At 43.8% G+C, this 144179-nt stretch overlaps 1 protein-coding gene across 1 annotated transcript; it reads right to left on the minus strand.

Moving 5' to 3' along the window:
- Positions 1 to 16025: 16025 nt before the first annotated feature.
- Positions 16026 to 105346, minus strand: PDIA4 (protein disulfide isomerase family A member 4). Its single transcript, XM_085607368.1, has 10 exons — positions 104986 to 105346; positions 93388 to 93574; positions 70127 to 70332; positions 61317 to 61455; positions 51839 to 52044; positions 48594 to 48752; positions 44815 to 44966; positions 27162 to 27318; positions 24281 to 24514; positions 16026 to 16784 (listed from the first exon to the last, which is right to left on the minus strand). The coding sequence occupies exons 1-10, from the start codon at positions 105074 to 105076 to the stop codon at positions 16369 to 16371; spliced, it is 1947 nt and encodes a 648-aa protein (XP_085463494.1). The 5' UTR covers positions 105077 to 105346; the 3' UTR covers positions 16026 to 16368.
- Positions 105347 to 144179: the final 38833 nt, after the last annotated feature.

Genomic DNA, 144179 nt, shown 5'->3' on the forward strand with positions numbered 1-144179 from the left:
GAAGCCTTAAGATTTCGTTCAAGAGGAAAAATCCATACAAAACAGGACAGACAAGAAAAGGCATGGACGAAACGGTTACATGCCATCTTGTCGCGAAATGAAAGGGCCTTTTGGATTCTGGTCTGTGAAGGCTCTGGGTCCTATCAGCTGCCCGATGACTTGTTTATATCACATGACAAGTGGAAAACACATATAAAGTCCCTATATAAATCTGCTATTAATGGCTCATTCAAACTTTGACTTTGCATCCTATCCTGCCATCACTAAGAAGGAAATAGTAAAATAATTAGGACATTCCTCCCTTTCCAAAGATGCTGGTCCAAACGGTTTACCAATAGACCTGGTCAAATTAGATGTTCCTTTCTGAATTTACTGCTGGAACAGCTATTTTCCTATGAAACTAGGTACGGGCAAGTTCCGTACTCATGGAAAGATGCAGTAGCTTATCTGTGAGAAAGTGCCATCTTTCTTGCATGTTATGCCCCCACTTTTTGCTGAATTGCTGAAAGTACTTTGAGTGTGCCCTGGGCTCCTGCCAATCAGGTGCCCAGGGCCTATGTTCCTTCACTAAAATCTGTGCTGAAACCTAAAACCCAAATTGGCAAACCCTGGCCACATGTCAGCCCCTGGTAAATGGTACGCTAGGTACCCAGGGCCTTGTGAACAGGGAAGGCCACTAAGAGCTGCAGCACTTATTGTGCCACCCTTAGAGGCCCTGTACCCTGACACAAACACACTGCCCTTGCAGGCTGAGTGTCTGGGTGTAGAACAAAACAGAGTCGACATGGCACACATCCCTGTGTGCCATGCCCACAACAATACACTGGCCTGGCATACATCAGCTACCCCTCTAGTTGGGTGCCCTTTGCCAGTGGTGTGGGTACAGGAGCATGAGTCCTGTGCCCCTACAGTACCCAGGTCCATTCCAGTGCAGTGCTACCATTTAAAAGTATATGGTGCTGGGAGATCGTCAACACGAACTCCACAGAGCCATGATGGCTCCACTGAAGACTGAAGTTTGGTATCAAACTTCTCAGCACATTAAACCCGCACTGATGCCAGTGCAGGATTTAATGTACAATGCACGACAGGGCATCTTAGAGATGACCCCTGGACCTAACCTACAACCCACGTCTGGTCGGAGGGGCTGTCTAGGCTGCCACACAGCAGACATGTTGCTGGACCCCTGGGTTGAGAGCCATCCGCTCTCCTGGGCCTGCAACAATGCACATCCTGGGCGAGGTGCTAGGTCTCCTCCCCAGGATGGGCTGGGGAAGCTTCAAAGGCATGCCGCCTTTGTGAGCTTCTCCAGCCCGCTTGCTGTACTCAGCAACTGGCCCCTACCGGTTCTAAACCCCCACTCTGGCGGGACGACTGACCCTAAATGCCAAGGAAGGACGGGGGTGTGCCAGCCTCTGCCAACCCCACCCCTCAGGTGGGGAGGCGAGGTGAAACAGATCTCCAGGCTCTCGCCATCTTGAATATGGGGAGCCCTGCCCAATCAGGACTAGGCCACTGCCCCCCTCCCACAGGAGTGTGGCAGGATAGGGGGTGTACCCACTCCAGGGCAGGGACCCAGTGGTTCCTGCCCTTTACCCACCTGTAACGCCCCTAAATTTAGTATTTAGGGGCACCCTGAACCTTCATTCCGTAGATCCAGATTCCAAAACAGCAAAGAAGATCAAGAAGAAAGAAGACTTGCCGTGCAGCTGCTAACAAGAGGAAGACACCAACTGCTTTGGCCCCAGCCCTACCGGCCTGTCGACCCTCGAACCTGCTCCTGCTGAATCCTGGCATCTCCCATGGCCAGCAACCTCACAAACCCCGGAGGACCTGGCTACCTTGTGACTGAGCATCTGGGACTCCCACGAGCAGTGGCACTGCTCAAATCAAGTACCTGACTTCTGGCATCAGCCAGGAACCGCAAACTCTGCACATTCTGCACCCGCCAAGCCGGGCCTGGAGTGGACAAAGACCACGAGGATGTCCCCCCGGTGACTGTGACCCCAAATCCAGCACCCAAGGACCCACCTAGACACTCCTGACGACGCCTGCAGCCTCAGAACCAGGGACCCCCCCCCAACCGCGATCAACAGAGGGTAAGATTTCCCCGACACCAAAAGGCACCCCTGCACCTGGCACCCTGCGCCCAACTCCTGGGTGCCTACCTATCCTCCAACTACCCAACTTACCTCTCGAATTGGTGGTCGCACCTGAAGAATCTTCGTCCCTGAGCTTGCAGCCTTTGTTCGTCCTTGAGCTTCTCCATTGCAATCCATTGAGCGCCCGACGGCTCAAAAGCACCCTGCACCCAGCCGCCCAAGTGGCCCTGGCAGTGCAACTTCTACTCTAACCTACTTCCCCATTTGCCCTCAGCAAGTGACCAGGAGCCCAGCCCCCATCCAGCAGCCACGGACCCCCTGCCTCCCATAGGATAACATTGGGCCTACCTCACTCTGCACCCGGCTGCCCCTGTGCCGCTGAGGGTGTAACAACTGTACTTACCTGACCCTGGGAGACCCCCGAGTCTATGCCCAGCACCTTAACTCTGCCAGTCGAGTACTTACCCAAAAGCCAATAACTCACTTTTCTTCCATAGGGTAACATTGGCTGGTTTCCCTTGAAAATTCTTCTAAGTGTGGAGTTTCTAAACTTTAAAATATTCACCTACAATCAACCGAGTAACGAAATCTAAAATACTCACCTGCTATTAGGAGAGATCCGAGTGCTGGATCTTGGTGCCCAGCACTGACACTGAAAAGTAATTACAACCATACTTACCGCTAACTCAATTTTCTCCCATAGGAAACCATTGACTGTTTTTCTGTCAAATTTCTTCTAAGTGTCGATTTGTGCAAACTACAAATATTCTTTAAAAATCGTACCAACTGTGAAAACGTAATTACTTACCTGTTTTAGATAGATGTCCAAGTACTGAGCCTAGGAGCCCAGCACTGTATCACAAAAGTAACAAGAACATACTTTACCTGCAACTTGAATTTCCTTCCATAGGATAACATAGCCTGGTTATTGCTGAAAAAGTTTCTAAGTGTCGATTTTGCAAACTTACAACAAATATTCGTTAAAAATCGCCTGAATAACCTAAACGCATTCTCTCAACTGCTTACAGGTGGTACACTAGTGCTGGATCCAGGATCCAACACGGAGCTAGAAAACGTAACAATAACCCCACTTACCTGCTAAGTGAATTTCCTTTCATAGGATAACATTGGTGATTTCATTAGAAAACGTTTCTAAGTGTCAACTTTTAAAATACCAAAATATTGCTTAAAAATCACAACAGTAACTAAATCGTATTTACTCACCTGTTTCGAGGAACTGTCCCAGGACTGAATCTAAGATCCAGTCCTGGAGTTATAAAAGTAATCAATTGCATTTAACTTGAAATTCCCATTGAGCTCAATGTATTATTGTGTTTGAAATTGTGTTGCCTATTGCAACAAACTGTAACTATTGCATTTAAAAGTCAATTGCCTATTGCAAAGTATTTAACTAAAGCATCTCATTCTGAGAAAGTATATTTTGATACCTATTGTTGGTTCTAAAATAAAACAACCATATATTTTTATATACAAACCATTGGCCTAGAGTTCAGTTCTTGAGTGTGTGAGACCATTTGCTGACTGAGTGTGTACAACAAATGCTTTACACTGTCCTCGGATACTGCCTTACTAATCGGTCAAGCTACCAATTTAGAGAGTAAGGTTATATCTAACTTTAGCCTCTGCCAAACCTCTGTGGACTGTGGACTCTGTACACACTGTACCTATTTGGGAACAGTGTATACAGAGCCACTTTCCTACAATTAAAAAGGGCCCTAAACAAGAACAAACTAGTTATAGATGAATAGCCCTCCTAAACTTTGAATGTAAGCTATTCGCCAAGTATTTAAAAAAAGGACTAACTGGGCTGTGGAACAACTTTTTATACCACCAACACAAACCGGATTCTTCTCTGGCTGTTCAACTGTTACCATTATGGACTGACCCTTCTTGCAAAAAAAAAAAAAACCTTAAAAAAACAAAACATTGTATGCCTGCTTTGTGAATTATTCTACAGCGTTTGGCAAAGTGAACCCGCAAAGACTATGGTAAAAGCTCAAGAAGTGAAGAAATCTGCACCCGTTATGGCATTTCCTTGTCGAATTACAAACTGACACATGGGTGCAGGTAAGGTTATCCACAAACAAGGTCTTGACATCTACATTTCGCACTGAGGATGGCCTCAAACAATGGTGTATTCTGGCCCCTTTATTATTTTCCTTGTATACTGCTGATTCAACGAGTTGATGGATTGAGATCTTGCCATTCCATCTAAGCGGAGAGGTACAAGAATATCACATTTGGCCAACTATTTGGTGATTTTGTCGCAAACTCCAAAAGGTCTACAACACTTATTAAATCACTTAAATAAATTCAACTAGGAGAATGGACTAATCGCTAATCTGTCAAAAAGGAAAATTATGATCTTTGGAAAGAAACCTAAGCTTTTGTTGGTGCGTTAGGTGATGCTTTGGTCAACACAGTCAAACTAAACTATTCTCTGGGGTCTACATTTGAAAGCAAGATTATCACTAATCAACGATCTAGCCACCAGAAAGCTCAAGTTAGCCACAATCATAAAATCTGTTATAAGATTTGCCCCCATGTTCGGCTGCAGAGCAATCAAACCATAATTGAAAGTACTAAACATGAAATGTATTCCCTACCTGCTTTATGCATCTCCTGTGCTAAACCACAAGTCTATAGCCAGTCTGGATAAAACATTTATGCAACGTGTACTTAAACTCCTCCATCTCCGCACAGTTACTCCACACTGTGTTATCAGGCTTGAACTAATGTCAATTCATCACAGAAGCACTCGGAATTATTCTTGTGATTGTGCACGGGCAGATCCATCAACTTTAAAATTATTAATCCATCAGGAACTAAGAAAAACATCATATAATGATTTGGAGCTGTATGTTTTATTCTCAAACAAGGCTCCAGAAACACACAAATTACCCGATCTAGAGTCGTTGGCAAAATTGAAACGCCTGGCCCGGAAAAGTTAACTCCATGGGCCACCAACTTGACAACGTCAAAACAATATAATCAACTGGATTTAGTTTTTTTACACTTTTTCCTGACAGAGCCAAGAATATCTAGAGTCAAACTGGCCAGGGTATGTTAAAATGACTTTTCAAATATTCAGGTTGTGTTATATCCCGATTCATATATTCAAGGGGAAATGGAACCCAGCACTCAAAGGAAAAACTGGTTGTCGACTCTCTGGGCTCACAATAGAAACCCGTTTAGCACATTTTATGTATTTGTCCCAAACTTCAGTATTTAACAAAACAAGCATTTAAGATCAATTATTAACATGTCAAAATTAAGATCTAGTGTGGAGGTTGTTAGATACTGTTTTAGTGTCAGAGACAATATGCAATAATGAGGCTAATGAAAATTCTTGGACCAAGCTTATAAAAGTTCATTTTGTGACTTAAGCAAACTGTTTTTAAACCTAATTTCAACTTGTATGTGTCTAGAACTTTTTAACAATCACCTGATAATTGCGCCGTGAGGTTATATTTTTTATTGTAATCTTTTGATTAATACAATAAACCAAATTTGCTACTACTAGTATCCTCCTACATAGAACATTAAAATCTAATTTGAAGCATGCACTGTCCTCACAACAAACCCATAAACAAGTCTAGTATGACAAAAGCAGGTTCCTTCAGCAACTAGACAGAGAATGCACATGAATGGTCTCAGCATCCTGTTTTCTATCTTTCAAGTACACTAAAGTGTTACATGTGGCTCAACAGATCTGCAAAGCAGGATTTGACAGTGAGGTGTCAACACAATGACCACAACCCCCACTCTAAATAGTTTGTGTAGTTCAGGGGAGTCCTTCCTGCCCATTCAGGTCAGACTATTGCTTGCTCCTGGGAAGCATTTCACACCAATTTCTGAGCTTGAGCACAGCTGAGCATTGGCAAAGCCTTATGCCAAATAGTTCTGGTAGATAACTTTTTAAAAGTTACTTTCCCTTCATATTTATTTAAAATCTGACTTTGTCTAGCTGGTCCAATTCCAGATATACAGTATTAGTATTTTATCTATCCTCGTGTTTTCTACATATGACAGGTAGGCCTGCCACAGCTAAAATAGATTTTAGGGCTTTGTCACTATAGGTACATGGCAATATTTTCCACATGTCCCACTATAAATGCCATGCACCCCACCTTGTGGGCTACAGGGGTTACATAGGGGTGACTAAAATTTAAAAGGGATGTTTTTACTTGTTAAAATGGTTATTTCAACAGGTGGCACTGCAGGGTGTTCACTGCAGCAATCAGCCTATAATTCTAGGCCCGATACCATGTTTTCCTTGCCACACCAGTGGATGGCACAATAAGTGCTGCAGTCCACAGGTGACATTGAAATTCTCATGCCATTGGTATATTTCTGCTCCATTCACTATAACTTTATAGAAAAGTTAAGTCAATCATGAATTAGCTGATTTCATGTTTTAGAGGTCCGAGCACATACACTAAGCACTGAACAGCAGTGTGCCGTCCAACAACTATCAGTAAAATGCTGCAAAAAAGGGGGGCTGATCACACAAAAGGGGAATTTTTCCTCACACCTATAATAAGAGAAATGATTAGATTTGGAGTGCATTCTGGGTTACAAATCAACTGACTAAGTTAGAAATGTTCTTGGTGTCTATTGCTGTAGAATATACCAGTAATGAATTTCCTCTAAAACAGACTATCAAATACCTGGTAGTTCATGTAAGCAGAGACTTGCCCAAAATGATTTGCATGAACTATGCTATTAATAGATTAGCAATTTAAGTAAATAGATCCATCACTCTTTCGGTGTCTATGGTGGGGTGAATAACCACAATTAAAATTAAATTATGGCTCTGCCTCAGTTCCTCTACCTGTTCATAAATATACCAATCACATTGGATCAGGAATTCTTCCATAACCTACTTAATCTGGTATGGATAGTGAGACAGGCCAGAATTCAGTGATAGACCCGGTCAATGCCAGCAAAGAGGGGAGGTCTTGCTTTTACTAGATTTCTGTATGCATTACCCTGTGGCAACGGTCAATCTGCATTGTTCTACTTTCATTCTCATCACATTGTCAAAACTTGCTAATAGATCATAAATTGTTTGAGCCGGGCCTCCTGGTGTGTTCTGAGAATAAACCTCAGACCTACATGAACTGAGATAGGCAGTCAACGTCACATGCCTGGCTTGTATTGGTTTTGTTCGCCCTAAGTTGGCTGGGAATGCTCAGAAGTGGGTCTGTTGCTCACTTTCCCTCTGGATTCAAACTAGCCTGGTTGATGAGGGGTGTTACCCCAAAACTCGTCCCAGGATGCTGGTTTCCAGTCCAGGGAGGATCTGGCTTTGCAGTTCGGGCTGGACTGTTCCCATGAGAAATAGGGTCAAGACGGATTTGTATATGGCTGGGTCTGAACTGGGGTGGCGAAGAGAGCAGAAGAACGATGGATTTAACCCAAATCCAACAGTGACTGAGGCGAGTGTCTGAAGTTTCAGATCTCCGTCCATCATCTCATTGTGTTTGCTTTGGCTTGGTTGCCCTTGGCACAATTAACCGGGCATCAAAATCTATATCCGTCTCTTCTCCCGGGATCAGATAATCCTACCTTACTGCCCTTTCTTGAGAAGAGTCCTAAGCAGATCCTTAAGGCTCTGGATATTAAGACTTATTCCAGGGTAAATAGTTTGACTTTACTGATGCTTAACCCCTTCCATGCTGCGCAGATTCCGCCGCTGTGCTGACGGAATCTTGCGCGGGCGTGGTCATGACGGAACGGTTCCGTCATGAGCACAGCTCAACCGTGGCTCATGACGGAACCGTTCCGTCATGAGCACCGAAGGGGTTAAAGAGATGTTTGCCAACAAACCTTCGGCAATATTTTTATATAGGCTGAGGCACACTGCCTTACCAAGACACTGAATCGGAAGCTGCTAGAAGGACTGTATCCAATACGCAAGCTGAAGCCAATAAACTGTGAAAAGTAAAGACCCTGATGTTTGAAAGAGAAGGGGGTGGACCTGGCAACAGAACTAACTGTCGAGCGCTAGGACTACTGCTGTGCACAGGTGAGGGGAGCTCTATTCAACTATAGACATACATTAATACATCTCAAAATCCTACACTGCCTTTACTATACCCCCCTAAATATATGACCAAGACCAGGGGACATAAGGGATGTCAAGTGCAAAAGATATCTAGTAGAGGACAGACATTCTACACCTTGCATGGCAGTATCCACAAGTAAGGACATACTTCTCTGCACTGCAGAGACTGTGGAGTACAGGATCTAAGGATATTAGCCAGACAGTTACTAGGACACATGGCAGAAATACCAGTGAGTGGCATATAGGAAGTTTGCAACTATCCCTGCATCTGTCCATTCTTGCACGTGACCCATCTCAACCTTTTTATGGGGCTGTGAAGAATATACGAAATTCTGGGAAAGGACAGAACACACTGGAGCTAGGCAGCAGAGGTGGAAAGAGAAGACTACTGAATGTAAAGTTACCCCTCATGTAGTATACTGCAACCACACAAGTGGAGCTGGAAGTATACCTCCAAACCACCAATAGCATTAGATGAGACATTAGATGAGAGATGAATACTTAATTGATTGTGATCATAAAAATGTGTAGAGGCTGGTCGAAGTAAGCCAATGGTTCAAAGGGGCGGACCCAAGGCCCACTATATGTATATTGTTAGTAAAAGGTCTGTTTGACAGAGACCCAAAAAGGGTTCTGAAATAGCCATTCTCATACAAAGAACCAAGATTACTGGAACACCTCAGCCCAAATCTATAGCCATTTAAAAAAGACCAACAAATCCAATCTTTTAAGAATATCCCTGAATATGTAGAACTGTTACGTTTCTCTTCATAGTTGTCATGGTACGGACTCTGGTCAGTCTTCTTCAACCTTCTTAATTTCAGCATATAAAGGGAGACAGACCTCCCCTACATACCAACTTGCAATATTGTCTTAAAGCCCGCCATAGCGGGTTCTACCAGCCATTAAAGGCCTGCTCCAGTGTCTTCGGCTCGAGCCTTTAACATGGCCGGTAGAGCCCGCTACAGAGGGCTCTAAGGCTATTAGAACATTCCGCCCCTAGAGGGCCGAATTTTCTAATTTGTAAAACAAAGACCTTACGGAGCCTGTGAGGGTTGAAATTCCCCTCAGGTTCTGTGAGGCCTTTGTTCACAGATGTTGCTTTGAACAAACATTGGAATGTTGATGCTCCAGGCGTCTAACGGCCATTAAAAGCCCAGAGCACTCCATTGTTTTCAATGGAGCGCTTAACAGACCGATGTTCTAATTTTCTTTCTAGAAAGTCTTGAGTACGATGAGACAAACAGGGTGCTCTGGAGCAAGAATTGCAAATAGTGATAAAGTTGAAGGCACCATAATGGGGCATGCATGAAAGTGAGTAAATTAGGCAAAAATCAGATGTTGGGTTGGTACTGTTGGATTGTTTTTCAGGGTTTTTAGTTTGTGCATTAATAGGGAATGCTAATATTTTCTTTTTACGCATGAATATATACATACATATAGTGTGTTGACATAATTGAAACAGTTCATACGACATGTACAAACCGGTTTAATATGGTTTAGTTTTGCCACATTTTCATGTAAAACAGCATTTTAGACCAGATAGAGGCCATCTATGTCACTCACCCCTGCTTCCAGTAGCTAGGCTGGAGACGGAAGGCCCGGAGGGTTAAATGCAGGCTCTATTAGTTTTCACTATCTTTATGAATGACTAAATGCCACCTGTGGAAGTAGTGTAAAGTTTGCACAGCTCTGGAGGAGGATTTCCCCCAACAAAACAGCTGTCCCAGTGGCAAAACAAAATTCTGATCAGTTCGTTGAAGCACAGGAAAGTGGGGGCACTCTGGAAGGGGATGAGTCTTTAAAGAAAGAGTCAAAAGGTGAAATAGGATGGGATGACTTTGATTCAGTTAATAAGGAGGGTCTCCGCTCCCTGAATATAAATCATAAAAATGGGCACCATTTGCAGTTCCTTCAGGGAACCGACCTTGAATAAGTTAACTAATTCCAAATAAGAAATAGAGCTAATATGCAAAGAGTAAGAATAGTTAGCAAGCCCAACCTACAGGAAACACTCTAAGGGAAGAAGGGACCTGGGCAAATGTATATGCTGGAAACTCCTGACATACAGGAGGCAGAGATGACACCGAGCAAAGTCTACACCTCTAACTCAGTCCAGGATCAACTCATAATCACCTTCTTATAGACTTAACAGAAGAGGAGCGAGAACCCCAACACTGGGTGTCAAACTCAACCTTGTGTAGGATCAGGCTATTGACCAATTCAGCACTACAAAGCCTACAATAACAATTGCTTGCACAAAAAACAAGTAGAGAAGTTTGATTAACAAACTTAGGTTAGTAGAGGCTTGGAGATAACTCAGTCCTGAAGGGAGAGGTCTTTTCTCATGTGCACAGGGTTCACAAAAGAATAGACCAGCTCTTCATAGTGCTGTACATGCTGGGGGAACTATTGGGGGCAAGGTATCTACCATAACGATATCGGATCATGTACAAGGGGAAAGAAAAGAGAAGGGGGATGATGGAAAAGTTTAAAATTATTGAAATTGCTACTTGTAAGGAGCACTTCCCTGTGCTCAAACATACAGAATAGGAATACCTATAGCAAGAATGAGAGCGAAAGCTAGTGTAGCACTGCCTCATAAAAGACACAGCTAAGCCCAGTGCTTCGCAAACTTTTTAGAACCATTTTTAAAATCTCTTTATTTGGTTTTAATTTTGAACTCAATGCAGGTCAGCAAAGGTGGGTCACTACCCGACCTACTACAGTACATGCCGGCGCTTAGGTTGAAGCTAAAACAAGTGCTTGTCAGTGGGTTGGCCTCTCTGTATAGCACACAGAACAAAGTTTATGTACTCCATTTCCAACTGAAACTCTGGATTGTGTGAAGGGAGTACACAGATGTCAAAATATTTGCAAGGCAAAAGTAAGAGAAATTAAAGTGCTTACATTTGAGGGAGTGCAGTGTATGTTTGGAGGTGGTGAAGTGACAGATGTGAGGCAGTGCATTCGGGGAAGAGTGAAAGGCAGATGCTGAAGAGGAAAGAGGTGGTTGAAGATGTGCAAATAGACAACATATGCAGAATAAAAGAAGATACATATCTAACAAAGCACACTTAACTGAAGGCAAAAACTCCTTCCTCAGGCCTCAATGCTGTTTAATTCAGTTTCAGAAATGAAACATTTCCAATGTTAATTATTTATAACAAAATGTTACTCCTTTATCTTTAACAGCCAACAGCCATTAACAAAGCCAATCGTACAGACAGGCTTTAGGTGTATGTCAGTTGTGGTGTCATTTATCTGGATACAATTACTTCTCAGAGAGAAACCAAAATACCAGTCAGGTGGCACACTATGGAAATCACAGAAATTTATGACATGTTCCTTTATAGAGAGCCCCCACTTTTTTCATCCCACTTAAAGACCTGTCTGCACATATTTCTATATGACTGTTTGCAGCCAGCAGCTGTGGGTGCTTCTCGAAGTCTGGTTAGAGCATATTTTTCCAAAGTTAATGCTGCATGCAGTGCAAGACACTGGGCAAGTATACATTTAAAAGGGCTAAAGTTCTCATGCTGTACAATTTACACATTACGGTAACTGTTGAAAGTATTAATTCAGGTAGATATGGGGTATTTTTTTAATGTGTTTAATATTGCAAGACTATACATTCCCACTGCTTTATAAGCATTGCTTTATCGCTATTCATTTGCTTTAAAATGCACCATTTGCTAATTTTTTTAATTTCTTTCTTGGGAAAGGGACTCACTTTGGACCCCAGGTTTGTCCATTGAACTCGTTCACATTGCTAACTATTTAAAAGTCTTGCACAGCGTTTAAGTCTTACCACTTTCAAATGTCACCAGCCGCCACTGCCTGACCGCATGTGCTATGGCATCATACATGAGAAAGTAGTTCCCTCGTTTCACTGTATGTATCCAGACGGCACTGGAATGCATGCAGCATCCCATCCGCATACTGGTTCCCGACATGTGTCACCCAGGGCCATTGTTAGCTCTCCACCTCACGCAGTCATCCGAAGGCACGCAACTTGGGGTATGCCCACATGTCGTGTTGGGGCATAAAGGGGTGGTAGTCCACACGGGGGATGGCACTTACTCCAGCAGTGTCCCACCACAGTCATGAGTGCAGCCTCCCACCATGACTGATCACTTGGGGCTAGCAGCCACACCGGGAATGAGTCGCCTCTTAGTACTTCCTTCCCTTCTGTTAGCTCTGGGCTCAGTCGCAAGTCTGCGCATCAGCTACTGGAGCTGTGCAGAAGCATAGTACAGTTCATAGTGTGCAGTAACCAGGACACGTTCCTGCAGGGAGCACTGGATTTTGTAGAGCACAGCCCTCTTCCTGCACCAGCCCATATCATGTCCGACAGTGTGCTGTTACGATCTAAGATGCCCACCTATGCATGGTATATTTGCACACCTAGGTATTTGAACGAGTTATAATGCCAGGCCAGTCTAGTGCTTAGTCCCGCCCCGTTGCAGTTCAGGAACCGGCCACATGGGGAACAGGCCCTATTTGCGACAATTGACCGCCAGGCCGGACACTTACCCAAACTTCTACAGGGCCACGATCAGGGCGGGGAGAGTCTACATCACCTGCAATACGTAGAACAAACTTTTCAGAACCGAGACCCTCTTTTTAGCATGACAAACTTGTTGCTACCCACCTAGCTTTAATGAACATGAAGCAGGCGATGTTTTAAAGTAACTAAAGCATTGTGTGGTAGCGCACTATCATTTACAGACAGCACATGTTCCATTGAAATGTCCACTTAATTTGCAAAGACGTAGTTTTATCTGTAAAACTGTATAAAATGATATTGCACACAAATGTGTGGAAATTGAGTTTCAGTGACTATCATTTGCACATCACCAAGAAAGAGTCTAGATTTGTTTTGATCCTATTAACTTTTTTGCTTCCATCACACTTAATTACAAAAAAAATGTACTTCATTTTTGCTTTCCGATCTTCTTAATGTGTAAAGTGCATTTCGTTTTTTGTATGTTACAAAAAAGGACATCCTTTCCTGCAAGTCTATGTACCCAAGAAAGACTCACATAATTCACTTTACTTTCTCTGACTGCAAAGTGAGAAGTGTTGTTAAAACCAGTCCCCATATTAAAAAACATAAGCAGCAATTTGCCAGAAGACATGCCCGGACATTTGACCCCCGTCATTGAAACTTAACAAATATGACGAGATAAATACAGAATTTAAAGGCATCTTTATTTATTGCTTGGACTTTAATGACCCACCAAAAATCGGCTGTCGACCAATCCATAGTTTGGGAAACACCGGGCTAAACATTACTTTTTATGAGAAAAAACCCCCCAGTAATTTGCTGGCACTTACAATATGGACACACCAAATGGGGCACAGAAAATTAGGACGATAAATCTTTCTGAATGAACCATCCACTCATTCTACCAAGAGCCATACAGCATAGGACAGATAAACCGCTCTAGCAAGATTTACCCAACAAAAAATGCCAGAATTATCGGACTCACTAGCAATGGAACTTATATAGTAGAGTAGCCAAGGTGTCATAGGCCGTAGTGCAAGGGAAGAAATGGTCTGGCTGCTGTTTGAATAATCAAATACAGCCAAAATAAGGGTTCAGTGGGCCTCACAAGGTCTGATGCCACAGCACCTGCTGCACCAATGGAACCTTCACACCCTGATTTTATAGCAGCGATAGAGAAGTACGTGAGCTCACTAAACCTCAAAACAACGGGCCTGGTGGTGATATGGCTGTCTTACAAAAGGTAGTTAAAGTGCCAGAATGTTCAATTTATCGTCTACTGTAACAGTATCACAGGCACAATGAAGGAAGTGGATACTTCCCCCTTTTTACCGCCCTATAAGTGTAGCATACAGATACGCAATTGTTCAACAAGGTACAGTCGAACAGTCTGGACAGGGTTATGCATGCTTACAGATGTGGATGAGCAGGATGGACAATGAATGGAAATGTGCGGGACAATGTCAGAAAAGTGACTCAGACAGCACATTTGAAAAAAGTCCCAACCCTTGTAGTAATGCTCAATACTGAAAAGGTGTTTGGTAGAGTGAGCTAGGGCTTCTTTAGGACCACCTTGACTAGAACAGCCACGGATTTGCACATGAAAAGCTGAACCATGTTGATTAGTCACCAGCACATAGAATAAGGGTAAATGGACAGAGACCTTAGAGGGTTGCATTGGAGAGGGGCAGTAGATCGGGTTCTCCTGCATCACCCTTCTATCTATTATCTACAAAAACATTGTCAGTTGGAATTAGTTCTATGCAATCCATCAAGGGATCCCTTTGATGAGTTGCTTCATTAGGTAGGAGGAAAATATTTAGCAGACACAGCAGCATCAATAGCCCCCTCCCCTACATGGAACACAGAGATTTAAAACAGTATCAGGATTCAAAATAAACATGTGACACCATTCATAAGATCAGATCTCAGGCTTCCCCAATGTATTCAAACCCAGAGAAAGCTTGGAGTGCTGCAACATCCGAAGTGGCAGAGTTACAAATACTTAAGGAACAGTGCCTTATGAAATAAGGTGAGGGTCCACTTAGACCAGGAAATGGTGGGATGGCTTTGAGGGACCTTGTGTGGCTTCCCAAGGGGGTGAGAACTAAACATCTGTACATTAACTAAGTCACAAAATGGTGATGAGAGCTGCATTAGGATCAATGGTAAAACTAGACTCGCTACCTTTTTGCCCTACCCCACAACCTTCAACTCGCATACCTCTCCTGCAAAGGGCAGGGAGACATTGAAGTATTTGAGAGCCTGGAGAAGACTTTTGAATATTGGCAGACATGTTTCAAGGAAGACACATTGAACATGCGACCAGTACAAATTGGAGCTACAAGTATAGTAGCTGGAGAGATCGCAATACCTCCAGATCCAGCACTGGGTGTTCCACCATTCCAGTAGGGATGCAGGCTCTAAACCATTAACAGCTTTCGGGAAGTTCAAGTGGGAGGCCATGGGCACCAAGGGACTCGTGTGCCGGCTGAAGGATTTTTTTGGACATGGTCATTAGGGAGGAGATGATCATGTTCAGACAAACGGGCTAGTACGATAGGCAGGGAGAATGGAAATGTTTTTGGGGTTGATATCCAAACAGGTCTGTGAAGTATTCAGCAGACAACTGGACTACATAATTGTGCTGTTCTTGCATCTCATCATACTGCTTCAAAATATTTTACATGAAACCAGAAGAATTGGGTTTGAGAGACTGTAGAACTGGAATATGCCAAAGGCCTTTGGCATTTTACCACTTAAAATGCAGATGCGGCCAAAATGCCAACAGGCCGTTTAGTGAGTTCAAAGCAACAGCAGATCCCAGCACTGGAAAAATCAACAATCAACCTGTGATTTGAATCATGAGGCTGGCTCGTTCTGAAGAGTCTGAGAGTCTTGCAGTTTATTTTCCAGTGCACAGAAATCTATTTTATATCCAACGAACCTCAAAACTGCTTTTTTTACACTTTATAGGTAGAGGGACCCAAATGGGGCAGACGAGATGGAATCAAAAGGAGTGTTTGAGAAGTATTCCTTCACAGTAGGTATGCCATAGAACCACTGAGTGACATTTTATTTTCGTGGTAAGGCTTAACTCTTTGCGACTTTCTTCCAGTTCATTTTTTCCCTTCTGGTTGGTCAATAAAAAAGGGATATAAAAAAAATATTAATCTTACTTGCATAATGTATTGCGTTTTATGAATTATGAAGGTAAAATAAATTATGAATTGAAAGAAAACAAAACCGATTTATACAAGGAGGCAACATCACCACAAACAAATTAAGATAAGCTGAACGACAGAAGCAAACGAGACAAATGTACTTTCCTTTTTTTCCTTTTACTTAAAAAACGATTGTTACCAAAATATACCTCTGTGGTAAGCAGTGTAACCTTTGGAAAATCAACAACATGAAACTTTCAAAACAAGGACAAAAAAACTAGAGAAAAATCATCGTTTTTTGCCTTAATAGATCAAACATTGGTAACAGTGAGAGACATTCATCAAGGTCCATGAAGATATCAGGTCAGAAGCATTGGATACTGCAACTTCATAACAAAGTACTGCAAAGCCCTCACATTTGGCCAGAATTGCACAAATCAGTCCCAATAATCTCCTTAGCAATGTGCATCAACTACAAATAAACGCAATGCCTGTATTCCCTCAAAGCTCCTCTTTGCGTCTGCTGAGTTTGGTGGCATGCTCCTCCACAAATTTACTCAAAGTCTCAAGATCTCGCTGGCCGCCTTCAAACTTAATAGGATTTTCCTTCTTGTTTCTTGGGGAAAAATAAATTGTGGGAAACCCTTCCGCTTTGTATCGGTCATTGGGAATATCGTTGGCAGTAGCATCCATTTTGGCAATGATCAGGCTTTCTTCATTTTTGTATTTTTTAGCCAGTTCTGTGTAGATGGGTTCCAAGGACTTGCAATGGCCACACCATGGGGCGTAAAATTCTAGAAGCACATCTTTCTTTGGATCCATGACAATTTGATCAAAAGTCTTCCCAACTACGACTTTGACCGCTGCTTTGTTGTTCTTTGGCACTGGCTGGGACTTCACGATAGGGGTCAACTTTCCTGTTAAATTAATTAATAAGACATATTATTGTGAAGGCCAAGCTTGTAAGAGACATTTGCATTACAGGATTTTAATGAAATAGCTATAGACAATATAATGTAATGTTTAGAGGTTTACTGCAAAACGCATTGCGAACTGGGAGCTATAGTTTTTACTGGTGACATTACATAGAGAGGGTTAAGGGACCATCTCAGGCCAAACAGATACCAATCAATGATCATGTTAACATCACACAAACAAAACATATCAAAATGCACGCAGGCTATATGAGCATTCGTGCATAAACAATACTTATGCTGGTCCACCGCAAATGTACCTTGAAGTCAAAGTAAATGGCTCAACAATCAGAACGCTGATAAGACTGTTCGAGAAGGTTATTGCCACTATCCATGTATAGCAGGCATGCAATGGTAACACATTGGGGTAAAGTCTTCAAAATATCATGTTCTACTGCTACTTGCCTGCACGAAATCATTACTTCCTCGTCAATCTTCTTCGCCACAAGAATCGCGCAATGAGCTTTATCTCACCCCATAGAACCCTCCAAGCAAATTTAGGGCTCTAGTCTTCCCCATCCGTCCCTAATATGGCCAACTTACTTTACCACTGACCTTTACCATAAAAGGCTCAACACACCCCACTTCCTGCTTTTTAAATTTTTGTTCTGCTTTGCAGAATCTTCAAGCAAGATTCAGGTCACTTGGGTAAGGTCACGCTTTAGTGGGCCCTAGTAACCCAGTTGGAAGTCCAGCATTGGGTTCTAACTTTTATTGATGTGGAAAGCATTGATATGAAAAAGGCCAGACGATAGACCGCACTTACTGGTGGCATGAAGCCCTGCACTCTAGTGGGCTCTAGTGGCTGTCAGGCGCAACTAGTGTTGAGTGCTTCCAGTGGAAAGCAGTGAGCGCAGGATCAAAGGTAAGCAGCACTGCAGATGACTGAGTGGCAGTGTCACAGGCCCGCATTGAAATCAGATCACCGCGATGTAGGGACTGTGGAAGAGAGCTGCAGAAGGCTAAGTGTTGGCGCCGCAGGCAGAGACTGAAGAGATTCCCGCTGCACTCATTGTTGAGCAACTATATAAACTTGCATCTAGAAATCTGTTTTGTAGAGGAAATTATTGGTATAGTGATACAGGCAAGTGGATCTGCTTGTAGCGGGAAGGATGAACTCGGTCCTAGCAGAGAGGTGTAGAATCAGCCTGAGACACCTACATTGCTGGCCATTTAGCGGATGATTCTAGCTGCAGTGGGTGCAACATTTCATGAGCGAGAGGGGCCATCCTCTAAGAGGCAGCCCAGACGGTAAGAAGGAAGTTTTAAGAGGCAGATATGTGCAAGGGCAAGAGTTCAAGGAGGTCTTGCATCATATCTAACACAATATGGGTTTTACAGTGCCTCAAATGTCAAAGCAATCTGAGGATTTCTTCATGCAATTTCAGCGAAGGGAGCCAGAGTCCCTACCTATGCACACTTCGATTAAGAAGGTGATGGAGAATGAGTGGCAGGACAGTGATAAGGCTGCATTTCCGTGTCATTTGTCAAAGATATGCCATACACGAGTTTGCAAAAGAACTTTCTCTTTCAATAAAAGTGTACTCATTAATGGCAGGGCTATTGTCCCAAGAGGCTATTTGTTCAGAGGATGCCTCCCCGTCAAATCCTGTGGACAAAAGGGTTGAGGCGGTAGCTAAGTGATCTTGCCGCCAAATTCTCCATTAGATCTTCTCCATATTGGTCTTACACAATTCAGTCATTTTTAAAGGACTATCCGAATCTGGCAGAACTGATGGAGCAAGGGGAGGATATTAAGACAACTTTTGCAATCATGAAGCAACAGACCAGGATGTTGTCGGACATATCTTTTTACCTTGGGACAGCTGCGGCATTTGCAGGCGCTGCTTTTCAGGCCAGGAGACTGGAACTGGAAAGCGGACACTGCACAGAAAGTGTTGCTGATGAAGATCCATTTTTCAGGGGTTAAATTATTTGGAGAACATTGGAGGAAATGGTGAAGTCGGTTGAGGACAAGAAAGTGTTAGCCCCGGGATAGGCCATTGAAGGGTAGGTTCTTTGGAGGAGAGAGAGCTTTTGGTCAGTCAACTGCTTTTAGGGACAGTCAACTATCGTAGAAGAGGAAACGGCCGGGGAGTTTTTCGCACATAAATCCCAGTCTCAGTAGTCAGATGGTGGGGCATAAGGGGGTCACCTGGACATGGTCATGGGACAGGTCTTTCTTACAGTGGAGAGAAGAGAAAATATGAAGGAAATGGGGAGTCTGCTCAGTCAGGAATCGGTTGCAGTATGAGGTTACAGGGGTGGACGGCAGCAGCGAGCAAGGTTTTAACATAGGCACGTTTGCACATGTAGCACCCCCCCCCCCGATCAACCATCTGCTGGCGCACTAGTCCACATGCTCCTCAGATCAGGGGTTCCTTCGAGTGGTGGTTGGACAACAACCACCCATCCAGAGGACCTCCATTTCATGTGACTCCCTCTTGAGTGGTTACTACGGATGCCAGCAAGTTGGGGTGGGGAGCAACCTTGGATTCTTGTTCAGTACAGAGGAAATTAGACTGTCTGCAGACTGGTTGCTCATTGAACTACAGGGAGGTGAAGGCAGTCCAGTTGGCCTGTCTGGAGTTTGTATTGTACCTCAGCGGTCATCATGTTCAGGTCTGGATGGCCAATCAGGTCGTGATGGGTATTTGAATCACCAGGGGGGTGTTGCAGGTGGCAGCCCCTGTGGATTCTGACTCAAGAGATAGTGTCATGGGCGAAGAGCGTGATTTCATTGACAAAGGAGGTGTTCCAACTGTTACGGAGGAAGTTTGGGTATCCAACTGGGGATCGGTTTGCAGGTAGGGAAAATGCACTCCTTCCACGCTTCTGCACAATTGTTCCTTGTCCAGCGGCATGTAAGATGGATGCAATAACAGATGGGGGAACTTCTATATGTATTCCCACTGATTCCATGGATTGCTAGCATATTCCACAAAATCAGACAGGACAAGGTCTGGGTGCTTTTAGAGGCATCGTGGTGGATCAAGAGACCATGGTATCCTCTTCGGACGACTAGCAGCGCAGGCACATTGGGTAATTGCAGACCATCCCTATCCACTGAAGGGGCCTCCTCTTCAGGTAGAAAAGTAGCAGAGGTTACACCTTCAGGACAGGCTGTTGAGAGGGTGAATCTGTTGGCTAGAGGTTGTTCTGCGGGAGTGGTGGAATTAATTCAGAACTCCCGGCGACCCTGCAGTCTTATTCTATGTATTGAGGTACCTTTTCCAGATGGTGTATGGAGATAGGTCTGAACTCTGGGTCAGTTGAACCAGTGAAGGTATTAGATTTTTTTATCAGATGGATTCACATTGAGGTTGGCTTTGTCCACGATATGGGCACAATGGGTGGCTTTAAAGTCTTTCAGAAGCCCACATTTGGATCAGTTAGTTTCCAGATTGATGCATAGTTTCTTTCTGCAAAGACCTAGCTTGGGATCTCCCCTTGATGTTGCAGGAACTTCAAGCTCTGCCGTTTGAGCCACTGGCATAAGTGGACCTTAAGCTTTTGACCCTGAAAGTGGTATTTCTTGCGCCAATTGTGTCGGCAAGGAGAATGGGAGAGTAGGGTTTATTTCTCAGGCCCCCCACCTTTTTTGGAGGTTTGACTGGATAAGATTGTTTTAAGGTCTGATCTTGCAGTTTTACCCAAGGTTTTGTCTTTGACAAACAGGCCCAGGGAGGTGGTGCTTCCAGCATTATGTCCAGAACCGTGGACTGAGGAGGAAGCGGGCTTAAATGTTTGGATGTGAAGCAGTGTTATATTTAGAGAGGACGAAGAGCTTTCAGAAGGCTAACGGCTTATTTGTGATCTTTGATTCTGTTAAGAATGGTCTTAAGCCTTCCAACTCTAAGGTGAGTTGCTGGATTATGCAGGCTATGCTGCTTACGGGACAGAGGTAGGAAACCAAGTGCAATGTAGTAATATTTTGGTGTCTTTGGCATCTTTTCAAGGGATTGCTATAGAAGTCATATGCAATGCAGCCACATAAGCTTCCGCACACATTTATGTATCATTATCGGGTGGTGTTGGGGGGGGGGGGGGGGGTAGGAGTTGATTTTTATCGTCAGGTTTACGGCAGGCACTAGCTGTTAACCTGTATTATGATGAACTGTGTATACTGGTGATCATTGGTCATTCAGGTTTTGGATTAAATAATTGTGTGTTACAGGCAGATCGATTTCTGATGTACTTTGTTTTGGTCATGAAGCCGAGTACAGCTTTGACATTAGCTCACTAAGCAATCTTCCGGCGAGGAAGACTGACAAGGAGGGAATGCCCCAGTTACTTATCGGCAATCTTCATTACTCAGAGTCCAGCACTTCCTTGCCACATCTGTTTTTTCATCCCTCTCTTCCCTTTTTTGGCTTCATGTATTGTGTGGCTTGGGAAAGGAACAGGAAGTGGGGTGGCTCTAGCATCCTTTTATGGTAACGTTCAGATGTAAAGGAAGTCGCCCTTAGGGAGGAATGGGGAAGGCCAGAGTGCAAGTAGGATCCCTCATCCGCTGAGGAGGTTTGAGCTTGTACCGTGTGGTGTTATTCGGATCCAAAAATGTCTAGAGTGTCATCAGCTGTTTGTCTGGACATTGAGTCGTCTTGCATGGCGATCTTGCAGTATGTTGTTTGATTAGAAGCACTTACACGCTTCACAGATGGGATTCCCGAGGATCTGGTGACAAGCACAAGTTACAAACCAGGTGTTGGTCGGTGTGTTGAAACTTGGTGTAGCAGCATGGGCAAAAACGAAAAGGTGTCCACTCCATCAACAGCTAGGCATAACGTGAATGGTACCCGGAAGAGAAGAATCAGAAAGATCTCCGGACCTTGGTTGGCTGGAGCGCGTCAGCATCGATAGGCAATCAATGTATACTATAAGTAGCCTCAATCAATAAGAATACCAACGTTAGAGGCCCAAATGCTAGTTTTTCGATGATGTTGAGACAGAGCACGAGTACACAATGGCACCTGATAATGGAAAAAACAATCTACCAATGGAGTCTAGGACAAAGCGTATTGCAAGCAAGAGGAGGAGTCACTACACCTTGTGAATCTAAAGACTTCTTTGAAGAAAAACAACTTGCACACTTATGAGTAGCTCAACACTAAATGGCAGACTTATGCTAAGCATGTGTATTTACAGCCACACATGCCAAACATATTTTCTGTAACATGGGGGAGGGGGGGGGGGGGGGCAAGAAGGTAGCAAATGAAGCAAGATTCAAGAGTGTAGTGTCATGATTTTATTACGCAAGACTACGATTCTCTGACTCACTGCTATTCTCAGACTCTTGGGTTATAATAGCATGTGAGAAAAAAGAACACTTCCAGGAAAGTTTTTTGCTCCTCAACTTTTGAAATATCATTAGATGTTTGACTGTACAATTAGAAGTATCCACAATTTCATGCCAAGGGGGAACAAAACAGCTTTAACTGTGGAACAATAAGATCTTCACCACGAGAAGAGACCCACAAAGAGGTCACCTAGCAGCTATGATGCTAGCTCCGCCCAATTTTCTGCTTTATAGAGGTTAGACAAATTTAGAGCCCACATTTAGAGGCCACATTAGCTGTAACAGAAGAATAGCTTTTAGGCTTTTCATCTCATCCCTGGAAAAGCAGGGACCTCTGGCTGTCTACATAACCTTCATTTCTACCAATTCCCTTTGGGGATAGGCTTGTGTTGTGACACCACCTCAAGCATCATATGGAGCACTGATGGAGATCAGACAGACTGATCAATGCTAGCATGTTGTGCTGGATTTAAAATCCTGCTGTAGGTGGTTATGTTTTTAAAATGAGGGAAAAATAGAAGATTAGATGAAAATAATAAAAAAAAAATCTTTGAGAAGTCAGGCGGCAACATAATACGAGTCTGTGGCACGCAGAAAACGTGACTAAGGTGATGCCTCTGAAGCATTACCTTTACGGGGCCACAGTATTATTGCCAGTGGGCACACTTCCACATCTCTGCAAGCGTGGAGCATTCTTAGGTTAATGTGCTTATATTTATGGAAATTTACAGATATAGTCAGAAGCTTGGTGATATTTCAAAAGATAAGGAATTTGTTGGAAGGAGCAGCATGAAGAACCAAACACTATGAAACAGTTATAAACCTCCGACGAAATTACCACATAATTAATGAAGGTGCAAGTACAAACATTAACATGAAGTTATAACCATCATGGACAATTCAGAAGGAGCTATGCAAGACATATTTGAAAACACTCCTCATCCCACAATCTAGAAGTAAACGGACTAGTTTTAAAGTGCTGTAAAGTCAAGGTGCCACAAAAAGGTCCAAATAAACAAAAACATGTTTCTGGTGGTGGACATAGGTAATACAAACTAGAAACTTAGTCAAATAGTATTTGACTAAGAATGATGTCGACAAATCTTATTCCTCCTGAGAGTTCTGCACCTATTGTTTCAATACTTCAAATGAAGCAGTTGTACTTGCAGTATTAATTTCCAGAACCCAACCAATTCTGGCATTATGGATAGTTTGTTAATTTGTTTTGGCCCTTGACCTTTCAGGATTGTGTTAGCCGTGGATGGCTGTCATGAGTGACTGACCCCATTCATTTTCAATTTGTTACCGCTCACATTTGTCTATCTTTGTAACTGGGTACAGATTTTTTAAGTAATGCTACAAGATTAATGTAAATGAATACTGGATTATTGAATACAGATTACATTTTTTCTTATGCTTACATAGCCCATTTTGTATAAGAGTATGCAGTAACGTTTATGTATGTACAAAGAATCTACACAGCATAAACATGTCATTTAAGTATTATTACTGTAATCAGTGCTTAATTTATGAAAAACCATAAGTGCCAGGGCCCTTCTGAAGAGGCCAGTGCAGCACGCGCCACCCATTGCCCCGGCAGGGCTAACGGTGACATCGCACTCTTACAAGTGTGACAATTCAGGCCATTCCAGGCCACACAAAGTTATAAGGATGGCGTGAGTGGCAGGCATTATTCATTTTTAAAGTGGCTTAAATTATTAAATGCTGTTTTTGTGTTCATCTCAAAATTAGACAGACAGCGCCACCATGTGATCATTAGTGCTGGGGTTGAGAATTAAGCACCGGCTCAAATTAAGCATGGACTAATGTACTGATTACTTAGTAATTACCATCAATGTGCATGTTACATACACGTTTTTACATTATAAGTGCAAAAAAGAAAACAAATAAAAAGGTATGCTAGATTACATTTCAACTAAATAACCCTTACACTGAGGAAACCTGGCACACACTTCCTTGAATACAAAGAACACAATTTGGACAGAAAACCAACTGTTCTACGACAACAGAAAGGTAAAGTATGCCATATTCACTAGTTGGTTTTCACGTGCATGCAGACACAAAATGAAACTCCATGCATAACCGAAATAGCATCCATAGAAGATTGAAATAGGCTTACCTTTTTTGAATGACAAAATGAACTCTCTTAGAACCTCAGAATCGAATTCCTCCGGCTCCATGGCATATTTCTTGCCGCTTGCATCCAAAAGACCAACATTAACCTCTTCGCCGCTATCACTCAGACCCAGGTCATTCAGCTCACTGGAATAGTCCTCCTCATTGGCAATGGCAAAGGTGTATTCTGGAAAGTCCTTGGCTACCTCCAAAACCTTGCTTCGCCAATACTGAGTGGCTGAAAATATAAAACACCATATCACAAATCCTGTCCTGCAACAATCAGTCAACAAATCAAATAACGAGTAAGAATTAAACACCTCCACTGGAAAACACATCACAAGGGTGTAGGTGTGTCCACACTTCTATATTAAAATAGAGCAGCGCCCCACCATCTGGGTTTAGATGTCACCCCTCACCAAACAAATTCGCAAATTGGTAGTTGGATCGAGGGGCTCAAAATCTTTCTCTCCTGAGACAAGCAGCACTGCAGACAGTGTGCTCTTTTTGAAAACATGTATGCCTCTTTCTCCTCCTATGCAGCACGGGGCAATGATTAAAGAGTCAAAGGCAAACACTGTAAAATTATACACTCTGTTGGAGTACTGGGAAGCAATTTAATTACTGATGGTTCTCTTCATAGCAGCTAGTCTGTTTTTAGAGTTTGAGCTTCATGGTTCTCCCCTGCTTTAGCTCAGTTGAAAATTAACAGTAAAAATTGAGAATGCCAATGTCGTCAAGCTTACAGACTACACGATCTTGTCCAGTTCAGGATGGCCCAAAAGACATACCACAAATGTATTTTAGAAGCAAACAAAATGCCACTACACCTCTAAAATCGAAACTTGCTCTGAATTTCAATGAGACTAAATCCTTTCTCCAACCTAGAGCTCTCACTCAGGAAATGACCCCCTCCCAGCCTCTCTGTAACCAAATCGAAGACATTTTTGAAGATAAAATCTCCGCTATTCAGCAGAGTTTAGCCCAACTCCAAGTACCATCTCATCAACCGATCTGCCTGCACCTAACAGTACATGTACCCTAAAGTCGGGATTACCCCAAGTTTCAGATGGTCTCATTAGCACTCTCGGTAATTTGTCCTGACATGCAAATCAGGTTCGCCACTTGACCCATGCCCCCCTTCCATACTACATGCAGCCAGTCAAGTGGTAAATCCGGTCATCAACCACATAATCAGCATCTGAATAGAAGAAGCAACAATCCCTGCTGAGTGGAAACTGGCAATGGTCAAGCCATTACAGAGGAAACCCTTGGCAGATCAGACCATCCTCTCTAACCTAAGGCCCATTTCTCTCCTCCCAATGCTTAGTAAGGTCTTGGAACAAGTTAACGAACTACTGTCGACCTGTCTAGAAAATTCCAATCTACTTCATACACAGCAATCAGGTTCCAGGCCCAAACATCCCACAGAATAAGCACTCCTTGCAGTCTCAGATACAATTAAAATGGACTTTAGACTCCAGAAATAATGCAGTGTGGACTCTGTTGGACCTATTCGCGGCATTTGACACCATCTCCAATGCCATTTTAATGAAGTGGATCCATAACATTGGAATTTAGCACATAGCTTTAGCCTGGCTAAAATCCTTTCTGACTAATAGAAGGCAAAAGGGTCGCCATCGGACAATGTGTAACCAAAAGGAAAATCCACTATAGCAGTACCACAGGGCTCTTCTTTGAGCCTGGCTCTTTATAATCTCTAGAAGGCTCCAATGATCTTCCTAATTTCCTCATACGGGATCGCCACTACATCCTATGCGGACGATACCCAACTGAACCTGTCCAGGGACAAAAATTCATTTAAGACCTGCTTGACTGACCTTATTCAATGGATGCACGATAACCATCTCGAATGTAATCCCGGCAAGACCGAAATATTCTTTTTTGGAAAATCCAACTGTTTTCCCTATGAAATAGTGACAGGACTCGGTTGCCAGCATGTGTTTCAATCTTACAAAGTAATTGACATTTATTTTTCATCTCTGGCCTTTGGCTACTAGGAAAACAGTTGCCTTTGCATTAATCAAGATTCGAGTACTGCAACAGTCTGTATGCAGGTTGTTCAAAACAAATCATCCACAAACTTCAGAGGGTACAGAATTCAGCTGCAGGACTGGTCCCACAACTGCCCAGGAGAAGCTCCGCATCAGCTGCACTGGCTCCCAATACATAACAAGGATCCTTTTCAAACTACTTCGGTCTGCCCACAGAGCTTTCAATCATTGTGGTCCAAAATTCCTCAATGACCGGTTTTGCCATTATTTGCCCCAACAAATGTTAAGATTCTCTTTTGAGAATCCTTAGAAACCACGTCAGTTTCGACTAAAATCCCGTGGTGGAAAGTCTTTTGCAGTCTTAGGCTCTAAAGCTTGGAATTTACTTCCCAGCAATATGCGCACCATGGATTCTGAAGTATCACTTAAAAAAAAAAAGAACTAGAAACCTGGTTATTTCAGGCCCTCTAGTTCCTTCTTTATTTCACTAATCTAACTGTTACTTGTAGGAATCAATAGTTCTTTAAGCATAGCACCAGGATGCTCAGAGCGAAAGTTTGCGCGCTCTACAAATAACACATTCATTCAGCAATGGCCAGCAGGCAAGAGGCAGAATTTAAGTGGTGTGTATGTCATGGACCATGTAACTTTGCAAATGCCCCTTCCCAGAGAATTTTTTTTATTACTGAAATAGCTCAGAATGCTAGTTTCAAATTGCATAGCCCCAAGCTAAAAAGAAATACCCTTTAGAGAACTGCCAATTTAAATATTGCTAATTTTAAGGAAGCGTACTGTTTATTCCATTCATGTAGTCCAACTTTGGCAATACGCTTAAATGAAACTTTTAGTAATCAAAAGGAATGAACATACCAACACGGAAGTCAAAGCTGAAGTCAACAGTGTAATAAACAGTCACCAAAGGCCGCTTTGTGTATCTTTTAGCATCGCTGGAAGGTTTTCGGTGTCCAACCAAGGGCAATGCATGTTTCGTCACATGCTCTTTTATATCAGACTCGGAGGTTGTGTCCTAAAAAACAATGAACAAGTAATTATATGCTAAACTTCCACACCAATAAAATACCTTGAACTGAACGGTTCTCATGACATTTCACAAATAGAGCTGAATAGCTAAATCACACTAAGAAAGGATAGAGTTAGAACAAGCTATGGAAATCCAAAATCGGAAACACAAGTTTTGGGAACAAATATGTAATGATGGGAAACCAATCCAAAAGATGTAATAGGTTTATTAGGTGAGGGGACAGACACACACACACACACACAAAATCTTTAGCTTCAGATTGAAACTGACAACCGCCCCATCACAAAGTATAATATTTGCATAGTCGCAGGATGACATACAAGATGTATGTCACACGCATGGCATTTAAGAGTCAATACAAATGCTAGCTTGACACATCACAAGCTTTTATTACAGGCAGCAATAAATGTACCTGCATGCCTTTATATTTCATAGTGCCTTTCAGTTTCATCGATTCAACCAAGTTAGTGATAAAAAACTATTCTTATGCACAAGTAACTAAATCAAGATTAGACAGCCACTACTGTTGGATTCCATCTGATTAAGGGACTACGGTAGGTGTCAGGTGATAGATTTTTAACCCTTATTGGCCTTCATCATGAGACTTCAGGACACCATCACATCCACTGCTGTGACTAACACGTCACTATCGTGGGCTAAAGTTTGTATATCCTGATGTGTTGGAAAGGGGAAACCGCGTTTACAAAGCTGTTCTTACCCCGCAGGTAAGAAACAGCGCGGCTGTTACAACGACCGCGTTACCACGCGTACCTTTACAACGCAAGTCGTTTCTACGACTTGCACTAGGTGGCGTGCAACAGGGAATGTGTTTTATTTTAAAATCCAACACATTCCCTGATGTTGCGCTAACTGGAGTAGGAATAGTAATTTATACTATTCCCAAGTCCAGCGCGCCATCTAGTGCAAGTTGTAGAAACTACTTGCGTTGAAAAAGGCACGCGTGGTAACAAGGCGGTCGTTGTAACGACCTCGTTTCCTACCGCGATCTAATATGTGAATTTCATTCTTGCGCAGCAACCTTTTTTGCACTGAAGGCATTAGGAAGCAAGAGAACAGCTCAACAATCAAAGACAAGTCAAGAACGCAAAAGCAGCAAAATTATGTTCAAATAACCAATGTGTATAGAAACCAAGTATAGGAATTTCCATGAATTTCCTAAAGCGCTAAATAGAATGGAAGAGTGGCAAAGGCACATGAGAAATAACAGAGATGAACCCTTTCCTAAGAGATGTGTTCCAGGCAGTCACAGACTCCAGAACCATACTTGAACTCAAAATGAACACTATTAACACCAAGATAAATCTGCTATGGACAGATTAAAATAAAATAAAAAAATTAAAAAAAGAAGAAGGAGTTGGAGCTACGAAGCCAGGTCTACATGAAACAATGGTGTATATTAAACATCAAGAGTTGTGTGAACAATTTACAAGTGAAGCTCAAGTTATGCAACAAACTAGAGGATGCAGCAGGCAGATCATGGCCCAATAATGTGCACTTTCATGGAATTCCAGAAAACTCAGAAGGGCAGTGTATGGAACTATTTCTTGGAGAATGGATACAACCAGTATTGAAAGCAAAAGGCTTGTTGTCCTTTATTTTCAGTGAAAAGATCATAGGGTGTCATTCCTTCCTACCCTATGTGGAGAACCACTGAGGGGCATAAAGGTCCCCTTTCTGAATTATGGGGACCTGGACTCCCTCTTGCAGGAGGCCAGGAAACGAGGGCTGATCTCATGAGAACTCAAAGGTACGGTGGTTCCTGGACTGTACACAGGCTGTCGAAAAGCAGAAATGCAGCTTCAATACGTTAAAGAAAGTTTTGCAGAGTTCTTATGTGGAAATTTAGCTTGCAAACTGAACATTATCTGCGCCATCTTGCCTCTCCCCAGCGCCACGCACAGCGAATGCACGGCCGCCATTTTAGGCACCCCACTCTCTCCCCGCTCATTGTCAATCGCCAGCGCGTTCCCCTTGGCGCTGCGAGCATCCCCCGCGCGCTGGCCACCCCCGCTCTCTCATACAGGCCATAAACCCCCTTCCTCTGCGCCCCATTGTCTGAATTGGTCCCAGGCCATCACCTAGCCCTGCGGATGCAGTTTATTGCCCCTACTGTAAGGGAAACACCCCACATCAAAGGGATTACAGTAGATCAAAGCCCCTACTCCCTGAGACCCGACCGGTCACACACACCCCCCAGGAATTGGCGGAATTCCCTGCTGCGCAATAGCCATCTCCTACTGTGGGTGGGGTGGGAACTTCTACTGTATCTATGTGTGGGATCGGATCTGAACCGGGGCTTTAGGGGATATTCCCCCATACATCAAGGGAATCTCAAGAATGTACTATGTGTAATAAAGCAATAAACCAGTGTATAAGAGACCAGGTCTCAGAGATGCAGTTAGAGCACCTCGTGACGATACCTTGCTGTCTGATCTGATGTGTTCTGCTCCGACGGAATAAAACTTTGTTTCCTGCCTTCCAGTCTCCGGCGCCTGCCTCTTTTATTGGTAAATTATCGAGTGGTATGAGAGGCGATTACCGCCGGGCAAATACTTGAAAGGTTATCGACTGAAACTGCCGCTACCATTTAACACTTATATTTCTGACAAAAAGAAAAGTGGTGTGGATGGAAAGGTATGGCATTTTTGAGCCAAAGAACACATGGGATTGGTTAGAATAGAGGCTAATACCAGTGCTAAATCCTCATTTAACACTGAAATCGGAAGAACAGAAAATCGAGAGGACCTCTAAAGATTGGAGGACAAAATATTATCAGGTCAACAGAATGCCCAACATGTTGACACTGACTTAAGGTGAACAGAAATTTACCAACATTGTAATTAAATAACCAAATGGAATGCACAAGAGAATATGGCTCGGACTCTGAAGGGATTACTAAAACTGAAACGGAAAAATTAGTTAATATATGGCTGAAGCCCTGAAGTTGAGACACAAAGAAGGAACGGTTAGCAAGTGTTAGCAGAGTTATTAAAAGACAGAAATTGGTTTCACCATAGAATTTTGGTTCCTACCAATTCCTATTGTTTGTAATCATGATGGACTCAAAGGTAAAATGATTGTACAAAGTACATGAAGTTATTTGGAGTTTAATCTTTACAGTTAATGATCCATTTAGGTCTCAAGTAATGTGTTTGGAGTAGGGGCTCTGGATGACAGGTGTGTCGGGCATTTGGACTGTGGGCAGTTAGAAGCCTGCTGTGCAATAATGCCCAGAGCTTCACTACAGAAGCATTTGCTATTAGTATAGTAGTTCCTTATCTAGTTATGAAAGTAGGAAATCTATGCAAACAGATAGTTAAAACATTTTAAAAAGTAGTGGAATGAAGAACGAACTCCAATCCCTGACATGGAATGTTAAGTGGCTAGGTAATAAAGTAAAAAGAGGAGTGGTGGTTAAGATGATGTTGAGATACGAGCTAGTGTTCATGGAAAATTTTGGCTGCACCATTACTAAATTAGAAGATATTACGAGATGGATTAGTCTCCCCCTCTCAGGTAGAATTTCTATCATGAAAATGGTGGTCCTTCCCAGATTACTTTTCCTGTTTCTCAACATCCCAATGGTCCTACCGGCACACTTCTTCAAACATCTTAGAACGCTACAAATTAAATTGGCCTTTGCCAACAAACAGCCATGTGCGAGTTGGGAGCTCCTCGTCCTCCCATACTCCATACTCCATGGGGGAGGGGGGGGGGGGGGGCTGGAAGCCCCAGACCTTGACCTCTACTACCGGGCTGCCCAAGCCTCACACGCATACTACTGGCTGCATCAACAGACCCCCCTGCTCATCTACACAGAGCGCCTTATGTTGGCTCCTGCTAGCTCACTGCAGGATTTACTTTAAGATGAGTTACTGGAACCCCCGGAGGTACTTGCTTTCTCCACCTTGATTCGCACAGATTCCCTGAGGAGACTGATTTCACAAATATACTCAAGAACACAGGAGCTACGCCGGAACCACTATGTCAAAGCCAGACTTGAGTGGCAGTCTGACCTACAGCTCAATATAGATGACGGCATGTGGAAATATTGCTGTGAGGCTAGCAAGCACATTTCACTTAACGGTCGACATCACCTTATACAGTTTAAATATCTTAACCGAATTTATCACACGCCTGTCCGGTTGCACAGATTTGGGCTACGTGACACGGCGAATTGAGAGAGATGTGGGGGAAGCGAGCCCAACTTCTTTCAAATAGCATGGCTTTGTTCCACTATTTGCAAATTTTTGGCTACAAGTCTTTGCTGAATCAAGTGCAGTTACACAAGAAGCGATCAGCCCCGACCCGCTGCTGGCCCTGCTTGGCTACTCAAAAAAATTGCAGAAGCCCATCAGATGCTTAGTGACTATTGCCCTTCTAGTCGCTAAACTCATCATAGCAATGCACTGGTCCCTGTGGTCCCCCTCCCCCCCCCCCCCTCCATCTCAATGGACTAGGGACATGATATATTGCAATACACAAACAGAAGCATATAGCGAACAACTCCCCCCGCGGAACCGCCCAAAGAACTTCTGGAGCTTACACAATATTTACATTGAAACTCTGGCTCGGGAGCTTTCCGCGCCACCTGCCTCCGCAGATGGGTCACAACAGCCGTATTGGATTACACACTGCAGCCCTATGTATAAGTTACTGTGTGGTATTGCCTCTAAATTACTGTGATCATTATTATTTTAGTTGTTGAATGTAATTTGATATTAGTATATGTATTTGCCTTTTGATTTCTGTTCTTTGGTCAAAATCAAGAAGACAATTCCATGCGTGTATTTTTCTTTATGCTTCATCATTTCTAATTTTGTCGTTGGTTTTTGGTCTGTTTTGTATTGATACAATGAAAGAAGGAAAAAGAAAAAAAAAAAGAGATGTTGAGATACAAGTCCAACGTGATCTTACTAGAAACATCTGGTAGGGAATAAATGTGCATTTACAGGGAGGTTGAAATATTCCATGGTAGCAAGTGCTGCATTACAGGGTTACGAGCCCTGGCAATTTTAGTGATTAGAACAATACCATTAGTGAGTGAAAATACATTGATGGGTACACAGGTATGTTATGAAGCCATGGTATGCAGATGGGGAAAAAAGAATACTGGTAAAGCTCTATATATGCTGCTGGTGATACAGAAACAAAGTGTTGGAGAAAATGGGAGCATTAATGCTAGAGGCACTGAGTGACACGATTGTGTTGGAAGGACACTGTAATTTGATGGATAAGATAAGTTATGGGTGGGTGTTTCTAAATGCAATGGTAGACTTATGGCAGACCAAACATGAGCAAGAAGAGTCCTGCTTCTATGATTCTGGTGTCAATCAGTCTGGTTATTTTTTTCCCTATGCTGCACATTAACAGGACAGGGGGAAATGCAGTCTTGCACTGAAAATTCTGGCCCAGCACTCCTAGCAACTCGTCCAGGGTCACGTTTTTCAAGCTCCATCTCAACCTCCAAAACAGCCTTCTTTCCCCTGACCTACTGACAATCCAGATAAAACTAGCACTTCCAAGACCAAATCTTAGACCTCATCACCTCTTCCTCCATTAAAAACATCCACCTCATATTCCTTGGGAGAATTCAACCTCCACTGCAACTTCAACACAAAATGCATGAAGAAAGCATTCTACACACTTGAACACCGTGGAAATAAAACGACTCCTCAACGCTCAGCATTCCCTAATATCGAGCGGCATCTAAAGCCCTGAAGCCACCTTGTCGCCCCCTTCACCATCACATGTACTAAACCTCAGCCTCAAGAACAAAAACCAAAAATAACCAACCGCTCAGTCCAGCTGGAAACATCTAAAATAATCAAAACCTGCCAGAACACTTACAACCTGCCATAGATTACAATACTCTCCACAACATTTAGAACACCACAATAAGAGCTCATGTTAAACACAAGTCCAATGAAAACATGATCCAACACACCCTGCACCACCCAGCTTGTTCAGCTCTTGAGTACTGAATTAGTACCACACGAAAACAGGAGAAAATGGAGAAGAACTCCAGATGGCCCCACCTTCCTCTATATAGACTAATTGCTGATCACCCAACACACCTAAAGCCTTTTACTACAAGCTCATCAGTGAGGCAACTAACAGAAGCAAAGCAGTCTTCAAATATTTCAAACAATTCACTAACTATCTCCCAGAGCCCACTGTCCTTGGTTCAGTCAACAAATGCAAAACCATCTGCTTCTTCCTGGCTCAGTTTTACCTTTTTGCCTTCGACACAGTAGACCTGAAAACACGCATTGGATTTTTAGGACCTGTTTTGAAATGGTTCACATCATATTTCATCCACCGGCACCAGCTCATAGAAATGGGTTTCACAAGATCACACACTCCTTATTATAGCATAGTAGCCCAGAGCTCCATCCTCTCTCCCATCCTATTTACTCTCTACAGAGAATCACTCAGATCCATTTTTGCAGACAGCAGCATCAGGATCCATCACACAAATGACACCCAACTCTACCTACAAATATCCTCAACCAATGACAGACTTAAATCCTGCCTCAACCCACCCTATTTTGGATGTCAACTAACTACCTAAAGTAAACCCCACAAAGAATGTATTCCTGTTTGCCAGCAGCACCCAACTGTCCCAGATTCAAGCCAGGCTGTTTACATCTACCAGGATTAAAACTCACCCCAGCTGGGACAATGCAAAATCTCAGAGTCTGACCCTAGACACAGACCTCTCGTTATTTATTTAAGAGGTTTTATATAGCGCTGGCTAGACACAAGGGTATCAGAGCGCTTTACAGAATCAAGAGCAAGGCAATAATCAATGGAACAAGGTTACATACTAAATAAAGGGAAGTGAAAGATCAACACAGATTCTGGAGAAAGGCAATAATCTTAGGATCAATGGTTACATACGCCCAAAAATAAGGAAAGTGTAACAGAGGAACACACATAAATAAGTACGAAGAACCATTTGTAGGGACAAGAGGGATGGAGTTACTGAAAATGAGGTCCAAACAATCAATTTAGGGGACAAAGTATTGGCTCGGCAGGTGCCAGCGGTAACAGAAAATTACAGAAATGAGGTCAGAACAAAAATAAATGGGGGACCATGTTGAGCAAGGCAAGCGGAATAAAAAGGTGAACACAAGGAACAAGGCCAACAAATCAGCAGACGGATGACCTGCTCACAGGAGCCTAATGGAAATCCGGTTCGGTTAGATTCAAGGTCTCCATTATTTATTGAGGAGATGGCGTTTCAGGTCTCTTTTGAAGCCTGGGTAGGAAGGGTTCCAGCAAAGGTCCCTCGGGAGGGCGTTCCAGTTGCTGGGAGCATCACCTGAGAAAGTGCGAGTGTGGGTAGAGTTCATTTTCAGTAACGGGGGTACAAGAAGAGCATTGGAGCTTCTCACTGGTCTGGCACTTCCTGCTCTCGTGAGTTTGTTGTTTAAGTAGTCAGGGGATTGACAGTGAAGTGCTTTGTGGGTGATGCAGGCGGTCTTGTAGATGCATCTACCTTCTATTGAGAGCCAGTTGAGGGACTTGAGGGCAGGCGTGTTGTGGTCATACCGTTTGCAGTCTGTTATGAGACAGGCAGCCATGTTGAGTACTGATCTGAGGGGAGCAAGGTGAATTTGAGGTTCCAGTAAGTACAGCGTTCCCGTAGTAGAGTTTAGATAGGACTAGCGATTGAATGACCCATTTGAAGTTGTCAGAGGGGATGAGAGTGTTTTAGTTTTTATTTTTTTAGGTGTTTAGGTGTGTAAAGCGCTCCTTTGGCTGAGTTTTTGATAGGGTCCTTCAGTGACAGATCTTTGTCCAGGGTGAAACCTAGGGATTTAGCCATGTTGGATAGAGTGAGCGGACAGTTAAGGGCTTGGAGGTCAGTGATCCAGCCTTGGATAGGGAGGTGGTTACTTTTGGGGGAGAATAGAATGATTTCCGTTTTGTTGGGGTTCAATTTTAGATGGTTGGAGTAAAACCAAGATGGAATCTTGCTCAAGTGATGTTAAGATGAAGGACGTCGCGGTGAGATTTGATTTTGTAGTAGAGTTGTGTCTCAACAGCATAAAGGTGATAATTGATCCCAGCTTGTTTCAAAAGGATAGTAAGGGGTTCCATGAAGAGGTTGAAGAGAGAGGGGGAGATATTGTGCCCTGGGGGACACCAAGAGACAGGAGTAGGATTTGAGAGGCAGGAATTGATTTTAATTTGTTGTGTTTGGTGTTTGAGGTAACAAGTGAACCATTTAAGGACTGTGCCATTGAGGCCAGAGCGAGTCTTCAGAGGTACTAGTAAGGATGAGTGGTTCACTGTATCAAAAGCTGCTGAGAGGTCCAGTAGGATAAGAAAGCAGGTATCTCCATTCTTTAAGGCACAATGTAGGTCTTTGGCAATGTTAAGCATAGCTGTTTCTGTGCTGCAGCCTTGCCTGAAACCAGATTGGAAGGAGTCCAGTATGTTGTATTTGCCTATGTGTCTGTCATGTTGTAAGGCTCATTTCTTCAAGGTTTTAGCTAGGCGCGGAGGTTAGAGATGGGAAGGAGGTTGTTGGGATCATTAGGGTCTGCCTTGTGGTTTTTAAGTATGGAGTGATTTGCCCAAGTTGAAGGTAATCAGGTAAACACCCAGAGGCAAGGGAGGTGTTAATGATTTTTGTCCAACATGGGGGTGATGATGTGGTTTAGGTTGTGTACTAGTTTTGTAAGGAGAGGGTCTTTGGTGTGTGAGGTCGGCTTTAATTTCGCAAAGATATTGAAGAAGTATAGCTCGGTCATGGGATTGAAGTTTGTCCAATTGGCGTCATTTTTCAATTGGGTGTTAAAAAGGTGGTCTTCGGTTCCAATTGGAGTTGAACGATTGAAGAAAGGATCAAGAGGTCGGATTGTCAGGAGGTCGGGTTGTCAGAGAGGGGAGATGTTAAGAGATATTTGCCGAGTAGGAAAGGCTGTGACTTGAGGGAAGGATTGATCAAATTTAGAAATTTTGTCTGAAGAAGCTAGCAATTTCCTCCCAGCTTTCTTTGGAGGCGAATAAGTCAGGTGGGACAGATGAGGTTTGTCTTCTGACAAGTTAACGAGGTCTCTGGGCCTATTTTTCGCACGGTCAAGTTGGGTAGGGAAGAAAGATGCTTTTTAACTGAAAATGTGCTTTTGTAAGCTAACCTTGCAGTTCTAAGGAGAGCTAAATGTAATGACGAGGGATTTTGTCTCCAAGTCCTTTCAGCTAGTCTAAGTTGTCTTCTTTCGTTGTTGAGGTCAGGGTTGAACCAAGATTTAGATTGCTTTTTGTTCTTTTAGTTTGAGCGGTGCAACTTGGTCCAGAACTTGTTGAAGTGGTCAGTGAGCTCGTTTGTGTTTTAGAAAGTGCAGGAGACTTGTAGTCGAGCATGATTTTTTTTATTTTTATTTAAGTTCAATTGGAGTGACTGGTTTGAGGTTTCTGGTCCACATCTTTGGTTTGCTAATTAAGGCTGGGGGAGGATGGACGATGGTCAAGATGTTGAACCGAATGAGATGGTGGTCAGACCAGTCAATGGGAACAATGTCATTGAGAGAAACCAGTTCATTGTTTGTGAAAGAGAGAAACGAGTAAGAAGGTCAGATAGCTCTTCAGCAAAGAAAGGGAGCTCACCAGGAGGGTGGTAGATATTGTGGAGTTTGATAGGTGTTGCGCCTCTGACATCGAGTTCAACACAGAGGTATTCAAAGGTTGAGTATTTGAGCATTCTTTAGAAGGGAAGAGTTGGATTTCAGTTTTGTGGATCATGGCTAGACCTCCACCAGTTCTGTCAGGACTGTCATGTCAAATGATAGAGAACCTGGGTGGAGTAAGTAGGTCAAGAATGGCCATCGAGTGGTCGTTGACCCAGGTTTCTGTGAGGAAAGCAATGTCAATTTCCTCAATGAGGATGGTTTCAGCGATCTCAGTAGCATGTAGTGCTGCAGATCTGCAGTTTAGGAGCATGCAAAAAGAGGGCTGGGGTTGTCCTTAGCCAATTTGAGGGTGTGGATGATGGTGTGTTGCGCCAGAGGTCTGGGCAAGTTGCAGGGGTTCGATTTGCGCCCTCTATATGTGGGATGTTGGAGGAGGGGAAATGGTCAGACACCTGGATCTTACGAAGATAGGAGCTGCTGAGGGCATTGAGTGCAATGAGCAAGGTAAGGCCCATGTGTCTGCCTGCAAAGGGGAGTGGTAGGCCATGGGGAGTGCGGAGAGGAGTTAGGAGAACTTGTAGGTGGAGTAATGCAAGCGTAGGGGCGGGCCCAGGTGTTCTGGTTAGAAAGATACTGTCTAAGGTGTGTTAATTCTGTAGCCAGAGGGTTGAGTTTCAGTTCCATTCGGTTCGGAATCTGTGCAAGAGAGTTAGAGGATCAACCCCCTGTGAGGGAAGGGGGAGACGCAGGAAGGTCAGTGTAGAAGGGGGAGGGGATCAACCCATTAGGAGGATGGTCCATGTCAATTGGACAAGGATTTAATATACTCTGGGTAAGATGCTTTGTGTCAGCCTTTAGATGGAGGTTATTGTTGGAAGAGTGATTGTTCAAAGATGTTCCAAGGGAAAGTGCCTCATCGCACAGATTGCCAAACTACTTCATTAGTTGCAGTGTGATTGGGCATAGGGGAGAAAGCATAAGGGTAGAATCTAGAAGGCAACTGTATAAGGTCAGTGTTAGAAGGTGAATCTAGGATATTGGTTGTGGCCCATGGAGTTTATTCAAGCAACACATTGCAGGGGTTACCAAGGGAGCTTAGCTCCAATTCTTGCTTAAAGAAAGTGAAATGTTTCTCCTGGAAAAGGCCTTCAGAACAACCACCCAAGTATTAATTCTCTCCTATCTGGATGGAGGCAACACCCTGCTCAGCAGTCTCTCTCGGATACCATCCTAGCACTCTTGACAGAGGCTTGACCTCGATGTCTCTCTAGGATTACCCAGAAATTCTACTATACTCCTGCGATAATCCTTGGACTTTCATCTATATCACTTGCAGTCTCTTTGTAATAATGGCACGCTCATCCTTCCACAATAGGACGTCATGAATATATCAGTTTTGGAGAGGATGCACTTAATGGAAGCACACAGGTTTTATGCTGTGCATATTTGCTCATGCATTGAGGGATTCCTCCCTTTGTAAGCACATGGTCTGAATGCTACTTACGCTACCAGCTCAGATTCTGTTAACCCAGTTGGATACTCAGTTATTAATCCCAGAATAATGACAAATTCCTTTTGTAGGAAGCACGCAGTATTCACCCCGGAACATAAATAAAAATCTCCTCCGCACACTTTACGAACACTCCAATCTTCTCAGCTTTTACCTCACTTTGTGGTGGCGGGGCCACTACACATTTTCCACTAGCAGTGGCCAGTCCTCAAATCTATACAGATATAATAAGTAATTGTACATATATAGGTTTGTTTTGTAGGAATTATAACACTACCTTTTTTGTCCTGAGGAGGCCATGAGTAAACTGGCTGAAATGCTCTCTTTAGATGAGTTTGTCAAAAAGAAAAACATTCTGAAGAAGCAAGCCGGGAGAAACTAAAGAATGGGGATTTTTTTTCCGCCACCTTTTTGCTTAATGTGAGGCACTTATGCGGTTTACCACACATATTCAACTTTAGTTGACACTTTCTCTTAAAGACTATTTGACAAACACAAGCACACAAAGATAATTCTGCTGTAAGTAATTGTCCTTTATGGTGAGACTTTGGGCCTAAACTGTTCAAAATGACCTTCAGTTGCGGATAGGGTGACAGCTGAGTGAATTTGCTCTGGTGCCTAATTTAGCACAATTTTGAAATTGCTGGAAGGTTACCAAAGTTAATGAGTGACACTGTAGAGTGAGGAGGAGGGCAAGTGGGTGTAGTGCTTTGTTAAATGGCACAGGATGAGACAGTTTTACCTTGTAGTTGTTGCCATCTATAAACTGCATAGATTTATGTACTGCTGTAAAATGAATTACTTTCCTTTACTAAAAAGGCAAGGATCAAGCTGCACAGCGATTAGGTCTCTTGTTTGCCTGTTTGAGTTTAGATTCTCTGCTTCACACTACATTACTGAGAAGCCTTTGATGCTTAGCACTGGTAGTTCAGTGTAAAAGGGTATCCTCTGCACAGTTTGGGAAGCCATAGTATGACGGTCCCCAGGACACCAATGGCAAACTACCTCAATCACTGTGGTTGAGGCACAGAAGCCTTGCCTTGGGCCACCGTAACGGGGCCTGACAGGATATAGACGGCACATCAAAAATAAGAGACATACGGGGCCCAAATGCAATGTTGTCTTTTTTTCCCCAAATATGTGAAAAGTACAAAATGTCTTCAGTGATTTAATATTTACAGAGATCTTGTATGTCATGCAGTGGGAATATGAAAACTAAGACAGATTTGTTGACATACAAAATGCTTATACATGCGATGCATACTCTTTAAAAAGAGAGCGCCAAATGGTCAATGGAGGTCAGGAAAATGGAGGAGGAAGACTGGAAAGGGCATGCAGTGTGTCCAATGGATGTGGCAATGAAGATTACTTTCAGAATCCTACAAGCAGAACTACTGCATTAGGTTTATTACTTCAAGGGGCAAATGAAATAATTTGGATACATTATATGGCTCTCATTAAGGATATAAACTTCCTGGAATGCGGAAATGTAACTGTTATACAATTTAGTGGCTATCCTAAGATAGATGCTAACACTTTTGAGAAAATAAAAAGAACTGGCAATTCCCAAATTTGAAAGAAATATTTGTAAACCTAAACCTCTTGGTAGTATGGCGAGATACAGCTAAAAGATAAATGGAAAAGTCCACTGGCTTTGTTGCCAGTGCTTGACTGAGGAGACTGGACTGGTGTTTGGAGGTGGAAATGGTTATACATCAGAGTAGAGGATGCCTAAAAACTATTTGTAAATGTATAGTGGCAAGGATTTGGATTCCTGTGGGTGTTTGCACAAAAGGGAAGAAAAGGACTGCTGTTATACAGCCCTTCTCTCGCATGAGGAAAAAGTATCATCATGTTAAGTAGAAAGTTAATACAATTTGGAAATTCGCAGACTTTCACACGGAAGCACAGAAGTTGTCTGCTCGTCAAGTGTCGTGTCCTTCACCGCATCACACTCTTTCAGCTGACTCAGCAAGTTCAACCACACTATCACGTGGTTTGTGTGCGCTGAAAGTTTCACTCATCACAGTTTGGTCAAGTTAAAAAACATGGCGACTTGTCCATTTACTAAAAGAACTGAAAGCAGACATTTTAATAATGTGATAATGAAACGTTCACTGTTAACCAACCTCCTTCACCCAGATCCAAGTTAGTAGTTATTCTAGCAAAGCATATGTAAAAGCAACGTCAATTAGCATTTCTTAAGCATCACACAGCATGCCTTCTAGTATACTATGCGCACAATTTGCAGTGTAAGCCATTCACAACACATTCTACTGACCATATTATATCTTCGGTTATTACTAATTACATGCAATTTGCGAGGCGGTTAACCCTCATGTAATGTATAGGTGCACATTAGTATTCTATCTACTTAACATTAGTATATGTTACGGGGGTACTCAACAAGAGTGGTTTTTCTTTTTTTTAATCCCCGCTCCATCAGTGGCAAGGATCTTGATTCCTGTGGGTGTTTGCACAGAAGGGAAGAAAAAGACTGCTGTTCTTTATTGCATTGACCGTACTGATAGAGGTATATATTAACATACTGGCGGTTGCCAGTAGGTAGTTATAGTTAGGACCAGGTTTCCATCAGAAAAACATTTTTGTTTTGACTTGCCTATATCCTTGGCACTGGTTGACGAATCTTCACAAATTTTTGACACATAAAATGCCCCAGTGATTCTTGTTGTGCATGGAAGGTTTTGGGGTGATCCATGGAGAGGGGGCAGAGAAAAAGGGGGGAGAAGGGTGTCGAAAAAGTGTGTTTCCCCATGTGAATTCCTATTGACTCTTTAGACATACTTGCATCCCGAACCACTGGACAATTACACCAAATTTGGCAGAAAGCTAGCTTTATACCTGCTGATTGTGCTTTTTGTTATTTGCTGTAAATCAGTTTAGTAGTTTGCGAGATATTATTGAGAGAGTAATGACGAGCTTGTGCAGAGATCTGATTGGCGGTCAACCGCGCTGTGCACGGATCCCCCTCCTGGGCTGTTTCAAGCCCCGGCACCGCCACCTACCCAGAGAGGTAATAGGTGTGCATTGCGGGGGTGAAAGTTAGTTAGCTCAGCAAGCTAGAACTACTGAATTTTACTGATTTTGTTCGAGTTAATGTGAGCCTATCTAGAACGTCACTGTAACCTTTGTTTTTTTTAAGTTAATTTCTAGGGTTTTTTGTTTAATTCTATCTCCTAACTACAACCTATACATTAGTTAATATGTCAAGCAAATGTAACTGTACATGGTGTTGGGGAAATGTATTTGTTAAAAACTCACGGTGATATTTAATGCTACCCAGCCTAACGGTCTCCTAGCTGCTCAGCCAGAGAGAAAGATGGCTACGGAATGTTGGTGTGACTGATAAATGTAATGCCTGGGTGCCTGTGTGGATTAGTGGTGACAGTTGGAGTTGGGCTGAGCAGCAGGGAGGCTGCTCCTGGTGGGGCTGGAATAAGGGCGGACAAGAATATGGACTGATGTACATATATGCATGGAACCAATAAATAAGTCTTCAAAACTCTTCCTGGCTATCTGGGTCAACCTGTGTGTAAGGGCACAACATATTTTGGCGACAACTGGACATGGACTGAAGCGTTTTTCAAGAGTGAAAAGCGGTCTACATTTGGACTAGGATACAGAAACAAAGAGCAACTACAAGATACAAGAGAACCATGAGAGTTGAAACAAAGCGTAACCAAGTAATGAGCGTCCAGTATGGAGCTACAGGCTGGCCAGCCCCACCAGTGTCTTGGTCAACGGATGGCCCCAACCACCAGTGCCCCAGCTTGGACATGCTCCATTAATCTTACAACACTTACACACTAACCTAAAGCACCTTTTTGTAAGGCACACTACTGCTACATATGTGTGATCCAGCCTCATCGTTTTGTGAGATCTACAAAGAGTGGATGACTGAAAACTCCAGTTCAAGTTTACAAAAGCAATGTTTATGCTTCCTAATGAAATGCACTCTGTCTTGGCGTGTGCACTGGATCAAGATGCTTTTATTCACTGTGACGAGTGAGTGCACATAACGATTTTCCAACAGTGTATTACTTTGTCTGAAGCAAATTGGTTTTGGTCTCTATGCGAGGACGTACTAAGGGCCACACGGGATTAACATGGCTCAGTACAAGTTTTCTTTCTGGCAACCTTTTGACATGTGACTGTGTCCGGCAGCTGTAGGGTTACACCTTCTGTGGGGTTTTGAATTTTATACAGATCGCGCATGTTGCAAATTTCAAGGTTCTGTTTTGCTCGTCAATCTATGGAACAGTTTGAAATGGTGTCACATGAATATTGAGGAATCTCGCCACGTCGTGGGATTCGTGTGGACACCGGAGCATTGTTGCTGGTGTAGGCGCTGTGTTAAGTGCCAGCAAGCAGACCCCGTGGCTACCGGAGATTCATTGGTTGTGCAGATTTAGTGTTGAGGTGCCAGCAAGGTCCCCCTGTGTGCAATACCTTGGTCACGTTATTTGGAGGCACGGTATGGAAAAATTTACAAGACGGTGGACAGTTTGGCAGTACATTGTTTCTCGGCTTGGAGAAGTTAACTGGAGGAGAAGTATGGGAAGATCAACAAGACTGTGGTCTTTAAAACAGACTCACTCCATGGATTCATTTGTTACAGTCAAGATTACACATGAGAGTCACAATTTGTGTATTGCTAGGTTATCTTCAATTTGTGCTTTTACATATAGGCACGTTTAGTATTTGGTTCCCTTACGCAAGGGTGGCTCTTGCCTAGTAGTACTCGGATGAGTGGTCCCTCACCAGCGTGGGTCACAGTTTATTAATGTACTACATTTGGAATTGTTTTTCCAGGATTAATGGAACATTTTCGTGTTTCGTGATGCCAGTTTGCGCTTCACGATAGATGGGTTGGCTCATGTATTTTAGTGGGTGGCAGTCACATTGTACTCCCTTACATGAGGGATGGGTTTGGGTACTAGTCCCATTTCTACATTCATATGAAATGGTTCATCTAGGTTAAATTGGCGAGGTGTGAAAACAGAATACAGTATGTGGCTCTGAGTCAATGGAATTGGGATTTTATGCGAGAAACTTAGAGATTCAATCTAAGTTAAGTTAGTTTAAGGCATTATTTATTATGCCAAACAAGCAAACAGAACAAATGATGGATGTAATGCTAAACAATGCAAACATTAACCCCCAGTCACAAAGATTTCGGTTTCACCCATCGTTATTTTGCTCACCAGACCACCCCAGTTTGGACTCAGCCATATGTAAATCAGTATTGAGCCTGCTCCTCATAGGAACAGTCCAGAGCAATCTGCCAAACCAGGTCCTCCCTGGGCATACCCTTTCCACTGACTGCAACAAAAGCAACAGTTTTCATTCTATTTTATGATGTTGCTATGTGTGCCCTTAGTGGCTAAGGGTATGCCCTGATATGGGTTCCTTGCTTGCTGCACCACTGGATTTAAGCTAACCTGGCTGATATGGGGCAATACCCAGAAATTGGTCCCAGGATACTGGTTTCCGGTCCAGGGAGAACCTGGCTTGGCAGATCGGGCTGGACTGTTCCCATGGAGAAGAGGGTCATGACTGATTTGCATATGGCTGGATCCAAACTGGGGTGACGTGGCAAGAAAAATAACGATGGATTAAACCCAGATTTGTGATTGGAGTGAGTGTTTGAAAAGTTTCAACACTCCGTTCATTTTATTTTGAGAGGTTGCATCCAAGCAAACACCCTTCATGATGCCAAATGTTCAGAGTTTGGAGCAACAACTCGTGTTCAATGGAGTGGTTTTGGATAATTCCTCCCTAGTTTTCATACCAATTGCCAAGAGATTTGGATGCCTCGTTGACTACCTCCAGATGATAAAGTAGGCGAATTAAAAGAAAAAAAAAAAAAAGCTCAGCAAGAAAATGGAGACATCATATAGGCGTGTTAAAATCAAATAAAGTCTACTATTGGAAACGGGTCACTGCTAGTTGGTTTCCGAGAAGTATAATTTTAGTATTAAGAGTTAACTATATCAAGTGAAGAGTTACAAAATTCCAACAACCCAAACTATCTTTGCACCACACAAGAGCCCCATGTCCTTCATATTTTTTTAAATGTATTAATCTGCTCTATATTCACACGCTTTGTCTGTGCCTCACTGAAAACACGTTCCGAGCAATCAAGCAAACTGCTTTCAGACTGTGGGGCACAGACAGACAACATACTGGTTAATCCATACAAGACATTGCTGAACGTAATAAAATCAGCATTGAACTCGATATAGATGTTATTATAACATTCATACGTAAGTGGAGACAACTCACTTTGAAGTCCAGTGTGTGCATTTTCGACTCATACTTGGATTGGAATTTCTCTGGGTGCATCACCACTAGCTTGCCCGTCGCCACTTTCAGGAAATTCATGATCTCACTGCTGAATGTGTGGTGGAACTTGAAATCTTCTCGCAGGTTGTTTGCTGAGAAAAATCAAATCAAACCCCTTGTCAGTCCACTGAGGCGCAGGGAAACACACTTTTGCCTTTAATTTAAGACAACATTCCCTCCAGCCCCTCTGTACTGCACCCTCAGCCCACTTGAGCAGAGGGTTCTCTTCAAGGACGATAGAATATAAAATAATAAGTAACACCTACCTATAACGTGGGCAAAAACAATCTCTATTCTGCCTTTTTACCAATATCATATTTAAGGAACTGCAACACAACCAAAAGAAATCAGTACAGCAAGGGTACAGGACAGATATTTACTTCCCACTATTCCCTCCACGATCATAGCTTGCCTGTCAGGTGTAACTCTCCCTCCCTCTATTGTAGCTGGGAGGTAATCTGTACAGGAGCTGCACAAACATCTAAAAGGAAAACAGTCACATTGATCTGTAAACCGCTGCTTCTTCTTAGTCAAAGATCTATCACAAGCGATTCATGGTACACTTCCGCAAGACACCCACCACGTTTCGCCCATGGCCCATTATCAAATGATGAGAACTGAACATCGCCATCTAGGTGTAAAGATGCATTTAAACACCTGGAAATCATTTTTTAATTTGGGAAGGCCTTTAAGATGCAAACCCAGAGACCACATTCTACAGAAAACATTCCCACATGAAAATTGATAAATACACAATTGCTTTTATCACCTTGCTGCTACGATTGCTGCATTCCCCCACCGAGGATAGTGTGCCACTTGGATACGGTTTTAATGCCATTGAAAATGTATATTTTTAGTTTGATTCTCGTCTTGCTAATAGGACATGGCACAATTGTCTGGGTTATTTTTATTTTCAGAATCTCTGGCTCAGTGCCTCAACCAGAGAAACGTCCGATTTACTTATGGGACGTTTTGCTTTTTTAGCTAATTCAGTAAGCATGGCACAAACAAGTACATCTAGGACTACATTGCGCCTAGGCACTTGACCTACTATTTAATTAAAGTCGGGTCCCACTGCAAACACTCACAAGACATTCAGAACTTTGTCAAGGATGAAACCTTAAATGTGCTTTTCCCCAACTGAGATTTGGCTGCAGCCTTGACCTAATCTTGATATTGCCAGAGCATTCCTGCAGATACTCAATTGTGGATTTCTACCATACCACTAGAACTGAGGGCGGTGGCTTTTCTCTACCAAATGAGTCTTCGGCATAACTATTGCCACACTTCAATTGATGAAGCAGAATGCTTAATATTTAACTTGTGCCAATATATGAACCCCTTGGTCATCTAGCGTCCATGGGTAGTAAAAGCCGCAAAATTCTGGCTATTGGGTGATCTCAATTACCATCTTGACTATTTCCCTAACCAGGAGTACAAACTTGATTCTGGCTGTGTCCTCTCTTGGTTTGAGGTTTTACTGGAACCCAAACTACTCTTTTCGCTGGAGATTCTCAACCCATTGTTCAATATATAAATATTTTTTTAAGATTGAGAGGAATGCACATTACTCTTTCCTCCACTGATCATTTTGTGCTCACATTTTGATTACCTATCCATACCAGTCATCAAACACCTAAAGAACATTTGGCACCTTTTTCATACCCCTCATCAGAAATCTCCCAGCAATAGTTCTGAGAGCCTCTGGCCAGTATTGGGCTTAGCCAGGAGACGTATAGGTCTACAGCTCTCCTCAATGTTAACAGTTGGACAACTAGAACACTTGACTGTTGCCTTTTTTAAAAACAATATATATATATATATATCAGGTTCGCTGGGAGCAGCCCTCTCACGTTTTATGCTGATTTGCATGCAGATAGGTTACACTGCATGCCTTTAGAGCACAGCTGGGGGTCTGTGTATCACAGACAACAAGAAGCCATAGGTCCCAGATTAAGCATTACCAAACTTCATTGCAGGGCTTGCCACTTTTAGGTGACCGACACAATTGTGGCAGCTGGTAATTTCCAGTGTGAATTTATTTTAAACTATATGGGAGTCCTCACAGCCTTTAACTTCTAAGGGATCAACTCCTGAAAAAATTTACAGAAATTCTGAGTGCCAGCCTTCTCTGTAGTCTTTTAGATGTTAGGAGACTGACTCAAGCTCCTAATGGAGCATCCAACGCAGCTTTTTTTCCTTCTATCTGATATAGTTACAAAGGTCATCTTGCCCACCTCTCCCCTGGACTTCTAACCTACATCCTTTTTTAATAGGAAAGGATTATCTGCTGACCACATTCTAATTTTTCCATCAACCTGGTAGAATTTCCTGAGATTTGGAAGCGTGCTACAGTTCATCTGGTCTTGAAAATTAATTGCATACTGCCACATAGCTCCACTGTCCTTGCCAGCGAAAACTAGTAAAATGGACATCATCAGACAGATCTACAATCATCTAAAAACTAGGTTAGTTTATCTGATTTCAATACAAATGACAAGACAATTTTCTCTGGTGGCGGCTACAGAGAATCTGAAGTGATTCCGGACCAGGGAGAGGAGTTTAAGCTGCCCTGGAGATGGATGAGGTCATCAGACCTTTCGGTAGCTGGCATCCTTTTTATTAGACAGAATGCAAGTGGGATCTCTTGTTCTCGTCTTGTTAATAGTAACTTCTGTGTTGAAAGGTGTACTTCAGGGCTCTTCCCTAAGTCCCACCTTGTTTAATTTTTATATGCTTTACCTGGCAGAACTGGTGCATTCCTGTGGATTAGAGGAAACAATAAGCTATCATCCACTAATATATTAACTTCTCCAAGGATGTCAATGCCACACAAGCCAAACTTCAAGCATGTATGAGAGTGGTCAATGTACTCCAATTGTCTCCAGTTGCACTCCTAAAACTGAGGTTCTGTAGGGCAGTCAAACCTCTCTGGTCTCCTAGAAATGTGGAACTAGAAGGTGGTCCATCCCCAGCCAACCAGGTTAGAGATACGGGAGCTATTTTAGATCATGATCTGCCCATGACTAATCAAGTGGGCAAAATTGCGGCAATTAGTTTCCTCATTCTAAAACTGCTGTAGAAAATCTTTAGGAATCTCCCAATGGAGGCTAGTAAAGTGGTCACCAACACGGTTTCGAGACTGGACAATGGGAACTCCTTTTATCTTGGTATCCCAGCACACCTGTTGGATAAGCTGCAGGTGGTTTAAAAATCTGCTATCAGGCCGATTCTTCATCTTACTAAAAACATATATCCATCTTATATAAAGAAATTACACTGGCTGTCAGCCAGTAAGGCCCTTTGCCAGGATCTTAAATAACAGGGGTCTTTGGGACCTGGCAGATTTAAATACTGCTTACTGTTCCAGGTGTCAGCTACACTCGTTGAGTGCATCTTTGGTGTCTCTTCCAGGTTTGTAGCTGGGCTCTTTCCTGGCTTTAAAAAGTTGGCAGAAGCTACCCATTTCTATCAAACTGTAACCTAGTTGCGCACTCAAGAAAAAAGTTTGACTTTTTAAAGAGCTTTCCAGTCTAAATGGTAGCTTCTGTAAATTCGGCATCTTTTAACGTCAGGTCGTTTTCTGGGTGGCAGTGCTTTATCAAACTTTAGAGCAGAGAGTAATAAACTATAAGAGCAAGAGTGCATGAAAAGAAAAGGGAAGTGAACAACCCATTTCACTTCTCCGTTAAAATCTGACAGTCTTCTGTGTTACTCACCAGCATCCTGATACTGCTGGTATGCTTTATCCTTCTCTCCATCAAATACACCAATCACTATGACATCATCGCCATCCTTAAGAAACTCCTGCACTTGCTTGGTGGCTTGGATCTGTTTAGAAGGTGGGCCAGACTGCTCAATCATGTAATCAACAATACCTGGAAGAAAGAAGCAGCATAAAGGTGCTCAGAAAAAGAAACCCCAAAAACAATATTTGTATATTCGCATAGGGTGACCAATGCTGCAATTGGTAATGAATGCACAAAGTTTCCTTATATGCTACACTATACATTTCCAGATTCAGGATACAAATGGCTTACTGTTTTAGCCTGTGGCTGATGTCGCACATCCACTCTGACTTTAGCACATAAAGGCAATCGGATAACATCAGGCGGGGCACGCTTACATGGAGTATTTAAAAAAAAAATCTTTTAAAAGGAGTTTTATATAGCACAAACTTGACCCCAAGGTATCGGGTATCAGAGCACTTTACACAAGCACCAGTTGCGTTACATGAGGACACATTCATTTTTTGTTAGGCACGGGGAGATAAATGATTTGCCCAGAATCACAGGATGTTGTGTGTACTTCCTGATACTCGAACCCAGTTCCCTAGATTGGAGGTCGACCGCCCTAGCCGTTACGCCAACTCCTCTACCAAAGTTTGTTTCAGAAAGCACTGCAGCAGCCAACACACAATCGAAACAGCCTAAGTTTATAAAAAGACAACATTTTAGCCCAAGCGGAGAGAAAAACCTAGAGCCAGAGGAAGATGGCTTCTATGCGATTCCTTGAACATTTCTATAAAAATTACCAACGGCCCCATCTGACCTTTTGGCAGGGAAATACTATGTTTGCAGAGATAAAAGTTTGCAAACCACAGAAAAATTGGAATGAGCGTGAGAGTCTGGGAAGTGCAGTGTACGAGACAGGTGAGGCTTGCAATTCAGAGAAGCAACACTGATCATAAAGGTCAAAACTTGCATACAAAACTATTTGGCCTGTGGCCATTCTAACACCACCTGAACTGAGGGGAGAAAAGTAACTAATAGAGGAGAACACTTATTTTGAAATTCTTTTCAAGACAACCTTAATGACTGGTAATATTTATTTCTCTGTGCAGATTGGCCAAATCATACAGATAAACTGTATGATAAATTTAGCTTCAATAATCTGATTATGTACTCTCAATTCAATCTGAATCTGTCACCTATTGAATAAGTGGAATCAGCTCAAAGCTCCTATTCAAGTCCTATCTAGCTTCCATAATATATAGATCAAGGAGTTAAAATAATTTCTCAGGACCAAACATTTTGATTTGAAATGGACCTCACTATCGCCTAAGATTGCAACTTATGTGGGAAATAAAAAGCAGTTGTTGACTATACAAAACAGTATTTAGGGAAAACACATCCCTTGTGTGGATGTAAACTAGATATTCTTCTCATTCATAACCTTCCTTGGACGCTTTACAAGATGGCAAAAATAGGCCTTTGCCAGAATGAGGTTTGCGGACATTACAATGATGAAGAAAGAACAGTATTACATACAATGGTTAAAAACTGCCAAATAGGACCCTTCTTGTCTAAATTAATGGAAGAAATCGATTACATTTTTGTGGAAGTTTAGAGAGTTACTCTTTGTAATAATGCTTGGACGTACAAGAGAACAAACTCACTCGCCTAGTATATTCATGTTAGGAGCTTCATTGGAGTCCTTGCTGACCATTGCTTCGAAATCAGTATTACGTTGCTAGAAAAACAGAAAACACTATCCTATCAAATGTGGTGTGCACGTTTGACCCATGTCAGAAGATAAGACGAGCGCTTGAAAAATGGTCTCTGGTAAAAACATTCTTCAGATTCCCTTCTGGGATACGCTACATGTATACAAAAAATAACCCCCCCCCCCCCCACAGGATTCCATTTTCATATTAAATATACCTCCCACTAATATTGGTGGATGTCTTCTTTATAGTTTAGGTACACTCGGAATCCACTAACCGGAATTTCTTCTTTCGCTTCACATTGAGATTTCTAGGTCAAGATTGTCCTATCCAAATTTTTCTTTAAAAGCCCACTTTCTAGCATGCGCTTTTTACTTTTTCTTCTCTACCGATATAAAGTGATTAAGACATTTACAATGCATTAGATAACTTAATTTTATATTACAGAATATGCACTATTCTATATATTCATATGACTGACTATTTTAGCTTCAGGATCACCAGTAAATAGGTTTCGATGTTCTAGGCCAACAAGGAGCCGGTTCAGTGTTAAAATATGGTACATTTAAAATCCAGATAACATTTTTTGGAACACCAAAAGAGTCAAAGCACGGCTTTTTGTTTGTATTCTTAATAGCCATCTTTCAGTTAAGTCTTTGAACGTCCCACCTGCCCTGACCTGCATAAGCGCTAGTGGAGTCCATATGCACTTCACACTCATTACTCATGGTTAGTCAATATCATGGCAAAGGATATCAGGTATAATATTCGACGGGCCGGACAGTAGTAAGTGGTGTGAATAAACGTGAATCTTATCTCCCACAACTAATGTGCGTTGGAAAGTGGAGGGAGTAAGGAGAAACTACAACGCAAAACAGACCTCAAGTGAGGTGTGCCGTTACGGATTTGTATACACTGCAACTTAGTTGCTTACTTCAAAATTCATGCTGCACTTATAAACGTCACAAGGGTTTGCAGTACAAAGGGAAAGGCTGTGCAAATGAGGGCTTTTTCTTGATGCAAGGACATTCTTTCACTCAAACAATGCAGTAAGTCATGTCCTGTCACAGTAATGTTCATTAACTGATTGCTAGATTATATGAAACTATCAAAAGAGCTCAGAGTCAGTTAAGGAAAAAGAAAGAAAGAAAAAAAAAAAAAATCATACAGATTTCACATTGGCATCAGCACAGCGTTGCTATTCTATCAGGTACAACATTCCCCTTTAGATTAATACAGTGCTTTCTGGTCAAAGAAGATGACTTGATATCATTGTTGGTGATGATGGATGCAGATTTAGTTCCCTATGAGCAAATAGCAGCTGCCTTGGATGAGTTTGGCCTGCCTTTTTGGTAGCATCACTCCGTGCTTTGTTCATTGATGTACAATTGTTCATCAGTTTCCAGGTTGATGCAAAACAAAAAAAACTACTATCAGGCATTCTATGGTAGACACAAAGCCCTCCCAGCCTGAGAAATCTTCCCTGCATACCAAGGATATATAAGAAAAATACTCTACCATATTTCTCTCTTGGACCGTTGTACTCAAAAGCTTTGCCCTTGCGGAAGATCTTTAATGTTGGATAGCCAGATACACCAAACCTGGTTCCGAGCTCACTCTCAGCGCTGGCATCCACCTTTGCCAGAGGAATGGGTGGGGTGTGTTTACTGAGCTCCTGAGCGGCTTTCTCATACTCCGGTGCCAGTTTTTTGCAGTGTCCACACCTACAACCAGACAAAATATATATTTTATTACTTGAAGCAGAAAGAATGGTTATGCTTCCTTTGAGATATGTACTTTCATAAAATCACTAGGTGACTTTTGCAAAGAGACAATAAACAATTGTATTTATTTTTTTAAGCCAAGGGCATTTGACAGTTTCTGATGAATAACACGGATTCAACAATTTTCCACAGTATTTAGATAATATGCATGCAGCATAAACAAGTACCAAGTATCTAATTTGTAGTAGATTGGTCTCAAGTCAGTACTTTAAATCACAATTCCCCACCCAAAAAACACAAAGCAATGTCCAGGCTACTGTGCCCCAGTCATTATAGACTCCATCATATTTTGACGTGTATTAGGTTCTCCCATATTATCAGCAAACTGTTATAGATCCCCAATTGGCTGTAGCTTACATTTATGCAAATTCCCCAAGATACATAGCGCTGGCCAGGGGTTGGGTTCACAGTATATTTGGAATGATTAGGGGCGGTTGGGGTTACGGACTCTGGTGGGATACAATAACAAAGTTACAAAATTACAGTCAGTGCTAGGGGATAGTTACTGTCATCATGTCCGATAGCCCGTACATGTTCATGTATTCTTTCCTTTAATGCTCGTATTGTGTTACCCACAAATATTAGACCATAGCCATTAAATTAAAAAATACAACAACATGTACAGGCTATCAGAAATGATGCCAGTAACTATGCCCCAGCACTGCATTACAATTTACGACATGCCAAAGATTATTATTATTATTATTTTTAAATTAGGTTTCATGCCATTACCTGCTTTAAACCAGTCTCACGAGGTGGGGAGAGTATGGTGGGATTTGACAATAGAATGATGGCCTTAAGGAAACTGGAGACATTTTGGATTAAGTTGGGTGGATAAAGGGTTGAATCAAGATCGAGAAATGCATGCATTTCTAACCAACTGAATACCAATACGTTGAATTTGGAACAAGATTGTACACATACTCTCTTTTCCACTCCAAGATAGTCAAAAAATGGAAGGGAACCTTCATATTTATTCTGTTACTCTTATAATATTTTTGTTGAATAGGTTGAAGCACTAAGTGTAGACAGTTAGCATGAGTACAGCCATTAATAATTCTTACTGTACTTTAGAATATAATATTCCCCTCTACATTTTCCAAATTTACGGGGTCCTATAGGACATTTATTATTGTATGCTATAGGGCACTATCCGGTTTCTTTATTTGAGGGTTTGAAAGATTGACTACTCATTTTCCTAGTCCACCTTCCACATTGGTTTGACTACCTTATAAATATCCTCTAATAGGGTTTTGCCCGCATCGATTTTGGTTTATGATTTTACAGGCTAGCAAACAGGTATGTTTTAAATCGATATACTAACATCGGTTCAAACACAAAGACACACTTGTAGATGGTGGTGTTTCTAGTTTCATGTGCTGCATTCCGGCACTTAACAATGACTCATGGAACTGTTCTTCTTGACTTAAGGAGAGTGTGTGGCAAGGTTAAAAGCCACACCAACAAGTCACCTCGAGAGGCTCGCAGTGTTTCGTCGAGAGTCCTATTTACTCCAATGTGGAACGGTCTGGGCGGCTCGAGTATCGAAGCTGGGACTGCGGGGCGGCTTGACCCGTAGGCACATAGGGACACCGTTGGTACATTTCTTCTCGGGCTGTTGGTCTCCGGTGCAGCGGTGTGTTAAAGCACCTGGGTCAGTGCTGGAGTCACTTGTGGCTATAGAGAGGCCTGCAGAAAGAGGCTATAGGTAGAAACTGGAAGTCCAGTCTGACTAGACCCAAGAATGGGCTTGGCTCTTCTTGATCTCAGGACCCCGTGGGCATCGTAACCTCCTCTGGACTTGGGATGTGGGGCGCAATGGTTTTAAGGTGTCGGCAGTCGGGGACACAATCAGTCTTTGGTTTCTGCAGAAGGGGGCAAACAGGACAGCTTGGCCACTCATTGCGGGTCTCACTGTCCCTGAAGTCCTTCGATGTGTAGATCAGTTATCCTCAGTGTTGGTGCCCAGTCTGGACACAACAATCCTCGACTGCTCTACTGCACGGGGTCCGGTACCCGATGTATTGGCACTGTGTAGCGGAGGTTGATCCTTGCGCTCCCACGGACAGTGGATTGCACACGACTGTGGCATCCTCGCGCTCCTTGAAGTTAGGATTAAGTTCAGCCTCTGACTCTTTGACCCTGAAATCAGGCATCTTCCTGCACTTTACCACCATTGATCAGGGTGGTATCCCTGCACCCGTCCTCTAACCTTCCCTGTGCCTAGTCTTTCAGCGATACCCACTGGCTGGTTTATCTCTGATGCCCAGCTCAAATCGAAATTCGATCACTCAGCGGTCGCGCTTCACGTTTCATTGCTCCCGCCTCTGCACTAGAGATTTATTCAACGCGCATCAGCACTCCTCGAATAGGCGACCCAGGTCCTGAAGATGATCCTAATTAAATAGGATCGAAACGCCGTCGACCCCTGCCCACCAGCTCAAACGCCTTAGGCGCACCCTGACTCTAGGTTCTTGAACACAACAAGAATGACCAACTGTATATTTGAATTAATTTATGTGTGAACCTTTTAAATCGTGTATATATATTGTATGTTCTCCTGCGCCGTATGCTGTGGTGCTTTTTCACGTTGTCACTTGCGCCGTCAATTCACTGTCACGAGCACTTTGTACACTTTTCTTTAGGGTTGCCTTGGTATTCATACCCAACAGTGCTGTTACAACTGTTTTGTGTATTTTCTGATCTTCTTAAAATATATGACGCCTATGGGCGCATTGATTGAATTATTTGAAGCCTCCTTTCTTGTGTTTGTTTATCGTAATGTCTTGTACATACAAATTGAAACAGCTTCAATAAATCCGGCTGAGACATTGTTGCATTTATACTGTGTTAGAGTTACTGCATGGGGAGCAGAGACAGTAGCACACTCCACTTCAGCTCTGGAATATACCCTGGTCACTCCACATCTTCTACCGGCAATTGAATCATTTAAAATTGTACCTAGCGACTAAAGTGACCACTTTCATCAAGTGCTAAAAATTGATGGAAGCCAAAGCTCAATGACACCTACACAAGAAATTCCTCAGAGAACACCACCAATCACCAGTACAAAATAAAACGGATTCTGAAATTAAATATAAATAGAGGCAAGCTGAAGGCCATATCCTTAGCACCAACTTTGCCCAGCACAATGTAACAGACATGATCAGCTCCAGATGCACTGCAATTATGAAATCCATGTTAGATCAGCATAAACGTGCCAACAAATAGGCTGGACACTCTGGGGAAAGAGGCACAAACTAAGAATCCTACATCCACCACCTGGTGGGTACCTGAGCTAAGATCTTGGGAAAGCAATAAACTAAAGAGACACACATTTGAAGCCAAGAGATGGTTTGACATCAATAAACTTAATCATACCAAAGATAGCATGGCATTTCGGAGCCTAATTCACAACCTAATCTCAGCTGAGTAGTCAGTTAACTCAATCGATAAATGAACCTGGGATGTTTATTTATCAGACCTCTACTATGCTCAATCAACAAATAACTGCAAATGCATTCCTTCCACTGACATTCCAAATTTAGGTTCAAGCTCGTCCAACAGCTCCCGGACACAAATCAAGCAGCAGCACATTCAAAATTCTGCATTCCGCATCACCAGTGACAAAGTGATTACAGAGATTATGGCATTAAAACAAAAGTTGATCCTGGCCCAAATAGAGTACCAATTGCAGTGTCCAAGCAACACTTAGCTTGCTGGCTCACTCCACTCCGATCTCTTTACTCAGGCATATTATCAAACAACATCATCCTGACAACTGGTGAGGCTCAATTCTTCAACCAATTCATAAAAAGGCCCAGAGGAATGAACCACAAAATTATAAAACCATCGCTCTATTGGACGTTGAGGCTAAAGCCCTTGCTAGGATACTATTAGAAGAACTAGAAGACTGGGTCTTCAATCAGAACATTCTCCCGAAATTCGAGACTGGGTTTAGATAAGGCTGTGAAACCCTCAATGACATTTTTGAAATCAGTCTACTTGGAAATAAGGTCTTAAAACAAAACTGGTCTCTCAAGGTCTGCTTCCTGGGCTATAGTGTAGCATTTTACAAAGTGAACAGTGGCATCCTATGGGTAAAATTGGGAGCATGAGGTATTTCACACCAACTACTCAAGGCAATCAGATTGCTACACATGGACACTTGGGTCCATATCAAGCTGGGTACTGGCTCCACAATCTAAAAGAAAATTCCAGCCAACTGCGGCTTGAAGCAAGGCCAGCTCTTTTCAACCTCTACACTGCTGAAGTATTACCATCTCTTACTGACCTGAGGACCTATCCATGGAGACCAAGTGGTCAGCATGTGGCCTTATTACAGTATGCCGATAATAATGAATTGCTTGACCAAGCACAAACAGGCCTCCAAAAGGACCCTAATCTGTCTCAACACCAATAGCAACTAGAACGAGCTAAAACTATATCTGACAAAAACGAAAATTATAAAATTCAGCTCCAGTAAGACTGCATACTCATGGAGTATCAACAATCAAACCATTTCAATAACAGAGGCATACCATTATTTAGGTGTTTGGATAGGCGATAAACACAAAATGGAAACACCAACGCATAGCCGGGTCTGCTCGCTGCTCCTTTTTAGGTAGAGGACGTCCGGTCTGCCGAAAGGCAGAACCGGAAGTCGGAGATTTAATGACTTGGAGAAGAGGGGCTTGAACCCGCCCCTCTTCTCCCCTGTTCTCCATTGGCTGGCCTCTTGAATGCTGGCCAGCCATTGGAGAAGAGGTCAGTCATTCCGATTAGGCCCCGTCCTTTTCGGATCGGGGGGCGTGTTTTTTTGCAAGAAGTCTCATTCTCTCCTCCAGCCAATGGCTGGAGGAGAGAAAAGACAAACACGCCCCCGAATCCGAAAACGCCACTGCGTTTCTCCGAGGCATTTCTGCTGTGCCTCGGAGAAAGGCGGTGGTGTAGCATCAGGTTCGTCCAGCTTCCTCCTTGTTACAAGGAGCTTCACACGCCCGCTCTCCCCCGCTGGTGCTCACCGTGGAGAAAAGCGTGCCCCCGCAGTGCCGATCACTTCCGGCCAAGGTTCCCCTGCAGCGCGCTCAGCAGAAGTCCCGGGATCCTTCATCGGCGAAGTCGTGGGCCAGCGTGTGTCGGCAGGACCGTCCCAGCCTTCCAGCGGAGCAGCCTCCGCCCCTCGAGGCCTCGTCGGTGAGTACCGCTCCCAAAGCCCGGGACCACCAGGTTGCTACCCCTATCCCGAGCGTGCAGCACCAGTGCCCCTCTCGGCCTCTCGGTGTCATGATGGTATTTGCATGTGAACAGCTCACAATCTGCCGCGGGTGCCACAGAAGCCCAGTTCTGTGGGTGGTGGGGTGGAGTGGTGCGGCCATCAAGCCACACATCACAGCTTGTGTAAGGTCTCCCCAGAGGGGTGGCAGCTTCTTGGGGTTCGGTCACGCTGCCCTTGTAACCAGATTTCGTTAGGCTTGTCCAGAATAACACGATTTAAACGGCGGGATGATGAGGGGCCTCGACACGCCTCTAACCCTCTTTAGGCGCCTCGGGGGAGGCCGGAGGGCCCGGTTCCAAAAGCTGGGCGTCCAGATAGCGCTTGGAATGAGGTCGTCCGCCGTGCAGCACTAGTTGCGTCCTTTAAATGTCGGCGCTGCTGGCAAATCTCTAGCAGCAGGCGTTGTTTTACGTGTCTGAACAGCACCCCTTGTGAGTGGAGCAGTAACGGCGCCTGTTCGGGTTTCCCGCTCACTGGGTGTTGGGCGGTAACAACGCAGTCAGTGCATACCTATGTAGTCTCCTACCCTACCCTGCTCTCCCCGCCTCCTCCCCTGCTCACCCATCTTCTCATTAGCTCCTCCCCTGCTCACCCATGTCCTCCCCTGCTCACCCCATATCCTCCCATGCTTGTCTCATCCCATGCTCATCTCGTCTGCTCTTCTGCTCACGCTGTCCCTCCACTGCCCACCCGGTCTCCTCCACTGCCCCCCTGCTCTTCCCCTGACTCCCCTTCTCTTCCCCTGCCCATCCCTTCTCCTCTTCTGCTCACCCAGTCTCCTCCCCTGCTCTCCCAGGTTCCTCTCCTGCTCACTCGGTCTCCTCTCCTGCTCACCCCATTTCGTCCCATGCTCACCCCATCTCCTCCCATGTATGCTTGTCTTCTCCCGTGCTTGTCTCCTCGCGTGCTCGTGAGGGTCGCTATTGGCATTGCTCATGACAATGCCGTTTATTTACATGTTTTAAAAACAAAAACAAAAAAATAATGTCATGAGCAATGCCAATAGCTCTAACTTTACCAATGCCGAGACCATTGCATTGTAAATGCTTCATATTCTGGCTGCCAAACTTGCAACGTTCATATGTTCATTTTGCTGCCTTGGTTTTTGATCCTGCTGACGTTTGGGGCCACAGCGTGATTTTCTGTAATCCCTGGTGGGACCGTAGTCCCAGGGTCCATTGCTGCCTGTTACCTGCATCTCGCTCCAGTTATTACACACACCACCTTGGTGGGGGACTACCAAGCCCAGGGTGCAACACGCCAAGATCCGCAGCCGCTAACGAGGGGGAGGCGCTAGAAGTCAACTTGCTCATAAAGCGCTGCCTCTTCCCCCTGTGGCACGGGATGCGCACGGGGGGGGGGGCCGTCCTGCGCCCACCGGCGACAGGAGGCGGCATGGCGTGGCCACCCCCTTGTCATTCTGTTTAAGAGACCGGAGACTTGTCGAGGTATGTTTATCTATGTCAATTAACTGCATGAAGCGTTAAGTTTGAGTAAACAGGATTGTGCGGGTCTTGTGGTCCCTGCTGCCCTCGGCCAAGTGAATTTCCTAGAGCGTTTGACATTGCCGCTCGGGTGGGCTGTGCGCGCCGGCTGTGGTACTGCGGTCCAGAGCCCTGGAACATCATTGTATGGACTGAGGTACTAATGAACTGATCTGACCAAGAGAGACTGTTTATAAGTAACACGTGAAAGAAGGGAGGGGGAAGATAGGCCCTTGTGGATTTATCATCAACACGCATAGTTGGGGGGTGGGGGCGATATTAGCACAATACTGTGACTTGACCTGATAACTGTTTGACTTTTCACACCTATAGTGCCAATATTAATTGGGCCCATTATTCTCGACCTTACCCACGTAAGTACATTTTATAAACAGACGTACCCGAACCAATCATCGACTAATATGGGCAAAAGAAAACACATGGCCATTACAGGTACAATGCTCTCTCCAGACAAGTCCCAAACATCCCTGTTACAGTACATCACTGGAGCAATCGGAGCTATAGAACAAGCATTTACAATGTAATGGTCTCGGCATTGGTAAAGTTAGAGCTATTGGCATTGCTCATGACATTATTTTTGTTTATGTTTTTGTTTTTAAAACATTTAAAGAAACGGCATTGTCATGAGCAATGCCAATAGCTCTAACTTTAACAATGCCGAGACCGTTGCATTTTAAATGCTTGTTGTAAAACCAATTGGGGCGCATCTCTTAACAAATAAAATGCCTGAAAAGCTCTTATATTTTGGACATATGTAAGGCTAAAGTGGTACCAGCACTCTTATATGGCTCTCCCATCTCTGCCCTGCAACTGCAAAAGATCTTATAGAGGCTGTATTCGGGAGCAATTAGGGCTCCATTTGCTCTGGCGACTACTACGCCCGTTAGCCAGCTGAGGCTTGAGTTTGTCCTATTGTATATATCCTCATTAGCTGACCTCAGCTTCGTGAACTACAGTCAGAGGCGGAGAAGGGCACCCACAATACTCTAAAAGGCTTTGGAAACAATTCATACCCTTTCCCAAAAAAGGAAAGTGGCACCTAGAAAAGATCTTGAATAATCTCCACCTAAAGGACCTGACTACACCTTTTTAAAACAACGGGCAAAGTAGCCACCAAGTACATTTGTCACATCACCTCCACAACAACCATACCCATCTATCAATTTGAAACATTCAACACCGCACCTCAAATTGATCAGATGCAGATTTTTACTATTACCACTTAAGACCACCCAACCCTGGAAATTTAAAGACGCCCGTCTATGCAATAGGGACTGTGGCAGTAAATTAAAGCAGAGAATTTGCCTTCCCCCAACTTTTCTTAAACGTCAGAAGGAAACTCTTGCGCTCCTGTTTATTTGCCTAGGAATCAGATACACTGTGCTAGCTCTGGACGAATGCCTGCACGGAACAGACATACAGCTTCTGATCAGATTTCTGAACTTTCTGGGCTGTTAGAATGGAGAAAACTAACATCGATCACCACAACCAGACATGTCTTCAGTCCAATCAGTCACTCCTAAAGGAACCCACTCGTCAGGATTGATCAAATGTGTCATAAACGTACTGCCCACACACAAGACGCATTGAGGTACAGCCCCAAAACTGGTGAGTCGTCATCACAAGCCCAGATTTTGATAGAATCACAGTAAGGAGGGGCGCCTACCAAAAAGTACTGGCAGGAGCACTTTCTGTTCAGGTCCATTGCACATGGTTTATCTAGAAAGAAGAACGACTCTTTCATTAAATACTTGGCTATAAACGCGTAAGGTAGAACATATGTTGTGCTGTCTTTCGTATTTACATAGTAATGGTTTTTATTAACCTACCAATAACATTTAAAAATACCAATAAATGCTGTGCACACTTGTAGCGGTGGCATGCCAATAGCTCACATTTAGGCCTACCAGCCTAGATAATTAACTGTATGCAAGGATTGAAAAATCTGTCAGCATGATTTCCAGCCTGCCTAAAATTATGGCTTTATACAACAATAGCTCCAGGAGTTTTTTTTCGCTAGTGTAAACAGAACACACAACCTCCTCTGGAGAGGCAGGATGCTCTGCCCAGAACTGCACACAGGAAACAAACATACCGCAAAAGCGTCAAGAAATATCTACAAGCATTGCAATTAACTCTGATTAACCATATGCTATGAAGTATCTCTAGGAGGGTGCCCATTAATGACAAACTTAGCCACATGAGATGTGTTGAAAAAAAAAAAAAAAAAAAAAGGAATAGCACACACTTACAGATAGAAAGGCAGCTGTATAAAACTTAATATTTTACATGTGCACCAACGCATCTAAATCATTCCAGGGTTTAAAATAATTACAGTAACATGAAAATAAAACAAAACTGTAATTAAAGACTAACAAGATGACTACGTTACATGGAATAATGCAAAGTAAAAAAAACTGCATTTTTACCATGGGGCGTAGAACTCCACCAAAATGATGTCAGCATCGTTTACAACTTCGTCAAAGTTGTCCTTTGTCAGTACAATTGTAGCTTCTGGTGGCGGGGTCCAGTCTGGACGAGACACCTCTTTGACCTTCGCAACAATTGCTGAAAAACAATTGGTACAAACATTTAAAATGCCCATCAAGATTGTTATTTTTTTTTATAAGTACAGAGATCCATAATGAATCGTAATTATTACTTTCTCACTTTACTGAAAGGGTAGGAATTATGTGCTAAGAGGATGATTGAAAAGTGTCACTATGGCTTTGAGAAACATGGGGGATAGGGGGGAAACAGACGAGCTACAGTGTTAGTGTTAAGCTGTATGCTGGACAAAGAAGGACCTTGTTTAAAGATAGATGAACACCTCCTCCAAAGGAGGAACAGAAGGGATTGGCTAATGGTCCAAATAGATCAATGATTTTTGCAGAATAAGGAGCAGAAAGAAGATTTTTTCTTTATCTTAAGGCCAACTGACTTTACACCAATGCATTTCTACACCTGTGCCGAGTGGCACGTAAACCACTTTTGAACTTGTTATTCAGAGTTATTATGTCATTAACACCCTTATGCATCAAGCCAAAATCCAGTCGGTAAAATACCGATTCCTTATTAGCTCCCGGTATTAAGTAAAAAATACCCAATCCCAATGCATCAACCCAAAAGCAGAAATCGGTATTTAAGGAATCCTTAAATAGCGATTCTTTAAATAGGGATTCCTTAAATACCGATTCCTTAAATAGCGATTGCATTTAAGGAATCCCAAAGTGAGATTCCTTAAATGCAATGCATCAAAGTTAAAAAATTAGCGATTTCGCTAATAAGGGGAGCAAATTACCATGAAGATGAACTGCATGGTAATTTGCAAAAACTTTGAAAAATGCACTTTTGTGCATTTTTCAAAGTTTCATGTTGCGCACACACATGCCCTTAGAGCATGTGTGTGTGCAACATATGTGCACATATCATTTTCAGGGGTGCAACAGGGTGTCCTTTTGACACCCTGGCACCCTTGAAAGTGCTCCAGCTATTAGCGATTCGGTAATACCGAATCGCTAATACAGAATGGCTTTACATTCATTCCTATGGGCCTCCAAGCCCATAGGAATGAATGGGTAGGTATTCCTTATTACCGATTCGGTATTACCGATTCGGTAATAAGGAATGTTAAGGAATCGCTATTTGAATAGCGATTCCTACATGCATAGCCTTTTGCTATTCCTTATTAGCGATTCCTTATTTTTCGCTAATAAGGAATCGCAAATGCTAATGTTGATGCATAGGCCCCTAAATTCCCAATGCCTAAAGATTTGGGACCAAACAGCAAACACTTTCAACAGGTATAACGAAACATAAATCAATGATAAGGACAACTGATAGATAACCAAATACAGCAAAATGAATTGTGGAAACTCAACTTCAAGCATCTCAATTAGGGTTAAAAATTGATGAACAGATAAACCACATAAAATGGGCAACATCACTGAAAAACTACTGATAATGGTGTGTTGGTGGATACAATTATAATTCTTAACAGCCACTGCTAAAAATGGTAGTGAATTACAGTTGCTTTCTCACAGATATGGAAAGCAGAAGGCTGGTGTAACGGCCTATAATAAGGTATATATTACTGGAAAAGGAGCTGGGTGGGATGAGTAATGGGATAATGCATGGTGTGAGTCAAGAAAACTAACACTATAATATCTTATCCACACATGTATAATTTATTGAATGTTTACACACAAGGTTTAATAAATGACATAGGGCTTGATTAAGAGTTTAGTAGATGGTCGAAAGAGGCAGACATCCTGTCCACCTTATTTCAAGTGCATTAAGACATTTGTGATAGAGTACCGGTCTGCCAAACTCCAAATCTAGTCCTTAGTCTATCTTTTTTTAACCAAAGGTAAATGGATTTTCATGCCGATTTTTATTTATTTATACAAGTACAATTAGATAAGTATAATACTCCCGATAAAGGGTACAAGAGTCTCCAGAAACAATTTGAGTTACAAATTTAAGAACATGATAGAATAAATTGAAACAGAAAATAAGTCAGACAGTGAGTAGAATCAAGATTAAAAAAAACTTGTCATGGTTTGTAGATCTATCCTTTGGAGTGCTGTTGTTTAACCTGGAGCTTCAATATGGTCCAGAGTGTAATAATTTGTATGCAATTACGGTTCGTGTGCGGACTAAAAAGCAATGGTTTCAGGGGACAGACGAAGATTATTATTTTAGGTCTGACAGTATCACCGTGAAGTTACTGGCACGACGTGTGGCCAATAAAAGTTAAGGCGCAAATTGGATTTTGGACACGAGAAAAAAACGCTAGTACATTATGGTGTGGGTCAAATCCAATTGAAACTAATGCCATGCATGTTTTGATCTTTACATAAACTGCACATCCTGCTCAAAAAATGTATGACAATTTGAGGATAAAGGCAGCAGAAGAATGAGGAATCTAGTTTTTAAAGAAGTGATCATTCAAATATCAAAGTATAGCTGCATGGTAGAGACAGAACATGAAGGCTGATTTCTAAAGAGAATCCCTCCACTTGTACGGTGCACATGGGCTGTGAGATGCAAAGGTCTTGTTCATGTGTCTCCAACATTTTATGTAATAAGAGCTGCTTCTGAGCAATGAAAATCCTCCTGAGTTACTAATATTAGTGTTCTACTAGTGGCCAAATTAGACAAGATCATATTAGTGGCCCTCATTTGCAAGATTAACAGTAGTGATCACCTCTGTATATCAGGAGTGTTACCAGCAGAATGGAAGAAAAGGCTTTGGCAATTTGAAATGCCTCTAAATGGGTGATGCATACATATATTTAACGCCCCCAGCACCAATGTAATATTAGTAATAGGTTTCCTAAATGCCACACAATTTCACTCAAATATCAGCTTGAAATATATACTTCGGAAGTTCAACCAATTTTGGTCTACATATATTAATTCAACCAAGCAAAATGTTCCAACTAAGTAGGCTAGGATGGACACAGGAGAGCTACTTACACATAGGTAGAGAGCTGCCAGTAGCGCACAAGCTACTCTTTGGAGAAGTCTGGTCTTGCCTAATTGGATCTACTGACACCTCACTCCGATCGTTAAACTGGCTGGAAGCCTGGGTGAGGCGTCCCTTATGTTGCCTTAGGTGCTACTGTACTAAGTAGTGCTGTGAGTCTTTATCATGTTGTGGCTGAGCTCAGTCCTATTCCAAGGGGGGAATCTAAAATAGATCTAGTAGACTTGGATCTGCAATACCAACGTAATTGGGTTTTTTTTTACATACAAATAGAAATAATTTACACAGTATGTAGTTAGCCAGAAAGTCTGGAATGTACCTGGCCCATCTGTGCTACACTAAAGTATTTTGACAAAATATGTGCGTTTCAGCAAACAAAATAGGGCACTGCTGGTGAAGTTCTTCGCCTAACAGGATCCTCTAAGACTTTCCTTTAATTATTCTAAGCTTCAGAGTTTGTTTCATTGTTGTCAGTCTGTCAATCGGTCATTGCGATGCACTCAAAAGGGAGTGGAAATAGAGTATGAGAAATTCTCAATTTCACCCTGAAGGGCACCCTTATGATTAAAAGATACTACACAGAGTTCACTTTTTACTAGGCTCTAGATTTTACTGGTTGTCTTGTTATGAATAAAAGTAATACAATTATAAAAAGTGACATTCACCCTTTATAAAAAAAAAAAAAAAAAAAAAAAAAAAAAAAAGACATTAATCCACAATTTAAATACTCAAGAAAAACGCTGCCAAAAGAATGCTCCATAACCAGTCAGTGCAAAGTCGGAATACTGTGTTCAGTGCAAAGAGGTATCAAAAGGGTCTCAAACTAAGGAGCTTGTACTTTGGAGAAAGGACAGTGTCACCACCTGTCCCTGCACGCACTGAAGGTATAAACGGTTACTTGGGAGTATCGTCCAGTTACTCCTTATAATAATAATAAAACTAATAAGCAGGACATTGAAGGCTATTTAGGAAGAACATCTAAAGTGACCATTTACGTCCGCCAAGACAATTTCACACATCAGCCTTCTTGAATCCCATTAAGGCTTTCCAGATTTCTCTTCATCACCAAATCAACTATTTGTGCAACTACATTCTCTTTGAAACACCACTGGGTTTTATGCTTTCAATTAGTTTTCTTTTGACTCCTCTGACTCACTAAGTCTATAGGTTTATTCCTAGGTTAAAGGAGATTTCACACAGGTTTTCCTAAAAATCTAAGCTTTTTAGGAGTGTTGCAACTTCACCAGAATTACTCATGAAGATTTTACATCTGTTAGACCTCACCCCCTTTCAGGAATATGACATAAAAAGGTCTTAAATTCACTTTCTAACCCTGGGAATGTTCTTACATTGTGCGTTTTTAGGCTGGGATATTAGCTGTAAATGATTTGTGCATATAGTTCTTGTGGTGCTTTACTTCATTTGGCACAGTCAGATACCAGCCTGTAGTGCGACCTTTCAGAACCAGGGGCCATATGTACATATCCGAGGGTCTGGTAATCGTAAACAGCGATGTACAAATGTGAGTTCAACACATTTAGCGATTCCCAGAGGGTCGCAGGTAAACCTACCTCATTAATATTCATGGAGGTAGGTCTTCGTAGCATCCCATTGGGAAATGCAAAAATAACAGGGATGTTGCCTGCTGGGGTCAGCAGACCACCATAACTGTGACTGCTTTTATATAAAGCCATTTGTTTTTTTTGTTTTTAAATGCAGCCCGTTTTCCTTAAAGGAAACTGAGTGAGTTTCAAAATGTAAGATGAAAAGAAAACTTTTTTTAAGGAGTAGGCAATGGTCTGTGGGAACACTGTCTGCTCTTAAATGTTTTCCCCAACAGTCAAATGTTTTCCCCATTTGCGAATGGGTTACCACCAACTCTAAAGAGTTGGTGGTAAAATACGCATGTTTTGCGACCACATTTCGGTCGTGAAACCTTCACACATACCACTGCGAGACGCTATTAGGAAGGGACACCCTAAAGACATCCCTTTCGAATACCGAATCACAAATCCAGTTTGAGATTTGATAACAGGTTACCGAACTGCAAATTGGGCTTCTGTACATTTTTGCGGTCGCAAACAGTGCTATTCTGCGAACCGAGCTGTTGGCACACACACAAAAAAAATAAAAATAAAAGCATTGCACTTCTGGCCCCAGAACACTAAATTTATGCTAGTAAAATTCCTGGAATAAAATCTGCAAATCAAGATAAATAATGCATTTTTGTACACAGTTCCTACTTAGTGGTGTAAAGGTTTCTCAAGAGACTCTGGTCATCCTGCATTAAATACTGACTCAACAGCCTTGATCTACATAGTTGATAAACTGTAGCTTGTGAAAAACAGATGTGCCCGGCAGCCATCCTTATCACCAGCCAAACTCCAGGTAAATCCGCTAGAACAGGTCAGGTGCAAACTCAGCACCAGTCACACTCAAAGGTGACTGCACTCCTGCCACCCCATCACAGCATGGACCACAAATTGTTTATCAAAGCGCAAAAAACTGAGTTTGCTCAAGCCTCCTCTTCAATAACCTTATTGCAAGGATAGAGCTTTAGTTTACTGTAAGGCACTAAATGTTAACACAACAACCTCCTGCCATGCCCATTCTTGACAGAGACCACCTCATTCAGGACAAAAGGACTGTTGCATAAACAGCTAAAACAGGGTGGCAAATAAAATGTACACACTATATTGTTGATCAGAAAGATGGTCAGTATGTTTTTTTACTCCATTTAGTTTTTAAAAAGCAGCAAGTATGTTGCCTTTCAAATCTGAAGTACCCATCTGGGGATGCCGGACTCTTATCATGTAGGCATCCAAGATCCAATTTCTCTAGAAATCCTAACAAAATAAATAATCTTTGTGTGAGGAAACGATACGAAACATACAACATGTTCAAAAGAACCAGTTTTCCACGCCATCACATTCAATCAGCGTGTCTTCTTCCTCTTGATTTTGCACTCATACAGCCCTACCCAAAGTTCTTATAATGCCGCTCAATTCTGTATTTTTCTTGCCTTATCCGGACATGATTTGATTAATTACCTGGATTATAGACAGGGGTCACCTGCAACAATTCCGTAGTGTGCATTTAATTTATGAATCCGTCTCCATTCAGCTGCTGCACTTTGATCACAAACCTAATCTCTGTTTTTTACTTAAAATCTATCAAATCAATACATAGTAAATCTTGGCCCCTACGCATTTATCTGATAGATATTTTTGATAAATGGGAGCTCAAATATACCTGTGGGCAAAACAGCAAGATGTTCGGATAAACCCCCCCCCCCCCCCACATACACACACATCATAGTATAATGTGTATGTGTGCTTCTGCAGTCTGTGCTGATCATTAAGAGAAGGGATGAAATAACCATTAATTGTAGACCAATTAGCAAATCGCTTAGAGTCCAGAAGCAGTAGTGACGTACGGCAAGTTTCTAGAGACTGTCTGAGTGATACGGTCAGCGTTTTGGTCCTGCTGCAACGTCTACGGAGCGGAGGGGGGCCAAGGCAAGGCAAGGCGAGACACGGAGCGGCGGCAGTGAGGAGAAGGTTGGGAGACCGCGGCCGGGAGGCCATATCAAGTGCAAGTACCCCCCGCCGAGGCAGAGCCACTCATCCACCTTACTGGCTCTTGTGCGTGCCTACCTGCGGTGATCCGCATCCCTAACCACAGCTACATCCACACTGACCGCGCTGTTTCCAACCAGTTGCTACCACCTGGTCACCTTGCTTCCCTGTAAACCCACCGCGACAGCAGTCCCTCAGCTCACCGCGCTTTCACCCAGCCAGCCAACCTGTACCCGCAAATAGAGGGCGAGCATGGCAGTCAAAAAGGCTTCCGCAAAAGCGGGTGCCCCACTCTTCTTGGCAGAAGCAGTGTGCCCCAGTCACCCCTGCGACCAGTGACCAGCATCTGAAGCCATTCATACCCAGCATGCCCTTGCTCTGGAGCTCCTCCGCCTCTCCACCTTCCAGCTCTGTCAGCTAAGCCGGGGACTGGGACTAGCTGAGCCGCCACCACAACTTCAGACAGTAGCTACAGCCACAGACCAATCGTAGCCACAGTTGAGCCCCCTAACCCGTCTAAGCTCTCCTGTGGGCCCCCTGAAAAAAAATCTCTCTCTCTCAAACTCTGGGCAGCACCATTATTAGAGCCTATAGCATCCTGTTTAATATACAAACCTATGACTCAGCAGTTCAGATTAGTTTGGAATTCTGGCTCACTAAATAACACTGTGCAAGATAGGGGCCTACATAAACTATTGGCACAAAGTCAGGAACGCACCCACAAACACTTTAAACCATCTACTCTGGTAAGAACTACAGCATCTATCAACATCGCCGGCCAGAGACTTTTTAAAAACAGTTTCCCAACTTTGGGACACTTCAAACAGCCACGCTCTTTTTGAAAAGGGAGTGCGAAGAACTATTAGGAGCCACTCTCTAATAGAAGATATAGCCGCCTTTGCCAAAAGGAGCCATGCATGGATGACCATCAATGGTTACGAAACACTCCACCCGCAAATATACTTCAACCTGGGTTATTCAAGCATCACAGAAGAAAAATTTCTTAAACATAGTCTGGGAAAACTTCCTGCATCTCTCACCATGGCTGAGGGGACAAACCTCAACGAGCTGCCGTCTTTGCAGAGAAGGAATGGAGGACATGGCACACTTGAAGAAAGGGGTCAGTTGCTCAAACCACTATTCAACATCCTCAGGATTCGCACGCGGAGACGAGCAGTGATAGCATGCTTTAAACCAACAATCCCCAGCTGAATTGAGAGCTGGTGAACTTTTTAACCCTGGCAGAAAAAAAGAAAACTGCAGAGTTAACACAGATGAGGCCCTAACGGCCGGCCTGGAATGGAGGACCACCAAACAGAACAAGATCAAGTAGGCTGTGCGGTCCCCACAAATTTGATCTTTTCTATTAACTTTTAGCACACTGAATGATTTTATAGAACGGAGCTTTATTTAAATGTATTTTGTAAACGGTTTTAATTAACCATATACAATAAATGTTACTTACAATTAGCAATACAATACTAAATGTTTACTAATTAGGTTAGATGCACTGTTCTTATAGCAATGCAACTTCCCTCAGACTGCTTTCCTCTCCTGCCATCCTGTAAATGTCGGAGTGACCAGCTGGCTGCTCCGATCACACTCTGGTTTCTCAGAGATTATCTCCGTCTCCCTCTATTGAGTAGTCTACCCTCTCTGCATTCTTCTAATGCTGGACAGTACTGCACTAACTTGAGGCCTACCATGATGAAGGGGGTGGGAAGTGGGAAAATGGGTTTTCTTGATAGTGAAGGAAGTGAGGGAAGGTGGCAAAATGATATGGGAGAGCATATTTGTATGGAGCAAACAGTAATGCAGGAGAGGACAGGTACAAAGGTGCCTGGGAGCAAAGAATGACTTTTGGAGGAAGGAAATCTGAACATAGGGTAACAGACCTGAGGGACTCCAACATCCTGACATGTTTATTTGAAATTATGTACGATATTAAATAACCCAGACTATTCAATAATTAGATTATTACCAAACCAATCGTTTTTTGTAATGCACAGTATGCCTTGCTATTCGTCGGTTTCATCCTTTTGCCTATAATGTTTACAGCACCTGGTGGGTGGCACGGCCTATCAGAACATGATGTTTGTGTGTGTTCTTACATTGGTTGTTGGGTGGTGTTACTATGGAGTAACATTTGCTGGTGTGTGGGCTGGCTTACCATCTTCTGTTCTTGCTCCTTCATAATCCACAGGCTGCCCTTTTTTCAGAATTTTGATTGTTGGATAGCCACCGACATCAAAACGACCGGCAACAGCGGTTGCCACTGTTGCATCTATTTTTGCCACAGGAATAGGTGGGTCGTTCTCCTTTAACGTCTGAGCTATTTTTTCATATTCAGGAGCAAATTGCTTGCAGTGACCACACCTGAGACCAGGAAAAAAAAAAAAAAAAAAAAAACATAATGAACAACTTTGACAAAGAAAGATATTTTAAGATAGTAGGAGCACAAGGATAAACCACCTCTTATTGAAGAAAATTATGGTAAGAAAAAAAAAAAAAAAAAAAAAAAACATAAACACAAAAAGGAGGACAAGTGCTGCATTCTAAGAAAAGGGACAACCTGAATGGCACACTTGCAGTAACCTTATAACCAAATTAAGTTTCTTTGGAGGTCTCCTCTTTTGCTGGACTTGAAGTACCCAGTTCTGGGTTTTATAGGTGCTTGTTAATAGCGTTCATTTAAATTAGTTCAAGAGAAGTAAACTCACTATTAGTCCTAGATTGCTCTATTCTGCTAAACAAAAGCACAATAGAGCAATCTAGGGTTATATTATGGTACACTGCCAACACAGAGCAAACCTAGTTACCATTTACTGACCAAGGAGGTACCAGGGACCCCAATTACATATTGCCCCACATGCCTATGAAGAGGTTTATTAAAAATTACAATGTCCACATACAGTATACCTAATGATTAGATTTATGGGAGTCTTGTATCACCACTCACTAGCATTCTGAAGTCACGCTCACATAAAAAAATTGATTGGTTCTACAGCAGTGTTTCCCGAACTGTCGCGCCAGCTGATTTGTGGTGGGTTGACAAAGTCCAAGCACTAATGCGACTGTGTAGGGTGTTTTTTTTTTTAACTACACAACAAAAAGGTAAATAAACCTGTATGCCTCCAGCAATAAAAAAAGCAAAACAGAAGCACTTTTTGTAATCCAGAAGTGTGCTGGATTTTAATAGGATCAAAACAAATTAAGACACATATTTGGAGATGCACAAATTATAACTATTCACAGAAACCAGATTTCCACACATCATTTGTGTACTATATAATTTTTTATCAGCAAAACTACGTCTTTGCAAATTTAGTGGCCATTTCAATGGAAAATGTGCCATCAGTAAAAGACAATGCACTACCACACGATGCTTTAGTTGCATTCAAAAATCCTGCCGCCTTATGTTCTTTAAAGATAGTTGGGACGTGAAAGTTTGGGGTTCTAAAAACTGGATTGAGTTGCTTGAAAGTTTGAGAACCCGTTCTACAGCTATTGCATAAGGTGGGTTCTGCATATAAAACTTGTTTAGCCTCTGCAGAGACTAATCTAGTCAGCCCCGATATGTCAAACACTTCTGTGCAAACCTGCTTTGCCTAGAACCTACTCTGCTATTTTATCTACACTTCAGCACGTGCTTTTCAATACGTTATTTTATTATTTCTTTAGCATAAAGGTGCAAACATGCTGTTCCCAAATACCCACTTCAGCTGCAAATGCAATTTTAAATGTCAACACAGTTGTACAGCGCTTTGCCACACCTTGGCGTCTAGCAGAACATGAAAAATAAAAAACAAAATAAAATAAGCAGGTAAATCCAAAACCAGACTGACAATATTATGCCTAATGCTTGTTCCTAGATGAGCCATGGAAATGGATGCTGCCCAAAAGCAAATAGGCAGTGCATCTCAGCTTATGTGAAATTGTATTTTTAGTACAATAATCTGATCTGTGGGTTACTGAGAGCGAATAAATATCAGAGAAGCTGTGAAATATAAAACGTGTCCCTGTACATATGCTATGAAAAGTAGCTTGTGCCCTATTAGGACAGTCAACTCACCACAAGCTTTGATTTTTCTCAATTCCCGGAACTTCACCCCTACTTCTTTCTCCAAGTAGAGCTTCCCATCTGCACCATAAAAGGCGATGTGCCAGCCACAATCCGTTTTTAGGTCGAGGACCGTCCGGTCTGCCGAAGGCAGAACCGGAAGTCGGAGATTTAATGTTTTGGAGAAGAGGGGCTTGCACCCCGCCCCTCTTTTCCATTGGCTGGCCTCTTGAATACTGGCCAGCCATTGTAGAAGAGCTTCGTCACTCCGAACAGGCCCCGTCCTTTTCGGATTCGGGGGCGTGTTTTTTGCAACTTTTCTGATTATCTCCTCCAGCCAATGGCAAGAGGAGAACACGCCCCCGAATCCGAAAGCGCCGCTGCCTTTCTCCGAGGCATTTCTGCTTCGCCTCGGAGAAAGGCAGTGGTGTGCTTGTTGGGGGTATTTGTTGTTTCCGTTGTGCGTGGTCACGTGTGGATATATCCACATGAACCACGTACATGTGTGCACCGATCGGAATTATTGAGGACGGTTTCACTCATTTTGTTATTGCTTTCTATGGTTTTACCCTTCTTCTTCCAGTCTCCTGTTTACTCCTGTAATGTTCTATTTCAACGTAACTGGTTCTATTGTACAGCGCTCTAACACCTTCAGGTAAAGTCCGCGCTATATACAAATGCATTAAATACATAAATAAACATTTACACACGTCCCCATCCTGACTGGGGTGGGGAGGGGGGACCACTCGCCAGTCAGCCAGTTGCAAACTTCTTTATCACCTCTCCCCTCCCCCCCAACACACACAGACACACCGGCCCCCTCCCCCAGTACCACCCCCTGCATCTTCAGGAAGAAATAACTGACGTCATATATTGGTGAGTTCACTGGCACTTTGATGGTGATCACGTGAAACAAGGAGACGGCTGCGCGAAGACACAGGCAGAAATCTGCACAATTGCTGCGCCGGTTGGTGTTCTCGGCTGGTGAAAGGACCCCGCGGTGCATCAGGCAGACCCCCTCTTGGGACGAGGAGGAATGTGACAACAAAGCCCCATTGATGACGGGTCCTTTCTAGGGCACAGCTGCAGGACAGCTCAGGGGACAGGAATGAACCGGTTCTGCTGCTTCTTTCATGACTAACAAGCCAGGATAGGGGGCGTAGCCTCTCGGGTCATGGTGTGCATATAACCTGGTGTGCGGCTGCGGTGGAGTATCAAGTCTCTGAGGAAGTCCGCCGAGGAGCACACATTGCAGCACAGACACGCGCAATCACACTCACCATGGGGGTAAGTATAGCCTGTTCTCTAGCTCGTTGTGTTAATGTGTCTGCTGCAGAGATCTGTGTTCAACTTGCAGAGAATTCTTTCGATTCTTGGCAGGATGGGCTTCCTCCGGTGTGGCAGTGGGGGCCACAGCTTTCCAGGCACCCACAGCCGCACCGAGCACTTCACAGGTCTTTAAAAGACCATTTGCTTGTTAATGAGGCTTTGTTGTTTTTTCGCCCCTGCTTCTCCACCCTGCCTATTGTTGGAACAATTAGCCCCCTACGAAATTATTTGTTCTTAGCGGAGTGTGCAGACAGGTAAAACCCCAGTGTTAGGGACACTCTCCCATATGTACACAGAGTGGTCTTCGCAGGGTGTGCGTCCTCCGAGTGTGCACATGGGTGCACTCACTATTCTACAGTGTGAAGTTACAGGTATCACATATGGAGGATGGGTGAGTGTGCAGACAGGTGAAACCCCAGTGTTAGGGACATTTTCTTGGATGTACGCACCGTGCTCTTCCCAGGGTGTGCGTGCTCTGAGTGTGCACAGGGGTGCACTGGCTACTCTCTAGTGTGAACAGTTACAGGTGTGATATCTGCAGGATGCCTGAATGTGCAGACAGGTTAATCGCTGTGTAAGGGACACTGTCCGGGATGTAGGCACAGTACTGGTTTCAGGGTGTATGTGCTCTGAGTGTGCACAAGGGTGCACTAGTTACTCTCTAGTGTGAATAGTTACAGGTGTGATATATAGAGGATGGCTGATTGTGCAGACAGGTGAATCCCTGTGTTAGGGACACTGTCCCGGATGTGTGCACAGTACTGTTTTCAGGGCGTACGTGCTCTGAGTGTGCAAAGGGGTGCAGTGCACTAGTTACTCTCTAGTGTGAACAGTAACAGGCGTGATATATGGAGGATGGCTGAATGTGCAGACAGGTGAACCCCAGTGTTAGGGACACTGTCCGGGGTGTACACACCGTGCTCTTCCCAGGGTGTGCTTGCTCTGAGTGTGCACAAGGGTGCAGTGCACTAGCTACTCTCTAGTGTGAACAGTTACAGGTGTGATATATGGAGGATGGCTGTGTGTGCAGACCGGTGAATCGGGACACTGTCCCAGATGTGTGCACACTGCTCTCCGCAGAAGCTCACGTTCACTGGAGCCATCTTAGATGTGCTGCATTTTTAGGTCTCGACTAGCGAAGGCTGCGCTTGCGCAGTCTCGCTCGCGAGATTTAATGACTTGGGAGTAGTGGGGCTTTAACCCGCCCCTCTTCTTTCCTCTTTTCCATTGGCTGGCCTCTGAAATCCTGGTCAGCCATTGGAGAAGAGGTTTGTCTCTCCAAACAAGCCCCGTCCTTTTGCGATTCGGGGGCGTGTTTTTTCGATTCTTTCTCTGGGCGTGTTTTTTTTCTCTCCTCCAGCCAATGGCAAGAGGAGAGAAAGAAAAACACGCCCCCGAATCCTAAAACAACGCTGTGTTTCTCTGAGGCATTAACCTCGGAGAAAGGCAGTGGTGTGCTTGTCCTCTCCCCCTGCTCTCTCCTCCGCCCTGCACTCATCTACCGTCCGCTCTCTTCCTGAGAGGCCCTCGAAAACCCACTCTTTACCCGCCCATGGTATCGTCCCTCCTCTTCCATGGTAACACTCTGTTCTATCATTCCGGTCGTCATATTCTTGCAGCGCTATGGCCGGTGTAAGTTTATTAGGAGATACGGCCCAGTTTGAACAAACCAAACTCTGAGTCGTTGCACGCAGCTATTTCCTCATTCGCTCCACTGATCCTATGGTTAGCCAAGGCCCTACTGCACTTTCCTTCCGTATTCCCCACAGAAGCACGCCGTTCCTTTGTGCTGATCTGGTTCCCCAGTTAGCTTTACGGCTTGCCTTCTCTTCTGGTGTTATTGCTTCACACTCGCCGTACCGGCGTTTTTACTTCCGCTACTTCGCAGGCAGTGCGTTAATTCCCCTTGTACGCGGGGTCCTCGAGAGAAGGACAGCGCTGGGGTACTGCGGTGTGTGAGAGCTGAATGTTTATAGGAATTCAAAGGTAAACGTTCCCTGCTTCCTAACGCGCGGAAGAGCAGGCACTTCTGCGTTAGACCTGGGCCTTTTCTTATGGTGTTCCACCTACGTTTTATACCCATGAGTGCCCCGGCGGTCAGCAGCGAGCGGTGCCACTTCTGCTGCGAGTACCAGCAAGTTGTGTTTCTTGAGGCTGCCAAACCTAAGAGGGTTATACCGTGAATGTAAACGTTGTTTAATGAAATAGTTCAAATTGCAATATTTGATAATCTGCAGGCATTGTTTATTTGATATTAACTGCAATTGTATCCACCGATAAAAGACTCTGCCAAAGTTCCTGCCTCGGACTCCGAGTTTAGATCACGCAGTTGGTACCTTAGCGTTAACCAATTGCAACGACACCGTAATTGGCGGGTCGTGGGGTGGCAGTGTAGTATAATTCGGTTCACTGGTGCAGTTATTTGTATACCGTTTGTATAGTAGATTGTCATTACTCTGCTTTCGTGCAGACCGCCGTTTGTGTACTTCGCACCAGCTGGGAGTCTGCTCATTCACTACTTTCAGGAGATGAGTGCCAGTCATTTTAGATAAAAGGGCTGACTATTCTGTACTAAAATGTATACAGTTATGCTTTGTAAGCAGGGGCCTTGGGGGAGGGAGTGTTTGGGGGGGGCGGGGTTTGTGCCTCCAATCTGTATTATGTCGCTTTTATTTTTTTCAAGCTCTTCGAGCCAGCGGGGTGCGGAGACGCCGGCATCCTAAAAACGGGCCCTGAAATGATAGCTATAGAATAATGTCATGAGCAAAGCCAATAGCTCTAACTTTAACAATGCCGAGACCGTTGCATTGTAAATGCTTGTTCTAATCTTGTGCCTGCCCCCTGGGCTCCGGCTCATTCATGGGATGGGCAGGGCAGGGCAGCGAAGCAGACTCCATCGGTGCGAACCAGGGGTATAGCACTAGTGGAGTAGATGCTCATGATGCACACTCCTGTCCCCTCTTCATTGGAGGTTAGGGGAGTGGAGGTGAAGTGTGGGCTTGTACTTTAATCATCCTCAGTCATTAAAGTCAGCCAATAGAATGAGGACACTGACGAGTGTGCTCACGCTTCAGCTACTCTTTTTTGTTGTTTTCCAAAGTAGTCTAATGCAGGTGAAGGCAGCACCCTGTCATGTCCTGGACAGGGGAATTCTGATGTTCCGACCCCTTGGTATGCTATAGCTGCTCATGTTCCAGGCATGTGGTGATGGTGCTTAGGGTGCATACTAGTTACATCTGTTTGCCAAAAGTAACCTGCAAGGTGCAGGCAGTCCCAGCTGTGAGAGCTTACTTCTAATACCATTCCTCTCTGCATCAGGCAGATTCATTGGCCACTAGGACTATAACAGCAATTGCATGAAAGGCAGACATTGAACCTTGTGTACTGTGGCTACTGTGTTCTAAGATGGACAAGCACTCTGAAAAGCAACATCATTCTTCTTTCCCATTCGGGATAGAAGATTGGAGGGCAAACTACAAAAGGAGAGTGAGTGCACCACTGGAATGGTCCTCCATTCGACCCCTCATCTCTCTGGCCTAACTGAAGAGCTTGTGGTTCTTTATAGGTTATGGAAAAGCCCACAGATGTGCATCATGGAAGGCCTTCCTCTCCAATACCTTTGCATTGCTGCAGCCTCCGTGACCTCCGCCTCCTTGGAGGCCTTCATTCACAAGAACAAGTCCCTTGGATATTGTCTGTAACCCAAGGAGAACATTTGTACAGAAGGCTGATGTCAAGGAGATGGTGGGCTACCTCTTCAAACATTTAATACCCACCTCACAAAAAGTTGGCTGCGTGTTCAGCTGTGCAGGAACTCATCAGGAAACAGGAGGATCCAGCATAGTTGTCAATTCCATGGTTCATGACTTGCCTCTATTCCCTGGTCAAGAGATGACTTTATTTCGATTACTTTCAAATGTGACAATGAAAGTATATGCTATCTATGACCTCCGATGACCAGAAGTCTGAGGCAGAGTTGAAAATATAAACCATTGTCTTGCTTCGATCTCAGAGGGTGAATCTATGCAGTTTATGGGTCAAAACATTTTGTAGTCCAAGACTTTCAGATAAGGACAGGAAGCCTTGTAGCATGCCAAGACACCACAAGTAAGTTTTCGGTTTCTCACCATAGAAAGCATTTTACTCGTGCCAAATAGTGTAGGAAATGGAGTTTCTCCATGAGGGAAATCATTTTCCACTGGAGAAAATGGGAAAAAGTTACGCGTATTTGCACTTGCTCTTCAGGTTTTAGCACGAGCAAACGTTTGCAATTAGTATGATTTCCAGTCCTTGGCAGGAGCAGATTTTCAAAGGGGGGGGGGGGCGGGGGGGTAGGGAGGGGAGGAGTGTACATGCGTTGGCGAATTTCCTAAAATATGTATGCTTGTGGGTGTGCACAAATGGACAGGAATTCCACTTTTCAACTGCTTTTAGCCCATGGGAGCTCTGTGTAAGTAAATCTTTGAGTGTAAAACAGCTTCTGACTTTGGTTGCCACGGGTACACGCATAAATTAGATTTGAGAATCGGGCCCTTAACATATTGACTTAGACATGGCCCTACATGGTTCATTTAGCTGTAAAATGTAAAGTAGTCATTGATTTAGTGCTTGGTATATGCTCAAACGAATGACAAACATGGGAGCTAAGGCATAGGGCAACAGGTGACTTGTCCAAAAACTACACAACCTGCTCAGGTAGAGAAGGTCAGACTGAGTGCTGTTACTGTGCCCCACTTGGCAATCTAGGCACTGGATCGCAAATGCAATTTGGGTTTATTTTACAGCATTTTGTGAAATCATGTAAATGTTTAGAAGTAGAAATTTCTAAAGCATTTTACTAATTTCATCCTCAGAAATTAAAGTAAGAGTAGTGGTAGAGCTAGAACAATGGTATAGCTTAAACTCTACTATAATCACAACTTCCACAAATCACAAAAGTGCTGTCATATTCATAGCCTTGCCGCGATCAGAAAGCTGCCCTTAGCAGAGACCAGTCATGCACAAACCTGTGACTAATCAAATATTTGGCAGAAACAAAGTTATGTTCACCACCATTAGAAATGTGGCACAATTAGCGCCCTTTTAGAATCAGAACCTTGTACAATATGAACCCTGGCATAACCAGAGAAGATGTCTCTTAGATAAGATATGAGACTGCTGGCATATTGGTCACCTCACTGCATGGCATCAACTGCGACAAGTTGGTTGTTATACAGAGCAAGTAGATTTTTGCATCACTTTGAAGAGTAGCTATTTATATAATTCCACACCCCTGAGATCAACTGCTATGCGAACACCTCCAACTACACTCTACAAAAGGATTCTGCCGCCGGTTCATGGAGGGGAGTTTCAGATTTTAAAATAGCCTACAAGATGCCTTTCTCCTTATGCCGATAGGAACTTTTCAGGAGTTGTGTGGCGGACAACCATTGGTATTTCATAGTGTGGCCCTTCAGCATGAAAAATCAGATTTTCTGGTATTCACAAAGGTCCAGGCAATTCAGATTGCCTATTACACAAGGAAAGTGTAATGATTCGTCTGAAGCGCAAAGATCCTCTAGTACATACCCTATACCAGAATTAGGCTCAGAGGTACCAGCTGACTGACTGCTCAGCTGCTTGTTTGTTCGTCTGAAACATGAACGCATCGCTTGTGGTGCAATGGGTTGCCTGCACATGGATTTTTTTGGCTGGCATATCCTCCAGCATGGGACCTGGCACTGAGTACCTTCCAAGCATTCCTTCCAGCGATGAAGGATTTCACTGCAGTGCTGGTTATCCGTAGACAGTTGATTGGAGTCTCTGCCCTCCTGATCAAGCGGCAATGACCACTGTGGCAGGCAACATTGGATGCAACTTCAACTCAAGATGGCTGGACTGAGATTTCAAGCCAAGGGATCCTTTTTCATGGACAGACGCTGTTGTTCCCCCCCCCCCTACCCCCACAAGATATTTAATATCTGAAGAGGGTCCGGGAAAGGAGGAAAATTACTTTAGAGCAGAGAGGCCAAATGGGCCCCCAGAGCCTCCTGCCAGCAGATATTGGCTGAAGACTTGCTTCTTGTGGACCACTGCAATGCCCTGCTTCTCAAAGCGAGGGGTAGAGACGCTCTGTACTTTGTCTCCGGAGTAATTCATCTTCCCTCTGATCTATTAACTCCCACTTCTTGAGAAAAGATAGACTATATTAAAGAGGCTCTGTTCATAGAGCTACTAGCATTTGGAGCCATCAATTTGGGTTTTCCTTGCTTGCCTGAAAACAGGTGTAGTGGATTCAGCCTTTGGCTCCCTGCACTCATCAAACTTTACCAGAACCTGGATACATTTGAGGAAGAAATCTCAAACTGGCAAAGGATGGCCAGCAATATTCACACCCCCTTTCAAAAACCCAGTTGCACCCGTCAGCACGATGCGACAAAATGGTTCTCCGAAGAAGTCAAGAACGAAAATGGCGAAGAGAATATAAAGAACTCTTCATACAAAATATGAACGATTAATTTTAAAAAAAGCTATCCTTCAAGTTAAAATAACATTCTTCTAAAACAAAGTGTTAATCTCCAACAATAAAACAAAATGAATCTTCAAATTAGTGGGAGAACTATCAGCTCCAGATCGGGTAACACTACCGGTCATTGCAACACAGAAATAATGTGATCACCTACTTTTTTCGTAGCTAAAATAAAGAATACAAGCTACTTTTACCCCCAGCAAATCAGTCACGAAACTCCCTCCAGTAAATTGGAACCACCCTTGAATCAGAACTTTTCCCTGTATCAGCAAAGAACACCCAGCAGAATTAATAATAAAGGTAAAATCTGGTTCCCTTAAATACATATGCCCCCCCTTAAATACAAAAAACATCTTAGACCTTCCCAGAAGTGATCCTTTTACTGTTAAATGCATCCCTCACGCAAGGCTATGTTCCCCAATCACTCAAAGAAGCCATAGTTATCCAGCTACAAAAAAAAAAAAACCAAAAAAAAAAAAAACCAGCTGCTAAAAAACTACAGACCTACCTCCCCCCTGCCCTACCCTGCAAACCTTTTAGAAGCACATGTAGCAAAACACCTCTGTTTCTTCTTAGAAGAGACAAATTATCTTGACCTCCATCAGGCAGGGTTTTGACCTTCCCACTCTACTGAATCAGTCATTCTCTCAGTGGTAGAGGACATGAGGAATAGGGCAGCATCCAAGCACCGGTCCTGCTAGATCCATTTGCGGCACTGGACACTATGGATCATAGCATTTTGATTGACGGAATCGCCGAAGCAACGCTTTAAAGGACCGGCCCTACACTGGATGAAATCCTTCCTGAAAGACTGAACCCAAGCAGCTCGCCTCTCCCCATACTGCTCATCCAAAGTCCACGTGAACTGTAGAGTACCCCAGTATCAGTCCCTTGAGAAACACTCCAGGAGAAGAAGGTGAAAAATATATAATTATGCTGATGACATACAACTGCTCTTCACCATCGATGAGACACAGGACTCGAGGGAGTTTTTCCAAAATACTATTCTGTACATCAGACACTGGATTAACAGCAATCAGCTAAAACTCAACTCCAATAAAACCGAGATTGTCATAACCAACAACAAAGTAAACCATTGGAACCCAGCCTATTAGTCAACAGATATGAGACCCACAGCTGCCCCTAGGACTGCTGGAAAAAGCATAGGCGTCCAAAGTGATAATAATCTTCATGAAACCTCAGCTAGGCGCTGTGACATCTTCCAGTTTCCTTCAACTTTAGAAAATCAGGAGTCTTTTTAATGAAGGCTAGTCTTCAAATCGTCATTGCACTAATCTTATCTAGAATGGACTACGCAAACGCTTTATATCTGGAACTCCCAAATAAATCTAAATTGTAGACTCCAAATTGCGCAGAGCCAAGCAGCAAAAATCATTTTTCAACAACCACGACACTGCCACATTAAACCTTTAATGAAGTTATACTGGCTCCCAGTGACCCAACGCACCATATTCAAAACAGGTTGCATCATCTTCAAATCTCTCCATAACAAATGCCCCAAGTACATATCTACCAATATTCAAAAATATTCACCGAAACGCAATCTCAGGTCTTCCCAAATGAACCTTCTAATGACCTGGAGATTCAAATGAAAGACTCGGAGTGCTTCGCTTCTCCGTCTAAGGGCCTCAGGTCTGGAATTCACTCCCATCCGCAATTAGACTGGCAGACAACTACACATGTGCTTTAGGAGAATGCTGAAAACTTGTCTTTTTTCTCAGGCATACAGTAGCTAAATTCTTTATCTGATGACAGCTCCTAACCCAGCGCCGAGAGACCTTTTGGTGAGCATGCACCTATAACATAGTTCTAATTGCACCATTACTTTTATAGGTCGAATCCTACCAGATAGTCCAGCTGCCTGGTTGCAAAGACATATTGGAGACATGCTGAAAGCTTCTCTAGGAGTTCATTTCACCCATTTTCTTGGTTTGGAAACTCACATTTGCTTGCTTTCTACTAGCTGCCTTGATCTGTTTCAGGCTCTCCAGCATGTCTTTATCCCTACTGCGAAGCGTAGCATGTTTACAATTGTTCTGACTGGTTCCTTGCATTTTTACACAAGTGTTCGCTTTTTGGGAACTCTTTTTTTAGGAACTCCAGGAGAGTACATGTGTTCAGTTCTCGCCCTTGTATGCTAGTTCAGGAAGCAGTAAACATGCTGTACTTCTTTGAAAAGCTTTACTCCCTCCTATCTTTTTGCCCGACTGATTCAACTGCTCTGCCAGTACATAAATGTCACATGCCTGTGCGGAATAACGTTCTAGCAACAAGCTTATTTTTGGTCAGTGCTCTTTACTAATAGTATAACAACCATCCTCTTTCTCAAGTTCACACTCATAATATAGGCGCTGGAAGTAGGGACCTGGGTGGAGGTTGGGGGCTGAAGCATCCCCAAAATAACCATGCTGGAGTTCAGAAGTGAATAAGCAATACACAGGCCTTTAATTATTAGTTATTTTATCACATTTGCTGTAAATTCAAAGACATAGGTGATTTAATAGGCTCAGTCTTCGGAGGGATGGTGGTGTTTACTTTTCTTTCTGACTGCAAAGTGAGAGGGTTTATGTGACAGTTTTGCTGGGTAGTGGGGGGTTGAAAGGAAATGCTGTGGGATATTATTATTTTTTAGCACACAACAAAGTGTAAATGAACTGTACAAATATTTCAGAATATATTAGAATTAGGAAAGCACATATGAGCCACATTTTTCTGATGGGTGTTGGAAACAATTTTTTTAATATGATCAAAGCAAATCAATACACTAGGCTAGTGGTTCTTAACCTGTGGTCAGGGTCCCCTTCGGGCCGAGAAACCTTCTCAGGAGGTTTGCAACTGCTTTGAAAATCAAACATTGACAGATTAATAAATAGTATATATATATAAAAAACCAAAATTACAAATTTTAATATGTTGAGTAATTTTTAAGGAATTGGAAATTGGATGTTAAAAATTAAGTCGATATCCCGAGATTGAGGGACCAGAGCATATGCAAACAGAATACAAAATGGACGATGAGTGGTCTCAATTAAATTTAGAAAAGTACCAACCTTCCCATTATAAAAAAACAAAATTACAAATATATTAAATTTCATAATTTGCATATCCATTTGATGAATGCTTGTTTCTGTGCATTTTTGGGGAGTTCTCACTATAATAAAAAATACTTAGCTTGGGTCACTACCTTCCAATTTAAATTGAAAATGTGTTGTCTATAATGGCAGTGTGCCAATACTCCAGGCTACGACACTAACTTTTGGCAATGCCGGACACCAGCCATGCTGGTGTTCAACATTGCTAAAACACATCGGCACTGCCAATAGGTCTCGCATAAGCGAGACCTACTGACTTTGCCAATGCTTGGCTTACTTTAGTTTCTTGTGAACTGGTCTGGGAAACTTGTTTTTAACCATTCAATCAATTTCACAGAATGTTACTGTAAATAATCCTAGATTATACTTATGGTCCAGTACCTTGGTTGCTAACTATAGGTTCAACGTGGCCGCTAAGTCTGACCTGCTCCACCTGGCCACATTACATATCGTTTGGGCAGATCACTTCATCTTGCTATGCCTTGGTTCACTTGTTTGCCATAATTGTGAGCAAGTGCTAAGTCAATGACTGGCCAAATACTTTTTTATAAGTAAAAGAACTATGTACGGTCTTATCAGGGTAAAAAATGTTATGGGCCCACTTTTCAAAGCAATGGATACAAGTAAGTTTGCCTTACATGCGCAAAAGTTGGTTTTGTATTAAAAAATTTACTTGCATTAAGATTTTCACATGAGCAAATTTGCTACAAGGGGGGGGGGGCTACAGTGGTAGTTACAAGGCTGGAATGAACTCTGGTTTTGTGCAAACCCACAAACTAAAAAAGTTGCAAGTATTTGCCTACTCCTCGTCAACCACTTACAAACATGGTACAGGTGACAAATTTACTAACAAGGGCAAGCACAAACATTTTCAGGGTGGGAAGGGATCTCCCTCTGTGCCGTCCCTGGACATATACAAAAAACTGGTTGTGGGTGAAGGTGTTAGGAGAGGAATTTCTCCATGCGGGAATATATTCCCCGTTTCAGGGGTGTAGGGGTGGAAACTGTTTTAGCAAGTAAATTTGCACTTGCTCTTTCTATTTTTTGCTTTAAACTTGAATATTCATTCTAGATTTGATCGGTGTATGCCTGAAAATGACACATACAGCTTTCCAGGCCTTCTATAAACTAGTGAATTCCTGAAATTCACAAATCTACGCCCAAGCACTTGCAGGTGTACCTTTGCGATTTTGGGTGTGGGGGCACCCACTTGTTTTTTTTTTTTACATGTTAACTGTAATGATGTTACATTGACTATCCATTATTCAGTTTTTTATTTCTAGGAGCAATATATAAAACCACATAAAGCTATGCAAACGAATACATGTTCTCAGGTTAGAAGCACTTTTGGCGATGCATACTACACATATAGATACATATCTTGCCTTAGAGGAAGCAAATTTTCTTTACCATACTGTGGCACTGTAAATTGGCAGCCATAGGTCTTGTGCTGCAAGTGGTTGATCCTGTTTGTCTAGTGGACAAAATAAAAATGAAAGCTAGCTGTTCTTGAGCTCAACAACATGTTTGAGCTGATAGAATTCCCCCCCCTCCCCTGTAAATCTCGGTTTCTTCAAGGCCTTCTCTATGGTGGCCAATTCGACAGTGAGAACACTAGGTGCCTTAGGCTTTTGCTGTGTTTCTCCATGATGTAACTTGGTATTTCACCATGTTCAGGAGGCTACACTCGCTTTTTCAAAAATCCACCCTTGAAGAATGACGCTCGATGGCACAAACTTAAATGGAACATGAAGTACCAGTTTCTCTCGGCAGATCTGCAGATTTTTCATTCTGAGAGGCTGTTCATAAGTCTACAGCAGTTTCAAATCCTCCAGTGCAAGCCTGAGCTGATGAGTCTAAACAGTCATGTCTATCGATCACAGTTGTGTCAGACTAGTGTTTCAGGTCATATTTATGAGAGCTCTACAAGAGAGATGGTGGAGTTTGGGGCGTTTCAATTTCAGACACCGGCCAGGGCTACTGCATTGGATACTCCCACCACATTAGTTTTCCAAAGCAAGCCCGACTTGGCTTGTGACTCAGGTTGCTTTTGGCACTAACATCCTATCTGGTGGTACTGCAGCAAGGGGTGTTTTTATGCTATTCAGAAAGGTCTAGGTCATTCATGAAAATGTGTGGAGCTGTATTACTTAATTAATCTTAAATGGTCTTATGTCCAGTCTGGTGTTCGTGACAAATGCAAGCTGCTTAGGTATATCCTCATTGTGTAAGCAATGGGGTGGGAAGCTGATGGAGATAATGGGTGGATTACTTACCAGTAACACTTGTGCAGGGTTTGCCTTCAAGTTCTGCACTATGGCCTGGCATTGTCAGTAAGTGCTGAGAGACCTCACACCCTTTAAAGGCCATATAGAAGACGGGGCATAGTAAGGGGTGGGGTGATATTAATATGAATGTTGCTTACATGGACTCTCGCACTCGTGTTAAATTAATCCCTGTGAAATTATGTTAAAGTTGGTAGGTGGTACAAGAAGGTAAATCCTCCTGAGTGGGAGGATAATACGTATCCAAAGTCAACAGCGCGATCCTTAAGATTGAGGGGCATCCCCACTTGCACTCAAAAAGCACTGTGTTCAAATAATCATTGTCTTGTCAAAGTTTGTTCAACGATTCAACTTATTATTCAGTAGATTCATAATTTCTTCATTGTCATCATTAATTCCATGTATTTAGCGATTCTTATAATTGTATATACACAGATAAAGGAAACGTTAGGTCAGCATCACAATTTTATAACAGGCGTTATCATAGATCATTTAAATGTTGAAATAAAAAGAGTTACATGTCACTGGAGACAGATTGCCTCAGTCGTCACAGTATTTTATCAATGTCATAATCAACTTATAATGTGCTAATTCCAATTGTATGAATCATGGTCACACTTAGATACAAATATGCACACCAAAAAGATCAATTGCATTAGTAAATCATGTGATTCAGTGTTGTTGCCAACATAACGCGTTGGTGTGGTGGGGAATTAAACACAGTATCCTGAACGTAAATTAAAGTTTGCCAAAATATATACAATTTGTGAGTAAGTTGTTAACCCAAGTTAAATTACGTAATATGCAAACGATCATTAAATTGAATACAAAAAACGCTTACTTGAGTCAATTCGCGTGCAACACCAAGTTGACATGATTAAAGTTTGAACTACCGTTTTTGCTTCATAAACCGTAACATTGATTTCATTCAATGAACTGCGTTAAAAAAAAAAAAAAAAAAATATATATATATATATATATATATATATATCTATATATATATTCACTGAAAAAAACATAGGTTTCACACATGTTATAGTTAGCTGGACATTTTACTGATAAAAAACCAATGAAATTCCCCCGTTATAGTTACTGTAGGCAACTATAACTCACGCGACCGCAATCCTCTGCTGATGCTAATACTGTATTTAGACACTTATTTGCCCATATCTTCTTCCATTAAATTTTAGCTATACATATATTACAAATATTTTTTTTTCATAAAGACACATATGTCATCAGCAGAGGATTACGGTCGCGTGAGTAATAGTTGCCTACAGTAACTATAACGGGGGAATTTCATTGGTTTTTTTATCAGTAAAATGTCCAGCTAACTATAACATGTGTGAAACCTATGGTTTTTTCAGTGAATTAGCAAGGTTTTTTAAATGCTATTTCCTAACTATAACGTGTGTGAAACCTATGGTTTTTTCAGTGAATTTGTACGGTTTTTTAAATGCTAAGTTACTTTACGCCATTTGTGGCGTGCGCGCCCACTTAACGCAGTTCGTTCCGTGCACGGTTTTTATCAACTTTAATAAGCCCTGTACATTTGGTGGCCTTCGGCCACCAAAAGCACAGGGGGTGAGGTCAATGTGGATAGTGTTTTTTTTATTTCGATTTTATAATTTCATGTTGCCAAAATTACGTTTTTTTTCTCTATTAATAAGCCCTGCACATTTGGTGGCCTGCGGCCACCAAAAGCACAGGGGGTGGGGTAAGTGTGGATAGTGTTTTTTTTATTTTTTTACCGTAAGCGTACGGTAAGCTTACGGTAAGCGTACGGTAAGCGTACCCCGCGAAATTGCCGAAAAAAAAATAAAACCGTTTTTGCTCTTGGGGGATGTTTGGGGACTCCCTCAACATGACTATGTGGGAGGGAGTTGTCAAAACAGCCCCGTAACATGTTTTTGGCCATCATGTTTGATAAACAACACTCAGTGCGAGAGACAAAATGGCGGACGCCGCTTCCTGGTTTCGGCCGATTCGAATGTTTACTAAGATCTAAGAGCCAATCAGAATCGCGCTCGCGCACGCCACCGTAAGCTTACGGTAAGCGTACGGTAAGCGTACGGTAAGCGTACCGTAAGCGGGCTCAGATATATATATTGATTTAAAGGCTATTTTCTCAGAATCTACTGAACAGATTTACACCAAACCTACAAAAGGCACTTCCTTGACCTAGGGACTACCTCTCTGCCAAATTTCTAGTAATTCTGTTCAGCCGTTCGGGCTGTAGCTCGTTCTAAAGGTCCTATGGAAAAATGCATGGGAAAAACGCGTTTTGGGACCCCCCTTTTATCTCAGCCCCCGCTTGACGAATCCCCCCGAGACTTTCAGGGTAGGAGCGGAGCGTAGCGCCCCACCTATTTTGAGAAATTCGCAAGGATTCGTCGACCGGCGCCAAAGTTATTCAAAATAGAATGTTGAGGTTTTCCTATGGAAACGTGGTCCTAACTATAACTACCTACTGGCGACCGCCAGTAGGTAATATATATATATATATATTCACTGAAAAAACCATAGGTTTCACACACGTTATAGTTAGGAATTAGCATTTAAAAAACCTTGCAAATTCACTGAAAAAACCATAGGTTTCACACGTTATGGTTAGCTGTACATTTCACTGGTAAAAAACCAATGAAATTCCACGTTATAGTTAGTGCAGGCTACTATCACTCACGCGACCGCAATCCTCTGCTGATGCTAATACTGTATTTAGACACTTATTTGCCCATGTCTTCTTCCATTAAATGTTAGCTATACATATATTACAAATATTTTTTTTTCATAAAGACACATATGTCATCAGCAGAGGATTGCGGTCGCGTGAGTTATCTGTTCAGTATTTCCAGAGAAAATAGCATTTAAATCAATATATATATATATATATATATATATATATATATATATCTGTACGCGCGCAGCGTGCGCGCTGGGTGCGCGCACCTTGCCGTGCGCGAGCGCAATTCTGATTGGTTGTTAGATCTTAGTAAACATTCGAATCGGTCGAAACCAGGAAGTGTCGGCCGCCATTTTGTCTCTCGCACTCTGAGGGGGTGAAAAACAAATGTGGAGAACGTGAAAAGGGGGCAGGGTGGACAGTTCCTGACCCCCTAGCCGTGGTCAGGGGGTCCCAGAAGGTCCCCCAAGGGCCAAAAAACAATTTATTTATTTTTTCGGAAAATCGCCGAGTGCGCGCACCCTGCGCGCACCACCCAAACTGCAAAAATTCTGCGATTTATCGAAAAAAAAAAAAAAATGGCCCTTGGGGGCGAAGCGCTCCGTCAGCGCACGGCACGAACTTTGTAAAGTGGCCGGGCGGTGCGCGAAGCGCACCGTGTGCCGACCGCGCGCGAAGCGCTCCGTGCGTGCACGGCACGAACTGCGTAAAGTGGGCGCGCGGTGCGCAAAGCGCACCGCGTGCCCACCGCGCGCGCACTGTGAAAAAGTTGTTTAAAAAAAATATATTAATAAATACATAACTTCGCATTTAAAAAAACGTACAAATTTCACTGAAAAAACCATAGGTTTCACACATGTTATAGTTAGCTGGGCATTTCCCTCGTAAAAAACCAATGAAATTTCCCCGTTATAGTTAGTGCAGGCAACTATAACTCACGCGACCGCAATCCTCTGCTGATGACGTCAGATATTACATCACTGATGACATATGTGTCTTTCTGAAAAAAAATTTTTTTTTATATATGTATAGCTAAAGATGAATGGAAGAAGACATGGGTAAATATGTGTCTAAATACAGTGATGTAATATCGGACGTCATCAGCAGAGGATTGCGGTCGCGTGAGTTATAGTTGCCTGCACTAACTATAACGGGGGAATTTCATTGGTTTTTTACAAGGGAAATGCCCAGCTAACTATAACATGTGTGAAACCTATGGTTTTTTCAGTGAATTTGCAATGTTTTTTAAATGCTAATTCCTAACTATAACGTGTGTGAAACCTATGGTTTTTTCAGTGAATATATATATATATAGAGATTAGCCCAAACTTCTGGGATTATTTACCTCCGATATGAAGTGTGTAACGGTCAAAAAATAGTCTTACCGGCGTGAATGCTAACGTTTGCGTGTCCATTAAGTTGGGTGAAACCTGGTTTGGTGGTAGAAAGTTTAAATCGCCCGGTAGTCAGTGAGTCAATGAAATCGGAGCTTCACCTAGTTTAAGGAAGAGTTACTGTTGCAATTTCTTGAAACAAAAAGAAATTTGTAAACACCACATTAGATTCAGCGGTGATGAAGGACGCTGTTGCTCGTAGTTTGAAATTGGTTTTATGAACTAAGAGTCCAACCGAAAAAACATTCTACAAAGAACTACAATGGAAATAGGAGAATGTGTATTAAAATGCTAGGTACGTTCATGAGTGAAATTGCAACAGTAACTCTTATATAAACTAGGAGAAGCACCAATTTCATTGGCTCACGGACTTTCCCGGGCCATTTAAACTTTCTACCACCAAACTAGGTTTCACCAAACTTAATGGACACACGGACGTTTGCATTCATGCCGGTAAGACTATTTTTTGACACAGTAAAATGCTTCTTATCGGAGGTAAATCATCCCAGAAGTTTGGGCTAATCTCTTTATTCGTTTTTTTACCGCAGTTCATTGAATGAAACAAATTGAATGGTTTACGAAGCAAAAACGGTTGTTCAAACTTTAATCATATCAACTTGGTGTTACACGCGAATTGACTCAAGTAAGCGTTTTTTGTATTCAATTCAACGATCGCTTGCATATTACATAATTTAACTTAGGTTAACAACTTCCTCACAAATTGTATATATTTTGGCACGCATTAATTTACATTCAGGATACTGTGTTAAATTCCCCACAAAACCAACACGTTATGTTGCCAACACTGAATCACATGGTTTACTAATGCAATCGATCTTTTTGCTGTGCATATTTGTATCTATCAGTGTGACCATGATTCATACAATTGGAATTAGCACATTATAAGTCGATTACGACATTGATAAAATACTGCGACGACTGAGGCAATCGGTCACCAGTGACATGCAACTCTTATTTCAAAGATGAAATTATATATAACACCGGTTATAAAATTGTGATGCTGACGTAACGTTTCCTTTATCTTAACAGTGACTATGCCCCTGATGAAGGGCTAATGCCCGAAATGCACTGAGCTATTGATTATACAATTATAAGAATCACAAAAATACATGGAATTAATTATTACAATGAAGAAATTATGAATCTACTGAATAATAAATTGAATCGTTGAACAAACTTTATTGACAAGACAATGATTATTTGAACACAGTGCTTTTTGAGTGCAAATGGGGGACGCCCCTCAATTTCGAGGATCGCGCTATTGACTTTGGTGATATTAATATGAACAAGTATTGAAAAAGCAAAGTTTGCTAGGGGAGGTAGCGATACTACCTCACTGCCCAACTTCTGGGATGGGGAAGGAAGTATCAGAGTACAGCTGACAGGTATGTAAGCTAACATTTTGTTCAAATGTATATTAAGTGAGGATGACTGGCTACTATCATAGGGCCCCACATAAAACCAAGTAAATAAATTGGCACCATGAAAATTAATGGTAAAATATTCAATTTTCTAATTAAATATTCCCCTTTTACGAAAGAGCTCACTTCAGCTGAGCTCAGAATGTGATGCTGGAATTATAATTACATACATCCAATAGATGTATCACAAGGCTTAAGTACAACAATATTTACCACCACCTTAAAACAATAAAAAAGAATAATGATAAAGAAATTAATGTCCACATAAACGTTACAAATGTGACCTCCATCTGCAGACCAGTAAAGATTATATTACACTTTTCTGTCATATTCTTTGAATGTTTTCTCATTCATGGAGCTCTAGAGACCGTTCCTTCCAGAGAACCGTCAATTACTTGCAAGATTAGTTTGGGCTCACCACCAGTGCGTCCCTGCTACTTCGTGAACCTCCGTGATCTGCATCAGCGAACATCCAATTAATTTTAAATAATTAATGGTCAGCAAAAAGTATGGAGACGACATTGGGAAGATACTTTCTGGCATAACTGTGTTGGATTTAATCATTCACTACAGTGAAAGATATAAATCCATTGAAAAAGGTATTTTAATTATTCAATAGGGGCTTTCATCACTAATATTTACTTAAGGTAGCTACAGCACTTTAAATTTTATTAATTAAAATGTCCCACTGTATTTTCGTACGTATTAGATAAGAGGATTGGTGTTATTTCGGACTTTGGGAGCTGTAATGGGTTTACTTATAGTACTGGCCCATGTAAAATCTTTTCTGCATCTTTTAGTGAGCCAGTCCGGATCAGTAATATATTATTGAAAGATCTTCTCCTGTTTTGGCGAAGATATTGAATAATCTTTTAATAAATAGCAGGGCAACACAAAAGAACGAAATAATTGTATTGACAACTTAAACTCTATACATAAGAGTGTGTTCACCTTTTATGACAAGTAACCTATTGATTAACTTTTTGTATGTCAATATTTTAAAAAGTCAATCCAAAGTTCGTGAAAAAATGTTTATTCAAAACCAACTAATGGAAACAACTAAAGATAGAAATGTATCTAGCTTCCAGTTAGGACTCGAGAGAAAACACGTGATTACACATGATTGATAGCATGAAATTATAGAAGCAAGGAAAAACAAATTTCCAGTATTAAAATGGAACACTAAGTCCTAGCAAGGGGTAAGTACACTTTTTATTGTGTAATGGAGTGAAAGCAGGTTCATTGAAAGCCTAACTACATTAAAGATATGATTTAGAAACTGGTACATAGGTAGTGTAAATTGAGATGGAAGCTTGTTGTTGTGATAGAATTAGGATTTACAATTCAGACATTAGTGGATGGGGTGGTGGGAGGATGAAAACGAGAATGAAAATTGCTTCAAAAGTTATTTGAAGAGGATCTTATTTACAATGCAAATAAACAGTAATGGGTACAATAAAGTACATGCAGCCACAAGACCTTTTTTAAATTGCAGGTTGAAAATGAAGTAGCATATTTATGTCACGAATACCTCAACTGCGGTCAAAAATGGGGAAGAGGTTATAACCAGTACCTCAAAAAGCTGTGGGTGAACATTATTTATAATTAATCAATTTGCTTCACCATAGGATATGAAGGAGCACAGATATGTGCAGTTATAATAAATAGGGAGGACATTGATAAGGCGATGACACTCTTGTATGAATGGGAAAATGGTATCAGATGGGAGTTAAAACTACAGACAGCACAAGTTTAAGCCCACATGTTTTGGAATCATTTTGCGGTTTGTCAACCCCATGGAGATGCTTTGCTGGATGCAGGAGTACACTGAAAATCAGAGGGAGATAAGACTGGCCAGCCTGTTGTATAAGAAGCATGGTTATTATTACTATATTTGCCTTCTCCTGGAACAATGAACTTATTCAATGAAATGTTGACAGAATGTGGAGATTATCACTAGTGAAGACAAGACATACATGCAATTTAATTTGTGACTATTAAAGTAATGCACACCTTCTGTTGTTGTATTTAATGAGTTATCAGGCCAGAAATATCAGGTGACATACAAAATGATACCCAATAGTGCATGGACTACGGCTATTTCTTTTCGGAAATGGATGAGGTAGCACTCCTGAAGGATTAAGCTGGAAATATGATGGATAAACTAAACCACCAGTGACATTCTGAATGTTATCTTGAGAATATACAATAAAATAAATGTTAATTGGTGACAATCCACATGCACCATGAGTGATTAAGACTTTTTAACTGATGTATGCAATTTCCCATTTGATGGATTAAGTAGCACACGTTTAAGTTAATACACATCTTCCCAGTTTCCTATGTATGTTTTTTAACTTGTCAATGACCAATTAGAGGCCACTGGCTGCATCCCACAGAGGCTTCAGGGTAGGCCAAGACAAAACATTTACAATCCTACCAGTTCCTGCACTACTCTCAGCACAGTCAACCTCTGGCTACTGGTTGGTCACAAAGCTTTGGAAGTATTAGCATGTTACCTTTCTGTTGGTGTCATACAAGTAAAACTGAATTTGAGCAATTTATGTTATAGAAATTAAAACATGAATATTGACAATCCTGGATATTTTGAACCTACCATGGTGCATAAAACTCCAACAGCACAGTGTCTTTGTCAGCAGTAAATGTATCAAAGTTTGCATCAGTGAGAACAGAGACACCATTTTCTTCTTTCACTATGGAGTCATCTTCATCGTCATCGTCATCATCCTCATCATCATCATCGTCATCGTCATCGTCTGAAACGCCTTCTTTTGGGTTGGACTCTGAAATTACAAAAAAAAATATATTATAAAAACAAATGACTTACAAAGTAGTTATGGGCGCTTTATCTCAGATATTCTGTATGATTAAAGCACACATCACGGGTAAGATGTTGTCCTGAAGAATAGATCAGGCACTGTCTACCTAAAGAGAAGATTCCAAACAGCATTTCAAACCGTCAAACAACAAAGTGTACTTAAGGGAGTTTGATATCAGTAATTTTGGAAAACCATGAAGGTGTATTAAAATATTAGAGTGCAAAATATAGTCAACCTCAAATCAGCCATACGACAGAGAAATCATCTAATTAGGATCCAACAATGAGCAAAATCTGAAAAATAGTTGAGATTCAAAATGTTAAAGCAAATTAATAAGAGACAGCATCCCTAGTAGAGACCAAAAAAAAAAAAAAACTTACGTGGATCTGGTTCACCCCTAAAATGATGTCTTTATACGGACAAATTCGTAACAGAAAGCAATGAAAATCGGAGAGTCAGCATGGGATGAGCAAATGTAACAATACAATATCAAATTATAACAGCATTATAAAACGTCATAATTCCACCATCCTAGCACTAACCCCCATAAATAAATAATTAGGAGTCCCTTCTGACCCAATGTCAAATGTATCAGAGCCAATCTAGTTACATAAACAAGAGGTAAAAATAAAAAAATAATTAAACATTATTATTATGAAGCAGTCACACAACTGAAAGATTGGGCCGAGGCCTAGTTAGCATAGGCAAGAAAAACAGTTCTGTACATCATAGCATTATAGTTTCAATTGCAAAAAGTTCATGTTAATAAATACTTATAATTATATTCAGAAATTAGCTACAGACAAACCACTCAGTGGCACCGCCAACAAGGTGACGACAATTAATACCCAGTAGAATTTCAATCTGTTTTTCGCTATTTATAGCAAACTTTCTTCCAAAATTATTCAGTACAACACAGAAGGCAGCAGCAGATCAAAGTCCCTTCAAGGAAGAAAACAAGTACATCAAGGCAGAAACAATTAAAGCTTCCGGTGAACACAAACACCACTGGTCACTTTTCTCACACAGCCGGTGTGTACGTTTACAAGACAGTCAAACAAATCCAGTACAAGCAACAGCGTGACATCCCCCATACATAGATCAAGTACATCACAGAAAGAAGCAGTGCCCTCACAGACCAGGACAGTTGTTGCCCTGGCAGCAGAAGTGCAAGCATCCCACAGATTACAGGCACAGTTCAATATTTGGTTCAAACACAAAACACACTCCCAGAATGCAAACTACTCTCAAACATAAACAAGCATCGGCAACAGGTTTTGCATTTACGCAAGTTTGAGCTATTGGCATTGTAAATGACAATGCCTTTTATTTAGATTTTGTTTTTTTAAATATGAATAAAAAGCATTGTTGTTTACAATGCAAATAGCTTAAACTCTCGCAAATGCGAGACCTATTGCATGCCAAATGCTTGAAGGCATTGCTGAGTTACCCCCTCCTGTCTCCCACTGGCCCTGAAGAGCTCCCCATTTGCTAAGAGTTGAATAAACAAACCGGTGGTCACAACTGCGCTCGAGTGGCCCTCCTGCATTAATCGAAACTCATTAAAGAAAATAGTGCTTACAGACTAAAGAAGACGTACCGTGTAACAAACGAAGTATAACGGCCAGTCCTCATGGGCGGTTACAAATGAAGACAAGGTGGTACTAGGGAGGGACTAACAAGCCTAATAACGAATCAGAAGTCAGCATTTACGAAGGACAATGACACAACCCAATGACAAATAGGAGAGTGGGCGGGGCTTCAAGTACATACTCCAATACAGCATGGCTAGCAGAGTAGTGCATGCGCTGCCCAGGCTCGACCTAAAAAGGAAAACTTTTTCACCGCATGATTTTGGTTATCAGTATCTATATATTCCCTTCAGTAACGGTTAAAGGATTTCTCTGCTCACAATTCCTTTACACAAATTCAAAAAAGCATAGACTAATGCCACTGTAATGCTATCTTCAGTTATCATACTTGTTGGCAACATTTCCTGTATAATTTTTGCATGCTTTGTTTTAGCAATGGTTGCATTTCTAAATAGCGGTCTCTAAAGAGGCATCTACTGACAAGCTGAATCAGCATCTTCAGTGAAGCGTCCAAACACAGCTACCCACCGACTGTATCCAGTCGGTTCACATGAGCTTCAATCCTTCTTCAGTCTTCCTCCACACTTCCACAGTGCTGACCGACAGTCTTCGCCGAGATTACAGGTCCACTGTAACTGAACACCCTCCATGACACAATCATAAAACGTAACATAAACAGTCAGGGTGTCGCAGTCCTACAGAACCCAAATGTAGAAGACAGAACTGATAAGGGCAGAGCCTTTTGGCATCCCGTAACAATAACCCCATACGACATCCATTTGAGGACCTCCCCCCCCCCACCGACAATACCACCTTACCCTGCTCAACCATCACCACTTTCTCTCTCCAATCCTTTCTAGCAATGGGGCTTGCATCAGCCATTGAAAAAAACATTGTGCATCAACCCAGAGCAAACAGGGTGAAGCATGGGCCACATTTAAGGATCTTTTGTCGGAATGGTGGCATCTTTAGGTTAGCCACCAATGCTCAATGTGTAAAAGAATGACTGCTGTTAACCAAAGTGCTCAGAAGTGGTCAGTGCTACTAAATATCGACGAGCCAAATAAAAGGCTGTGTAGTTTTGAATCCACCTAATGCCACTTTAATTGGCAATCAGACACTTTCTGCCCTTTTAGTTCACTCCTGTAGGTTCCTGCGTTCTCCCTTTGTAACAGTTGTTCCGTCTTTACCTCCTTCGTTCATGTTTTTCCCTCTCTTGCTCTCGGGAAACGACTGATAAGGAAAAATAAATGCCGGCCTTCAAAAATAAGTGCCGGTGGGATACATTGACTTTATTTAAGGATTGCTAAACACATTATCTTATATTTGCGTTTGAAGCACAATACTATGCAAGAGAAACCACTAATCATAACCCAGTCAATGGCAGAAATATCTCTAGGGATCTTTTATACCTCATCAGGTGCTGGCGGTTCAGCTGTAAAAGAATACTGCACCAGTGATTACCAGCAATTACCTACCTGTGGAGCGGTCAGACCCCTTGGGAGACGTGCATGTTAGACAACACGTACAATCTTATTTGATGCTATAATTGCCACCTGTAACAGTATTTATTCCCTTTGGAAGTGCAAAGTGGCGGACCTACGATGCAGCAGTTTTACAAGTGATCGATGTTCATCCACCAGAGTTTGCCTTTAAAACCACCTTACCACTGACGTTTGTGTGCAGAAATTTATTAGGTCATGCATCAGACAAATTTGTTAGTTTACATGAAAGTTTACAGATGTGCTATTTCTCGTATTACTGCACGTTTTGTACCGCGGGGAACACTAAGGATTTCTAAAATGTGATGCCTCTCCTCTTGGAAAGCAATTTTTTCAACATTATGTCAGTTTCCTCCCGCAGCCACCGTCCCAAATGGATTGCTTGCTCTGAAAACTAAGTTGGTTAATAGCCTGCATTGAATCACTTGCTCTGAAAACCAGGTAGATATAGACACAAGGTGCTATGTATAATCTTTTCTTGTTATGATGCCTCCTCATCACTACAAGCCTCACCTTTACCTGCTCTTCGTAAAAAAGCACAGTGTGTAGTATCTCATCACATGTTTTTTCTCTCAACCATTACTCACGGACTAACATGGCACTAGGCATGGCGTTGGAAAAAAGAAGTTGATCACAGAAAGAAAAAAAAAAAAAAAAAAAAAACACTGCTGGGTCCATTAAGGACCAGCGAACATAAAAGGCTCAAGACATAGGCTTAGAAAAAAAAAGAAAAAAATCCATCCATTGAGCCAGCAGGTTTCCAAAAGTAAAATCTCGTTGACTCTGTCTTAGGAAAGCCAAAGCGAAAAGGGCTGTTGCTTTTGTATGCCCAACCCTGTTTAGAGTGGGCTTTCTTATGCAGATTGTTCCTACCCAAGTCTACCAGCTGAGCTATGCCAGTCCCAGGCATTACAACAACAAAAAAACCACACCATAGCAATGATCCTCACACCGTGGAAAAAAAAAACTCCATGGGTTTCAGAACCGTCGCTATTTTTTAAAAACAATTAAAAATCCCTTTAGTTTTAAAACTGACATTTCCATATCGGATTTAAAAGGTCATGGCCCACCACTGTGGTGACAGCTCACACTACCTTTAAAGTTTTAAAACACCCAATTTGCCACATCTCTGGAGATAAAAGTTTTTCTTCCACTATTTCGACTTGTGAATTTGCCCACAAGTCGTGATTTCAAGATGGTGGAATTAAAAATAAACTAATGCTTTTTACCAACAAATCACATTACTCAAAAATTTGAATTTGATTGACAAACTAAAAATTTTAAATTGTGATTTCAAGTGCACAAAATATACTGGACAGGATTTTCATTTAACACATACTTATTTGCAAAAGATGCCGGACGGATTGCAACGAGACCACAAAAAAGCATAAGAGTTAGATAAGCCCGGTTCACCTCGCCTAACTTTCATTTAAATGTGTCCCTGCTGATTTTGCTGTAGGTCCAAAGATCGTATTACCTACAGGAAGCAACATTATCAAGTTAGAAGTTGAAGAAAATCTTCAGGACCAAGTGGCTGAATTAAACATTTGCGAGGATTTGTGGACAGCCAAAATTAATTAAGTAACGTCTGCATTGTTTAGTTAATGTCCATAGACGTCTGAGAACATAATTTATTGGTTTTTAGTGGGGGGGGGGGGGGGGGGGTAAAGGGGAGGGATGGGGGCTGTGCTATAAATACACACGTTAGTCCCTCTACCCCAAAATGCTCCCCAAGGCAAAATCTGACCAACATTTGGGGAGCATACTTTCATTTGGCGGCAGCTTCAAAACACGAAGGAGCTTGTGCAAAGAAAACGATACCTAAAAATTATGCGATGCGTATGAAAATAAGTACACCGTTTTACAGTATGTGACCACTTTGAAACACGCTAAACTACAACAAATCTGCAGAAGTGGCTTATATTTGCAAACACTGCAATTCTATGTCAGGACAGGAGGCTCCGATTATGCTTTCTCATTTCTTTACTAGAAATGCTCAGCAGCCAAAACACAGTATAAGAAAAAACTACAATACCCATGAACACCAGGGTATGACGTATAACCATAGAGTCCATTGTCTATATAAACCAACATAGCAAGTACAACATCCTCTTTCTTTGCTGCTCCGCAGCCAGTTAAGTGCTTTTGCCTTTGTTTATTACGTTTTTATTGTTACATTGTTGCAGCTTTGTTTTATTTCTTATACGCTGCCACGCTTATGTTTCAGCGCGCATTGTTGTCATGGTGACGCTGTCACCGTTATCGGCGCTGTTGTTTTGTGTCCTTCGCTCGCCGCGTGTGTAATTACGAGTGCGGGGAGCGTGTGGTTCACCTCCCGTTACCGGGCGCGTTGCGCCTGCGTATTTGTTTCTGTGGAGAGGGAGTAAGGGGCTCGGAGACTCGCGCTGGTGCTGCGAGAGCTCCGTTTTGTGTAAATACTGGACGGCCGTTACCGCGCATGCGCGGCGGCCATATTTGTTGTTGACAACAGGTGTCTCGCCTGTCAGAATCGACGCTACGCGCCGAGAGCCCACTGCTTCAGTATTTCTCCCCTAATTACGCCCATTTCTTGCAAATTCAGAGGTTTTGGGCTGTATAATTGTGCATAGGCTTTGCCTAGAGTGCTAGCTTTTGTTTACAGCAAGCCCTCCCTCCACATTTGAATTTTATTTACTTGAAGTGTTTAGTTTTATCTACACTTCGGCTTGCTGTGGGGTTTTTCACTCCCCCTTGCATTGTGCCTTTGGCCACTATTGATTTGTTTGTGTGGGCTTTGACTACTGTTACACTTTGTGTCAGTATGGCAGAATACTATGATGAAGAGGATTATTATTATGAGGAAGATCCTTCAGAATCTTTAGAGCAGGACTTGGTGGAAGCTCTTGATCAAGGGGTCCAGCACTCCGTGAATAAGGCGCTTGTGCGCGCAATAAATCCTCTGAAGCGACATTTGTCTCTGTATGCACAGCAACAAGGTTGGTTACCGTCCCGTGCGTCAAAGTCCCCTGTCAATCCTCACAAGGTTGATTTTCAACGATTGGCTAAGTCGCTGTCTTCGGACACGTCTTCTATTGCAGGGGCGGCTGGGACTTCTTCTTCTTTTTCGTCCTTCCATGATCCCGACGGTGATGATGCTTCCTCACCTGAATTTGAACCACCTCCTCGGAAGAGGGCTCGCAAAGAGCATTTTGTTGACGCGCCTTCCACTCCACCCATTCTTACATTTGAACCTTTAGAGATTATGCATCCCCATTCCACTTCCTGGCTACCTTCCCCAGCGGTGGCGGATTACGTCCAATCCCACATTCGCCAGCCCTTTCCTCAAGATGCCCGGGCACGTATGAGATCTGAATGTCCCCGTCCTGATCTAGCAGATCATTTGGCCGACACTCCGGAGGTTGACCCTACCATGGTCACCTACCTGAAAAAGTATGCACGAGACCCTAAAAAGGGTTTGGATAGATCTTGGCGGTCCTGCCAGGATAAACTTCTAGATTTATTGGGCCCACTCACGAAGATGTTGGATTTGGGTGTTCTTGCCAAGGAATCATCGGCTCTGGTCAACCCAGATGAACTCATTCAATGGGCTCAGAGAGCCATATGTCAATTGGGTAATGCCAATTGTGCGCTTTCTTGCGAAAGACGCCGCTCCATCCTTCTTCGCCTGGATCCCAGGTTAGCGGAGCTCTCCTCTTCTGAGGCCGGTCCCTTGGCTCAGGGGCTTTTATTTGGACAACCATTCCTCAAAGAACTTTCAAGTTTTGTGGCCACTTTCAGTGGCCTTGACAAAGCCCAGGCTTCGCTGAAGCGAGCGTTTCGGCCGGTTTTCGCTAAGGCCGGACGTCTCAGGGGACGTTCGTTCGGCCGCGGATCACAGCAAAATTCTCAACGAGGATTTCAGTCCCACAGTGGAGGCGGACAGGATCCCGGTTTCTCCACCCGTTCAAACTTCTATCCTTCCCGCAAGGGAAGGGGACAATTCCGGAAGGGTCGCTTCGGAGGACAACAAGGAGGTCATCACGACTCCAATACGTCAGGTGAGAGTGATTCCTTTTTCCAATGTGGTTTTGGGGGGAAGGCTCCAGTTTTTTCTACACAATTGGCAACTAATCTCCAGCGATGCCTGGATTCTCGAAACTGTTCAGGGCTACAAAATAGAATTTTATCAGCCCGTACCTCAACTTCTCCTTCCTACCCCGTTGACCTTTTCTCTTCAGGATCAGGAGATCATCTCCTCGGAGATCGCTTCTCTTCTCGCGAAAGGGGCTATTATTCAAACTACCCGCCACCCCAGAGGGTTTGTAAGTTCGGTGTTTCTAGTTCCGAAACGAGGGGGCGGTTCTCGCCTCGTCCTCAATCTAAAGGAGTTCAACGGCGGAGTGGTTTACCGACATTTCAAGATGGAAGGGATCCATCTTTTGCGAGATCTTCTCCGAGCGGGAGATTGGATGGTTCGTCTCGATCTCAAAGACGCCTATCTGTCAGTCCCAATCTTCAAGCCACATCGGCGTTTTCTTCAGTTCCAGTGGCAAGGGAGCTGGTTCGAATACCAGGTCCTTCCGTTCGGCCTCTCGTCGGCCCCATGGTGCTTCACAAAACTTCTGAAGCCAGTGGTGGAACATTTACGCGCGCGGGGTCTCCGCCTGATTGTTTATCTGGACGACATTCTGATCTTGGCGGACTGTCCTCACAAATTGACCCTGCAACTCAATTGGACGATCGATCTTCTCCAATCATTAGGGTTTCTAGTGAATCCTCAAAAATCTGTCCTCCTTCCTTCACAGGTGATGGAGTTTCTGGGTTTCCAGGTCAATTCACTCACCTGTCAACTTCTGTTGCCCTCTCAGAAGATTTGTTATATCAAACGGGAGTTGGTGTCGATTATCTCCAAACGGATTGTGTCATTGAGATCTATAGCTCGTGTAGTCGGTCTATTAGCGTCCTCAATTCAAGCGATCTTTCCAGGTCCTCTGCATTACAGGGCATTACAACGGCTGAAGATCCGTCATCTTCAGCAGGGTCTTCGCTATTCCGATCAGATTCCTCTATCAGACGAGGCCAGATGCGAGATGCAGTGGTGGCTGGACCACATGGAGGCCTGGAATGGTCGAGCCCTGTTCGGATCCTCTCCGGAGATAGTGATAGAGTCAGATGCCAGTCGGTGGGGCTGGGGAGCCCGGTGCGGCCCGATTTCAACGGGGGGTCGTTGGTCGCCGCAGGAATTGTCTCTTCACATCAATTGTCTGGAACTCCTGGCGGGTTCCTTTGCGATTCGTTGTCTCACACCTATTCAGGCCAATTGTTGCATTCTTCTCCGCATGGACAATGTGTCCGCGGTTCGTTATGTCAACAAGTTGGGCGGCACGAGGTCCAAATTGTTAGCGGAGATCGCCAAAGATTTTTGGCACTATTGTCTGCAAAGGAAGATCACTGTTATTGCAGAATATCTTCCGGGCCGCAACAATCTGATTGCGGATTGGCATTCACGTCACCTTCGGGATTTCAGCGATTGGAGACTTCACCCCCGCATCTTTCGTTCCCTCAGTCGATTTTGGGGGCAGAGTCACATAGATCTCTTTGCCTCTCGCCTCAACGCGCAACTTCCCCGATTCTTCAGTTGGAGACCGGATCCGGAGGCTCTGGCCACGGACGCATTTCTCCAGACCTGGCCTGCCCAGCTGTGCTATGCCTTTCCTCCATTCATGATGATTCCGAGAGTCCTAGCTCGAACAAAGCGATTTCAATCAGAGCTGATTCTGATTGCTCCTCTGTGGAGGGCTCAGGCTTGGTTCCCGGTTCTTCTGGAAATGTGTTGTGCGGTGCCGATCCTTCTTCCCCAGAAGTGGAATTTGTTGCTGGACCCTCTAGGGAATCCGCATCCCCTAATCCAGTCAGGCTCTCTCCGTCTTCTGGCTTGGCGACTTTCGGGGACCGTTGGTCGGTCCCAGGCCTTTCAAGCGACGCTTGCAAATTTATCAGCGAGTCCTGGGCACCCAACACTCACAAACGCTACGCAGGTTCTTGGAAGCGATGGTGTGATTGGTGTGTTCAACGGGAAGCTGATCCCGCTTCAGCGGATGTCTCTCTAATTATTAATTTTTTGGCGTCTCTTGCCTCTTCAGGCTTAGCTTATCGGACCGTTAACAATTTCCGTTCGGCCATTTCGGCAGGCCATTCTCCTCTTGACGGTAAACCTGCTGGGGAGCACCCTTTGATTACTAAATTGCTCAAGGGTATTCGCCTAACGACTCCCCCGTGTCCTAAATATTCATCTTTATGGGACGTTTCCATTGTCCTGAACTTTTTGGACGCTTGGCCTCCCAACCCTTTGCTTTCCCGCAAACAGCTGTCAGCCAAACTGACCATGTTACTTTGCCTGGTCTCGTGCAGACGAGTCTCTGATGTTCGGGCCTTAGATTTGGCTGGTCGTTGTTTTACCCCTGAGGGTGTTACTTTTCGCATTTCTCGTCGTACCAAGACGAATACTTCAGTGATATCTTATCCTTCTTTTCCTCTCCGTCCCAATCTTTGTGTGGTCCAATGTCTCAAAGATTATGAGGTAAGTACTGCTTCTTTACGTTCTGATTTACAGGGTCAACTGTTGATTGCTTTGCAGAAGCCCTTTCGTCCTGTTACCCCGGCTACGTTAGCTCGTTGGGTGCGCTGGCTTATGTCAGAAGCAGGCATTGATGTATCTATTTTTGGGGCGCATTCTGCACGGGGTGCTATGGCTTCTAAAGCTTTTTCCTTGGGTGTGACTTTGTCTGACATTATGAAGGCCGCAGATTGGTCTTCTGATTCCATGTTTAAGGCTTTTTATTATAAACCTATTGATCATGTTGCTTCAGTAGTGGTGGATAAGCTTTGAACAAGCATAATCGGAGCCTCCTGTCCTGACATAGAATTAAAAATTTGCTAACATTCGTGACAAGAATTTTCAATTCTATTAAGGACAAGGAGGCGAGGATTATCCCACCCATTATGTTCCTTCTCATGTATTAATTTGCATTTGCACAGATGTTCGCATATGTATTATGTACCTTCTGCTGTTATATATTTCTCTGATATTCTCCCCCCCCTTGCTACATTTTTTCTTATATTGGATGTATTTTACGGCAGTCTGTCTCTTTTCAGGTTCTGACCCGAAGTGACACTCTTACTGCATCTTTTGGTTTCCTCTGCATCCGATGGCGTCTGGCTACCAGAATCCTGTCGCCCTCCAGGGATGTGCGTTCTGCCTTACAGTCTCCTGCGATCTTTGCTGGTGATCCCTCCTGTTGGTCGTTGTGACTCTTCATCTGTTTCTTCTACTTTTGGAACTGTTCTCCTCACCAAAGAAAGAGGATGTTGTACTTGCTATGTTGGTTTATATAGACAATGGACTCTATGGTTATACGTCATACCCTGGTGTTCATGGGTATTGTAGTTTTTTCTTATACTGTGTTTTGGCTGCTGAGCATTTCTAGTAAAGAAATGAGAAAGCATAATCCTCGCCTCCTTGTCCTTAATAGAATTGAAAATTCTTGTCACGAATGTTAGCAAATTTTTAATTCAATTGGCTGAAGAAAAAAAAAAATGAAAAAACGGATCTCCATTTGTAGGGGCCTATTAAAGAACACTTCAATTTTCACTGGCGTAGCTGCGCACACAAGAGTTCCTCCTGTAGTAGAAATGCGCAGAACAAAAAAAAAAAGTTTGGGTGTGTGACCCTACACTGTGCATCAAGAGCAACATCATGAAAGCGAATGGTGCTCATTCCAGTCTTGTGATCACTCCAGTGAATCCATAAAAAGTTACACCTCTGAGAGAGGTAGAAAAAACTGTCAAAGTACCACTAACCTGGCCAGTGGCAAACCACAGGTATGGAAAATGGCAACAAACATATTTAAGGAGGATGCTACAGGACAGTGAACAATATCACTGATGTTAACTTTTTAAAGAGGGAGCTACTTACCAAGAAATGCAGTTTAAACATCTATTTCAAACTGTGACATGAGCAAGGTTTTTTTTAAATGTCAGAAGAGAGTAAGACAACAAAAAAATAAGCATGGGCCCCCAAGGAAGCGCAGCCCATATTCACAAATTCAAATGAAACACTCTTAGGAACACGCTACTTTAGTAGATGGTTGCAGATTACTTATACAAATTAAAGCATAGAACACATGGGGAATGAATATGTGATCTTTGGTGCGCAAACGTCAATCGACTACGCCACAAGGGTGAAAAGTGCCATTTGTATCAAACGGCCAACGCGAACAAGACCTTAACAACAATTTCTCACCTTCTTCTGCTTCTTCCTCGCAACGGGCAAGAGTGGCCAGGTGTGCCAACCCCAGGAGCAGCAGCAATAACCATGCCTTCCTCGGAAACATAGCCGGTCGTCTTGTGCAAGAGTCCAAGCGACAGAAATCGTACGTGGGGTGTCCCACCTCTTCTGCAATTCAGTTCCAAAACGACCTATCCTATCTCTGCGCCCACACCCCTTTACCCCCAAACAACCAAGGCCGGAGAAGGGTAGCTGCGCAAAATCAGCCTCTATTAATGTCCCTGGATGTAGGTAGTCCGGCTTCGGTAACCAATCACACTCCCCGAAAAGCCACAGGGCTGTCTCGCACATTACAACGTATTCAAATTTAGACAGTAAATGGGCAGTACTTCGCTAGTCCCTAGGTGGCTCTGCCCACCAGCAGTGCGGGGAGCCGGCGGTAAAGACAACAACTGGGAGGCCATCTTGGACTGACGCAAGATTTGCTAGTAAGGTATGTAAAGAAAACATCCCAGTTTTAAAAAGGCCGAGAAAACATACAGTAAATTATCGTTAGCGTGTTATTACATTATGGTTATCGTAAACAATTGTATAAAGTCAATTTTACTAATGTACATTTTTCGATATATGTATTATTTATTTTTTAAGGCCAATGCCCTTAGAAAACCGCTTGAAAGTAGTGTAAACTTACATGTTGGCCAGATAGAGTAGTTTGAAGAACCTATACTTTTAATTGGAGACAAACGTCAACACACAATGACCGTCGCCTGTACGTATTTGAAACAACCGATTCTGTAAAGCAGGTCGCTTGCCAAGTCCCTTTTCTATGTCCGGGAGGGCTTGGCCAATTTAAAGTTTATTATTGCTCTAAGAAACACCTCCTTTCATCCTCTGCCCGGAGTATTTCTGCGCAAGTTCGATAGAGTACGTGGTTTCATATTTGCGCTGCCTGTCTCGCTGCCATTGGTCCGTAGTTCTAGACTAGCCAATCATGTGCTGACACTTATGTGCGTCCCCTTAGTATGTCCACCAACCAAAATAAGCCCCGGCTCTGGACCGCTAGGCAGACACGGCATGCTCAGATTGGAGGAGCAGAGGAAGGTGCTCAGATTGGAGGAGGGGAGGAAGGTGTGCTGTTTGACAGGAAAACAAAAGAGAGTGGGCCACGAAATGAGACATTGAGGTCCTGTTACCGAGCTACACGTGTGCGTGATGTTTCCTTGCCTTACCTTAGGCAACTTTCAAACTGGCAGGACAGGTTATCCCTGCTACTTGGATTCATTCATATCGGTCAATTCCTGAAGGCGGGAGAAGGTGTGGCACATTCTTGACCGTTTTGTGACCAATGATTTGTACGATATTTCATATTTCAAAAATGGCAATTACTACAAAGATCACATCAGAGCGTAATGCAGGAAACTGCATCGTATAAAGCGTATCCTGCATAAGATAATAGCAAATGGTCGTCTGTGACACCATGAGAAGTAATTTGACCGTGAACCTGTTGTTATATTGGGTGCGCAATAGGCCACTCGGCCCAATTAAACCAGGCACTCGGTCGTAATGTCGGTTGTCACAAAGATTTTAGGATTTACATTTTCGTGAGAAATAAATGTTGATGAATAATGATTTTAATAATGGATCCAATGCAGCAGTACAACACTAATATAAATGCAGTTGAAACGAGATTAAAATAATGTACAGAGGTGTGTTTATTAACATATTTTACGTAGATCACATTTTGCTGCAAACTCCTTTTTAAGTTAACATGGATACTGCCTGTTCTGATGCTGCATTGTCATTTCACTCCTGCTCTTCCCTCTCCCCTCTCATTCCCCTGTGCTTTTTCTCTCCCCAGTGAAGCCAAAATGCAAACATGGCCATGCCAATAGACCCGATTCCGGCGGCAGACTCCTGATTTTGTTAGGCCAAAAATGTCCTTCTCCTGTTGCGTTCCTGTTATAAATATATGTACACCGACTCCAGCAAGTTGAGTAAAGGGAGTTTATTGGCAGTAGTGAAGTCCTGACACAGCCAGCACCATGCTCCGCTTTCTTGACCAGACTCGCTTCCACCAGCCGTCTTCCACCAGCCTGGAACCTGGAATGTAGAACATGCTCCAGAACACAGCTCCCACCCCTTAACAGTAATTAAATAAAAATATTGCAACTAAAACACTATGATAATAAAAATCGTATACAAAGACCAAACACTTACAATTATTTTTACATTTACACATGAATAAAATCTCAAACGTGTGCACTAAAGGAATAATTAATAGTGTACAAAATCATTCAAGAATGAAGGTTTGGTTATGCTCCTCCCTGACCAACAAAGACCTCTTCAACAATCTTCCTGTTGGAACCATGAGAGAAACCAACTCTGGAGTTAACATTTTGCGAAACCCCATCCTTATATAGTCCTGAGAAATGTATGTCTTCTTTCATCACTTCATCACCCGCCCCCTCCTCGATGTTTGTTCTTCCACAGCATTTTCATCAGCACTCAACCAATCATAATGTAGAGTTTCCTTGTAATTTATGAAAGTCTTAATTTTATTCAAGACACGGAGGCAAGTATTTTGCTTCTCTAATCTTGCCTTCATTTAAATAGCAGCAGTCAAGAAAAGTGGAACTACAAATCTCAAGAGGCTTAGCAACAGACTAGCAAATGGGAAAGAAAAACGTAATCAAGAAAGCCACCAATAGTCAGGCGCGCAATACCCATTGGACTCAAAGGGCTTCAGCCCCCCCCCCCGTCGTGTGTGGCAGCCCGGGATGAGACAGCTGCCCGGCGCACACACAGCCGCACCCGAGCACTTCACAGGTCTTTAAAAGACCATTTGCATGTTAATGAGGCCTCGCTGTTGTTTCACCCCTTCTAAGAGCCCCTGCAGTTCCACTCTGCATTATGGCTTAAAAGATTTAGCCCCCCCCCCGAAATTTTTTCTAAGTCCCCCCCGAAATTTGGCTCTAGTTGCGCCTCTGCCAATAGTATACCAGTAAAATGTATGATCCCATACTTGACTGCGAACAACCCTCTTTTCTTGTGTGAGAAGTCAAATAGATCCAGAAAACAAAGAAAACAAGCATTTGCAATGCAATAGGTCTCGCATTACGCGAGTATGCGCCATTGACATTGCAAATAACAATGCCTTTTATTTTTGTTTTTGTTTTCGTTTCTAAAACAAATAAAAGGCATTGTCATTTACAATGCCAATAGCTTAAACTCGCGTAAATGCAAGACCTATTGCATTGCAAATGCTTGTTTATCCAGCAACTTCTAGGACATAATAGCAGATAAGTTTACTAGTGGGTGATGCACTTGTTTGACAGATCTGGGTATAGTGAAGACTTATGCAGATAGCTCAAAGGGTTACTGCTTTTGTTGAAGAGATCAATCTACTACTTGCAGGCCACAAGTTACAATCTGCATGATCTAACTTTTTGAATTATGAACCAGCATCAAGGAGCTCCATGCAAACTACAAGGCAGAAGTTTCGAACCTTTCAGGTTTTTGTCAATCTTCAGCTAGTTTAAGGTTGCTAAAAAGGATTCCCACACAGTGAAACAGTTTTCAGTAAGTGCTACGTCAGTAGTTATTAGCGAATTTACTCATATAGACAAATACATCTGACATTCTTACAGTCCATGCATATTTTTGCATACAGGGCTTGGGGAGATCAACGCTCTTCCTCCACCCCAAACAAACGTAATCTCTAGAGCAATTTTAGGTGACAAACTGGGTATCTATGTTTACTGGGTGGCACTGGTATCAAGGCGTTAGGCTCCATCTGGCTCCTACTCCGGATGAGACTCGAACAAAAGGAGTGCTCCCTCCTTGGCCCCCCTAACGCAGGTTGCTGTTTTTAACACAAAGTAGACTAAGTGCCAGGAGCTGAACGATTAACATACCTAGGCCGAGAGTGCGTCAGATTTATTCCAGGAAGGCTAGAATGTGTTTTGTCACCGAGTCAAGCGACTGTTAATCGGCTGGTATGCTGCAAGTAACAATATCACCTCAAGAAAAACATTACATTTTGGGGGGCTTCGCAGAGGCTGTCTGTGTATGGTACAGCGCTACTGCACAATAAAGTAGGCATTAACCTTGGAATAAATCCCTGGTCAATCATCGCTTTAAATTATGCGAAATGTAGTTCTGGCTAAAATGTTTTCATTTGACAAACCGCATTCTAAGTAGCAGATTGTACCGCTTTCATTTTCTAAATGCCAGTCTCTTTCCGAAAACAGGACCACAGGCTGGGGTGCCGATATGCTGCAAAGGTAATGCAGCTCTTCAAGCGTTAGGGCTAAAAATGGAAGCATTGGAAGGAAGTATTTCCTACTGTGATATACAGCCGAAAATGCGACATTTCATTTTAGGATTAACTACAACATGTATATCGAGCAATAGCAATCTCGGTGGACTTAACTCCGTACAGTACGATACGCCCCCACAAAGCAATAATCTATATTAACCTGCAAGGGCCTTCGCTGTGGACCGTCAGTGATATGTTTGCGACTGAAAAACGACGTGAGGAAAAGACTATTGAAAGGCTTTTCACAAAACGGTTAAGGAAGAAACGTTATCTAGACCAAATGTGCCGGGCCATTAGTACTCATTAGCGTACTGGAGGGATGGGATACTGGGCCGGAAGTAACCCTCGGCCGGAAGAGAATTCCCACCTGACGGTCCCGGGCAGAAGAGGCGAATGCAAGAAATACTGTCTACCGACAACGAGGCTCAATCTGAGCCAGCAGCGCATCTTCTCATACAGCCAGGCTGGGGAAATCACTATACACTGTGGCCATGGGACTAGTGTCAAATACCCATTGACTGTGTCATGGAAACCATCCAATCGCCACCCTTCACACCCGACTGTCGCGATGTAAGCAACACTATAACATTCTGTCATGGAAACAATCCAATCGCCACCCTTCACACCCGACTGTCGCGATGTAAGCAACACTATAACATTCCTTTCCTGCAGAAGGACAATGCCCATACAGAATCGACAATGGTACATGCTGCTGATAGAAATGTTAATTTTAAGCACATATTAAAGTGAGTGTGTTGGGGAGACTTGGTTACATATCCAATTTTAATATAAACTGTAATTGCTGCAACGCAGATCCCGTGATGTAAAAGTCTGTAGAGGCTTTTGCACGTGATCTGATGGGCAGTAGCTGCTTCTCTGCTGTGTCAGGTCGAGCGTTTCGGGGCACATGAGTTACTTCGAACGCACTTTGTAAAGGATGATGCAGTCCGGTTACTTTGTGAACAAGGTCTGACGATATCCTACTTTTGTAGGTTTTTCAATGACCCGGACAGTGTTGTACTGTGTCTATTTTGTAAGCAGTAGTGGTTAAACAACGAGGCATTTGTGAATCAGTGGGTTACTGAGTTCCATTCCAAACCGATCTGCCAAATGTTTCCTGGGATAGACAAAACAAGTTGATTCGTGAGTGCCCGAAAGGTAGGAAAACAGGATCAAACATCAAAGCGGCGAAAGTGAAAGTAATCGAGCAGAGCATCAAAGGGCTGGGTGAGAAGGGAGGGGTGAATGCAAGGGTCAAAGCGGCTAAAGTGAAAGAAAGCTATAGAGAAGGGAGGGGGGAGTGGGAGCAGCTGTGCACGTGCATGTGATCGTGCACTCAAGGTTTAGGCCAGCCAAAAGACTGTGGGTAGCACTTTGAAAATCCCACATATGAAATGTCTCTTCGAGCCTTTGGCTCAGCGAGACCTAAAAAGGTAACACAATAAATAGAAAATACTAAAGTAAACATAAAACGTACTTGGCAAAAGTTAATGAAAATAAAAGTCCTAGAAGTATCTAACGGAACAGGAGGAAGAACTCCTTAGAGATGCGCTGAAACAGAGTTCGAAGATGAAAATCCTGCAGGAATTGTGACGTCGTTATAGAGGAAGCCGGTGGCAACGCCGTAGCTGCTGTCAGGGCAGGAGAACGAACACAAATTACTAAGTGTTGGGGTGGGATAATACTCTGCTCCGTGTCTTTAATAAAATTAAGACTGTCCTTCAAAAATTACTAGGAAAATTTAAATTTTATGTCCAGACCGGAATCTTCTATTATGTTTGTTTAAACCATGTTAATTACCATAGAAGTTTCAGTATGAACAGGTTTACAGTAAAAAAGTTCTAAAGACATTGTCGTTAGACCAGTCAGCAAATCTCAGAATGTCCTCTTGTTTGGAACCCACCCAAAAAGCTTTACAAGCCATGGCACCCCTGAAGAATGAACCCCGAAAAGTGAGGTATCAATGCCTGCTAAAGACATAACCTGCCTGACCTAGCGAGCCAGGGTGGTTGAAGAAAATGGGTTATGTGGTTTTGGAAAGGAAATGAAGAGTTGGGAATGAGACGACGTTCTGAGATCAAAAGTCTGTTGTTAGTACATCTGGGAAATAAGGGTATTTAAATTAGTCTTTGCACGTTTGTTAACTGTGAACATTTCCCCTGTAGGAGTGTATTGGCGAGAGGACACATCCAAAGCCTTAACATCTGACAAACGTTTAATAGAGGCGAGACATAACAACATAGTACATTTTGCAGAAAGCACTTTTAGAGAAAGATCCACCTTGTCAGGCCAGGAAATAAACACATTCAACAAAACATTAACATCCCACTGTTAGAAATGGGGGTCTCTAGTTGTCAATGGTTTGGACCTTTTTCCAAGTAGGGACTCTTCTTCCTAGTCAGGGAAGGGAGATACACTTCAAATATAACCCCTGCTCACCCCCTTGGTAGCTTGGCACAAGCAGACAGACTTATCTCAGAGGCAGTGTGTAAAGCATTTGTGCATGCATACAGAAACACAGTGAAAACACTACAAACGGACACCACACTAGTTTAGAAAAATAGAAAAAAGATATTCTTTTTCTAAACCAACAAGACCAAATACGACAAAAATCCATAATACAGTTCTGAAAACTATGCAGTTTGGAAGAAAAACCTTCAAATTGTAGAAAAATCTACAAAACGCAGTTCTGCTTAGTCGGTAGCTCCATCCGGGGCTACCGCGATGCTGAAAACAACAGAGTCTACTAATTCCAGCCAACCACAACGGTACGGGTCAGCTAAAGCATCGACAGACTCGTGCTCGGTACCTTTCTTGTTGCGGCCGACACGTTGGTGCGAGTCGTTCGGGGCAACTGTTGCGGTTGCATTGCATAAATGAAAGCGGTGCAGGGTGCGGTGCCCTCACAATGCGATGCAGGCAGTGGCTCGTTGACGATCATCCAGACGGTGTTGGTGAGACCAAGGCTCACGGTGCCGGGTGAGACGGTGCTGGCAGGTTGCCGTGCAGCCAGCGGAGCTGGTCGATGTTCAGGTCGGGCAGCAACGCTGTCGGTGACGTCGAGGCAGGGTGAAGCGATGCAGAGTGCGGTTTCCATAGGACGCGGTGCAAGCGACGGCTCGGTGATGATCAACCATACAGCATCAGTGAGACCAAGGGTGTGGTGCAAAGTGCGGCTGGGCCTTCTGCGGGGCCTTCAAGACACAGAATCCTGCGACGGACTGGGTGACAGAGTTGGTTGCCCTGTTCTTTTGCGGCGACTGAAACCAGCGGTTCCAGAGACAGTGCCCAGAAGGATGGTGAGGTATTTTCTGTTCCTGAGACATCTTGAACAGGGGGCAAGCTCTACTTCCAAACCCTTGGAGATACTTTCTCAAGCGGGATGCACACACTTTCTCTCCTTGGCAAAAACAGCTACCGGCCAACCCCAGACAGCACACAGCAAAGGGGCAGTACTCCTCCAGTTTCTTCTAGCTCTTCTCCTTGGCAGAGGTCCCTGTTGAAGTCCAAAAGTAATCATAAGTTCAGGGGTCTGGACCCCACTTTTTATAGTACAAAATCAATTGTTCTCTGGAGGCAGAGAGTGTCTGTTCTCAGCCAAAGCCGGTTCTGCCCTCTGTGGTGCAGCTTCCTGACAGTAGGTGGAGACAGCATTGTCCAAGTCAGACCAGGCCCATTCAGGTGTGAAAGGAATCTCCTCCCCCTACTCTAAATGCAGCCCAGGTCTATTCAGCCCAGCCCTGACTAACTCTGGAATGGCAGGACACACCTCACCCCACCAATTGGCTGTCTGAACAGAATGCACATCCCCAGCCCCTGTCACTCCAAAACCAGATAGTCAATACAGAAACCTAGCCGAGGCACACTAGATGGCTAAGCAAGAAAATACCTACTTACTAAAAGTGGCATTTTCAAAACCTGAATGTAAAAATCATCCTTACTAAAAGATGCATCTTTACATTTTGAGTTCAGGCATACTAAACTCTATCTTGGTCCCATAGGCAGTTATACTTATAAGATGTTATAAGTAAGCTCCCCATTCTATCCTATGGAACAGATAGCCTTTCCATTGTGAAAAGCGAAATACACTGTATTTTACTATCCGGACGTGTCACACACATCAGTAATAATAATCCACATTTGTAAAGCGCGAACAATCACCCGTAAGGGTCTCTAGGCGCCGGTTGCGATCGAGAAGATTAAGTAAGCTATTGCCCAGAGTCACATGGTGCTGGGCTAGCCTGCCGCCGGCACCGGGGATCAAACCGTGATCCCCAGATTCCGGAGTCAGTCGCCCTGGCCGCAGTGCCACACCTCTTCCCTGTCATGTGTGCACCCTGCCCACAGAGGTACCCTGGGCCTAACTTAGGGGTGACTCACATGTAAGAAAAGGGAAGGTAAGGGCCTGGCAAGTGGATGCACTTGCCAAGTCGAAATGGCAGTACTAGACTGCACACAGACACTGCTGTGGCAGGTCTGAGTTGCTTGTGTGGGTGGCACAATCGGTGCTGCAGGCCCACCAGCAGCATTTGGTTTACAGGCCCTGGGCACACACAGTGCACTATACTAGGGACTTCATAATAAACCAAATATGCCAATCATGGAATCACCAATCCATAAGAACAATTTACAGATGGAGTATTTGCACTTTGGCACTGAACAGCAGTGACAAAGTGTCCAAAGCATGTAGACCAGCAAAAATGAAGTTCAACACACAACAAAACACATGAAGCAAAGGCAAAAATACAGGGAAACCCACACCAATGATGCCAGGTCTAACACCCACAATTTGTTATACTTTGGAAGAGGAGGATTGGAAGATTTTACTCCCTTTTAGAGGCAACAGATTAGCGGATGTTCTCCTACTGGTTTTGCATTGATGTAGGGATGATTGACTGAATTCCCTGCATGTTTCCCCAATGTAGTCCACTTCACATGAACATATAGTGAGATAGACAACATTTTGGCTTCTGAAATTTGTCATGTCTTTCAAATATCCTATGTATCCTTTATACTCCCACCTTTCTGTCAGTAGTGCTGCATTGCACACAAGGCATGTTCCACATCTGTGATTCCCTCTAATCGGGTCAGTGTCCCCTATAGCCCTTTGCTTTCCTTCAGTATTTTGATAACATTTCTGGCATGTACTAATTTGTCCATAAGATTTGCATTTTGTCTAAATGCAAATATGGGGTTTTCCAGATGCATAACTCCATCATTGGTGTTAAGGATATTCCAGTTGTGTTTCAAAATCCTTTCACTTTGTAGTTCATATTGGAGTGGTTTGTGACACATACTTGTCTGTCATCTTTGCCTACTGGTTTCTCTTGTAGGAGAGCATCCCTGTTGTAATATCTCGCTCTATTAAATGCCTGTTTGACCAGGCGTCTGGGGTATCCTCTATACAGCAGTCTTTTCTTCAGTTCTCCATGTTTTCTAAAAGCTGCTATGGAGGAACAGTTGTGTCGAAGCCTAAGAAACTCTCCTAATGGGTTGGAAACTATCTGACAATTAGAATGGAAACTAGCAGTTTGAAGGATTGTGTTACCGACTGTGAGTTTCCTAAAGAAGCTTACACAAATATGTCTAACCTCTCCTGATATCCATATGTCTAGAAACTCTACTTTGTCTCAGCTCCTGTGAATTTTAGGTTTCTTTTGCTGGAGTTGAGCCATATAATACATTCATTAAGGTCTTCTTATTCTGCCCAGATGAAGAAGATATCATCTATAAATCGGGACCACTTTTTCACATTCTCATAAGAAGATTGCTGCTTCAATAAAAATGTGCTTTCTTTCATATGTAGAACAAAGGGAATGGGCCTGAACCTAGATATTTCAATAGACGTGTTTTGATTCACGTTTGGACAAACTCATTACTTTCAGTTTGAACCAGTATTTTATTTATACCTTTTCTTTCAATTTCTTTAGTGCTTTCAATTTATAATCAAACACAGAAAAATACATCACAGTCTACATACAAAAATCCATATGTGCTTTATTAATTCACAAAACATTAGACAATAACAATAGACTTACTTAAATACAATAAGGAAATACATGAATAAGACATAAATAAGCAAACATCCGATATTTAAATATTCTTACGCTAACTTTAGCAATGGAATCTGAATGCTGATCCTTAGCTATCTCTAAGAGCTTCTGCGTCAGGTGTCAATTAAGGAAGGTGGGACCAACAGAGAACAATTTGGTGTCTTATACAGAGTACTTTCCTCCATACATAGACTAAATTTAATTCATCGTTCCTCTGCGTTTCTAACATGTGCCAACGCGTTTCGAGTCTCCGGCATTGAGTACAGGGACTCTCATCTGGGCTCTTCAATTTATCAGCAGTGTTGCTTTTCTTATGAGTGGTGTTTGTCTTCACAACTTGTGGGCTTGTATCTTCTGCTACAGTCGGGCCGTTCCTGCTGATTTCCGTGTCAGTTTATGTTTCAGGAACCGTTCTGAGTTCGGGTGTGTTTTCCTTTCCCGGTAGCTTCTACTTCTAATGGGTCCAATGTTTCTCTGAGTGCTCTAAGCAACGTTCGCGCAGCCGCATCTTCTTTTGCCGGCTTTCAATTTAATTACTTGCGTCTTCTCATTCTTCATACACTTGTTCTTTTATCTCCCTATCGAGCTAAACTCATATTCACCCATGTAGGTGTTTGCTTTACTGGGGGCACAAGAGGCCCCCATGCTAGTCCCTTTGATTTGCTGATAGATGTTACCATTACATTGAAAGAAGTTGTTAAAAAGCACTATTTCTAGACACTCCAAAATAAATGGGTTGGAACTATCTCCAGGTGTTCTTTCCATAAGGTTTTCAACTGCTTCAAGGGCTTCTTGTTGAGGAATATTTGCATCGAGCACTTCAATATCAAGCGTGATCAAAATCTCTTGACACAGATTAAATGATTCATTTTTAATTTTAGAACCCCAGTCTCCTGTGTCTCTGATGTATGATGCATAAAGTTTTGGCATGGGACAGATAAAAGTATAAGGAAAAGAAAAATAACCTCTAGAATGCTCCCTTAAGCTTTTTGATGGGTGTAATTCCAATTATTCATGCATACTATTGGATTTATAATAGAGCCAAAAAACACACATGATGCTTACATATTTTTTTATCACTCATTTTTAGGTCGAGCCTGTAGCAGCGCTTGCGCTGCTCTGGCGAGACTTTTTGTAAAGTGCTTTGAAAAGCTCACCACACGCTTGTGTGTGTGGTTTTGTTTTCGTCATAGGCTATTGGGCTTTGCGTGCGTCTTTCTAAGAAAGACAGCACGCAGTTGGGCAAAGGCGGGCGCATGTCCCGCCTTTGCTCCTCCCACGGCCTATTGCTTGCGGTTACTCACACGGGCCACATCTGTTTTCCATTATCGTGCACAGATGCGTGCGTGATAATGCAAAACAGATGTCTCGCTGTGGCTCGCGCACGCATCACTCGCGTGCTTGTTTAACTTCGCAGGTAATTAAAAATGAATGCAACATAAACCAGCGGGAACAATATATTTTTTATTACCCTTTGACATAAAGTATGTGTGCTAATATTCAAAAGAGCCAGTTGAGCATGCCTGTTACTTCATAGCTTCTCAGCTTCTCGGAGGGTGTGAATGTAAAAGAAATAACAAAAGGAGCAGTGTGCCACTTTATGCACCAGGCATCCATCTCTTCCTCAAGACTGCATCAATATACGCCGTAATTTCTAGGTTCATTGTCCTGGCCCTGTGAGTCGTAATACCGTAGTCTTCTCTCATACTCCACAGCTACAAGTTATTTGTCGTTCTGAAGCCCTAAAATCTTGAGTGGTTTCACTGGAAGGATGCCGGCTGTGTGCATTATCAGTTTGTCTTTTTTTTTAACACGTGCCAAAGCAGGTGTCGTCATCCGCTCCTCGAGATGGCATGCAGCCATAGGGGCTCCGTAAATTGAGCTCTCTGGGTGACTGAATAGTTGGTGCGGCGTTGGCAGGAAAGCCTTCTCTGCAGCAAATGCAACAGTTATGTCGCTGCCAACCTTGGGTTTCAAATTACATTGTCCCTTCTTGCAAAGCAGCACAGACTCCATCCTTTCATCGAGGAAGCCGAAGCGCAGCCTGTTGTCCCAACATGACCATTTAAGATTTTTTAACTGGAGCCTTGAGAATCCAACAGGTTCACTCTGATGCCTAAGCCGCTCTTCCTATCAACTGCTAGTCTGTTATGAAGAGGCTTCTACGTTACCTGTTCGATCATAGCTGAAAAACCCTCGACATTTACAAGGGATCGTTTTTTATCTTCAATCAGCACAAACTCTCTGGTGCACATTGTTTAGATTTGCTTAGTTTTTGACTCAGTCTAGGGTCCTAGCCCAACCACCAACAATGTCATTCAGATGTATAAGTAGTAGGCAGGGTCGCCAACTCTTTATGTTATGGTTCTGACGTTGTCTGGACCTTACTCCATAATCCATAAATGCTTTACGGAGCAATACTGCTCTATTGGCATGATCTGCAACCCTATTCAAAGTAGCTGTGTGCATCAGTATGGCAACTGTTTTACATCGAGGTTTGTGTAGTTCTGATGACGTTTTAAGCTGCCTGTTCGGGGATTTCCTCTAGTTAATATAGGCTTCTACCCACAAGATACCATCTCCTGTATTTATAAAAACAAGCATTTGCGATACAATAGGTCTCACATGTACGCAAATTTGAGCTATTGACACTGCAAATGACAATGCCTTTTATTTTTGTTTTAGTTTTTAAAACATAAATAAAAGGCATTGTCATTTACAATGCCAATAGCTTAAACTTGCGTAAATGCGAGATCTATTGCATTGCAAATGCTTGTTTTATTTTCAGAGTTGTAGTTATCATCAAACACATTAAAAAAAATAAAATAAAATCAACTTATATAGTTGCAGCAGAATTGATTAAGAAAAAAGGCAGTCCTCCCCTACCCAACGACCTCTCTTACATCATACACACCACACTCTTTCATACCACACAAATCATTAAAAGCAAAAGTGTAGGGGCAACATTGCCTCCATATGTTCATGGACGCTTACTCATGCAGTATCATGTATATAGAAATGTTGTGTGATACTATCCATCATCACAGTTTATACATAGTCATAAGAGAAACATTGCATGATATATGTATAATCAATATGAATCACATATTGTAAATAGCGAGCTAATGTGGGCAAAAGGGATTAGAGCTACCATCACTAAAGCGTGTTGCATGAGGAAGGTTAAGCTGTGCCCCCAGACTTTCCTAATTCAGGTCGACAAGAGGGAACTTAGGGCCCTGGGAAAAGAAATTTCTCGAGCACAGGACCAAGATTACCGCTTGAGGAAAAGTTCTGTACATTTTATGGCTTCTGCGTGGCAAAACTAACAACATTTCCCTTATATTGATAGGCTACCTAGCTGTCGGTTAAGAAGAGAATTACTAAGGCTTAGAATTGGGGTCAGCTCTTGCTATGTGAATAATGGGGTAAAAAGATCTATGATTGACAGTAAGGGAAAATGCACCTGCACTTTGGGAACAACATGTGCCATCTTACATATATTATTGGATTGTCAGAAGGTTTTAGATATACGAATAGAGATTTTACGTCCGATTTTTAAAAAGTACGATATTAAAAATAGGGTTCAAGCAGTAAACCTTTTAACAGAAATGAGTACTTTAGACATAGCTTGTGCCATGGGGAAGTTCATCCAAAAAGTTAAAGAACTTCTTAAACGTGATTAAAACTGAAATGTTTATTTTATAGTTTTACGTGGCCTATGTTATATGAAATGTTGAAAGGAAATCTGAGTGTATTATATGAATTTTTATGATGTTTAAATAATGAACCGTGATTTTAGAAGTTGTATGAATGTAGTTTTTAAAACATTTGAGGACCATTGGTCTAAATAAACTTGTATTGAATTGATTGATTGACTATCAATCACAGATTTATTTTCGTTCCTTCAGGCTAAGACAAGTGAGAGCACACTATATGTTAGCTAGAAGAAACAAAAAGAAATCTGTGATTCATATTGATTATACATAGATCATGCAATGTTTCTCTTATGACTATGTATAAACTATGACTAACCTCTGGACTCTCCGGGATGGTCTCTGCCCATTCCAGGTCCCAATGACGTCAACAGGAGCTGGAACACAAAGCCAACGTTAAAAACAGGCTACCATTCATTTACACAGGGAGAGAGCAAGGGCGTGAGGCGGACGAACCAATCAGCAATACGAGGAGGAGGAGGAGAAAAGGAGCCGGAAAGAGAGAGGAAGTAGGAGGCTTACGGTGTGGGAGACTCAGAGAAGAAGGAACTACCCCAAGAGCAAGGAGAGGTACCCAGGAGGGACGAAGGAACCAACCTGCCCGAACTACGGGGAAGCGGCGCTGAAGCAGAGGGAAGTCGAGATGAGACGTATGAGGAGTGGTTTTTTTCTTTTGTCTATTTATTCTGTCCTCCTGCTGACCTCAATTCTGGACAGTAAGAGAGAGAGAGAAAGAGAAGCAGGGTGCATCCTCTAACCCCCATACCTCATCACAGAGGGCGAGCCTCATATGTTGGTGCCTCACATCGCATGAAAAGTGTACAAGAGAAAATAATGTCCTTGTGACAGAAATTAGGTCCTAAAAGCCAGGAACAGATGGATAGAAACCGAGGGCAGGACACAACTAGCTGATTCTTTTTTTTCTTTATTAGCACTGCTCTTCCACCCGGGTGTGGTGAAGGTTTCTGCTCCAGCCATCCGCAGTAAAACTCTTATACTTACAGTTCTTTTTTGTTTCACTCCTCACTTCAAGCCTCCCAGGAGACCCCTCCAGAGAGTTGAAACACCTAGACGAGGAAGAATTAGGAATGGAAAAACAACCTCTAGAATGCTCCCTTAAGCTTTTTGATGGGTTTAACTCCAATTACACCTATACGGCCTTCTCGCTTGTGTTTCTGCCCATCCCTCCCACAGTATCACACAACATTTCTGTATGCATGAAACTGCATGAATAAGCACCCGTGAACATATGGAGGCAATGTTGCCCCTACATTTTTGCTTTTAATCATATGTGTGGTATGAAAGAGTGTGATGTGTGTATGATGTATGAGAGGTTGTTGGGTAGTGAGAACTGTCTTTTCTTAATCCATTTTGCTACTACTATGGTGTCGATTCTGATCCTGTAAAACCCGGGTACGAATGGTCGGACGGAGCGTTTTTGCCGTCCGAATGGTACCCGGGAAAAACACCTTACAAACTCGCAAGTACGATTTGCACAGAAATACCATTACCGCCCGAGTCGGAAAAAACACCGACCGGCAAAATTTGTACATACGAATCACTGTCGGGACGGCGCACATGCGACGTCCGGACGGAGTCAGGCAGCGTTTCACGGACCAGGAAGTACGATTCGTGCCGACGTCACTCCGCACGCTGCAGGTTTTACGGGAGCCAAAAACTGCCGGGAAAGTGAGGACGCCGCGAACAAGGAGCCCCGGCATGCCAGGGACAGCGATGGACCCCAACCTTTGCGTCGTCCCGGCCCCCATAGCCTACCACCTCGTATACAGAAACCGCCGCAGACGCCGCAGAAGGTCAGAACAACCCCCAGGGGCAAAGGGGGGTGTGTGTGTGTGCAAGGGCCAGGAATCATAACCCACACCCCACAAATAACTACAACAGCATGCACAGCAATTGCCACCATGGACTGGTCACTTCGGGGGGCGTGTCCACCAATCCCACGTCCCGCCACAACGGAAGTGGACGTGGACGCGTACCCGTCACCACCACAATGGTGGTACGGCACATACCAGGCCCACCCCTACGTCACACCAACTACGCCGGTACGGCCTGCACCCACGTCCCAAAGGCATGGGTACGGGCCGCACCCCCAAAGTTGGGGTGCCCTAGGGGCACGGGCCTCACCCAGGCCATCAGCGCGTGGTTACGGCACATACCATGCCCACCCCTACGTCACACGAACTACGCCGGTACGGCCGCACCCACGTCCCAAAGGCATGGGTACGGGCCGCACCCCCAAAGTTGGGGCACTCTATGGGGCACAGGCCCCACCCAGGCCATCAGCGCGTGGTTACGGCACATACCACGCCCACCCTTACGTCACACGAACTACGCCGGTACGGCCGCACCCACGTCTCAAAGGCATGGGTACGGGCCGCACCCCCAAAGTTGGGGTGCCCTAGGGGCACGGGCCCCACCCAGGCCATCAGCGCGTGGTTACGGCACATACCACGCCCACTCCTACGTCACACGAACTACGCCGGTACGGCCGCACCCACGTCCCAAAGGCATGGGTACGGGCCGCACCCCCAAAGTTGGGGTGCCCTAGGGGCACGGGCCCCACCTAGGCCATCAGCGCGTGGTTACGGCACATACCACGCCCACCCCTACGTCACACCAACTACGCCGGTACAGCCGCAGCCACGTCTCAAAGGCATGGGTACGGGCCGCACCCCCAAAGTTGGGGTGCCCTAGGGGCACGGGCCCCACCCAGGCCATCAGCGTGTGGTTACGGCACATACCATGCCCACCCCTACGTCACACGAACTACGCCGGTACGGCCGCACCCACGTCCCAAAGGCATGGGTACGGGCCGCACCCCCAAAGTTGGGGTGCCCTAGGGGCACGGGCCCCACCCAGGCCATCAGCGCGTGGTTACGGCACATACCACGCCCACCCCTACGTCACACCAACTACGCCGGTATGGCCGCACCCACGTCTCAAAGGCATGGGTACGGGCCGCACCCCCAAAGTGGGGGGTGCCCTAGGGGCACGGGCCCCACCCAGGCCATCAGCGCGTGGTTACGGCACATACCACGACAGTGGACAGATACATAGGGGTGTGTGCCTATCACTCCCAGCAGTGCCCAGACATATGAGGGGTGGGTGCCATCCCTCCCAGCAGTGCCCAGACATATGAGGGGTGGGTGCCGAGGACCCCCAGCAGTGGACAGAGACATAGGGGGGCCAACATCATTATCAGATGACCACAGCTCCATGGGTGAATGTACGTATCCCTAACTCAGGACAATGACGATAGTGCCATAACAACACATCACTGACAGCAGTGTCCCACTCCCAGGAGGATGGTCGGCCTACCCCCACTGCATGACACACCACATGTGGGTGTGAGGACACCCACCCCTGGCGGAGGCAGCACAATACACACACTGAGATTTTGCCACAAGACTGCACCCTCATGTCAAACACCACTAAACAATGCAAGCCAAAGGGAACACACACTGTCACGCACAGTCCACGAATGAGAGGAATGCACAGGTGCCGGGGCAGTCAACAAGTAGTTGCCCCCCATGGAAGTGAAAGGGTGGAGTACACACAGATACAATGCCCACAATTGTCAGGCAGGTGCCCAAATACCCTGCAGAACACGCAACACATGTGTGTGAGGCAGGGAGTACACACATGCAAAGTGCGGAAAACGGAAAATGTCCACATGAAGTCATGTCAATATACGCCATACACAAGTACAGTGACCAGCAAGGATGCCACAAACGATGCAGGTGGAGACATTGCAGAGCATGCATGGCCAAAGTCGAAGGGATGTGTCACACACCGAGGCAATGTTGACACAGCTCAGCACAACAATTGGGAAACACCATGCAGGGAAGATGACAGGTGCCACAGAGGAAGGAACACACCTTGGGACAATGTCACCATGCAGTAAGAGCCAACATGACCTACGAATATATGCAGACACCATGTGACGGCATGCAGGTACCAGGGTCCACCCCATGAGCAGGACACAACAACATTTACCAGACACCCAACACATCATCACCACCCCAACTCAGGGAGCAGCAGCACCAGCAGCAACAGCAGAATAGAAATAGTGTGCAAACGAGAAAATAACAACCACATTCAGCATCTCGAAGGAAAGTAGCCACAGTACACCATTCCACAAGCCCATAGGCCACACCAGATGCGAAGCACCGGGGGGGGGACACGTAGGGACGCGTCTCCCCAGGCTCGCCTGCACAGTACACTGTACCATATTATCCACAGAAGTGGGGGCATCATGTGGGGGGAAGAACCAGGCACCGCAGGGACAGGAGGGGCACGGGTAGGTATCGTGGCTGCAGGGACGGACGACCCCACCACAGGGGGTGCGGTGCCTGGCACGAAGGAGACATGTTTGGCGTACCACAAACTCCCCTCAGAACCCAGAACCCCACATCCGACTAGCTAAGTGTCCCATTCGATATCCGAGGTTGGGCCCGGCAGTCCCAATGTATAGACAAGCCAGAACAAGCGACTTACAACATCCCCATGAATGGTGTGAATCAGACATAGCTGTGCATCATGATTCACAGATCAGTCCACAACAGAATAGACACAGACAAGGTAAAGTTTAATGAGTACATTCAATGAACCTCGCGTCCTAAGATGCAGGACTGTGGCCAACATAAGCAGGCAAATGGTTAAGGCCAGAAACATCAGCATTGTTGCAATATCATAGACATTGAAAGGAGCAATCATAAGAAACTGACAGTGGAAACAGCAACCTTCCTGTCGGCAGTAAACTAATAGTAGTATCATTCGACTAATAGCAGGTCCCTAAGCTAGAAGGGGGGACCCCCCACCGCACAGATCAGCTCAGTGGTATCACATCACAGGATCATCTAGTCCCATCTCCTGCAAAAGTCCTCCATCCATTAGGGGCGCCAATTCAAGGACGCAGAGTTCAAGTTTGATAGAACGGAACCAAGGGCATGAACTGGAAGTCCATAGAAGGGAGGCGAAAAAGTCAGAAAAGAAATGTCAAACCTGAATGATGTTGCAGGGAAATCAACCATGTAAAAGGGGAGGAAAATATCACATCGACGGATGCACCATGAAATGAGCAGGGCTAAAGTTAATCCATCAAGGCATAGGCACTATAAGTTGCAACAGCTTCCAAGAGGAAATCATCTGCACGTTCCGAAAAATTGTCTGCCATCCAGTTCAGCAGGGGGAAAGAACACACGTGTTCCTCAACAATCGGGCGATCCAGCACAACTTGTGGACAACAGGTGGGGACATCAAGATAACTCCTGGTTAAGAACTCATTTGCTGCTGTTCGGATGTCCCAATTCCCCAGGACTCCATGTGCAGCAGCACAGGCCATGACACTGACGCCAGAACAGTCCAACTCATGAGCCACTAAGGGGCACATCAGTCCATCCAAATCCGGGTCAGGAGGCACCGAGTTACACAGGCACACATCCAGAGCCCATTCGAATGGACAGTCTAGGCAATGAAAGACAGGTTGCACGCAGGGAAAGAAGGGAAACCGGAAGGACAATCCATAGGCACTGCTTAAGGTCGCCAGCGGCAGAGTGCCGTATATTTCAAGCATCATGTTCCGAAGATGGAGAAGCCGGTGCATGCTGTCTTGTAACGCAAGAGGTGAAGCCACAGCGTAGTACGCTGATCTATTATGGCACCCCAGCTACGAGGGCGAGAAGCAAAGGGACACCTCCGAAGACGGTAGACAAAATCGAATGATGAAATGCGGGGAGCACACCAAACAGAGTTTGAAAGGAGGTCACGAGGCCGGAGACCACAATGTAAAAAAAACCAGCCAGGCCACCTGTAGACGAGGCATGAAAGATAGTCTGAATCCGAGTCCCAAATATGTAGTGGGAGATCAGTGTTAAAAAGCCTCTTGCACCTCTGTGGGCGTGTGATCTTCGTGAAGGCCAAATGTTTCTCGGGAAGAAGTCAACACGACTTGTGTTTGAGACAATGGAGCCCTTATACTGCTCATCTTGTTGAACTCCGCTTTCAAGGTTGCAATGGGAGGCCAGATGGATACATCCAGCCGGACATGCGGGGGTGGGAAAAGTCCGAAATGACAGAAAACCACTCGTAGTGATACAGTCACGATCTCAGGAATTGCCGGAAGCATCCCACAGCAAGCTTCTGCATTGAATAGCACATAATTGCCGTTAGCAAGCAGCGCACAAGATGGGGTCATGACTGGCACACGAATCCACTTCAGTATACAAGCTACATCATGAGCGTGCATGTAACAAGCACCATGCACTTGAATGTGCCTACACACCACAGAATGATCCGGAGTGGAAGTGCACCCTTCACCCCTTAAATACACCTCCTTGCCGTCTCTCACGCACCTGTTGTCGCCTAGCACGGACACAAGGGACCCGAACAACTGGGGGGGCGGTGATGAGAATGGAGGGTGCGGCGAGGGATGGACTGCTGCCTTCAGCACTGGGGGCAGCCTCCGCCCCCTCTGGGGGCTCAGCCTCGGACCGGTCAGCGTCATAGTTGGTGTTTGGACTGGACAGGTCCTCCGCCTGACTCCCCTCGGCCTCCGTGCCACATGCTGCGCCAGACTCCCCAGCACTGGTGGCCCCGGTGCTGGCTACCTCCCCCACGTCCATGCCAGTGTCTCCCTCTGTTTCCCCCGACGATGCTGTGGCCAAGGTGAAGAGACAGGAAATGACCAGACACCTGTATACACATGACACATGAGTCCAATCTACATAGGACACATCACATAGCATTAACGCCAACATGAGTGACATCTACAAAACTACAAACATAAGTAGGCCCTGCACCACACAGTTGGTTTACCCACCATGCCACTGGGAAACAATGGGGAGCATGACACAACAGAAATGTACTTGTCCTAAATCGATACAGAGGAGCTACTCACTGGGGACAGTCGAGCACTGCATCACTGGCATGGCACGGTCACCTACACCCGCAACTGTCCACCGATGCCAGGGACACGGTTAATGACACCTCAAATGTTACTACCGGCGTTGCACATTGTGACTATGTCATGTGAGTGTCATGTGATCCCATGAGCTAGCTGTATGAGTTCCGTGACATGCATCTGCATTTGCTGCATCCAACATGTGTGTGCGTGTCGATGGGCATGGCACACTATTACGCACACCAGGCCACATGTGGAATCAGACGTAATGGGTATATGTGTGCATCGCACATGCACTTGCGAGACAAGGACTATTCTGCGTAGTCTCAATGTATGTGTCATCATACCTGACATGTCCCCCTTCCTGCCAAGGTGTGTGGACTGTCTTGTTTCAAGGACATGCGACCTGTGCCTCTAGTGTCCCGCAACCGCTCTGTGTGATAATACATCCTTCTGATGCACATATGTGGATGTCTGTCACTCCTGTTATGCATCAGCCTCTTCACTTACACTGGCCCACAGCTAGTTCCATGTCATGTCATGTTGACCTTGCGCACCCACGTGTGTAGCTGACTGTTGTTAGGGGTGTTACCCGGCTGGCATACGTGTCCTGGATGCATTGCACAGTACAGACTCTGTATGTAGCATATGTGTATTAGCTGTTGAACATGTGCTCAGTCCATTGACAGTGGTGTATTGCTGTACTCAATCTTTGTTATTCCTTCCAAATTTCTGCAGGGCACCGCCTCTCCCCCGACCAATGCCAGACTTGGCTGCCATGAGGGAACGTGACTGTATACGCCGCTACCGCTTCACCCAAACGTTGATTGACGACTTGACCACAAGGCTCGAGCCACACCTCCAACCGCTACACAGGTATCCTACTGCACTGACACCCAAGATGAAGGTGATGGCAGCCCTACATTTCTTTGCCACCGGTACGTTTCAATTGACTATAGCTGATGTAGGTGGCATGTCCCAGACCATGTTCAGCCGTGTCCTGTATGATGTGTTAGAGGCCATGTTGGTACACCTTGATGAATTCATTGCCTTTCCAACTCGTGAGCAGTTGACAGGTGTCAAGGGTGAGTTCTATGCCCTGGGAGGGATGCCCCATGTCATTGGGGCCATTGATGGGACACATGTGGCTTTGGTGCCACCACACGCACAGGAGGTAGCCTTCCGTAACCGCAAGCATTACCACTCCATCAATGCCCTTGTGGTATGTCTTGCCAACATGATGATATCCCATGTCTGTTCACGTTTTTCAGGATCAGCACACGATGCCTACATCATGAGGCGTAGCAGGGTGCCTGAAATGATGCTGCAGCTGCGCAATGAACGTGCATGTCTTGTTGGTGGGTATGATCTGTTAGTCCTGTATTTAGCCGTTTCTTCATGTCTTACTGCTTCTCCTGACCCACTTCTGTCCATGATGTTTCCATGTAGGGGACGCTGGCTATCCCAACATGCCATGGCTGATGACGCCTCTCCGCAACCCCAGAACAGCCGCAGAACACCGGTACAACGACACCCATGGGCAGACGAGGCGCGTGATTGAGAGGACGTTTTTGGCTCCTGAAGAGCAGATTCAGGTGCCTCCACAAGACCGGCGGCGCCCTCCCATATGCCCCGGTGAAGGTCTGCAAAATCTTCCTTGTGTGCTGCATGCTGCACAACATGGCAGTGGAGAAGGCCGTGCCACTCATCCTGGATCCTGATGAGCAAGATCATCCACCCATGGAGGAGGAAGGGCTTGGGCACGGGGCAAGTGAGGATGAGGATGAGGATGAGGACATCCGGAGTCAGCTGATCCGCAACTTCTTCTCATAATGGTGAGTTCCGGTGTCTGAGTGTGCACGCCTAGTGCCTTGTGTGGCATGTGTTGCAATGTGTGTGTCGAGCTGACTGTGTGCCAAGTGACTTGGAGGTGTGTTCTGATGTGTCATACAAGTGCAAATGTCATTCCCCATATTTGTGCAGGAACACAAAAATCATTATTCCCATGGTGACAACATCAATCCTGTAGGGTGCAGGTACATGTGTGCGGATTACTAGCTCCTCGCTGACTTGTTGTGTGTCTGTCCTCCCCCGGTTCCTGCGGCTGTCGTCTGCTCATGTCATCATTGCACTCCTGCTATTCCTCATGATTTTTCCAACGTGTGCTGGATCAGAGTTACATGCACAGAGATGGTGAGAAGTCTTTTTTGGTAAGGAGTGCAGCAAGACGTGTTGCATGGCTCCCATTAATTGATAGTCAACCTTCCTGACAGTCATCTGTCATGGATTGTGGATTCTGATGAAGGCATCAATGTGTGTCTAACGTCCCTCAGGAACATACAGGATGGTCATGCTGGACATGGTGTGGGACATCCCCATATAAGGCTCAATGTGGAATTGTAGACTCGCCGTCTGCAGCAAGGGGTGTTGTTGAAAACTAAAACAGCGATATGATTAAGCATTCACTGAAGACATGAATTCTCCTCTCTTAGTACATGTTTCTTGTCTTATGTTGACTAATGTCTGGACTCCATCTTGTAATGTCATGTCTCCACGTGTTTTGCACGAGAAGAGTCCTTCCTTTTTGTTAGTTGCTCTTGTAATCTGCCTAGTAACAGTCTATAAATAGCTCCTTTGTCCGTCTGGCGCATGCCTAGACTTGACCACATCTGTTATCAGTTAGTCCTTGTTTGACCATGTTTTCGCGGGCTCAGGAAATTGTTTACTCCGCCCACATATTGATTCTGTATCGAAAATGTCCATAAAAGGTAATGAATTTTGCCTCATGTTGTATCCACCCACTTATGAGCCCCTCTGTTGTGTATAAAAGGGGACCGTGTACGCAAGTTCTTTGTGCTACTCTATGCAATACTGAAGAGTGTTGTGTAGGTTGTAGGACCACCCTTAAGGGTTAATAAACTCTGTCTTTGTATTTGCAGTTTCCATACCAACTTCCTTCTAGTTTTCGTTACAGGAGAGCAAACCCCTGTATTCTGCGGGCCTAGCTGGGGCCTGTACTCATCGATTGGCGCCCAACGTGGGGCTCATCGGCGACTCGGATGCTCGAAGGACTGGTCGTGACGAAGGTGAGGAATTTGGCCGGCGATGTGATCACTGCCAGTGGCGTTTTAGTCCTGGCATCCCGAGGTTTCTTCCTTCCCTTCCGAACTGACCTTCTGGGTGGCGCCGGTCCTCGACTGAGACCTCTTCTGTCGGTTTGCCGCGACAGCCGTTTGGGCGAATTTTGGAACTTGGCAGTTGGAATCTGGACACTCTTGATTTGTAAGAACCGTTGTACGGTACTTGCTCCGAGTTTTGAAGCCTGGGTTGGCTATTTGAGTTTGATTTGTGATGACCGGTCATATTTTGTATTGATTACTGTGAGAATATATGCGTTGCAACACATATAGGCAGGTAATGTGGAGATATTTCTCCGGAGTTGTGTAAATCTGAACGGCGCAAAGTTTAAGTGCCATTTTTGATAATACTGCATATTTTGCATTATTTTTGAGCATGCCTGCTTTTAGCGCACTCCGTAAGTGGTGCTGCTGCTTTGGAAACCGGTTAAATCTCGAGGAATCTGCTCCAGCCCCCCCAGAGGGGACTCCTAATAGGGATATGTATGTGAAGCATGGTCTTTCCTCTATAATGTACAGCACAGTGTGGAGGAAATACACCAAAAAGGATCCTGAGTTACGATTGCCTTTGTATGGATCGTTTGATATGCGTGAGATTGAGTATGTGGAACAGTGTATGTGTAAACGGTGTGCTCGGCAAGACATGTTTGAATGTGTACGGTTATGGGTGAAGGAAGTGCGTGAGCGAGAGAAACGTGAGAAAGCGCTGATTGATAAAGAGCAACGGAAAAATGATCATGTGAGAGCACAGGAAGCGAAGCGTCGGTAGGAAAGAGAACTGGCGGAGAGACAAGAGAAAGAGCGTAGGCTGCAAGTCTCGGGTCAATATGCTGTCCGCCAGCCACTTTATCCTGTCCTTACTAATCTTGAAGATGATTTTTATTTATTAGATCGTTCTCCGCCCCCTTATGTTGGCGCGTCTGCCCCGAGGTCACAGGATTCTGGATCGGTTTCGGATAAGGTAGACACGCGGTCCATGTTATCAATTGAGCGTATGGGTGAGCTTCGGAAAATTTCTCTGCGTGTACTTAAAGGCAAGCTATCTCTTGCTGAATTGTTGGAATCTTTGGAAAGTTGGCAGGATAGAGAGAAGCTGTATTTTGCGGCAACTTTTTCTGATGAAGTGATTACTGCCTTTCGGAAATATTCTGATGTTTTCGAGCCTGATGCTGTAGTTTCAGATGCTAAAGCATTACGTAACGGTGTTTTTTCTCCCTCTAAGGTACCCGATGCGGTCCGACGGCTGTTTGCATTGCGGGACGCGGCGTTTGAACTTAAAGAGAGAGCACGCCTGCAGGCAGGGGAAAAGGAGCAATCGGATTCACATATCGGCGGCGACCAATCATCTACCTCCCATTCAGATAAGAGTGAACTAGTGCATGCTAAACCGATGCGAGAGGCGGCACCTTTGTATGTTCCTCCTAAAGGAGCAGGAAACAGTTCAGATATATCTTCCCCCGATGCTAGGGGATATTTTGTGTATAATTGGGTTTATACTCCCTGGCACAGGGCTGATGTTATGGCATTAAAGAATGCATTGCCTGACCCCCGCAAGAATCCAGCGGCCATTTACGAAGAGGTCGAAGGGGCCTTGAATTCTTGTACTATGACTTTAGCAGATATAGATTTGTTCTTTGGGCTTATTCTACCACCGGATATGTGGCGATCTGTGCGGAAGGTGGATGATCAAGCCGCTTTTAAGGCCAAATGGTCTGAGATTGAGGATGTGGATAGGGAGAGAAAACCCGCGCAAAAACCACCCCAGCTTATTTTAGATCTTCCTGCTGCTATCCTGACTAAATTGAAAACAATTATCCCCCCTAAAAAGATTGACTGGAACATGTTAGCCTCATGTAAACAGAAGGTTGATGAATCAGTTTCAGACTTCTTTACGCGCTTTGAGGAGACATTTCATGATTTCAGTGGTCAGTCACTTACGGATGATACGGGTCGACATCTTTTTGTCGATAAATATGTGGCGAATTTGTTACCAGGAATAGCAGCTCGTTTAAAAGCGAGTGAAAGTTCTTGGTCCACTTCGTCTCCGGCATCCCTCCTGACTATGGCTCAGTATTATGAGCGTCAGGAACAAGAAGCGAAGGGGCATGAGGAGAAGAAATCGAAAGATTTGAAAACTAAGGTGATGTTAGCACAAGTGTATGGTCCGCCTCGTCGGGGTGTCGAAAGAGGTAGAGGAGGATTCTATGGTCCCCCTGCCGGTCGGTCAGATGTTAATAGAAATCAATGTGCGTATTGTAAACAGTCGGGTCATTGGGCTAGAGATTGTCCGGTATTATATGCATCTCGTCAGGGACAGGGTCAGAGACCACCGAGAGGTAGAGGGGGCTTTTAGAATTTCAGAGGGAATTCCAATGATCGTGCTCGCTTTGAGCCTAACGTGCAGCAACGAGATAGACCTAATGTGTTTGATCGGCAACACCAGTATCAGATGTCTGGGAATGACCGCCCTGGGTACCATGATTCGCAGCATGCATAGGATTGCGTTGGATGGGTTTGGAATCAGTTGACGTACCGGTTGATCAGAAGGGTCCTTATGTTTCAGCAAATGTTTTGGGTTCTACTGATCGGTTCCTAGTTGATACAGGAGCTACTCGCAGTGCACTGTCCAAACAATTGGTTCCGAGGGCTCCCCCATCTGGCTTAATGGTTACATCGGTAGGGTTTGATGGTACACTCTCTCGAAGCCCTCTTTCCCGACCCCTTGCATTCCATGTTGACCACTTTTCTGCACCCTGTCCGTTTTTGCTTGCTCCGAACACGCCCGACAACATTATGGGTCTTGATATGCTTAAGCACTTCAGAGCTACGATCCGCTGCTCCCCTACTGGAGTACGCGTGATATTAAACGATAATCACCCAATGACAGAACGGATGTGTGTGGTTGCGGAGGATACTGAATTAGCTTCCCTCCCTCATTCTTTGTGGGCCGCTTCGGATACTGATGTGGGACAGATGGTGATTCCGCCTGTCCACATTAGTGTCCAGGAGGGTGCGGTGTTACCACGCCTCCCTCAGTATCGTATTTCCCAGGAGGGGGAGGAGGCACTCATACAGATTGTGCAGGATTTGATTAAGGTGGGAGTAGTGGAGGAAGTTCCCTATAATGTCTGCAACAGTCCTATTTTACCCATTTTGAAGAAAGATACCGATACCAGGGTTTATTGTTTTATCATTGACTTAAGGGAAGTGAATAAGATAGTGATACCTCAGTATCCAGTGGTTTCTGATATCACGACGTTACTTACTCTGGTCCCGCCAACGGCGACCACATTTTCAGTTATTGATTTGAAAAATGCTTTCTTTTCGATTCCTATTCATTCTGATAGCCAATACCTTTTCGGCTTGACTTTGAATAATAGGTCTTATAGATTTTGTAGAGTCCCTCAGGGTTATACAGAGAGCCCTAGTATTTACAGTCAAGCATTGAAAAGACAATTGGATTCCTTTGTTCTGCCTGATGGTGTCGCCCTTATACAATATGTCGATGACATCTTGTTGGCGGCCGACACTCCTGAGCTGTGTGAGAAGTGTACGTTATCCTTGCTTTCCTTTTTGGCATCGCACAATCACAAAGTGTCGAGGAAGAAATTGCAATTTTGTAGACCAAAGGTGACTTATTTGGGTCACCTTTTGTCTAAGGAGGGGCGTGCACTTACACCAGATCGTATTCAAGCAATTTTGGACACGCCAGTGCCTTCCACACAGAAGGATGTGCGTGCATTTTTGGGTCTTGCTTCTTTCTGTAGGCAATGGATATTAGGGTTTTCACACATATCTAAGCCATTGTTAGCACTCTTGACAAAAGACACTCCGATTCCTCTTCCCTGGTCAAATGAGTGTGAAATTGCTTTCCAGCAATTACGACAAGCCCTTTGTTCAGCACCAGTGTTAGGTACCCCTGATTATACGAAGCCCTTTTCACTGTACGTGCATGAGAAAGATGGATGTGCATTATCAGTTTTAGTGCAGATGCACGGCGACAAGCAGCGCCCTTGTGCATATTTTTCAGCTGTACTTGATCCTGTTGCCCGAGCATTACCAGGGTGTTTTCGCTCGGTTGCGGCGACAGCTGTGTCAATACGCCAAAGCGAGGGAATTGTGTTATCTCACAAACTGTTGGTATTAGTTCCCCATGCTGTTGATGCCCTGCTTAATCAGACAAAGACGCAGCATTTGACCAGTGCTAGTTTAACGGGATATAAGTTGACGCTTTTGGCTCCTCATATTACGTTAAAGAGGTGTGCAACGTTAAATCCAGCCACATTGTTGCCGTTCCCGGAAACTCAGTCTGAAGCACGAAAAGCACATGACTGTATTCTTGTGACTGAGGAACAGACAAAGGGTCGTATTGATCTCCAGGATACGCCCTTTACAGATGTAGATGGAGAACTATGGGTGGACGGATCATGCCTGAAGCTACCAGATGGCACGACTTCAGCAGCGTATGCAATTACCACATTACAAACAATAGTGGAGACAGCACGCATACCACAGAAATCAGCTCAAGCAGCGGAACTGATAGCATTAACACGAGCATGTGAGCTCAGTGCAGGATTGTGTGTGAATGTTTATACAGATAGCCGCTATGCCTTCGGAGTAGCGCACGATTTCGGCCTACTCTGGAAGGAGAGAGGGTTTCTAACGTCACATGGAGCACAGATAATGTACGGGGAGTTAGTTCACAACCTTTTGACTGCATTAACATATCCAAAGAAGATTGCTATAGTTAAATGTAGTGCCCATAAGAAGGTGGTTGATAAAGTTGGAGAAGGGAATGCTTTAGCAGACCGGGTGGCACGAGAGACTGCGATGCAGCCTGGTGCTACTGCAATGTATGTTGTGAAGTCGCAGACAGAAAGATGGCACGATGCTAGGAGAGAAGTGCTGGAGATACAGAGGACCGCTTCCGATAAGGAACGGGAGCAATGGTCCAATGATGGAGAATTAGATGATGAAGGGTGTTGGAGAAGTAAGCAGATGGATAAATGGAAGTTACCCACAGCCTTCGTACAACCTATGGTTCAGATGGCACATGGACTAGCGCATGTCGGAGCTTCCGCAATTGTTAAATTACTCACACGAGTTTGGGAGCATCCGGAGATCGCTAGTACGGCAAAGAGGGTAGTGCAGACTTGCATGATTTGCCTGAGGTATAACCCAGGAAAGGGTACACGAACTCCAGCAGGAGGATTTGCGACACCTACTGCACCCTTTGAGGTTTTGCAGATGGATTACATTCAGCTTGAGCGCTGTAACAATCTGAAGTATGTTCTAGTAGTGGTTTGTGCCTTCAGCAAATGGGTTGAGGCATACCCTACGAAAGACAATACTGCAATGACTACAGCCAAGATGCTATTGAAGGAGTTCTTCCCTCGATATGGTGTTTGTAGATTGTTGTGGAGTGATAACGAACCTCATTTTATAGCAGACGTTATCAAGTATGTCCTGAAAGGGCTAGGCATTACCCAGAAGTTTCATGCAGTATTTCACCCTCAGTCTGCGGGATTGGTTGAGCAATATAACGGTACTTTGAAGCTTAAGATCGCTAAGATCCAAGCTTCGACTTTTTTGACTTGGCCAGATGCTTTACCACTGGCATTATTGTCAATTAGATCGATACCGCATTCTCGGACCGGTCTCACACCCTACGAGATCGTGTTTGGAAGCCCAATTAATATTTGGGGTCCACCAAAACCGAAGTCAGTGTATGATGTACCTTGTGTAATGATGAATGATTATCTGGCACAGTTAACGGATAATTTGGTTTCTATTCATCAACAGGTTCGAGAAGCGCTCCCTGATCGGTCCACGGGTGAAGGTCATAATCTCCGACCTGGAGATCACGTTATGATCAAGGTGTTCGAAAGGACGAATAGTCTGGAGCCGAGATGGGTTGGTCCTGAGCAAGTCCTGCTCGCAACGAGGACAGCTGTGCGAGTTTCCAATCGGAAGAACTGGATCCACTCTTTGCACTGTCGTAAAGTGCCGCCTGGATTGGTGGAGCCTGCTGTGTTGACCGACCATCGAGAAATCCTGACTGCGGAGAAAGGCCGTGCTGTGGAACCGAACGACACTGAGGAGCTCTTCCCGGACCAAGCGATTCCTGGAGGAGGAAGATATCATCTTAGACCGAGGAAGTGATTTTTTTTTCTGTACCCAGATACGTTGTCAGAACGGCCCTTAGGTTAGTGAAACGGAGAGCCAATGAGGCAAGGGGGGGGGGGGATCAGCCTTGCATTAGTGTAGTGACACCCGTCTTGGCCCGCTGGTGAAGAAATCAACGGCTGCCTAAGGGGAAGAGTTCTGAAAACCCTTTTAGTTTCAGGAAGATATTGACTTTTTACTACAAGATGGAAAAGAAGAAGATTCTTTGTGCGACGAGCTTTATTATCATTGTAGCTATTGTTGGTATAACCACATGGTTTGTTGAGGATGTGACTCCTGCCCGTGAGTTGCTTGTTTTGACCACTCCAGTGCCTGAGGAGCACTACTTTTATACCCTTCCGTATCAAGAATTGAAGCATCGTCAGTCTTATTTGAATAACACTTTCATCCAGATGTTGCATCATACCCATGTTGCTACGAATGCTACGAACTGTTGGATATGTGGTATGATGCCAGCTCATCAGAAGAATGGAGGAACGCCGTTCATACCTCTTCTTTTCTCTCATAATGGCTCTTGTAGAGCATGGTACACTTTGCTTTTTGCCACACGGAAACCTACAGTGGGACGATTACTTTTCAGATTTAATAGGGAATGTCATCAAGATAAAGAAGGCTATCCACAAGCGAATGGGACAATATGGGAGTGGGAAGAATATCGACCAGACAATGAATCGATCCCCTACATTTTCACGAACACCAGAGACACTGTAGGGAAGGAACAATTTGTGATTCAAGTGGCAAAAGCTCAAGCGGACCTGTGTGTCCAGAGTGTGGGTTATATTCCTGTTGGTGTTAGCGACTGCATTATTGTATTGAACATAGACGGATTAAATAATAGTACTTTCTTAGCCTCCCATAACACTTACTTCGTCTGTGGGAATAAGGGCTATTATCGCTTACCAGCCGGCTGGTCCGGAGTATGCTATGTAGCGTTTTTATTACCCCCTGTATTCTTAGCACCTGCATCCTATCATAAAGATTTGAAGTTGTTGAATAATGTGACTGTAAATAGGTATAAACGTACTCTATCCATTGATGATGTTGATCAAACTGATACTAGCTTACAGCAGTATATTGATTTTAACTTAGGATTGTTTTTCTTTGTTGGAGCTGCCCTGAATAGTAGGAAGGTTCGAAGGTTAACGAGAGTTGTAGAGGCTGTGACGAATCAGACCGCTGCTGCTCTTGGGAATCTTACGGAAGAATTACAAATTACTAGAATTGTTGCATTACAGAATCGTATGGTATTAGATGTTCTGTTAGCTGATAGAGGTGGAGCATGTAAAATTATCGGAAGTAGTTGCTGTGTGTTCATTCCTGACCATACGCCATCAGTTTATAACGCTGTTAATAAATTGCATAAAATCGCAGCTGAGATTCATACAGAAAATGGCACTTGGACCTTTTCTGGATGGTTTTGGGCATTGATCACTACATGGGGATGGAAGGTTTTAACTGGTCTCTGCATTATTGTAGCAATTCTGTTTTTCTGTTGCATCTGTGTCCAGTGTGGTCCTTTACTCTGTTCTCTATGTGTGTCATTCTGTATTCCTGATAAGAAAGCTATTGCCAATGTCACCTATCAGAAACATTTAACCAAAGAGGTGGAAGAGATGATGAAAATTGACATATATGATGATTATCCTAATAAGCCGAATGTCTTCAGTAAATGCTGAAAGGGTCGTCTGTTGAAAACTAAAACAGCGATATGATTAAGCATTCACTGAAGACATGAATTCTCCTCTCTTAGTACATGTTTCTTGTCTTATGTTGACTAATGTCTGGACTTCCTTTTTGTTAGTTGCTCTTGTAATCTGCCTAGTAACAGTCTATAAATAGCTCCTTTGTCCGTCTGGCGCATGCCCAGACTTGACCACATCTGTTATCAGTTAGTCCTTGTTTGACCATGTTTTCGCGGGCTCAGGAAATTGTTTACTCCGCCCACATATTGATTCTGTATCGAAAATGTCCATAAAAGGTAATGAATTTTGCCTCATGTTGTATCCACCCACTTATGAGCCCCTCTGTTGTGTATAAAAGGGGACCGTGTACGCAAGTTCTTTGTGCTACTCTATGCAATACTGAAGAGTGTTGTGTAGGTTGTAGGACCACCCTTAAGGGTTAATAAACTCTGTCTTTGTATTTGCAGTTTCCGTGCCAACTTCCTTCTAGTTTTCGTTACAGGAGAGCGAACCCCTGTATTCTGCGGGCCTAGCTGGGGCCTGTACTCATCAGTGTGAGGTCAACCCCTTCACTTGTGTGCCAGCTCAGTAGGATTTACCACATCTGTGTGTTGCAGGGGGTGTCCAGTGTGGGTCACACATGTTCAGCCGAATGACCTGTGATTCTGTTCCAATGGATGCAACTCCATTAGTGTGAGGCTGAGTAATAAAGGTGTTCGTCATACTCCAAGGTGCCTCGTCTCTGTCAATGCTGGTCTCTTGCCACTTGGCATGCGGCATCTCTGGCATACTTGCTGTAGATAATGCATAGGAGTCCTTGTGTAGTTTAGCGACATGCATGAAGTTGCTCATGGATTTGGCTCCCTATTGGGCATGTAGTACATGGTCGTGTATGTTTTTTAGCGAGGTCAACCACACAATGGGGCATCACCAGTTGCTGAGGGTGTGTCTCCAGTGCGCAGGTCGACCTTCAGTTTCCTGATCCTGTGTAATGGATCTTTGGGGATTGGGCATGCATTGTCTCTTGGTGTGCCATGTGACACTGGACACTCCTCACTTTACACACGCGCCTGTTGCAGTTGTCCTTCTGACATCCTAGTGTTTGTGTGCAAGATGGGCCATTTGGCAGGGAGATGGCGCCTGCTGCTGCAGGCCCTGCACAGGCCCACAGTGGCCACACTCACAAGATGTTGTGCATCATGTTTTGCTCGCTCACATTTGCCATGCTAGTCCACAGCATCTGTACCCCATGCTGCAACGCACTCTGCATCATGCACATGATCCACAGATAGATCCACTCCAAGTTACGACAGACCATCCCCCAGGTCCATGACGACATCCATCTCATATACTGCCCTGCCCTCTACGGAGCAAGTACATCCACACTCCAAGGACACTGGTCCACTTCCAGGGGGCATCTGCACACCTCCGCTTCTACACCCTGCGCCCCAGCCACCTCACCGTCCACCATAGCTGGCTGCAATGGATCTCTGTCTGCTGCAGGATGTCCTCCGCACACCCCACCCACACTCAGGAGGCAGTCCACAAACCCGACCCCACACCAACCTTGTACGTCTGTCATCCTAGATCCCCTGCAGCTCCACTCTGCCTATGGCTTACAAGATTCATCCCCCCACGGCAATTTTTCTTAGCCTCCCCCAAAATTTTGCTATAGTTGCGCCTCTGGTGGTTGGGGTGTGGATGCCATTCCCCCAAGTTACATGAGTTGTTTGTGTACTCACCAGGCTCTGCGACTCCGTCCACTCCGTGTACTCCCACCGGCGGTAGCATGGCCATCACCTTCTCCTCCCAGGGATGGTAGTGTGCGGGTCTGCGGGGCGGCCCACCTCCAGTGATGTTGGTCTGGGCATGTTCTTCATTCATCTTCCTCTTGACCGCCCTGCGCAGATCGTACCACCTGGCTTGGCATTCATGCCTGGTCCTTCGAACGGGCGCAACAGCATTCACCTTGTCGACGATCCTCTGCCACATGGCAGATTTTTCAGATATGCTGGTCTGTCTGACCATTGTTCCAAACAGCTGTGGATCGACTCTGATGACTTCGTTGACGAGGAGCTCCAGCTCCGCCGTAGTGAACTTTGGATTCTTGTCCGTGGGCATGGTGTGGGGTGTGGGCGGTTGTGGGTGTGTGGGTGTGAATGTATGTGTGTGTGACTGTGAAGAGGGGGATGTTTGTGGGGGAGGTTGTGTGAAGGTGTGTGAGTGGCGGGGTAGCAAAGGTATGAGTTCTGTGGGGTGGTTTGTGTGTGAGCTCTGTCCGCAGTAGGTCTGTTGCAAGGGCTCATGGTTTGTGTGTGTGGGCCCTTTTTATTGGTCCATTTTTGGGTGTGGCTGTGTTTGAATTTTGGTCGGTGTGTTATAAGAGGTGGTTGTGTTTGGGGCCTCTGTTGGCCAGTTTGGATGTGGCAGGTCAGTCATTGAGTTGTGTTTTTTAGTGTGAACGTGTTTTGTGTGTTTGTGCAAGTCGCTTTGGACCTCCTTGTGCTGTTTTCCACTGTCCTGGTTCTGTATGTGTAATTTTCGCGTAGGTAGGAGCCGTACATTCGCGATGGTGTGTGAGGGTGCTGGGGTTCGGTGTTGGTGTGCGGCAAGTTAATGCGGTGGGGGGGCTGGGGGTACAGTGTGGACAGGGTGGTGTACGGTGCAGACGTATTGGGGGGGCTGTGCGGCTCGTACACGGGCATGAGTTTACCCGTGTACTTGTGTGCTTCAGCGTTGGCTCCGTACGGGCCTTCTTCCGTGCGATTGGGTTTTCGGACGGGCGGTCAGGATCGTACTTGCGCGCTCGGACTTGTGTTTTACGATTTGTAAGTAGAACTGTCCGGATCACTTTCGAACACTTTTCCAGACGATATTCGGACGTGGTCACTTTCCGACGCACGCTCGTAGACTTTTCTCAAAACTATTCGTAGTTATTTTTCACGTCCCAATCGTACTTGCCAGTTTGTACGGTACTTGTGCGACTCGTACGTAAAAAAATACGGATGCGAGTCGTACGGTATTTTTTTTTACTGGATCGGAATCTACACCCGAATGTTAGAATAAATTGTTTTGATATTTAAAATAAATTATAAATATGTGTTTGATGATAACTATACCTCTGAAAATAAAAAAATGAGTGATAAATAATATGTAAGCATCATGTATGTTTTTTGGCTCTATTGTAAATTCAATCGTATGCATGAATAATTGTTAAACCCATCAAAAACTTAAGGGAGCATTCTAGAGGTTGTTTTTGTTTTCCTAATTCTGTTTCCTTTTTTCCTCGCTCCCTATCTGTCTTCAGGGGCCCTCTGTTTTTTGATACAGCAGATAAAAGTATCTACATAGTTTGACAATGGTTCCATGATGGAAATACTAGGATGAAGGGGTAGATCAAGAACATTCTTTTGTGTCTTAGGGACCCCAGATAGGTCCGGGGTGACCGGATTGTCCTAATCGAGGAATTCAAATTCCTTTTTTTCAGATGTCTCCCTTGTGGAGAGCTCAAGAGGTCACTTGGTCAATTTTATTTTTCAAAGCATTCAGTGCTCCGGGGGTAGCCCATTTATAATGTTCTATAACTTGTAACATGCTTTGTATTTTAGCAATAAATTGGTGGGAGTCCATAACAACAATGCTACCTCCGTGGTCGCTCGGTTTCAGAATTATGTTTTTATTATTTTGCAATTTCTTCAATGCCTCATTCCTCCTGTCAGATTATGAGGCACTGGTGGAATATACCTAGTAATATTCTTCAGATCTTGAAGTACTGCTTTTCAAATATCTTTACTTCTGGGCCTACCGTTCCAAGAGTGGGAGTAAAACTAAATTTACATTTGTATCCTGATTGATTCGTCTCCACAGTATCCTAAGTGTTGTACATAAAGAATTTCTTCAATCTGGTCATTCTGAAAAATGAAAATACATCTTGGCTAAATTTAAAGACATCAATCTTAGTGCTGGGGATAAAGGACAATCCTCTAGTAAGCAGTGCATTTTCTTCTTTCCTGTTCTCTTCAGTGGATAAATTGAAGATCGAAATGGTCTCATAAAAAATTTCTTTCAATTTTGTTGAGGTCTCCAGTATTGATGATTCTGAGTTTTCAGATACTGATATTGAGGGTCTGGATGGTAAAACTTCCCCCTGTCGTGCTGCTGAAAGCGATTTCATCCTCTGCCCCTGCCTCTGGCTAAAAAAGGAGATGAGGAGCAATAGGGAAACCAGTAGGCAAAGATGACAGACTAGTATGTGTCACAAACCACTCCAATATGAACTTCAAAGTGAAAAGGAATTTGGAACGCATCTGGAATATCCTCAATGCCAATAAAGAACATATGCATCTGGTAAACCCCATATTTGCATTTAGATGAAATGCAAAACTTAGGGACAAATTGGTACATGCTAGATTGCATTAAAATACTGAAGGTAAGCAAAGGGCTGTAGGGGACACTGTCCCAATTAGAGGGAATCACAGATGAGTAACATGCCATGCATGCAAGGCAGCCCTAGTGACAGAAAGGTGGGAGTATAAAGGACACACAGGATATTTGAAAGACATGACGAATTGCAGATGCCAATACGTTGTCTATCTCATTATATGTGCATGTGGACTGGGCTACTTTGGGGAGACTGGCAGGGAATTCACAGTCAGATATGGAGAACACAAGTCAGCAATCAGAACCAAAAAACTATAGGCACCTATTGTTCAGCACTGTGTGGAAGTCCAACATACAGAAAATGATCTGAACAAGCTGATATTCGAAAAAGTCAAACAGGGACAGGGACGCCAAATGGCTGAGGTACGCAAGGAAAGGAAAACCTATTGAAGTTTCTCTCTTACTGCTGTAAAAGAGGGACTCAATGAAGAAATAATTTGGAAAGTCGCCTAGATATCTGGGACTTGGGGAAACATTCAGGGATAGTTTAAATTAGCTTGATGCTTGTCGGAGGGATGGGCGGAAACATAATCAAAGAGGCTTGATGTGCTTCTCAATTTTGGCAAGCTTTATTGGAGGGGGTGGACATGTTAAGGTTGGCACTCAGAGTCCTAGTTTCTTCCTCTTGATTACATCTTCTCTCTTCTTCTTTCTTCCAGTGTTGCCTTTTCCAGGAGATTGTCCCCAGGAGACTCGGAAAGAGAAAAAACTGTGTTAAGTAGCTCTGGTTTTATGGCTTGCTATAGGACAGTATCCTTAACCACACCGAAGTGATGGAGATGGAGGTCACTTAGGAATTTAAATGAGAGTGGTCTCTGGGGTTGGAGAGAATACCTAAAGTGTGGAAATAGGTCCTATTCGCCTTTCACCCCCCCTTTTTCCCTCCCTCCTTGAAGTAAACGGGGAAGCAAACCACAGCAGAGAGGGAAAAGAAAGGAATAGAAATGGAAAACAAGGAATAATCAACAAAAGAATGACCGCCTTTGCCTGGTATCTTTTATCCTTTAAAGCGCTGTAGTATCAATGATCTGGCTTGTAATTGATCTCAATCGGGATACTACACCAGCCTGATCAGCTAATGGCTGTAACGTGTATTCAGGGATTAATATTACGTCTCCCTTATATCAGTTTAACCCAGTGTTAGACCTGGTACCACTGGGGTGAGTCTCCCTTCCATTTTTACTGATTGCCTCCTCTGTTTTTTATATGTTTTGCTAGTTTAGATGCTTTGGGCCATGTGCCACTGCGATTCAGTGCCACAGTGCGAGTGCTCCCTATGTTAAATTGATGTATTGATTAGTGACTCCATGGTTGGGTTATTTGATTTACTTGTCAGACCCTAGTATAGTGCACCATGTGTGCCCAGGGCTTGTAAATCAAATGCTGCTGGTGGGCTTGCAGCACTGGTTGTGACACCCACAGAAGCAGCCTGTAAAGTGTGTCTCAGGCCTGCCATTGCAGAGCCTGTGTGCAGTCTAGTACTGCCATGTCGACTTGGTAAGTGCACCCACTTGCCAGTCACCAAACCTTCCCTTTTCTTCATATCAGACACGCCTAAGGTAGGCCCAAGGGCATGGTGTATTGTAAGTATAAGGTAGGACATGCCCAGGTGCTAATAGTGAATTACAGCCATTTTCGTTTTTCACTATTGCTAGGCTACCAGTCCCCATAGGCCAGAATGGACAGTTTGATTATAACACCTTATAATCCTAAATGACCCAGGGAACATGGGAGAAATTCGAGTTTAGTATGCCTGAACTCAGAATGATAAAATACATCTTTTAGTAAAGTTGGCTTTAACATTCTGTGTTTGAAAATACCACTTTTAGAAACTAGGTATTTTCTTACCTAACTATCCAGCCTGCCTCTGCTAGATTGCGTATTGTTTGTCTGGTTTTGTGAGTGACAGGGGCTGGGGGATTCCAGGAGACAGGGTGAGTCAGCACAGGGCTGAATAGACCCATCTGCATGTAGAGTGGTGAGAGGAGTTGCACCTGGGTCTGAATAGGGCTGTGCCTGCCTTTCACAATGCTGGCTCCACCTCCTGTGGTGCGTCTGATGACCCTGGCCCACACTGTCAAAGGAAAGAAGGAGACCTGTAAACAAAGTGATCCAGGATTGCACAGAACTGGTTTGGACTAGGTACAGGCCCCTCTGCCTTCAGAGGACAAAGGATTTAGTAGTATAACTATGGGGACCCAGACCCCAAGACTTTAGATCACTTCTGGAACAAGAAGATGAACCTCTGCCAAGGAGAAGAACCAAGGAAGCTGTAGGAGTTGGGCTGCCCCCTGTCAGTGTGCTGTCTTGCTGAGTTGGCCTACAGTGGTGTATTCAGTGCCAAGGAGAGGAGAAGGAACTTTCAAAGAACTTTCATAATCTTGCAGAATATTACTCCAAGGGCTTGAACTTGTGCTTGCCTCCTGCTGAAGTCTCAGGGACAAAAGACTTCATCACCAGCTCCCCTCTGATTTTCCTTGCTGGGAATTCTGCCTGCAGTAGCCTGCGTGTCGCTGGGAACTGGAAGCGCGACTCAATGAGAAGAAGCATTTCGCAGTTGCAGCTGTTGCCTTTGCATTGCTGGAGAAGCGTGTCGCCGCCGCAGAGGTCGCCGCCACATCACCAGAGAAGCGTGCCTTTGTCAAAGCTTTTACCCGACACAGCACCAGAGAAGTGTGTCGCCGCCGCAGAGGTCGCCATCGCATTACCGGAGAAGCGTGTCGCAGGGGCCTGTCGTGGCTCCAAAGTTACAGAGTTC

The sequence above is a fragment of the Triturus cristatus genome, chromosome 5_2 (assembly GCF_964204655.1).
Source record: "Triturus cristatus chromosome 5_2, aTriCri1.1, whole genome shotgun sequence".
NCBI classification, from domain to species: Eukaryota; Metazoa; Chordata; class Amphibia; order Caudata; family Salamandridae; genus Triturus; species Triturus cristatus.

Bases quoted from the DNA above. Each gene is read 5' to 3' on its own strand.
- PDIA4 (XM_085607368.1), bottom strand. From the start codon at position 105,076: ATGTTTCCGAGGAAGGCATGGTTATTGCTGCTGCTCCTGGGGTTGGCA. The intron at 48,753-51,838 runs GTAGAGTATTTT...TCTTTCTTCCAG, and splicing joins CGGTCCAAGAGAGAAATATG to GTATTGTTGATTACATGATT. The intron at 27,319-44,814 runs GTGAGTTGTCTC...ATTGTTTTTTAG, and splicing joins TGCACACACTGGACTTCAAA to GACACAACCTCCGAGTCTGA.